Here is a 133,033-nt window from a genome sequence, read left to right on the forward strand (position 1 = left end):
AATTACTGTTCCATTTGGTTTTACTGAGTCAAACTTTCTTCCTTCATAAATCACTGAAAAAAATATATGTTTTTTAAAAGGGGTTTTGTCTGTGAAGTGACCATGTTATAATGTGCGTATGTCCGTTGTGTTAGATTCGCAACTCTGCTGTCACTTTTTATTATGCTGGGTTTTGTAGTGTCATATTTGTGCAAGTCATTCAGTATTTTCATCTGTTCTTGTGACTGTGACCTTTCCGGGGCTTGCTAAGAGTTCTTCAGTTGCTACTCTCTTTACTCTTTTTTTTACCTCAGATAAGGAAAGCTTTTTGAGGTTTTGGGGAAAAGAGTTATTGAGCTGTGACGTAAACTTGTTTAGTGATGAATCTTTATATCATGTTGATTGTATAGCTTCTTAATTTCCCTGTTATTTCTCAAAATTAAGTAAAAAAAAAAAAAAAAAAAGGGAGATGCTTGACAATTGTCTGTCTTCTCATTTATGCAAGTTTTAGATCTTCTTGTTGGGAACACTATTATTGTTGTAATCTATGATAACATCACGCAGATTAGACAACCCCAATGGTGAAGCAGAAATACAAATGTCAACATTTTAAAAGACTGAGTCCTTATGAGATACATAGGTTTATATTTTGTGGTGCTAAAATGTTCAGACTGGTCAGGTAGTTTTATAACTTGCTCCTTGGGGACAAATAAATCAATAAGAGAGCACTTATAAAAGCACTTCAAAGTAGGTAAGACCATAAAAAGGTGGATAGCTAGTTTTAGCATTTTATTTATTTTACAATAAACTTTTAACGTTTTCTGTTCGTTTAAGTTATTTTGAAAAATATCCATTTCACTCATTTCGCTGTTGCTTATTTTAGTTTAGTGACCTGATCATATGAAAAATGGAAATAAAAACTACCGATTTAACAATTTTTAAGAAGAAATATTACTCAAAAAACTAAGCATGAAGCATTTGCATGTGCACTCAAACAAAAAGAAATAGAAGAAGATAACCTTGTGAGGAAGAGAGTGCTCTATTTTTTTAGTAATAAATTGTATCTTTCCCGAAAAACTTTGCAATCTGCAGCAATTAGATGGTTTAATCACTTCTGATCTAGGGACATCTTCTGACATGATTAATTTGACTGTGTGTTAGCAATGCTAGACAATGCACCATGAATACAGTATATACATTTTGAGTGGTGTTGACTTAGGCTGTTTCCCATTTTAAACCATTAGTAGCTGGCTTTCCTAATTGTCTTGCGCATACTCTAATTACTTGCTGAAATAGCTGAACTTCATAAAATTTAACATATGCAGCATCTAGTGTGCGTAATATCTTGAAGACTAAATTGTATGCATCCAGAGAAGTGGATATTGTATTTAAATATGGAGAGGGTAATAGTAAACCTGTGTGCATTCCAAACAGATATTCTTGCTTATGAGAATGTAGGACAGTTGTGGTGTGAGGAGCCACAATTTGATGAGTTGCAATCCTGCTTCTTCTAGGTAGGCTCCTCAAATCTACCCATGCCGTAAGAGGTTTGAAAAGATTTTCTGTGCCATGTCTTATCTTTCTAACTGTTTCATACTGGACTACAGAAGACAAATCTGATGTTTCAATTGAAGTCTTCATGGCGAGGCAAATTAAAAAAGATAGCTTTCACCAGAGATTCTTGTAGAGATCCAAGGTCCTCATCAGTTTACAAGTTTTGAAAGCTTTGTTTAAGTAGTGGCTCACCTGAATCCTTTTCTATGTTAAGAAAAATCTGATACCGTTGAAGAAACAAAATTTAATAGCTAAATTATCAAGACATAGGGCAGTATACTGTAAGTCAGATTTCTTGCACATTATTCATAGAATCATAGAATAGTTAGGGTTGGAAAGGACCTTAAGATCATTTAGTTCCAATCCCCCTGCCATGGGCAGGGACACCTCACACTAAACCATGTCACCCAAGGCTCTGTCCAACTTGGCCTTGAAACCACCAGGGATGGAGCATTCACAACTTCCTTGGGCAACCCATTCCAGTGCCTCATCACCCTCTCAGTAAAGAATTTCTTCCTTATATCCAATCTAAACTTCCCCTGTTTAAGTTTGAACCCCTTACCCCTTGTCCTGTTCACTAGAGTCCCTGATGAAGAACTTCGCAATTTATACGCTAAGATTACATCAGCCTCTCTGCGCTTGCACAGCCCCCTCTGGTGGTCGTCTGGTGGTCGTCCTGATGAAGTAAGGAGTCTTCCTCACTCTCTCCTTTTCACCTTTCTGTTCTTTGGACAAATCCCAACCATTATGTGGACACAGCATTCTCTCATCTTCACTTAGTTGCCCCTGGTATGTGGTTCTGCCTTACTTAATCTTTGGTCCTGCTAAGTTGGGAGTTTCACAGTACATTCTTTTCTACACTCCTTTCACTATACAAGGTTATATTTGTTTCTATTCCTAAAGTCACCATTGTAGTGTTTAGTTATAAAGTAGCTAAGATACAAACCAACACAATTGCAGCATTCATTCAGTGTATGAAGCTTCTCTATTGATTTATGATTTCTAAACACAATCACCTACTGGAACAATATCTAAAATACAGAACAGCAAAGTTACAAAATTTTAATATATGCACAAAGGCTTTCTATTGATTTACAAACTTTTCAAATATAATCACTGCTAGAATGGTTACAGAAAATTTCACCCTCCTCTAACACTTGTGGCAATGCCAATGGGGTCTCAGCATCATTCCCTTCAGTTCATCCCATCCCGCTCCAGCCTGGGCCCAGCACCCAGCAGCAGAGAACCCGAGTCCTGTTGCTGCTGGAGCCGGTGTTATCCCGGTTGCTGGCACCGGCTTTCCCTCCGGCAAATCCTTCCTAAGGGTTTTAAAGGCGCTCATTCCGGTTACAAAGCCACCCACAGCCCACAGGGCTGGATTTCAGCTGCCTCTCAGGCTCAGGGCCCTGCTTTGTGGCGCTGGTTTGAGCCAATCCCCTTTCCTCATGGATGCAGCTCCGTGCTGGGGCTCTGCCCTCATGGCCCTGATGGGCACCCGGAGCAGAAGCAGCTCCGGTGCCCTTTGCCCAGGGGATCCCAGCGTTTGCTTTGCCACCGGCCTCTCCCAGGGGAGCTCATCCCAAGAGGAGCCGCCTGGGTCAGGCATCCCCATCCCTATCCCTGCCCATGCACACCCCAGGTGAGGAGTTCCCAGAGCCATGAGCTCAGGGAGGTTTCACCCCTCTGAGCATCAGCGTTACTGGAGCAGCTCTGCTCTGGAGCCAGGCTGAGAGAGCTGGGCTGGGTCAGCCTGGACAAGAGAAGAATGGGCACAAGGGGAGATTGGGATGGGATCTTGGGCAGTTCTTCCCTTGGCATTGGTGGGACACTGGAACAGGTTGAATGGAGAAGCTGTGGCTGCCCCATCCCTGGCATTGCTCAAGGCCAGGCTGGAGCAAGCTGCTCCAGTGGAAGGTGTCCCTGCCCATGGCAGCGGTTGGAGCTGGATGTGCCTTAAGGTCCTTTCCAACCCAAACCATTCCATTGTTCTATGATGAGGATGGGAACAAGGGGGTGACGATGTGGCGGGTATCTGGGAACCGGCACAAGCTGAGGGTTGACTCCACATTGTCCCATTGTTCCCACAGTGCCGGCCCTGGCTGCTGGAGGGACCAGCTCCCCCCCAGCCAGACACTGGAGCACTTCGCCCGCACCCAGGGGATGCCGGCACCCGAGTTCAACGCCGAGGGCACCGCGGTCACCTTTGGGGACCACAGCTTCCTCCTCAGCCACTTCGGTGGGTGCTGGGGCCGGGGGGGGGTGTTTGGGGCTGGACCCTGCCCTTGGTGATGGCTCAGCCCTGCAGAGAGCGGCCCCCCCAGCACCAGCACCCCGGGGTGCCCCGCGAGCGCCTGGCCCTGCACGTGCTCCGCTCCTGCCACTTCGTCCCCGAGCACCTCGAGGCACGCACCCTGTACAGCAGCACCCAGCCCGGGCTGGAGCAGGTGGGGAGAGGGTGATGGAGACCCTTGGGGTGACAGGGAGGGACACCAGGGTGATGGGATGTTGGGGTGTAAGCGGGTGACAGGGGGATGATGGGGACCTCATGGTGATGGGACCTTGGGTATAAGAGGATGCCATGAGATCAACATGGTTCTTGGGGTGACTGGGGCCTTGAATATAAGGGATGCCAGGGGGACAATGGAGACCTTGGGGTGATGGGACCTTGGGTATAAGGGGATGCTAGGGGTATGTCGTGGTTTAAGCCCAGGCCGTAAATTAGAACCACGCAGTCTACTTCCCCCCCCACCTTTCTTCCGTCCGCTCCTGGAGGGACGGGGAGGAGAATCGAAAGAATGCAACTCCCATGGGTTGAGATAAGAACAGTTTAATAACTAAGGTATAACACAAATCACTACTGCTACCACCAATAATAATAATGATAAAGCAAATAACAAGGAAAAGAATACAACCGCTCACCGACCGGTACCTCACCCCCACCCTGCAGTGATCCAGCCCTTCCGGGCCCTCTCAATTCTACATCCTGGGCATGACGTGCTGTGGTATGGAATACCTCTTTGGCTAGTTTGGGTCAGGTGTCCTGTCTCTGCTTCCTCCCGGCTTCTCCTCCTCCCTGGCAGAGCATGAGACTCACAAAGTCCTTGGTCAGTCTAAACATCGATGTTATCAGCACTGTTCCCAGGCCGAAAGTCAAAAACACAGTGCTGCAACAGCTACTAAGAAGAAATAAAAATGACTGCTGCTGCTGAACCCAGGACAGGGTACAATAGGGAACTTTAGAGTGATGGGGACCCCAGGGCAGGGAGGGATGCTGGGAGAGGTTAATGGAGACATGACAGGGACCCTGGGGTGATGGGGACAGTGGGATGAGGAGGACATGGCCAGGGTGGGACCATGGGGTATGAAAGGATGCTAGGGCTTGGAGACATTGGGGTGACAGGGAGCCCAGTGCAGGGGGGGTGCCAACGGGATGATGCCGGGGGGTGACAGAGACCCCAAGGCACCCAGGGGTGCTGTGTGTGGGTGCTGGGGACACCCTGGGGTGCCACTCCCAGCCTCCCCACTGTGCAGGGCAAGGTGCAGATGTGGGTCAATGTGTTCCCCATCAACCTCGGTCCCCCGGGACCCCCCGGTCGACATCACCCTACTGCTCACACTATCCCACAGTGTCACACACTGTCACAGTGTCACACTGTGCCACCCGCTGTCACACACACACCAATGTTTATTCTGAGACACCAGAACAGCTCCAGGGGGAGGCACTCCCGTTTCACTCGTGGTTGTGAGGCAAAAAGAGAACAAACCCCAGGAAAACTCCTTTTACACCACAACCAGTGCTGAGCACTTGGAAAAAGGCTCCCCCCCACAGCCACGTGTGTGCCCCCCGTACCCTGGGACCCCCACAGGGATCCATCCTGGCTGTGAGGGTCCCGCAAGGCTGCAGGGCATGGACACAGCTCCCCAGAATGCCATTGAGGAGGGTGCTGCCAAGGATGGGGCTGTGGATTTGCCATCCTGATGGCCCCAGAGCCGTTAAAGACTCCCCTGGGACAAACTGACCCAATGTCTCCTGGGTCCCTCTGGGGACCATCGTCTTGTGCTGGGGTCCCCAGGGGCGAGAGTGGATGCGACAACCAGCAAGAGAACACCAAGAAATCATTGACCAAAGCAGTCCCTGAGGTAGCATTAAACCACAACTCCCTGAAAGGCAGCAAAAGCTCCCGCTCCAAGGCAGGGAAATCCTTGGAGGAGCCCTGGGATGCAGCGAGCATCAAGGGGAAAGCTGTCAGAAGCCATGACACGACATGCAAACAGCACCGGCGCAGGGATCCACGTACAAAGAGAAGCTGTCTGGGCTCCACCACCAGCCTAAGGCAGGAGACAGAGCAGCCAGAGCGGGGTGAACAGCTTGGAAAATCCCTCCTGGAAGTGGAATCGCTTGGAGACAAGAGGCTGGGAAGGAACGAGGGATCTGGTGTGGAAACAGGCGCTCGGCCGGGCCCCGCCTGCTGGCATCCCTCACAGCCGAGGTGCTGACTCCTGCCCACGTCCCGACATCCTCCTGAACAACAGCCAAAGCAGAGCTCCTTCAGGAGGTGGCAGCTCCATCCCTGCAGCCATCACAGGATATGCTGGGGATCCCGGCTCCCACCAGGAGCAGCACTGGAGTTCTGGAGCCCAACATGAAACAGCAGCCGTCCCCAGTGGGATTCTGGGGGGACACAAAAGTCCCTGCCATGGGGGTCGGTCCATCATGCTCTGGCCAGTCTGGGAACGGTGGGAGGCAGGAGGTGGCTAGCAAGGACTAGCCATGGGCTATCCCTGCGTATTCCCAAGTCAATAGAAGTGTTTCCGGCTCTGCTCCTGCCACTTGTAGATGATGACTCCCATGACAATGGCAAAAACAATGGCAACGAGGGAGAAGAAGACGATCAAGAAGAGAGCCAGGCCACTCATGGGCTCCAGCGGTGCCTCCACTGGGACAGAGAGGAGGGAAACCAGTCCGTGAGCACCCCAAGAACCCAGCACTCCAGAACCCACGCTCCAGGAAACCCCTCCTGAGCTGCCATCCCTGGCAGTGTTCAAGGCCAGGTTGGACACAGGTGCTTGGAGCAAGCTCTCTAGTGGAAGGTGTCCCTGCCCGTGGCAGGGGTTGGAGCTGGAGGAGCTTTAAGCTCCCTTCCAACAAAAACCATTCCATGATTCTAGGTGGAGCTCAGCTTCTTTGCTCTCAAAATGATGTGGCTTCTCCTCCACAACCTTTTGAGTCCCTACGGCTCCCACCTTCCCCTCTGTGGGACCAGCAGCTCCTACTCACTTCCTGGCAGCTTCAGGTTGTCCACGACGGGCAGATAGACCTCCCTGTCCCGCTTCTCCTCCTCCGGGGTTCTCTCCACTGTCAGCTGGTAGAGCTTCAGGGAGATGATGTCGTGGTTGTCTGCAAGCAGAGCAGAACCACCATGTCCTGAGGCACCACGCACAGACACAGCTCTGGCCAGGGACCGAGTGCCTCAGGCAGCACCATGGGATGTTAGCACTTGGGGCAAAGGTGCTGCTCTGCCTTCCCAAGGTGGGAAAACTCACCTTCAGAGGGCAGGATCTATGCTGGGCTGAGCTGGGCCCTCAGCCAACGGGAACCTTTAAGCTAAACTGAAACCCACCAGCCCAAACTGGGATTAGCCCGTCAGCCACCCGAAGGGAAGGTGTTAGCATCGGCCTCACAGGGCCCTTTGCTTGTGCTGCTGGGGTTGTTAGTGGGACAAGGTGAGTGCTCCACACCAGCTCCCCGGGCACCAGGCAGGGATCTGGGAGAGAAAAGGAACTGCTGTTGGAGCCAACAACAGGCTCAGACACCCATCAATGCACTTCTGCAGAGGCAGAGCTCAAATCAGGCTGAAAACCTGCCCAAAGAGGCTCAGCGGTGTAACAGCAGAGCTCACAGCACCTCAACCAGCACCACGAGAGAAGTATTATGCAGAGGAGGGTGAAGGGCTGCAGCTTTAGGTCCCTCCCTCAATAAGGAGCAGCTCAGAGCTCTGAGGATGTGAAATCCAAAGCAAGATACCCCCAGAGCAGAGGCAGGGGGCAGGAGGGAGCTGTGGCTGCAGTGAAGGCCACTCCTCCCAGTGCTGCCCTTGGGGTTAACCCAGGCACCACGGGCTGTGGCAGGAGAGTGGAGGAGATTCTTTTCCAGTGCTTATCCTGCTTTCACTCCTTCCCAGAGGCTTGTTTTGGAGCAGCTCTGGCTGAGCTGCTACAGCCGCTTGGCTGCACTCTCTAAAGCAGGGAGGGGTTTAGGTGTTAGGTGCTGAATCCTGAGCCACACGGAGAGGGAACAGTGCTGGGGGGTGAAAGCCACATCAAGCGTTGCCTTGTTCCTCCTCCTCACCACGCCGCAGCTCACTCATACAACAGAGCCCCAACAGCAAGAGCAGCTCCAGAGCCTAAAGGGCCTGCAGGAAACCTGGAGAGGGGCTTGGGACAAGGGCAGTGGCTTTAACCTGCCAGAGGGGAGACTGAGAGGAGCTCTTAGGCAGAAGCTCTTCCCTGTGAGGGTGCTGAGGCGCTGGCACAGGGTGCCCAGAGAAGCTGTGGCTGCCCCATCCCTGGCAGTGTTCAAGGCCAGGTTGGACACAGGGGCTTGGAGCAAGCTGCTCCAGTGGAAGGTGTCCCTGCCCGTGGCGGGGGTTGGAGCTGGAGGAGCTTTAAGGTCCCTTTCAACCCAAACCATTCCAGGATTCTATGATTCCATAGGATATGTGAATATGTGAAGAGTGCTCTGTGCCTGGCCAGAGGAGGGCAGCCCCCTCCAGGTGCCAGGAAGCCAGACACCCACATTCCACTGATGACTTCCTTTAAGGAAGACCCATTTACCCCACAAAAGCAGCTCTGCCACTGCAAGTCACCAGGATCCACCCAGCACTAACCCCATTAACAAGGCACCAAATGGCTCAGAAAGGCTTTAATAAGCACAAAGTACACCCCTGCACCAGAGCTGCTGCTTCAGGTGCCTCAACAAAAGCTGGTTGTTCCTCAGCATCTCCAAGGTCAGGGCACATCCCAACTGCACCTTTTGTCCTTCTCTCCAGGGTGAGCCATGTTAATCCCATTTTGGGATCAGCAACAAGCTCTTGGGGTACAACAGTGCCTATGTTTTAGGGAAAACCGGCATTAAGATCAAGTCCAGCTTTGGTTTTGGAGTGATGAAAGAGATTCCAGGGCAGGGCTTGGTTTTAACTACCTGTGCACTCCCTTCTCCATAGGAACAAACACCAATAAACCTCCAAACAAACAACAGACACACCAGGAACACAAAGACCTTCAGAAGGGCGTCTTCCAAAGGGACAGAGCACGGTCACACTGCACCCGAGAGCAGGGAAAGCCTCCTCTGAGCAGCTGCAATGAAACAGCCCAGTCACGCAGGCAGGGCTGGGCTGGCAGCTCAGAACTGCTCTACTCAAGGTCTACAATGCTCTTGGTACGGCTTCACCTCAGCTACCACTTGTGGCAGGAGCCCAGGAGCTCACAACACAGAGGTGGGATCATCAGACACTTGTAGTAGGTGCTCTCTGACTTTAGAGCTCAGGAAAGGTCACATCATGCCAGTGAAGAGCCATGACCTCAGCTCTGCCCGTGCAGGCAGCTGGCGGGCACCATGGGCCTGTTGTCTCCTAACTGACCTCATGCTGCTTCTCCTCATTTGGGTAGGTGTCCACAAACACTCCCAGGCCCAGGAAGTTATCCTTGCTCCCAAAGACAGGTCCTAGGAGGAAGGAGAGGCTTTGATTAAGGATGGCAATGCCAGGCAGGTGTTGCAAAGCGGTTGTTACTCATTAAGTCAGGTAAGGAGGAAGCCTTGAGCAATGACTGAAGCACACAAAGCAGGCAGAGGAAGTCAGAGGGGCAGATGAAATCCCTTTCTCTTTGCTGCTCAAGGACTGAGTTTTCTCCATAGTCCAGATTTTAAGGAGCTGACTCCCAGTGCAAGAAGGACCACACTTCCCATTACACTGACCCCAAAACCAGGGCACAACAACCCCAAAGCCCTGACCCCCAATCTGATTCCAGCCTCCCAGTGCCTCTGCATGAGCAGCAGCTCAGGGAGGGGATCCTGCCCCTCTGCTGTGCTCTGGGGAGACCTCTCTGGAGACTTGATCCAGCTCTGGGGCAACAGCACAAGAGGGACCTGGAGCTGCTGGAGTGAGGCCAGAGGAAGCCACGGAGATGCTGCTGCGAGGGCTGGAGCAGCTCTGCTCTGGAGCCAGGCTGAAAGAGCTGGGCTGGGTCAGCCTGGACAAGAGAAGGCTCCTGAAGGGGAGACCTTACAGCAGCTCCAGTGCCTAAAGGGGCTGCAGGAAACCTGGAGAGGGACTTGGGACAAGGGCCTGTAGGGACAGGCCAAGGGCAATGGCTTTAACCTGCCAGAGGGGAGACTGAGATGAGCTCTTAGGCAGAAGCTCTTCCCTGTGAGGGTGCTGAGGCGCTGGCACAGGGTGCCCAGAGAAGCTGTGGCTGCCCAGAGAAGCTGTGGCTGCCCCATCCCTGGCAGTGTTCAAGGCCAGGTTGGACACCGGGGCTTGGAGCAAGCTGCTCTACTGGAAGGTGTCCCTGCTCCTGGCAGGGCTTGGAGCTGGAGGAGCTTTAAGGTCCTTTCCAATATGAACCATTCTATGAGAAGGTGGCACATTCCCGATACCAGTGACAGCAGCTACAGCCACGCTCACCTGCCTGCATGCGATCCTTGGTGTACCAGATGGCAAATCCATCCCCGTTCAGGTTCTTCTTGCCTTGCCCGTGGATTTTGAAGTGCTCCTGCATCTCCCCGTCACGCAGGTAACACGGCTGCAAGCAAAGGAGCAGGGATGGGACACGAGGCTGCCCCAGTGCCAGCACCCACTGCTGCTGTGCCCACGAGGGTTAGGGGACAGGCACCTCCAAGTCTGCACCATCCTCTGCCTGTCACAACAGCTCCGTGTGCCACTGCTCCATGTTCCCCTTGCCAACAGACCTTGCTATCCCATAGTTTGGTTGTGAGCAATAATTAATCCCAAGGGACATCATTAAGCCAAGGGAACAGGTTGTTACCCAAGGCTAGAGAAAGCCAAGGAACCGCTTTTCATCTCGCACTACTCTGAGATCAGGAATTCACACACAGGAAAAGGAGAGTGGAATAATGGAGGAGCAGCTCCTGCTTCCTGATGGGCCAGTTGTTTCCTGAGCTCCCAACAAATTCCCTGTGCTAAGGGGCAGATTTGCTCATGGGATGTTGGGAAGGCGGCTGGTGGGAAGCTCATGGGATGTTGGGGGGCTTCGCTTGGAAGCCACTTTTCCTGAGAGCCAACTCAAGGAACAGGAAAGGAAGCCCAAAGGAAAAGCAATCTCCCTCGATATATCACTAAACCAGAACACAATGGATCACTCTGATCTCATGGGGTGTTTTCCAAACCCCTGTGGAGCGGGGCTGGATCCTGGGGCACAACATCCCCATTGATTTCAGCCCACATTGAAATTCAATGGGAATTATGAAGGAATTCAAGGCAGCTCTGCTGTGTGCCAGGTGACACACTGTACCCATAACCACATCACGCTGCTGCTTTACCAGCCCCACAGATCTGGACATGGCAAAGGGAGCAGCAGCTCCAGCCACAGTGCACGCATGTGGAGATGATACAGCCATGGGAGACCCCACGCACGCCCAATGCCCATGGGGTGGCTCAGCCCTTGCAGGAGCCACCACACCAAAAGCTGGCGGCTGCAGGGATTCCAGCCCTAACCCCCACAGCTCTCCCTGCCCTGCTCTACAACCCCAGACAGCTTCCCCAATACCCCTTCAATCGCCCCATCAAACCCCCTCACACCCGCTGGCCTGGAGCCCCCCGCTCCCCATTTTACCCATTTCTCTCCTGATACCCCCCCAACACCCTCCATTTACCTCAAACCCCTTCACCACCACCCTCATTCCTGCCCATACGCTGCATCCCTTACTAAGGACCACCCCCCAAGTCCCCCGGTTCAGCCTCCAGCCCCCCTAAACCCCCTGCCCAAGGCCCCACTTCCCCTTTGATCACCCCAAACCCTCCCCCAACCTGTCCTTAACCCCTCCTCGAGTCCCCTCACCCCAAACGGAGACCCCACGGTCCCAACCCTCACCCCTGTTATAATAATTCAATCTTAGCCACGACTGATTTCCAAATATTTTATTTACACCCCCAGCCCCCCGTGGTGCCCCCCCCCGTGCTCACCACTCGGGTCCAGACCGCTCCCTGCTTGCTCTGCACATCGGGGGTGAGGCGGATGAACTGGGTCATGACCATGGCGTTACCCTGCAGGTCCCACAGCCCCGAGCTGGCCGAGCCCACACCTGAGGCCCACAACGCGCTGTCGGTACTGGACACCGGGCACCTGCCCCCAGCGCCCTGCCCCGCCCCACTCACCCTGGTAGGGTTTGGAGAGCGAGTGCTCCCCTTGAGGTGCTCCTCCGTCTGCTCGGCCCGCGGCCCGCTCAGCGCCAGCGCCAGCAGCACCAGCACAGACCCATACCCCCCCGACGCCGCCATCTTGCCCCCACCGCCCGCGCTCCGCCCCGCCCGCCCATTGGCCAGCTCGCCGCCCCGAGCTCGCCCATTGGTTGCCTTGCGCAGGCCCGCGGTGAGCGGGTTGGAGGAGAGGACTGTCAATGGAGAGGAGAGGGCTGCGCGCAAGGGCTGATGGGTAACTTCTTTCTGGCTACCTTAAAGGATCCGCGCCGGCTCCTGACGGGCAATGGATTGAGGTGCCCGCCCCCAGGTCCTAGTGCCCCTCCTCGATTCTAGTGCCCCTCCCGCCAACCACAGATCCTAGTGCCCCCCTCCCCAGTCCTATTGCTCCCTCCCCCAGATCCTAATGCCCCCCTCCAGGTCTTAGTGCCCCCTTCCCGGTCCTAGTGACCCCCTCCAGGTCTTAGTGCCCCCCAAGATCCTAATTCCCACCTCCCCAGGTCCCAGCGCTCCCCCGCAAGCTCCTGCTCACCTTACTTCCCCCTGCACCTCACACACCCACCTTCCCCAGGGGGGCTCAACTCCCACCTAATGGATACCCCTACCTCTTTCCCACTCCTTTGCATTCCGCTGCGCTTCCACACCCATCCCCTTGATTCATCCACCACTGCGAACCCCACCAGCCCAGTTCTGCCATCGCCCCTTTAAGGCCGTGCGTCGGATGGCTGGCGGTAGGGTGTGACGCAGACCTACGCGGGGCTGGAAGGGGGCGCGGCATGAGGAGGTTGCGAGACGCCAACATGGCGGCGGGGGGCGAGAGCGGGGTGCCATCGGTGCTGCTGCTGCTGCCGCCGCCGCCGCCGCCGCCGCCGCTGCTGCTGCTGCTGCTGCTGGCGGCGCTGCCCGGCGCTGCGGCCGCCGTTGCCGTGTCCCGCCCGGGGCCGCCGGACGGGGACAACGTGGTGCTGGGGATGCGGCTGGAAGAGAGCACGAAGCCGGCGCCGGCGGCTCCGTCCCGCGGGCCCATCCGTGTGACGGAGGGCAGCGAGCTGCTGCTGCGCTTTTACGGGCAGGGGCTGGGCCCTAGCACCGGGGAACGGGTGGCGTTCGCCGAGCTGCGCCCGGCCGAGAACGGTTCTGCCCCGAACGGCTCCTGCTCCTATCGCACCCAGGACGTGGTGGTGCAGCCGGGCCCCACGGAGCTCTTTGACACCTCGGCCCTGCTGCGGGTCCGGGTCCGCGCCCTGCGCAAGGGCGAGAAGGTAAAAACCTACGTGTTGTGCACGCAGCGCCGGGCTGGCCAGGCCTGGCTGCCCCATCCCGACTCCGACGGCTGGCTCATGGTGTTGGAGGAGAAGAAGTCGCTGTTGCCACTGTGGCTGCAGGTGATCCTGATCGTGGGGCTGCTGGTGCTGTCGGGCATCTTCAGCGGGCTCAACCTGGGCCTCATGGCGCTGGACCCCATGGAGCTGCGCATCGTGCAGAACTGCGGCACCGACACCGAGAAGCGCTACGCCCGCCGGATCGAGCCCATCCGCCGCAAAGGGAACTACCTGCTGTGCTCCCTGCTGCTGGGCAACGTGCTGGTGAACACCACCCTCACCATCTTCCTCGATGACCTCATCGGTTCTGGCATCGGCGCCGTCGTCGCTTCCACCATCGGCATCGTCATCTTCGGGGAGATCGTGCCCCAAGCGCTCTGCTCCCGCCACGGCTTGGCCGTGGGCGCCAACACCATCGTGGTGACCAAGTTCTTCATGCTGGTGACGTTCCCCCTCTCTTACCCCATCAGCAAGCTCCTCGACTGCATCCTGGGCCAGGAGATCGGCACCGTCTACAACCGGGAGAAGCTGGTGGAGATGCTGAAGGTGACGGAGCCCTACAACGACCTGGTGAGGGAAGAGCTCAACATGATCCAGGGAGCCCTGGAGCTCCGCACCAAGACAGTGGAGGACGTGATGACTCCACTGCAGAACTGCTTCATGATCAACAGCGACGCCATCCTGGACTTCAACACCATGTCGGAGATCATGGAGAGCGGCTACACCCGCATCCCTGTCTACGAGGAGGAGCGCTCCAACATCATGGACATTCTCTACGTCAAGGACTTGGCTTTCGTTGACCCTGATGACTGCACCCCCCTCAAGACCATCACCAAGTTCTACAACCACCCCGTCCACGTCGTCTTCCACGACACCAAGCTGGATGCCATGTTGGAGGAGTTCAAAAAGGGTAAGGGGGTGCCGCTGCTTCCGTGGGGTGCATGCAGGGCACAGGACACCAGGGACACGGTGCTGGGCACAGGCGGCTGAACCAGGAGCCTCCCGTTCTCTGCCCATGGCCAGCGCCAGCCTCAGGAGCCACTTTGGGAGCGTTCACTTGGGTTTCATCACCAGCCCTGGAGACCCTTGGATAGAAAATGAGAGCTGGGAGGTTGCTGGGCTCCCAGGTCTGGGCTTGGCTCCCTCCTCCCAGCCCTGTTTCCACTCCGCTGCCTGCTCATGGGGCTGGGAGCAGGAGCAGGGTGCTGCAGGCTGAGCCCTCCCGCATGTGCTTTCAGGCTGGGAACCCCCCTGCCCTTCCCAGCTTCCAGTGTGGGAGCGGGATGAAGATCCCGGCTGGGGTGGGGGATGCCGGGCTCAGCCTCGCTCCTGCAGCCACATCCCTGTGTCCTGTCGTGCTCAGGGGGTGTCGTGATGGGATTTAAGGGGTCAGGTAATTGCACCCGCAGCAAAAGCTTGGCTGGAGCTTGGGAGAGGGTTTGGGAGCCACTAGATCCAAGCTTGCCTCGTGTGTAAGGGTAGGGAGGAGGCAGCAGCTCCAAAAGCATGGGCACGGGAGCTTGGGACGGCTCCTTGTGGCAATGCCAATGGCATCTCAGCATCATTCCCTTCAGTTCGTCCCATCCCACTCCAGCCCAGCCCCAGCACCCAGCAGCAGAGAACTCGAGTTCTCTTGGTGCCGGAGCCGGTGTTATCCCGGTTGCTGGCACCGGCTTTCCCTCCGGCAAATCCTTCCTAAGGGTTTTAAAGGCGCTCATTCCGGTTACAAAGCCACCCACGGCCCACAGGGCTGGATTTCAGCCGCCTCTCAGGCTCAGGGCCCTGCTTTGTGGTGCTGGTTTGAGCCGAGCCCCTTTCCTCATGGATGCAGCTCCGTGCTGGGGCTCTGCCCTCATGGCCCTGATGGGCACCCGGAGCAGAAGCAGCTCCGGTGCCCTTTGCCCAGGGGATCCCAGCGTTTGCTTTGCCACCGGCCTCTCCCGGGGGAGCTCATCCCAAGAGGAGCCGCCTGGGTCAGGCATCCCCATCCCCATCCCTGCCTGTGCACACCCCAGGTGAGGGGTTCCCAGAGCCATGAGCTCAGGGAGGTTTCACCCCTCTGAGCATCAGCGTTACTGGAGCAGCTCTGCTCTGGAGCCAGGCTGAGAGAGCTGGGCTGGGTCAGCCTGGAGAAGAGAAGGCTCCTTAAGGGGAGACCTTAGAGCAGCTCCAGTGCCTAAAGGGGCTGCAGGAAACCTGGAGAGGGGCTTGGGACAAGGGCCTGTAGGGACAGGCCAAGCGGAATGGCTTTAACCTGCCAGAGGGGAGACTGAGATGAGCTCTTAGGCAGAAGCTCTTCCCTGGGAGGGTGCTGAGGCGCTGGCACAGGGTGCCCAGAGAAGCTGTGGCTGCCCCATCCCTGGCAGCGTTCAAGGCCAGGTTGGACACAGGGGCTTGGAGCAAGCTGCTCTAGTGGAAGGTGTCCCTGCCCGTGGCAGGGGTTGGAACTGGATGAGCTTTAGGGTCCCTTCCAACCCAAACCAGGCTGGGGTTCTATGAGCACAGGAAGCTCTGTGGTCCCTTCCCCATCAGCTTTCCCCTGTGCCTGCAGCCAGCAGCTGTATAACCAAACAGCTCGTGTCAGGGCAGGCACATTGGTGCTGAGCAGAGCAGGATGACACCTTGCTGCTGGCCTCGGGGTGAGTGTAGAGCTTCAAGAGGCCCAAGTGATTCTCTGTGGGGCTGTGCTGTGGTTGGGGAGGGAGCGTCATCACCTTCCTCCCTGCCTCAGTTTCCCCAGGCTAAGGAGTCCATGCTGTGGGTGCAGTGACCTGGCCTGGGCGCGCTCTGGTGTTCCACACACTGCTCCTTTCCCTGGAGCAGAGCTGGGTGTTCCTTGTCCAAGGAGCTTTTCCCAATGGATGTATGTAATTTGGGGATGGTGCAGGAGAAACGTACCCAGGGGCAGGGCCAGCCCGGATTCCAGCTTTGGATTTAGCTGGAATAAGGCAAACTGCATCCTGCCTACACAGGGTTTGTGACAGGGAATGGGCTCCCGGGGGCACATTCCATCTCCTGGGAGCCTCATTGCCAAGCCCTCCCCTCACCCTGGTGCCTGGCCTCGATCACTGCCATGGCGCTGGGGGTTGGTGCCCAGCCCAGGGCCATGTCTGCCTCTGAGCTGGTTCATTGTTTGCTAGGCAGGCGGGTGGTGGGATGGGAAGCAGTGGTCCCAGTGACCCCCCCGGGAATTGGGGGATTCCCCTTCCAACATCCCATGTGCCGATCCATAGGGAAGTCCCACCTGGCCATCGTGCAGAAGGTGAACAACGAGGGCGAAGGGGACCCCTTCTACGAGGTGCTGGGGCTGGTGACGCTGGAGGATGTCATCGAGGAGATCATCAAGTCGGAGATCTTGGACGAGTCGGACACGTACAGTAGGTGTTGGGCTCGGTCCTTGCCCCCTCCTCATCCCTTGTCCCACTGTATCCTGCTGACATCCTGCTCCCCACAGCCGACAACCGCAGCAGGAAGCTCGTGAACAACCACAAGGGCAAACGGGACTTCTCGGCCTTCAAGGACCCCGTTGGGGAGCAGAAGGTGAAGGTCTCCCCACAGCTGCTCTTGGCTGCCCACCGCTTCCTCTCCACAGGTAAAGGGAAGGGTGTTTCATGGTGGGGGGAGCCCCCTGAAGGTCAGGGCACCCCTTGGCTTGGTCCAATGGCTCCAGCAGCTCCCCAGCACTGACCCGGTGGGCTCCGTGTGCTGCCGTGTCCCTGGGCTCCATTCCTGTCCCCCCACAAAGGAAGAGTCGCTCCAACCATGTAGTTCAGGAGTTATGGGGTGCTGGTGTCTCATCCCGCTCCCCTCCCCTCTGTCCCAACCCCAGAATGGGAATGGATGGGGCTCAAGGGTGCCTGTGATGCTCAGAAGGTCCCTGTCCCTCCAGCGTGGTCCCGTTCCCTGTGTCCCTAAGGCTGGGGGCGGCCTTGCTGGGGACCCAGAGCTTATGTTGGGTGCGCTTCTGCCCCAGGGAGGTGTCAATGAGGATGTCAGGAGGGGAGGCACCTTCCTGTGGAGGGACAAGGACCGTGACTCTGAGCCTTTTTCTCCCCCTTTGGCTCTCAGAGGTGACGCTCTTCACCCCCACCTACATCTCGGAGAAGATCCTCCTGCGGCTCCTCAAGTACTCCCACGTCATCCAGGAGCTGAAATTCAATGAGGGCAACAAGAAGGCCCCACACCACTTCCTCTACTGCAAGAACAAAGCAGCCGACTACTTCACCCTCATCCTGCAGGTACCCGGGTGCCACCACGCACGTGGGGTCCCCTGCGTGAGCCGTCACCCCCGGCCACGCAGTGACGGGGTTTGGGGTCTCTCATCCAGCCCAGTGCTGCGGGATGGGGCTTAAGGAACCCAACCCCTTCTCTCCCTCGCAGGGTAAGGTGGAGGTGGAGACGGGCAAGGAGTGCATGAAGTTTGAAGCTGGAGCTTTCTCCTACTACGGGGTGATGGCCATCAGCCCCTCTCCTACTGGTAAGCACCGCCACATCGCTTGGGTGCCAGCATGGGGAGAGCCTCCCACCCTGCATTAGAGCTGCTGGTGGGAATAGGAGATGCTGGAGCCCCCACTGGTGCCCCTTGAGCTGCCCTTGGGGGGCTGTGACACTGACCCTCATGGTGCTCAGTGTCAGCAGCACCCATCCATGGGCGCTGTGAGGAGCAGAGGGACCTCCAGCCACCCTCCCCTTCACACAGAGGCTTCTCTTGACCTTGTCCTCTGTGTTATCTGGTCCATCTCTGTACCCTGTGTCCAAGCACATCACCTTGTCCCCAGAACCCCAACTTGTCCCTAACGCGTGTGCGGTGACTGAGCCACCGGTTTGGAGTCAGTGTCCTTGGTCCTGGTCCCTGTCCCTGTCCCCTGGTGCAAGGGGGAGCGGAGGGTTGGGTGGGTCAGATCCGGTGCTATAGGGCTGCACTGGGGTGGGCACACATCCCATCGCTCCCTGTCACCACTGGGATCTGTGTCCCTGGAGCCTGCAGGATGGGGATCTCCCTGCACGGAGCCAGGGCAGCATCACCAGGGGCTCAGCACCCTGTTACGGGCAGGCACAGGACCCGGGGGGGTGGTGCAGGGCATGGCTGATCCCATCCCTCCCATCCCGCAGAGATGCGCTCCCCATCCCATGTCAGCAGCCTCAACCACTCGGCATCCCTCAACTACCACGAGCGCTCCGACTCCATCTCCTCTCCCATCAGCGGCAGCACCAACCAGCTCAACACCAGCACCAGCACCCAGTACGTGCCCGACTTCAGCGTCCGTGCCCTCAGCGACCTCCAGTTCGTCAAGGTGAGGGTTGTGGGGCACGAATGTGGTGGGGAGCGGCTGAGGGACCTGGAGGGGTTTAACCTGGAGAAGAGAAGGCTCAGGGGGGACCTCAGAGCAGCTCCCAGGGCCTAAAGGAGCTGCAGGGATGCTGGAGAGGGACTCTTCATCAGGGACTGTAGCGATAGGACAAGGGGTGATGGGTTCAAACTGAAACAGGAGGGATTTAGGTTGGATCTTAGGCAGAAGCTCTTCCCTGTGAGGGTGCTGAGGCGCTGGCACAGGGTGCCCAGAGAAGCTGTGGCTGCCCCATCCCTGGCAGTGTTCAAGGCCAGGTTGGACACAGGGGCTTGGAGCAAGCTGCTCCAGTGGAAGGGGTCCCTGCCCGTGGCAGGGGCTGGAGCTGGATGAGCTTTAAGCTCCCTGTGACCCAACCCATTCTGTGATTCATTCTATGACAAGAAGAAACAGCCTCAAGCTGCACCAGGGCAGGTTTAGATGGAGCTGAGGAACAATTCCTTGTCCAGAGGGTGCTCAGGCATTGGAACAGGCTGCCCAGGGCAGGGCTGCAGTCACCGTCCCTGCAAGTGTTCACACACCCTCAGTGCCATGGGTTATTGATGGCCTTGGCAGTGCTGGGAATGGTTGGACTTGATCCTAAAGCGCTTTCCCATCCTCATTGATTCCATAGCTCTAAGGTGGGCTGGATGCCCATAGGGATGCTCTTGTGGGTCCAGCCCCACTCCTCACTCCTTCCCTTCTCCCTTTGCCCCTACAGATCATGCGCCACGAGTACCACAACGCCCTGACAGCCTCTCGCATGGACAGTTGTCCCCAGTCCCCCGACAGCAACTGTCCCAGTGCAGACACGGATGCACCGGAGAAACCGGAACCTTCCAGCACTGCCGACGAGACCACGAGCCTCCTGAACAAGAGGAACTGCCTGAGCCGGCGGAGCAACCACAGCCTCTTGGAAAACTCCATCTGACCCCGGCCCCGCCGGCACGGGCTCGGTTTAGGGGACCCTTTTCTTCCTAAGTAGGTGACACCGTGCCGGGGTGCCCGGAGAAGGCTGGTTGATCCCTTGGTGGCAACGTGGTGGTAAACGGAGCTGGGATCTGCTGCTGCATTTCCACGCTGGTTTCTTTGTGATCCATCTCCAGGGTGGCACAAACCCTCGTTCAGCTCAGGGAGATTCAGGTCTCGGAGTTGGGAGGGCTCTGCCGTGGCCATCCCAGCCCCTCTCCCGTGGTTTTTATATGGGGGGGCACCGGGGATGTGACACGATGGTGGCGTCTCATCCTTCTCCGTGCCTGTCGTTCCCCTTTCCTGCTGGCCCGGGAGACCGCGAGGACATGGCAATGGAGAGAGGTTGGCATCAGGCCTGAGGCCACAGGGATGGTCCCTGGTGCAAAGCCACCACCACCGGAGCTCAGACTTGACCCCCTCTGCCCCTCACCGGTGTCACGAGCGCGCTGAGGACGGCAGAGCCGGGTCCTTTTTGTCATTTTGTGTGTGTCCCCCCCAAGGGGGTGGTTTTGGTGCCTTCCCCCCCTCCCAGCTCCATGGGGGGTCTCGGGGTAGGACATGGGGCCGGGGGCACAAAGCTAGTGACCAAAGTTGTACAAGCAGGATGGGGCCAGCACCGGGGGGGACCCCCAGAGCCATGGGTGGCCTCAGGGCAGGTCCTGGGGACCTGGTGCCCCATAGAGGGGGGTGAAGGAGACGTGTGTCCCCCCCAAAAGCACAAGTTCCCTGGGTATCCTCTGTAAGTTATTAGGAGAAGGTGAATCATTGTCGTTAATTCCATCTTGATGCTCAGATCCGGGGGCCTGCGGGGGGCGATGATCAAAATAATAATTATGAATAATAATTAATAATAATAATAATCAAGAAAAAAAAAATACCCTTTTTTATGAAATCTTCCTCTATGCAAACCCCACCCCCCGGGAATTCCTATTTATTTTCCATATTAGCTTTCATTTGTATATTTGGGGTGTCCCGTTCCCCCCCTCCCCCTTCTCCCAGTTGTGATACCAACTGTGGAATTCAATCTCATGGGTGTGCTTTCAGGCTGGGAACCCCCCTGCCCTTCCCAGCTTCCAGTGTGGGAGCGGGATGAAGATCCCGGCTGGGGTGGGGGATGCCAGGGTCAGCCCCGCTCCTGCAGCCACATCCCTGTGCCCCGTCGTGCTCAGGGGGTGTCGTGATGGGATTTAAGGGGTCAGGTAATTGCACCCGCAGCAAAAGCTTGGCTGGAGCTTGGGAGAGGGTTTGGGAGCCACTAGATCCAAGCTTGCCTCGTGTGTAAGGGTAGGGAGGAGGCAGCAGCTCCAAAAGCATGGGCACGGGAGCTTGGGACGGCTCCTTGTGGCAATGCCAATGGCATCTCAGCATCATTCCCTTCAGTTCATCCCATCCCACTCCAGCCCAGCCCCAGCACCCAGCAGCAGAGAACTCGAGTTCTCTTGGTGCCGGAGCCGGTGTTATCCCGGTTGCTGGCACCGGCTTTCCCTCCGGCAAATCCTTCCTAAGGGTTTTAAAGGCGCTCATTCCGGTTACAAAGCCACCCACGGCCCACAGGGCTGGATTTCAGCCGCCTCTCAGGCTCAGGGCCCTGCTTTGTGGTGCTGGTTTGAGCCGAGCCCCTTTCCTCATGGATGCAGCTCCGTGCTGGGGCTCTGCCCTCATGGCCCTGATGGGCACCCGGAGCAGAAGCAGCTCCGGTGCCCTTTGCCCAGGGGATCCCAGCGTTTGCTTTGCCACCGGCCTCTCCCGGGGGAGCTCATCCCAAGAGGAGCCGCCTGGGTCAGGCATCCCCATCCCCATCCCTGCCTGTGCACACCCCAGGTGAGGGGTTCCCAGAGCCATGAGCTCAGGGAGGTTTCACCCCTCTGAGCATCAGCGTTACTGGAGCAGCTCTGCTCTGGAGCCAGGCTGAGAGAGCTGGGCTGGGTCAGCCTGGACAAGAGAAGAATGGGCACAAGGGGAGATTGGGATGGGATCTTGGGCAGTTCTTCCCTTGGCATTGGTGGGACACTGGAACAGGTTGAATGGAGAAGCTGTGGCTGCCCCATCCCTGGCATTGCTCAAGGCCAGGCTGGAGCAAGCTGCTCCAGTGGAAGGTGTCCCTGCCCATGGCAGCAGTTGGAGCTGGATGTGCCTTAAGGTCCTTTCCAACCCAAACCATTCCATTGTTCTATGATGAGGATGGGAACAACGGGGTGACGATGTGGCGGGTATCTGGGAACCAGCACAAGCTGAGGGTTGACTCCACATTGTCCCATTGTCCCCACAGTGCCGGCCCTGGCTGCTGGAGGGACCGGCTCCCCCCCAGCCAGACACTGGAGCACTTCGCCCGCACCCAGGGGCTGCCGGCACCCGAGTTCAACGCCGAGGGCACCGCGGTCACCTTTGGGGACCACAGCTTCCTCCTCAGCCACTTCGGTGGGTGCTGGGGCCGGGGGGGGGTGTTTGGGGCTGGACCCTGCCCATGGTGATGGCTCAGCCCTGCAGAGAGCGGCCCCCCCCAGCACTGGCACCCCGGGGTGCCCCGCGAGCGCCTGGCCCTGCACGTGCTCCGCTCCTGCCACCTCGTCCCCGAGCACCTCGAGGCACGCACCCTGTACAGCAGCACCCAGCCCGGGCTGGAGCAGTTGGGGAGAGGGTGATGGAGACCCTTGGGGTGACAGGGAGGGACACCAGGGTGATGGGATGTTGGGGTGTAAGCGGGTGACAGGGGGATGATGGGGACCTCATGGTGATGGGACCTTGGGTATAAGAGGATGCCATGAGATCAACATGGTTCTTGGGGTGACTGGGGCCTTGAATATAAGGGATGCCAGGGGGACAATGGAGACCTTGGGGTGATGGGACCTTGGGTATAAGGGGATGCTAGGAGTACAATAGGGAACTTTAGAGTGATAGGGAGCCCAGTGCAGGGGGGATGCCAAGGGGTGATGGGGACCCCAGGGCAGGGAGGGATGCTGGGAGGGGTTAATGGAGACACGACAGGGACCCTGGGGTGATGGGGACAGTGGGATGAGGAGGACATGGCCAGGGTGGGACCATGGGGTATGAAAGGATGCTAGGGCTTGGAGACATTGGGGTGACAGGGAGCCCAGTGCAGGGGGGGTGCCAACGGGATGATGCCGGGGGGTGACAGAGACCCCAAGGCACCCAGGGGTGCTGTGTGTGGGTGCTGGGGACACCCTGGAGTGCCACTCCCAGCCTCCCCACTGTGCAGGGCAAGGTGCAGATGTGGGTCGATGTGTTCCCCATCAACCTCGGTCCCCCGGGACCCCCGGTCGACATCACCCCCCGCAAGCCGCAGAGGTGAGAGACACCCACACCCCCCCTCCCATGCCCCATGGACGGGATGGGGCCACGCCGGGGGGTGAAGGGGACGCCTCCTTGTCCCTGTCCCCCAGGTACGAGCTGCGCTGCGTGGTCTGGAACACGCGGGACGTGGACCCGGGGGACACGAACCTCCTGGGGCAGCAGATGAGCGATATCTACATCGCGGGGTGAGCCGAGGGCACGGCGGGGACGGGGCGAGGGTCTGGGAGCGGGTGACCCAAGCGCCCTCTGCCCGCAGGTGGCTGGACGGGCTGGAGGAGCAGAGGCAGAGGACGGACGTGCATTACCGCTCTCTGGACGGGGCCGGCGCCTTCAACTGGCGCTTCGTGTTCCCCTTCGAGTACCTGGCGGCCGAGCAGCTCTGCGTGCTGCCCGCCAAGGTGAGGAGCGCCCCGGGCGGCGGGGGGACAACCGGGGGACGCGTGTGACCCCCCCTGTGCACCACCGCCACGACAGAAGCATCTCTGGAGCCTGGACGAGACGGTGCTGAAGGTGCCCCTGAAGTTCATCCTGCAGGTGTGGGACAACGACAAGTTTTCGGCTGATGATTTTCTAGGTGAGAGCCGGTTCCTGCCCCGTGTTTCCTGGGGACACTCACGGGTGATGGGGAGCACCTACCAGTGGTGGGGAGCATCCACAACTGATGGGGAGCATCCACAAGGTGACATAGAGCAGCCACAAGTGATAAAAAGCACCCACGAAGTGACGGGCAGCACCCATGTGATGGGGAGCACTCACTAGTGATGGGGAGCACCTGTGAGGTGAGAGGGAGCACCCACAAGTGATATTGGGGAGCACCCATGAGTGATGGGAAGCACTCAAAAGTAATAGAGAGTGCTCACAAGGTGATGGGTAGCACCCATGGGTGACGGGAGCACACACACTGAGCTCATCCAACTCCAACCCCTGCCACGGGCAGGGACCCCTTCCACTAGAGCAGCTTGCTCCAAGCCCCTGTGTCCAACCTGGCCTTGAACACTGCCAGGGATGGGGCAGCCACAGCTTCTCTGGGCACCCTGTGCCAGCGCCTCAGCACCCTCCCAGGGAAGAGCTTCTGCCTAAGAGCTCATCTCAGTCTCCCCTCTGGCAGGTTCAAGCCATTCCCCTTGGCCTGTCCCTACAGGCCCTTGTCCCAAGCCCCTCTCCAGGTTTCCTGTAGCCCCTTTAGGCACTGGAGCTGCTCTCAGGTCTCCCCTTCAGGAGCCTTCTCTTCTCCAGGCTGACCCAGCCCAGCTCTCTCAGCCTGGCTCCAGAGCAGAGCTGCTCCAGCCCTCGCAGCAGCTCCGTGGCCTCCTCTGGACTCGCTCCAACAGCTCCATGACCCTCTTGTGCTGCTGCCCCAGAGCTGGATCAGGGCTGCAGGGGGGTCTCCCCAGAGCACAGCAGAGGGGCAGGATCCCCTCCCTGAGCTGCTGCTCACACTATCCCACAGTGTCACACACTGTCACAGTGTCACACCGTGTCACCCACTGTCACACACACACCAATGTTTATTCTGAGACACCAGAACAGCTCCAGGGGGAGGCACTCCCGTTTCACTCGTGGTTGTGAGGCAAAAAGAGAACAAACCCCAGGAAAACTCCTTTTACACCACAACCAGTGCTGAGCACTTGGAAAAAGGCTCCCCCCCACAGCCACGTGTGTGCCCCCCGTACCCTGGGACCCCCACAGGGATCCATCCTGGCTGTGAGGGTCCCGCAAGGCTGCAGGGCATGGACACAGCTCCCCAGAATGCCATTGAGGAGGGTGCTGCCAAGGATGGGGCTGTGGATTTGCCATCCTGATGGCCCCAGAGCCGTTAAAGACTCCCCTGGGACAAACTGACCCAATGTCTCCTGGGTCCCTCTGGGGACCATCGTCTTGTGCTGGGGTCCCCAGGGGCGAGAGTGGATGCGACAACCAGCAAGAGAACACCAAGAAATCATTGACCAAAGCAGTCCCTGAGGTAGCATTAAACCACAACTCCCTGAAAGGCAGCAAAAGCTCCCGCTCCAAGGCAGGGAAATCCTTGGAGGAGCCCTGGGATGCAGCGAGCATCAAGGGGAAAGCTGTCAGAAGCCATGACACGACATGCAAACAGCACCGGCGCAGGGATCCACGTACAAAGAGAAGCTGTCTGGGCTCCACCACCAGCCTAAGGCAGGAGACAGAGCAGCCAGAGCGGGGTGAACAGCTTGGAAAATCCCTCCTGGAAGTGGAATCGCTTGGAGACAAGAGGCTGGGAAGGAACGAGGGATCTGGTGTGGAAACAGGCGCTCGGCCGGGCCCTGCTCCCTGGCATCCCTCACAGCCGAGGTGCTGACTCCTGCCCACGTCCCGACATCCTCCTGAACAACAGCCAAAGCAGAGCTCCTTCAGGAGGTGGCAGCTCCATCCCTGCAGCCATCACAGGATATGCTGGGGATCCCAGCTCCCACCAGGAGCAGCACTGGAGTTCTGGAGCCCAACATGAAACAGCAGCCGTCCCCAGTGGGATTCTGGGGGGACACAAAAGTCCCTGCCATGGGGGTCGGTCCATCACGCTCTGGCCAGTCTGGGAACGGTGGGAGGCAGGAGGTGGCTAGCAAGGACTAGCCATGGGCTATCCCCGCGTATTCCCAAGTCAATAGAAGTGTTTCCGGCTCTGCTCCTGCCACTTGTTGTAGATGATGACTCCGATGACGATGGCAAAAACGATGGCAACGAGGGAGAAGAAGACGATCAAGAAGAGAGCCAGGCCACTCATGGGCTCCAGCGGTGCCTCCACTGGGACAGAGAGGAGGGAAACCAGTCTGTGAGCACCCCAAGAACCCAGCACTCCAGAACCCACGCTCCAGGAAACCCCTCCTGAGCTGCCATCCCTGGCAGTGTTCAAGGCCAGGTTGGACACAGGGACTTGGAGCAAGCTGCTCTACTGGAAGGTGTCCCTGCCTGTGGCAGGGGTTGGAGCTGGAGGAGCTTTAAGCTCCCTTCCAACAAAAACCATTCCATGATTCTAGGTGGAGCTCAGCTTCTTTGCTCTCAAAATGATGTGGCTTCTCCTCCACAACCTTTTGAGTCCCTACGGCTCCCACCTTCCCCTCTGTGGGACCAGCAGCTCCTACTCACTTCCTGGCAGCTTCAGGTTGTCCACGACGGGCAGATAGACCTCCCTGTCCCGCTTCTCCTCCTCCGGGGTCCTCTCCACTGTCAGCTGGTAGAGCTTCAGGGAGATGATGTCGTGGTTGTCTGCAAGCAGAGCAGAACCACCATGTCCTGAGGCACCACGCACAGACACAGCTCTGGCCAGGAACTGAGTGCCTCAGGCAGCACCATGGGATGTTATCACTTGGGGCAAAGGTGCTGCTCTGCCTTCCCAAGGTGGGAAAACTCACCTTCAGAGGGCAGGATCTATGCTGGGCTGAGCTGGGCCCTCAGCCAACGGGAACCTTTAAGCTAAACTGAAACCCACCAGCCCAAACTGGGATTAGCCCGTCAGCCACCCGAAGGGAAGGTGTTAGCATCGGCCTCACAGGGCCCTTTGCTTGTGCTGCTGGGGTTGTTAGTGGGACAAGGTGAGTGCTCCACACCAGCTCCCCGGGCACCAGGCAGGGATCTGGGAGAGAAAAGGAACTGCTGTTGGAGCCAACAACAGGCTCAGACACCCATCAATGCACTTCTGCAGAGGCAGAGCTCAAATCAGGCTGAAAACCTGCCCAAAGAGGCTCAGCGGTGTAACAGCAGAGCTCACAGCACCTCAACCAGCACCACGAGAGAAGTATTATGCAGAGGAGGGTGAAGGGCTGCAGCTTTAGGTCCCTCCCTCAATAAGGAGCAGCTCAGAGCTCTGAGGATGTGAAATCCAAAGCAAGATACCCCCAGAGCAGAGGCAGGGGGCAGGAGGGAGCTGTGGCTGCAGTGAAGGCCACTCCTCCCAGTGCTGCCCTTGGGGTTAACCCAGGCACCACGGGCTGTGGCAGGAGAGTGGAGGAGATTCTTTTCCAGTGCTTATCCTGTTTTCACTCCTTCCCAGGGGCTTGTTTTGGAGCAGCTCTGGCTGAGCCGCTACAGCCGCTTGGCTGCACTTTTGTTGGCTGAGACTGGGCCATGCAGGGAGCTCAAGGAAAGTGAGAAGCGCTGCCTAAAGCAAGCACTCGGGGAGCAACACACCCAGAGTAGGCTTTGGGTTCCTCAGGGGCTGCTGCAAGCTAAAACCAAAGCTTAAAGGTGTTTAAAGCATGGAAAGATCCTCATTTGCTTCCATAAGCTCCAGCAGGTACCCAGCTGCACCTCCAAAGCTGCACAGGAGCTGCTTGGGAAGCAAGGTTTGGGACCCCGGGGCAGTACCTGAGAGGTCTCCAGTGACAGAAGACGTCCCAAAGTAGTAGCCGCGGGGCAGGTGCACGCCTGGCACATCGATGCAGTCCCTCCACTCGTGCTTCCCATCGATATCAATCAGAACCTGAGGCAGAAACAGGTCCCTGAGCCCTTGCCGTGGCTCTGCTGCCCCATGGGCCTGGGCTGGCAGCACTCACCGTCAGCCTCCTCTTCACGTAGCGGATGACCAGGAAGGTGTCGTGGTTGAGGTTCCTCACCATGGCCGTGCAGCCGCCCAGCTCCGTCGGGCGCCCGTCCCGGTCGTGGTCATAGGTGAGGGAACCGTTATTCACCATGGCCGAGATGTAGGGGAACACACGCTGCCGGGAGCAAGGCTGGGGCTGAGCTCTTGGTTCTACCATGAGCCAACAGCCCTACGGAGCCCAAACTCCTTCATCCCACCAAGAATCTGCCTCAACACGACAACAGCACGATCCCGTTCCATCCCTTGGGCTCCTGGACATTCAGGATGGAGGACAGGCGGTTTCATGCAGCCTCTCCCAGCTGACAAAGGCATTTCTGGAGCTCAGAGGAGGGAATTCCTCAACTGTGAGCCAAGGTGAGACCGGACAGCTTGGGAATGGGAAGGTCACCAAGAGGAAGTACCTGATTTCCCGGGCTGTACCTCCTCTTCTGAGCCTGCCAGTCCAGAGTTATCGTAAAGCAAGAAAGAGCACAGAAGCAAGATGGTCACAGACCAGAGTTTAATGTTAACCTGCAGCCTGGACACTTCCTCCCTGGAGAGCTCAGCTTAGCAGAGACTAAAGCAGAGAGGGGTTTAGGTGTTAGGTGCTGAATCCTGAGCCACACGGAGAGGGAACGGTGCTGGGGGGTGAAAGTCACATCAAGCGTTGCCTTGTTTCTCCTCCTCACCACGCCGCAGCTCACTCATACAACAGAGCCCCAACAGCAAGAGCAGCTCCAGAGCCTAAAGGGCCTGCAGGAAACCTGGAGAGGGGCTTGGAACAAGGGCCTGTAGGGACAGGCCAAGGGGAATGGCTTTAACCTGCCAGAGGGGAGACTGAGAGGAGCTCTTAGGCAGAAGCTCTTCCCTGTGAGGGTGCTGAGGCGCTGGCACAGGGTGCCCAGAGAAGCTGTGGCTGCCCCATCCCTGGCAGTGTTCAAGGCCAGGTTGGACACAGGGGCTTGGAGCAAGCTGCTCCAGTGGAAGGTGTCCCTGCCCGTGGCAGGGGTTGGAGCTGGAGGAGCTTTAAGGTCCCTTTCAACCCAAACCATTCCAGGATTCTATGATTCCATAGGATATGTGAATATGTGAAGAGTGCTCTGTGCCTGGCCAGAGGAGGGCAGCCCCCTCCAGGTGCCAGGAAGCCAGACACCCACATTCCACTGATGACTTCCTTTAAGGAAGACCCATTTACCCCACAAAAGCAGCTCTGCCACTGCAAGTCACCAGGATCCACCCAGCACTAACCCCATTAACAAGGCACCAAATGGCTCAGAAAGGCTTTAATAAGCACAAAGTACACCCCTGCACCAGAGCTGCTGCTTCAGGTGCCTCAACAAAAGCTGGTTGTTCCTCAGCATCTCCAAGGTCAGGGCACATCCCAACTGCACCTTTTGTCCTTCTCTCCAGGGTGAGCCGTGTTAATCCCATTTTGGGATCAGCAACAAGCTCTTGGGGTACAACAGTGCCTATGTTTTAGGGAAAACCGGCATTAAGATCAAGTCCAGCTTTGGTTTTGGAGTGATGAAAGAGATTCCAGGGCAGGGCTTGGTTTTAACTACCTGTGCACTCCCTTCTCCATAGGAACAAACACCAATAAACCTCCAAACAAACAACAGACACACCAGGAACACAAAGACCTTCAGAAGGGCGTCTTCCAAAGGGACAGAGCACGGTCACACTGCACCCGAGAGCAGGGAAAGCCTCCTCTGAGCAGCTGCAATGAAACAGCCCAGTCACGCAGGCAGGGCTGGGCTGGCAGCTCAGAACTGCTCTACTCAAGGTCTACAATGCTCTTGGTACGGCTTCACCTCAGCTACCACTTGTGGCAGGAGCCCAGGAGCTCACAACACAGAGGTGGGATCATCAGACACTTGTAGTAGGTGCTCTCTGACTTTAGAGCTCAGGAAAGGTCACATCATGCCAGTGAAGAGCCATGACCTCAGCTCTGCCCGTGCAGGCAGCTGGTGGGCACCATGGGCCTGCTGTCTCCTAACTGACCTCATGCTGCTTCTCCTCATTTGGGTAGGTGTCCACAAACACTCCCAGGCCCAGGAAGTTATCCTTGCTCCCAAAGACAGGTCCTAGGAGGAAGGAGAGGCTTTGATTAAGGATGGCAATGCCAGGCAGGTGTTGCAAAGCGGTTGTTACTCATTAAGTCAGGTAAGGAGGAAGCCTTGAGCAATGACTGAAGCACACAAAGCAGGCAGAGGAAGTCAGAGGGGCAGATGAAATCCCTTTCTCTTTGCTGCTCAAGGACTGAGTTTTCTCCATAGTCCAGATTTTAAGGAGCTGACTCCCAGTGCAGGAAGGACCATGCTTCCCATTACACTGACCCCAAAACCAGGGCACAACAACCCCAAAGCCCTGACCCCCAATCTGATTCCAGCCTCCCAGTGCCCCTGCATGAGCAGCAGCTCAGGGAGGGGATCCTGCCCCTCTGCTGTGCTCTGGGGAGACCTCTCCTGCAGCCCTCATCCAGCTCTGGGGCAACAGCACAAGAGGGACCTGGAGCTGCTGGAGTGAGGCCAGAGGAGGCCACGGAGATGCTGCTGCGAGGGCTGGAGCAGAAGGTGAAGGTCTCCCCGCAGCTGCACTTGGCTGCCCACCGCTTCCTCTCCACAGGTAAAGGGGGGGGGGTGTTTCATGGTGGGGGGAGCCCCCTGAAGGTCAGGGCACCCCTTGGCTCAGTCCAATGGCTCCAGCAGCTCCCCAGCGCTGACCCGGTGGGCTCCGTGTGCTGCTGTGTCCCTGGGCTCCATTCCTGTCCCCCCACAAAGGAAGAGTCGCTCCAACCATGTAGTTCAGGAGTTATGGGGTGCTGGTGTCTCATCCCGCTCCCCTCCCCTCTGTCCCAACCCCAGAATGGGAATGGATGGGGCTCAAGGGTGCCTGTGATGCTCAGAAGGTCCCTGTCCCTCCAGCGTGGTCCCATTCCCCGTGTCCCCAAGGCTGGGGGCGGCCTTGCTGGGGACCCAGAGCTTATGTTGGGTGCGCTTCTGCCCCAGGGAGGTGTCAATGAGGATGTCAGGAGGGGAGGCACCTTCCTGTGGAGGGACAAGGACCGTGACTCTGAGCCTTTTTCTCCCCCTTTGGCTCTCAGAGGTGACGCTCTTCACCCCCACCTACATCTCGGAGAAGATCCTCCTGCGGCTCCTCAAGTACTCCCACGTCATCCAGGAGCTGAAGTTTGATGATGGCAACAAGAAGGCCCCACACCACTTCCTCTACTGCAAGAACAAAGCAGCCGACTACTTCACCCTCATCCTGCAGGTACCCGGGTGCCACCACGCACGTGGGGTCCCCTGCGTGAGCCGTCACCCCCGGCCACGCAGTGACGGGGTTTGGGGTCTCTCATCCAGCCCAGTGCTGCGGGATGGGGCTTAAGGAACCCAACCCCTTCTCTCCCTCGCAGGGTAAGGTGGAGGTGGAGACGGGCAAGGAGTGCATGAAGTTTGAAGCTGGAGCTTTCTCCTACTACGGGGTGATGGCCATCAGCCCCTCTCCTACTGGTAAGCACCGCCACATCGCTTGGGTGCCAGCATGGGGAGAGCCTCCCACCCTGCATTAGAGCTGCTGGTGGGAATAGGAGATGCTGGAGCCCCCACTGGTGCCCCCTGAGCTGCCCTTGGGGGGCTGTGACACTGACCCTCATGGTGCTCAGTGTCAGCAGCACCCATCCATGGGCACTGTGAGGAGCAGAGGGACCTCCAGCTACCCTCCCCTTCACACAGAGGCTTCTCTTGACCTTGTCCTCTGTGTTATCTGGTCCATCTCTGTACCCTGTGTCCAAGCACATCACCTTGTCCCCAGAACCCCAACTTGTCCCTAACGCGTGTGCGGTGACTGAGCCACCGGTTTGGAGTCAGTGTCCTTGGTCCTGGTCCCTGTCCCCTGGTGCAAGGGGGAGCGGAGGGTTGGGTGGGTCAAATCCGGTGCTACAGGGCTGCACTGGGGTGGGCACACATCCCATCGCTCCCTGTCACCACTGGGATCTGTGTCCCTGGAGCCTGCAGGATGGGGATCTCCCTGCACGGAGCCAGGGCAGCATCACCAGGGGCTCAGCACCCTGTTATGGGCAGGCACAGGACCCGGGGGGGTGGTGCAGGGCATGGCTGATCCCATCCCTCCCATCCCGCAGAGATGCGCTCCCCATCCCATGTCAGCAGCCTCAACCACTCGGCATCCCTCAACTACCACGAGCGCTCCGACTCCATCTCCTCTCCCATCAGCGGCAGCACCAACCAGCTCAACACCAGCACCAGCACCCAGTACATGCCCGACTTCAGCGTCCGTGCCCTCAGCGACCTCCAGTTCGTCAAGGTGAGGGTTGTGGGGCACGAATGTGGTGGGGAGCGGCTGAGGGACCTGGAGGGGTTTAACCTGGAGAAGAGAAGGCTCAGGGGGGACCTCAGAGCAGCTCCCAGGGCCTAAAGGAGCTGCAGGGATGCTGGAGAGGGACTCTTCATCAGGGACTGTAGCGATAGGACAAGGGGTGATGGGTTCAAACTGAAACAGGAGGGATTTAGGTTGGATCTTAGGCAGAAGCTCTTCCCTGTGAGGGTGCTGAGGCGCTGGCCCAGGGTGCCCAGAGAAGCTGTGGCTGCCCCATCCCTGGCAGTGTTCAAGGCCAGGTTGGACACAGGGGCTTGGAGCAAGCTGCTCCAGTGGAAGGGGTCCCTGCCCGTGGCAGGGGCTGGAGCTGGTGGAGCTTTAAGCTCCCTGTGACCCAACCCATTCTGTGATTCATTCTATGACAAGAAGAAACGGCCTCAAGCTGCACCAGGGCAGGTTTAGATGGAGCTGAGAAACAATTCCTTGCCCAAAGGGTGCTCAGGCATTGGAACAGGCTGCCCAGGGCAGGGCTGCAGTCACCGTCCCTGCAAGTGTTCACACACCCTCAGTTCCATGGGTTAGTGGTGGCCTTGGCAGTGCTGGTGTAATAAACTTAGATGTTTAATTTGCTGATCAAGTAAAGTTTGTGTATTATATGGCTATAGGTTTTGTAGTATTGATATTGAGTGAATGAATTTAAGTTTTGTGTAAGTGTCAAACTGATAAAGAGGGCTTGATATAAGAAACGCTAGTGCCTGGGAAAAATAGAGTTAAAGTACTTTAAGTCTGTGAAATTTAGGGGCCCCCACTAAACATGAGTTAATTGTTTTTCTAAAGTATGGCATTTCACACCATCCTTTCTACTTATCAGACAGAGCCTTCCAAACATTTGCTAGCTTGAGATACTCCTTGCCTGCCCTTTCCTGCAATAAATTTTGCAGGAAGGTCAGTCTGTCCTAAATCTTTGTTAGTTAACAGAAGAATTATAGATATGGTTCGTTTCAGCTAATTGTGTAACCACAGGGGCATCCAACTGTGCCAAAGATGAAAAGTTTAAGAAGAGGAAACCTCGTTTACTTCATCTTGAAGACCCCTACTCACAAGAGGAAGACTCATTAGTTCATCCTGAGACCCTTGCCCATGACCACGGGGAGGCACTGCGCATGTGCAAAGGGCCTTTTCGCTCATTATAATACGAAGCGGGGATAGATCATGAATATGTATAGGCGTGTAACTTTAGAAGATAAATGTAGCGGGAAACGACACTGAGGTGTGCGTCTTTGGTGGAGCGGAGACTCCCCTGCGCACCCAGCCTGCTTGCTTATTGCCTCTTACCCGTAAGCAATCTAAATAAAATATTTGGAAATAAGTCGTGGCTAAGACTGAATTATTATAACACTGGCAATGGTTGGACTTGATCCTAAAGCTCTTTTCCATCCTCATTGATTCCATAGCTCTAAGGTGGGCTGGATGCCCATAGGGATGCTCTTGTGGGTCCAGCCCCACTCCTCACTCCTTCCCTTCTCCCTTTGCCCCTACAGATCATGCGCCACGAGTACCACAACGCCCTGACAGCCTCCCACATGGGCAGTTGTCCGTAGTCCCCCGACATGGAGAGAGGTTGGCATCAGGCCTGAGGCCACGGGGATTGTCCCTGGTGCAAAGCCACCACCACCGGAGCTCAGGCTTAACCCCCTCTGCCACTCACCGGTGTCACGAGCGCGCTGAGGACGGAAGAGCCGGGTCCTTTTTGTCATTTTGTGTGTGTCCCCCCCAAGGGGGTGGTTTTGGTGCCTTCCCCCCCGCCCCCCCAGCTCCATGGGGGGTCTCGGGGTGGGACGTGGGGCCGGGGGCACAAAACCAGTGACTGAAGTTGTACAAGCAGGAGGGGGCCAGCACCGTGTGTGCCCCACCACGACCACTGGAGGGGGACCCCCAGAGCCATGAGTGCCCTCAGGGCAGGGCCTGGGGACCTGGTGCCCCATAGAGGGGGGTGAAGGAGACGTGTGTCCCCCCCAAAAGCCCGTTCCCCCCCTCCCCCTTCTCCCGGTTGTGATACCGACTGTGGAATTCTATCTGATGGGGTTTTGGGGGTGATTTTTTTGCCGCTTGGGTAGTAAAAGCCTGTCTCTGTACGTCGGTCTCCTCCGTGCTTCGCGGTGGCGCGGGGGGGGCTACGGGAGGTCCCGGTTACCGGGAGGGAGCTATCGCGCTTTAGAGGACGCGGCCCCTTTAAATCTTTCCCCGGTGTTGCTTCCAGCGCCGGGCTAAGGCACCGCCCCCCCGGGCGGCGATTGGCTGCACTGCTTGAGGTGAGGCGAAAGGCGGTTGGCCGTCAGGTGGAACGGCGGGAGGGCGGGATGCGCTGTGGGCGGTGATTGGCTGCGGGGCGGGGAGGTCGGGAGAGATGTGCGGTGAGTCGGCCACTGATTGGCTGTCCGGAGAGGGGTGGGCGGGGCGCTGAGCTGGGAAAGGCTCAACCGGAGACTTGGGTGCTGCAGTCACCAGATAGAAGAGAACGATGGCAGCAGGGCGCTGCAGTCATTGCCCCCTCGCCCGCAGGTACGGCCCCACCGAGTCGCGTCACGGCACCGAGCTGGTTGTGGCCGCCTTCCCCCCGTGTGGGGCTGCGGAGGGGCGGGGGGGAACAGCTGAAAGTGGCGCCGGACACCCCCGAGGGGTGAGCCCGGCGCAGGGACAGAGACACGGACGGAGCGTTGGGTGCCGCAAGCGCTGTTTATCCATGGAGAGGAGTCCCGCGGCGGCTCCCGTGTCCCCGCTCAGGTATCCAGCAGGTCCCGCACCGCCGGGTGGGCCACGTCCCGCGGCAGCCATCCTTTGACATCTGCGATGCCGGCCAGCTTCGGGCTGTGCTGCAGGAGCAGCGCACACAGCTCCCGGTGGCCTTGCTCGGCCGCCTGCGGGTGACACGGTGTGGGTGACACCACAGGGGACACCGCCCCCCGCCCCGGCCCCATCGCCCCACCTTGTGCAGGCTGGTGCGGCCGTCCCCATCGGCAGCAGCGGGGTCAGCGCCGTGGGCCAGCAGGAGCCGGGCGATAGCGAGGTGTCCGCAGAAGCTGGCGCGGTGCAGCGGGGTGGCCCCGCCGGGCGTGCGGGCGTCGCAGCAGGCTCCGCGCTGCAGCAGCAGCCGGCACACCCCCAGGTGCCCGTTGCGGCTGGCGTAGTGCTGCGGGCAGCGCGGCGGTGGGCACGGCGGTCGGGATGCTCGTACCGCCGGGCCCCCCTCCCGTGTTCCCCGCCCCTTACCAGCGCTGTGTACCCCGCCAGGTCGGTCTGGCCGGGTTCCCCGCGCCTATCCAGCAGTTGCCGCACTCGGGGCTCGTCCCCGTCCCGCGCCGCGGCCCAGATCCCTGCAGGCAGCGGGCACCGGGTCAGGCGGGGCTCGGAGCATGCCCCTGCCCGCAGCCCCCCGTCCCGCGCCACACCCGACCCCGCTCGAAGTCCATCTCGGGCAAGCTCTGGTGTGCGCTGGGCACCGCCACCCGCGACGGGCAGCAGGAACCGAGCGGCGAGCGGCGGCCAGCAGCCATTGTCCGGGCCGGGGGAGGCCGAAAAGGAGCCGGGGGAAGGCGGGAACAACCGGAAAGATTCGAGGGACAAGCCGAAAGGAGCCGAGGGGAGGCAGGAATAGGCGAAGGGGTCTGAGGGGAGCCGGGAAAGGCCGAAGGGAGCCGAGGGGAGGCGGGAACAGCCGGAGCCGAGGAAAGAGCTGAAGGGAATTGAGGGAAGCCGGAAAGAGCCGAAGGGAGCTGAGGGAAGGACTGAAGGGGGTCGAGGGAAGCCGGAAAGAGCCGAAGGGAGTCAGGGGTAGCCGGAAAGAGCCGAAGGGAGTCGGGGGAAGCCGAACGTAGCCACGCCCCGGGCTCTTGGGCGCCAGCTCGGCCCCGCAGCCGCCGCTAGGGGGCGCGCCAGCGCTGGGCTATGTTCCCTCCTCCGCTCCCATGGCGGTTGTGGCCCATCCCCGCCCCCCCGGGTTCCCACGGCCCGGGCAGCCGCTGGCCCCGCTCCCGGAGCCCCCCCCAGGACCCCGGGTGCCGCTTCCGCCCCGCTTCCCGGCAAGGCCTCCCTGGGGACCCTGCACTGACCCCCGGCATCCGGGGAGGGGGGACACGGAGACGGGACACACGGGCGTGGGGCCAAGCCTCAGCTCTATCCCCCCCCCCGCGCCCTGGGAACGGCACTGCGATGCCCTTTTATAGCCCCGAGCGCGGCCTTTTTCCATGAGCTCAGTGGCTGGGGGGGGCGGCCCAGCGCCCTCCCTTCCCCCCCCCCTTTCAAGATGTGCTGATGGGATTTTTTTTACTCCTTTTTATTATTAATATAAAAATACGTATTTACAGCAAATAAATATATTTTGGTAACAAATAAATTACACTGGGGGTGGGGGGGGTTATACAAAAGGGACCCAAGTGGGCAGCGTGCAGGGGGGTGGCAGGCAGGGAGGGTATTTACAACCAGGGCCAAAGGGGTACAAAGCCCGGGGGGGGGCAGAGGTGTGAGGGGGAGGCATTAGAAAAGTTCTCAGGAAGAAAAACCCGATCGGTTCTTAACTCATCCCAAAAAATCATCCCATGGCCACTGCCCAGGGTGGGACACAGCCCCCGGGGGGGCGGCGGTGCCCAAGGCTGGTGGCAGTCCCCAAAGGTCAGTCCCTTGCTTGGGACATGGTACCGAAGGTGGACACGGTGACCAAGAGCAGCTCCGGTGGCCCAAGACGGGTGTCATGGTGCCAGTGCCACAGCCCTAAGGCGGCTGCCGGGGTGGCAGTGCCCCAGACAGGTACCAGCACTGCAGTGACAGGCCCATCCCCATGGTGAGTGCCAACGTGGCAGTCCCCAAGTCAAGTACCAGCATCGGCATCCCTACACTGGGCACCAGCGCCCACACTACAGCCCCAAGGCGGGTGCTGGTGCCCAGGCACCGGTCCCTGTGGTGGGTGCCGGCGCCGGGGTCCCCGCAGTGGATGCCCCTGAGGTAGGTACGGCTGCTCGGCGGCCACCAGCTGCTCAGACCGATGACTCCTCAGGGTTGGAGTCAGGCAGGGGCTGGCGCTGCTGCAGTTTGCGCCGCAGCTCCTCGGCCAGGTCAGCGCAGGGCGGCCGCTCCTCGGCACCCAGCGCCAGGCGGATGTAGCCATTGGAAGAGGAACCACGCAGGGGACCGAGGTGGATGCGGGTGGGTGAGTGAAGGGGCTGCCCAGGGATGGCGCTTGGTGGCGAGGTGGCACCGGGGGGGCCGCCATTGCGGCATGTGGCGTGACCCGGCACAATTTTGAGCGAGCCGTCCGAGTAGTAGTAACTGGCTGGGTCCCAGAGCTTCTCATCCGAGTCAGATGCGGCGCTGGGCACGAAGCGGGGACTGGGAGGCTCCTTGGGCAGCTCGATGGGGTACACCAAGGTGCTCTCAATGGCTTTGGTGCCTTTCCCCAGCTCCTCCCGCAACCGCCGCCACAGCGAGAACACCACGAGCACCAGCACCAGGCACAGCGCGCCCAGGCACACGGCCACCACCCACACCAGCCCCAGGCTCTCCAGCGGCGCCCGCGTCTCCAGCGGCACCCCGGCCCCGGCCAGCACCACCACCCGGTACACCTCCCTTCCCAGGCGGGCGCCCTGCTCCTCCGAGAAGCACCGGTACGTGCCGCTGTGCTGCGCCCCGGCCCCTGGCACCACCAGCGCCCGCAGGCGAGTGTTGTGCAGCACCAGCGCCTGCTCAGCAGCCAGTGCCCGGCCCTCGAAGGTCCACAGTGCCTGCGCCAGGTTGGAGCCCAGGCGGCATGTGAGCACCAGGTCGGTGCCCGCCACCACCGTCACGTTTTTGGGGGTGATAGACCCTGCGGGAGAGCAGCACAGGGTCAGGAAGGGAGGCACAAAGCCAGGGAGGATCCCAGCCCTGCGCGGCATTGACGCGGTCTCACCTTGCTTGGCCACCTGAGTCAGGGTGCAGGCGTGGGTGTCAGAGCTCAGCATGTCCTGGACCAGCTGGGACCTGCAGGAGGAGGTGATGGAGGTGAAGGGGGACCCTGTGGCACAGCGGGGGTCCCATCCCCACAGGGACCCCCCGTACCCGTTGAGGCCATCAGTGCGCACGCAGAGGCTGGTGTTGCGGCTCCAGGCGCAGTAGGGATCCCGGGCGAGGACGCAGTCAGTGCACGACTGGTACCGGCTGCAATCGGCCAGTGGCAACTGGGCTAACTGGAACCGGGAGCCAGCGAAGAGCAGCTTCTGCAAGGGCAGGAGAAGGAGTGAGGTGACACCCAAGGTGACATCCGGACACCATCCCCTGCCCCGGGACACCTCTCACCTTCCGTCCGGCCAGCACCAGGCTCTCCACGGGCTGCGCCGGCTCGAAAACCTGCAGCTCCTCAACCAGATGGATGCGAGTGCCCAGGTTCAGTGCCTTGTGCACCCAGCCATCACCTGCAGGTCCCAGTGGGCTGTGAGGGCCATTCCCACACTAGGAACCTTCCCATGGTGGCTTCCCCTCAGCCCAGCACGTACCTGTGCCGATGAAGAGCACCTCGTAGATGGCACCGTCCAGCCCAGCCACTCGGTCCACCACGAGCTGGGTGAAGTTGGAGTCCTTCTTGAGCAGCAGCGGGCGGCCGCGGTGTGGCAGGATGGGCTCATCCATCAGCGGGTGTTTCTTGGCAAAGTTGAGGGTGTTGTCGGGCAGCTCGAGGGAGCTGGCGAAGCCATTCTGGCGGTGCCAGTCCGTGATGCACTGTGGGACCGAGGCCACCGTCACTGAGGGACTGTATCCGTACCCCATCTCCCTCCCCACCGCCACTACCGGCACTCACCGCGCCAGGACGGGGACTCGGCACCTCATCCAAGTACCTGCCCCACTTCTGCGCCTGCTCCCGGTATTCCTTGTAGGGGCCCTCGAATGCCTTCTTCACCTCCAGGATATGGTACTGGCAAATGGCGGAGACATCCACATCCCCCCTGCAAGCAATAGGGCAGGATGTAGGGGAGCCACCAGTTATGGGGCAGATGCCACCTCCCCATGGACCCACCACCAGTTCTGGGGCTCCCCATGGACTCACCAGCGGGCCTGGAAGACCCCAAAAAAGGTGGTGTCCTGCCACTCGTCCCCGGGCAGGGTGAACACAGCCTGGAGGCGGTTGAAGTGGAGCTGCTGCTCGGGGGCTGAACACACCAAACGGGCCTTCAGGAATGTTGTCCACTTCTTCTGCAGCGTGCGGGCCCCGCCGACGTCCCCCTGTGCACCCAACCGGTGTCACCACAGGGTGAAGCCCCACCAGGATGCTGTCTCTTTTCCCGGTGTCCCCTCCCTGTACCTTGCAGACCCGGGCCACGCGGGCCACCACTTGCTCGGCATAGCAGTCATACTCCACCGCGCGCTCACTGAAGAAGAAGTAAACTTTGTCATCGTCGCCGGTGGCGCTGGCCGAGCTCTCCTGCACGTACGCTGAGGCCACAAAGTGGGGCTCTGTGGTGGAAAAGGGACATCAACACCATGCCATGGGTTGGGGGTGTCCACGCAGTCCTCCCCACCATGTTCCCCCCGGCCCTACCGTTCAACCAGGAGGTGAGATACTCGGTCTTCATGGAGTAGTGGGGGCCCAGGTTACGGAGGATGACGGGCTCCGTACCCAGGAAGTTGTTGAAGGTGGCAGAGTAGAGCTCCCCATCTGTAAGGAACCGGGTTAGGAAGTGGACAGGGGCTGTGGTGGGACCCCCACTGGCCCCACCAGTTTCACCTACCCACGATGAGGCCGGTGTGTCCCTTGGTGGGGTCATAGGGACACTTCCCCTTGCCGTCCTCAAAAGCCACTTGGTCCAGGGTGAAGCCAGAGAGTTCCTGTGGGGCACAGGAGCGGGTAGGGGGTTCAACACCCGCCCTGGTTCATGTCACCGTGAGGTGATCTGACTACCCCTGAGCAGCCCTGGTCCCCCAGATGAGCCTCTGGGAAACAGGGACACCACTGGATGATGCTTCTGGGCACAGGGACACCCCTGGGTGATGCTCCTGGAACAGGGACACTCCCAAGATAACCCTTCTGGGACAAAGCCCTGGATAACATATTACAGAGACAGGGACACCCCTAACAATGCTTCAGGGTGACAGGAGACACCCCTGGAGCACCCTTTTGGGGACAGGGACACCCTTGGATGATGCTCCTGGGAACAGGGACATCCATGGAGCACCTTCCTCAGGACAGGGGCACCCCTGGGAGATGCTTCTGGGGCAGGGATACTCCCCAGATAGCCCTTCTGGGATGAGCATAGACCCATTACGGGGAGAAGAACACCCTAACAAAGCTCCAGGGGGTCAAGGGACACCCCCAGACCACCCTCACAGGAAACGAGGCAACCCCTTAATGGCACCCCTGGGGACAGGGACACCCCTGGAGCACCCTTTTGGGGATAGGGACACCCCCTGGTGATGCTCCCAAGGCCGGGTGGGGGTGTTCAGGGGGGAAGCAGGGGGGTGACAGATTCTGGGGTCCCCCCATGGCCTCACTCACGATGTAGGTGCACTTGGGCTGGAAGGCATAGGTGCCACAGGCATAGAGATGGGAACTGTTGTAGCTCTGCAGGAACCGCACATAGTTGAAACAGTCGGTCTAGGGGGGACAAGAGGCGGTTAAGGGGGGACACAACAGGACACAGCAGGGTGCCCTGTCACCTTTTCACCCCCCCGCTGCAGCCCCAGCACCCGCTTCCCCTACCTGGTTGTTCTTGCCCTTCTGGATGCACTCGGCTTTCTTATCCACGGGGGCTTCCCAGGAGATCTGGGGATGGAGACAAGGGGTCAGGGGGCTCCAAACACCCCCCCCAAACCCTCCAGAAACACCCCCTGGGGGGGGGTCCCCGGGGCCTCACCGCTGCCTTGAGCTCCACGGTGCCAGTGTCCACAGCGAAAACGGCCTCCCGGGCCCCCACGTAGAGCAGCGCCTCAGCCGCGTCCAGCGTCAGCGTCAGGTAGTGCGAGACCCCCCCCTGCGAGAAGCGCTTGGCCACGTCCTGCAGCTCTGTTGGGAGCAGGGGCACAAAGGGGGGGACATGGGGGTGAGCCCCAGCCCCGCCGGGCACCCACAGCCCCCTCTGACCCCCTCCTGCAGAGCACAAAGGGCTCTTTGTCACCGGGGCGGGCGCTGGCGGTGCCGCACGAACACTGTGGCCTTTGGAGGGACCCCGCGGACCCCCCCGGCACCGGCACTGCAGAAAGGGACCATTGAGAGGGGGGCACTGGGGCCCCTGGGCAGGGACGGGGATGCAGGGATGGCACGGCATGGGGACAGCATGGGGATGGCACAGGGATGGTACTGCATGGACATGGGATAGGGATGGCATTGGGGATGGCACGGAGGCACAAGGCACTGGTACAGCATGGGGATGGCACAGGGACATGGGGTGCTGGCACAGCATAGGGGCACCACAGGGACAGCATGGGGATGGCACATGGATGGCACAGGGATGCTGGGCACTGGCACAGCGTGGAAAAGCACGGGGATGGCACAAGAAAGGACAGGAGTCAAGTGCGGTGTTGGCACAGGGATGTGGGTCATAGGCATGGGGACAACACAGGGACAGGGGACATGGCACAGGGACACTGGCGCCATGCAGGGATAGAGGACACGGGGCACTACCACCGTGTAGAGCATGGGGACACAGGGCATGGCACAGCGACACGGCACATGGCAGATAGGAACACACAGTGCTGGCACAGGACGGGGACAGGGGGACACAGGGTTTTGGCACAGCTAAAGGATGGCACCTCGGGGTGCTGGCATGGCAGCGGGACACAGCACAGGGATGGGGACCCCCGGCACTGGCACGGCACAGGGGCACCGCACCATGTCCCCAGGCATCCCCCTCTGCTCTCACAGACCGCCAGGTTTAGAGCCACCAACACAGGGGGGTCCCCACAGCACTGCCAAGCTGGGAGGGGACAGAACATGCCCAAGGTGGGGACAACACAGCCCTGGGGGGCCACCGAGATGATGGGAGCAGCACCCCCACCCTCTCTGCTCCCCTCTCCCTGGGCACACTCAGTTACTCACCCGCGTACGGGACGGTCTTGCGGGGCACGGCGCTCCACGAGGACCCTGGCGCCGTGGCAGTGGTGGCGAGGGCCAGCAGCGACGTGAGGGCCAGAAGCCAGCGGGGGGCCATTGCAGGAGGGAACAGGACAAGGAGACAGAGCCTGGGGGGGGACATGGACACGGCCAGGCCCCGTTAGGGTAACGGGGCATCACGCGGGAAGCGCAGGGACAAGGCGGCCATTGAGGAACGCATCACGAGGCCGGGGGCGCCTCACACACACGCGGGTCCCCAGTCGCTGCCCCCCCCAATCACGGTCCCTCCTCCGGTGGTGACGAGCAACGGGGCGGAGGGGGGTCCACAGAGAAGGAAACAGGCCCTTCCGCTTCCCCCCCACGTCACCCCCGGCCCTGCCCCGGTGTGTCCGGGGGTGCCCCCACCTTGCCCCACCCCCGCTCTTCGCCAGGCTGGGCAGGATGCGGCCGGGAATTGTTCTGCCCTGCCCGGCGGGAAGCAGGAAGCGGGGGGGTTCTGGGGGGCCTGCATCAGCTCGGGAAGGATTTCCGGGAGGGCGGGGGGCCGGGAATGGGACCCCATGGGCGTGGGAATGGGGGACGCCCCAGCGCGGGGAAGGGGTGCAGGCAGCGGGCTGCCGGTGCAATGGGCATGGTCAGGGTGCCATGGGTACAGTTGGGGTGTCATGGTCAAAGCTGAGGTGCGATGGACACAGCCAGAGTGCCACAGACACAGTGAGGGTGCCATGGGCATGGTCAGGGTGCCATGGACATGGCTGGGGTGCTACAGACATGGCTCTGGGGATGCTAGGGTGTCACTGGCACAGCCACAGTGCCATGGGCACGGCCAAGTTGTGATGGGCATTGTTGGGGTGCCACAGACATGGTCCAGGTACCATCGGCACAGCCAGGGTGCAACAGGCATGGTTCTGGGGACAAAGGCACAGACAGGGTACTGTGGGCATGCCACAGACATGGCCAGGGTGCCATGGGCGTAACTGGGGTGCCATGGACACAGTCAGGGTGCCATAGGCACAGCTGCGGTGCCGTAGCCAAAGCTGGGGTGCTACAGGCGTAGTCACGGTGTAACGGTCACAGGCAGAGTGCCACGGGATCAGGGTGTAACGGTCACAGCCGGGGCGCTATAGGCACAGCCGCGGGCACAGTCGCGGTGCCAAGCGCAGGGAACTGCACTCCGAGGGTCCGAGGGCACGGCCAGGCTGCCACGGGCAGGACGAGTCTCCGGGGTCCCCAGTTCCGGTGCTGGCCGCCCGGGGGTCCCACGGGGGAACCGGGGCACCACGGTCCCACGGCAGCGCCTTCCCAGGGGGGAGCCTACGTGGGGGGGGCGGCCGGCACCAACGGGGAGAAGCGGGGGTGAACCAACGGATGGCGGCGATGGATCCCCGTTACCGGAGGGGGTGCCCGGCCCCCACAACAGCGAGGGGGTGCGGGGGAGGCAATGCCATGGCCGGTACCGGTGGGAACAAAGCGCCTCCCCCGCGGCTCCGCCACAACAATACCGGGGCGGGGATGGGCGGGGCGGGGGGGGCCGGGCGCGGCGGGGGGGGGGGCCGCGGCCGGGGCGGACGGGGGGGTGGAGGGGGGGAGGACCGGGCGCATTCACTCACCTCGGGGCGGGGGGGGCCGGGCCGGGGCGACGGGAGGCGGCGGCGGCGGAGGGTGCTGGCGGCGGAGGGAGCGCGCCGCGCGGCCCCGTGCGGCCCCGCCCCGAACTGACGTCACGGGTCGGACCGAATCGGCTCGGCTTGGCGGGGTCGGGTCACATCGGGTCGGCTCGGGTCAGATCGGCTCAACCCGGGCCCTGTTGTCCCAAATGTGATCCCTTCAGAGCGCAATAAACACCGGGATCGATCCGTGTGTGTCATGGAGCAGACGTGGTGCGGGTGGGAATTGCGCCACAGCAACGCGGCACCAGTAACAACCGCTCATACCCAGCATGGATCCATGGAATGGGTTGGGTTGGAGGGACCTGAAAGCTCCGGATCCGGTTGCCAACAGCCTGGGTTCACCGGTCTGGAACAGCCCCGATGCCACCAGCTCGGTGACATGTGCCAAGCGGGAGACGTTCCCGTGCCAGGGACACTGCTCCTTCGTTATCTCTACCCTGCCAATTGCAGGTGCCGGTGCCAAGCGCTGGAGGTCTGCCCAGGGAGGCTGCTGCCAGCCTGGCCCTGCCCCAGCGAGGATACAGCCATGGTGGGGCCTGGAGGCGCCTTGAGGACTCGCTGCCCTCTGCCTGTGCCTGCCCCAGCTTCCCTATCATCACCACAACCTGGCTGCTGTCCTATGGCTGCTGCCATGCACCCCCCTGAGGGGCAGGGAAGCCGCGGTCACCCCCTTAATCCACCCGTGTGTGTTTCAGCAGCCAAAAACTCTCTACCCTGTGCTCCCCCCATTGCGTTCTGCTCAAGGGAGAGCTTGGAGGCTCCTGGGGAGCAGCAGGGTGATGGTGTGGCTGGATCCCAGCCTGGTTTGGGTTGGGAGCTCGAAGCTCATCCAGTTCCAACCCCTGCCACGGGAAGGGACACCTTCCACTACAGCAGCTTGCTCCAAGCCCCTGTGTCCAACCTGGCCTTGAACACTGCCAGGGATGGGGCAGCCACAGCTTCTCTGGGCACCCTGGGCCAGTGCCTCAGCACCCTCACAGGGAAGAGCTTCTGCCTAAGAGCTCATCTTAGTCTCCCCTCTGGCAGTTGACGCCATTCAACCCTCCCCGCTCCCCTCAGCGCAGACCCCCAAAATGGCGCCCGCTCCTCACCACTGCCACGGGGGCGGGGCCGTGAGGAAAGGGCGGGGCATAGCCCCGCGGACAGCCAATAGGAGGCGGGCGCGCCGTGCACGACCGCCGCCTACCCACAGCACCCCTACAGTTCGCAAGCCTCAACCGTCAACTACTCAAATACCCACCACAACCAATCAGCGCGGTGGCGGGGGGGCACCGCCAGCCAATCAGAACGAACGCCTCCCGGGTCCTCCCCGCCTCTCCCGGTGCATGCTGGGAGCTGTAGTTCCCTTCGTTCCGGAGATACCTCCTTCAGGTCCCATTTCCGCCTAAGCCGGAAGTTCCGGTGAGCGGCGGCGCGGCCTGCTCCCGGTGCAGCCATGGCGGACGTCACGGCCCGCAGCCTGCAGTACGAGTACAAGGCGGTGAGTGCGGGGCCGGTGCGGGGGCCTTGTCCCTTCCCCTTAATTAAAGCACAAATGGGTTTGAGGGGCGGGAACCGGCTCCGTGTGCGTCCCCCCACCTCCGGTCTCTGTCATCGCCTTCCCTCTCCCCTCGCAGAATTCCAACCTCGTGCTCCAAGCCGACCGCTCGCTGATCGACCGGACGCGGCGGGATGAGCCCACGGGGGAGGTGCTGTCCCTGGTGGGCAAACTGGAGGGGACCCGCATGGGGGACAAGGCGCAGAGGACCAAGCCCCAAATGCAGGAGGAGCGGAGGGCAAAGTGAGTGTGAGCGCAAGGGCGGGTGGTGTGCGATGGATGTGGCGTTGCAAGGGATGTGGCATGGCAATGGATGTGGCATGGCAATGGATGTGGTATGGCAATGGATGTGGTATGGCAATGGATGTGGTATGGCAATGGATGTGGCATTGCAAGGGATGGGGCATGGCAATGGATGTGGTATGGCAATGGACGTGGTATGGCAGTGGACGTGGTATGGCAGTGGACGTGGCATGGCAGTGGACGTGGCATGGCAGTGGACGTGGCATGGCAGTGGACGTGGCATGGCAGTGGATGTGGCGTTGCAATGGATGTGGCGTTGCAATGGATGTGGCGTTGCAATGGATGTGGCGTTGCAAGGGATGTGGCATGGCAATGGATGTGGCGTTGCAATGGATGTGGCGTTGCAAGGGATGTGGCGTTGCAAGGGATGTGGCATGGCAATGGATGTGGCATGGCAGTGGACGTGCTATTACAATGGATGTGCTATTCCTAACACAGCTTTGATTGGGTACTAAACCCAACCTCAAATTGTAGGGGTTTGGGGGGTTTTGTAGTGGGAATGATGTGGTGGTGGGAGCACAGAACCCACCCAGCTGGAAGCTGCTGTCTTCATTTGGTGTCCATGTTGGGAAGCTAAAATGGAAGTGAACGTTCAAAGAGCTGGATTTTTCCTTTATTAATCAACTGAAAGAGCCTGGATGTGCTTGGGGTGACCATTCCCCTCCCTGCCTCTGTTTCAGGCGAAGGAAGCGTGATGAGGACAGGCACGACATCAACAAGATGAAGGGTTACACGCTGCTGTCTGAAGGCATTGATGAGATGGTGGGAATCATCTACAAACCCAAAACCAAGGAGACCCGGGAGACCTATGAGGTGCTGCTGAGCTTCATTCAGGCAGCTCTTGGTGACCAGGTGAGGATGGGAATGGATTCAGACAGAAATCAAACCCTTGGGAGCTGTGACTCTTTCTCTGTTATCCCATGGGGTGGCTTTGCTGCACCAGTGCTGGTTTTTGGGCTTGGACGCGTTGTGACAGTGGTTTTGGGGGTGACCATAAGAGCTTAGAAATAAGAGGGACTAACAGGATTCTCTGTTTCACTGAATCAAAGAATAGTCTGGGTTGGAAAGGACCTTAAAGCTCACCCAACTCTAACCCTTGCCAAAGGCAGAGACACCTTCCACTAGAGCAGCTTGCTCCAAGCCCCTGGGTCCAACCTGGCCTTGAACACTGCCAGGGATGAGGCAGCTACAGCTTCTCTGGGCACCCTGTGCCAGCGCCTCAGCACCCTCACAGGGAAGAGCTTCTGCCTTAGATCTAACCTGAACTCCCCCTGTTTCAGTCTGAACCCATCACCCCTTGTCCTATCACTACAGTCCCTGATGAAGAGTCCCTCTGCAGCATTCTTCAGGCACTGGAAGCTGCTCTGAGGTCTCCACACAGCTTCTCTTCTCCAGGCTGAACAGCCCCAATGTTCTCAGCCTGGCTCCAAACGGGAGCTGCTCCAGCCCCTGAGCATCCTCATGGCCTCCTCTGGATTCCAACAGCTCCATGTCCTCATGCTGGGACCCTAGCACTGCACACAGGGCTGCAGGGGGGGGTGTCTCACAAGCACACAGGGGCAGGATCCCCTCCCTGAGCTGCTGCTCACAGTCTGGGGGTGCAGCCCAGCACAGGGGGGTTCTGGTCTCAAGCGCACACTGAAGCCGGGTCAACCAACAGCCGCAAGTCCTTCTCCTCAGGCTGCTCTCAATCACTTCTCCACCCAGCCTGTGTCTGTGCCTGGGATTGCCCCGACCCAGGGACAGGACCTTTCCTTGGCCTTGTTGAGCTCCATGGGGCTGGCACTGGGCACCTCTCAGGTGTTGTATCCATGTGGTTCCTTCCCAGCCGCGGGACATCCTGTGTGGAGCTGCTGACGAGGTGCTGGCGGTGCTGAAGAACGAGAAGCTGCGAGACAAGGAGAGGAGGAAGGAGGTGGATCTGCTGCTGGGCCAGACCGATGATACCCGCTACCATGTCCTGGTGAACCTGGGCAAGAAGATCACAGACTACGGCGGAGACAAGGAAATCCAGAACATGGGTATGGGATGGCTTCGGGAATGGAGCAGGAAGCGGGGTTACTGCTGCTCTGGGGTCATGTTTGCACTCAGAGAGACCAGAACTGGGGCAGTTTTCAAGCCACATAACCAGGTTCTGTTCCTCTTTCCAATGCACTGAGGGATGGATGGGCACATGCATCCATCACCCATGCCCATAATTCCCAGATTCCCTGGTGAACGAACTCCCCTCTCCTTGCAGATGACAATATCGATGAGACCTATGGAGTGAATGTGCAGTTTGAGTCCGATGAGGAGGTAGGAGATGAGGGGCTGTGGCTGGCAATGGGGTCTCTGCCTTGTCCCTTTGATCTGAGCTGCTCCACAGGGACTGCAGAACCTCAGTCCCGCTGAGAAGTGGGCATTGGCTCACACTGGGTTATTTTAGCTTCCTCGGGGAGGGTCTGTTGGTGATCCTGCTAATCCCAGGCTTATCGTGAGGCAGGATGGTGGGAACCAGATGGTGATCTTTAGATATGTGGGGAAACGTGACAGCTGGGGGGGAAGGAGGAGCAGGCAGCGTTTCCTAGGAATGCTCCTGGGATTGTTTCTTGGAAGAGGCTGAGAGAATGATGAGAGACAAATGGGAGGTGGTTGGAGGAGCTGCTGGCAAAGCTCTCTGGAGAGGAGAACTCATCTCCCATGGTCCTTACCTTTGTTCCTGGGGAAAGCAGGAGGCAGCTTCCCCTTGGGAATTAGTTGCCAAATCATTCATCTTCAGCAAGGAAAAGCTTCTCTGAGGTTTGTAAAAGTCATTCCTGGAATTCTGTTTCTAACAGGAAGGTGATGAGGACATTTATGGTGAAGTGCGGGACGAGGCGTCCGACGATGACATGGAGGGAGACGAGGCCGTTGTGCGCTGCACCCTCTCGGCCAATGTGAGTCCTGGAGGAACTTGGGAAACATGGTTTGGGGCTGTCCAGAGCAGGGGCAGGAATGCAATTGGGAGCCTTGAAGCTGAGCTCTGATGCAGCCCTGATCCAGCTCTGGGCAGCAACACCAGAGGGACATGGAGCTGCTGGAGCGAGTCCAGAGGAGGCCATGGAGATGCTGCGAGGGCTGGAGCAGCTCTGCTCTGGAGCCAGGCTGAGAGAGCTGGGCTGGGTCAGCCTGGACAAGAGAAGGCTCCTGAAGGGGAGACCTTAGAGCAGCTCCAGTGCCTAAAGGAGCTGCAGGAAACCTGGAGAGGGGCTTGGGACAAGGGCCTGTAAGGACAGGCCAAGGGGAATGGCTTTAACCTGCCAGAGGGGAGACTGAGATGAGCTCTTAGGCAGAAGCTCTTCCCTGTGAGGGTGCTGAGGCGCTGGCACAGGGTGCCCAGAGAAGCTGTGGCTGCCCCATCCCTGGCAGTGTTCAAGGCCAGGTTGGACATGGGCTTGGAGCAAGCTGCTGTAGTGGAAGGTGTCCCTGCCCGTGGCAGGGGTTGGAGCTGGATGAGCTTTAGGGTCAGTTCAACCCAAACCATCCCAAGATTCATGGCTCTGGCAGCTGCACAGTTGCATCTACCGGTTCTCTGCTCCTCACCCCGGTCAGGGAGCAACCCCACACACTCCCCCAGAGCACAGGGTCCATGCTTCTGCTTCCCTCTCACTGGAAAATAACGTTTTTGTGGGATTTCCTTAAGCTGGTGGCATCGGGGGAGCTGATGAGCTCCAAGAAGAAGGATCTGCACCCGCGAGACATCGACGCCTTTTGGCTCCAGCGGCAGCTGAGCCGCTTCTATGATGATGCCATTGTTTCCCAGAAGAAGGCAGATGAAGTCCTAGAGATCCTGAAGGTCAGCGGCTCCCTGATCCACATGGCTGTGGTGGTCTTGGAATACTCTCTGCCTGGAAGCAGGAATTGGCCCCCACAACTCGTTACCTGTGTTCTTTCAAAGGAAATGCAGTTGTGGATGTGCTGTGTTTGCACAGAGATAGATGGGTGCTGGGCTGGGTGGCACCAGCCTTCATTCCCAGAAATCTCCTTCCAAGGGGAAGGGGTTGGGGTTTTGTCACTGTTTGCTGGGAGATCATCATAGCTTGGATGCATTTCCCTGCTGATTGTGGTGCTGATGCTCATGAGAGCTGGGATAAAGGAGAGGTGGAGAGGATGGGGATGTCACCTGCAGCTGGATTGGGTACCTTGTGGGGCGTAGCTGCTGTTGAGCTTCTCTAGTCCAGTTCCTTGGGAAGCAGGGTTCTGGCTGTGTGTGGGGCACAGAGCTCATGGTTCCTGCTTTCTGCTCCTCCCAGACTGCGAGTGATGACCGGGAATGTGAGAACCAGCTTGTGCTGCTCCTGGGCTTCAACACCTTTGACTTCATCAAGGTCCTGCGGCAGCACCGGATGATGAGTAAGTGGCTTTAACCTTGTTGCTCTCCTCCTGTTCTGAGGTGATTCCAGCACAACCTGAGGCTTTTCAACTGCCCTCGGTGCTGCTTTGTGAAGCTTGAGCCTTGTTCTTTGCTCTGTCCTTCTGGTTCAACCATTAACCCACCCCACCAACCTTTTCCATCCCTTTATTTCCCTGCTTCAGTCCTCTACTGCACTTTGCTGGCCAGTGCCCAAAGCGAAGCAGAGAAAGAAAGGATAATGGGGAAGATGGAAGCAGATCCTGAGCTGTCCAAGTTCTTGTATCAACTGCACGAAACAGAGAAAGAGGATCTCATCCGGGTAAGGATGCCAGAGCCTCAGGAAGGGCGAGAGGAGGGATTGTGGAGTCTTGATGCCATTGCTGGGGTGGGGTTTGCTCTGTGTGATTGAGGAGCCCCTGACTGAGCTGGAACCTCAGCTCCGTAGGAAACGTTGCTTGGGTGATGCTGAGGCTCAGCTGAGGGGGAGATGTGTGGGGCTTGAGTCACTCAGATGGCTGCTTTCCCAAAAATGCCCATAGCTGCAGGTTTCAGGTGTTCCTGCTGGTGGTGGCTGGGTTGTACCTGCACTGCCTCACCCTGGGCCTCTTCGAGGTGAGGCTCAACATGACAGAAGTGCAAGGCCCTGCCCCAGCACAAGCACATGCAGGGGAAGGCTGAATGGAGCCACCTGAGAAGAAGGACTTTGGGGTGCTGGGTTAAGAGAAGCTCAACATGACCCAGGGCATCCAGCTCTGAGGTAACAACACAAGAGGGACCTGGAGCTGTTGGAGCGAGGGCAGAGGAGGCCATGGAGATGCTGCGAGGGCTGGAGCAGCTCTGCTCTGGAGCCAGGCTGAGAGAGCTGGGCTGGGGCAGCCTGGACAAGAGAAGGCTCCTGAAGGGGAGACCTTAGAGCAGCTCCAGTGCCTAAAGGGGCTGCAGGAAACCTGGAGAGGGGCTTGGGACAAGGGCCTGTAAGGACAGGCCAAGGGGAATGGCTTTAACCTGCCAGAGGGGAGACTGAGATGAGCTCTTAGGCAGAAGCTCTTCCCTGTGAGGGTGCTGAGGCGCTGGCACAGGGTGCCCAGAGGAGCAACCTCATCTGCTCATGTTCCGTTCGTCAGCTCGCCTGGAAGGACAAGTTTATGGCCTGGCCTTGGGGACACTGGTTTCTAGTGCCAAAACTGATCAGTTTTGGTCAGGGAAACACCCATACAGTAATGCTGTGGTTGTGTGAGGCCATGGGGGTCTCCATGGAGGGAGCTCAGCTGCTCCTCCCCAGGGCTGACTTCTGCTCTGCTCACGCAGGAGGAACGCTCTCGGCGGGAGCGTGTCCGTCAGTCCCGGATGGACACTGACCTGGAGACCATGGATCTGGACCAAGGAGGAGAGGTAAAACCCTTGGAAATCCCCAAGAATCATCCTCAGGATGTGTCAGAAGAGCATTTGAAGGGATGTGGGCAGGGAGGGACCAAGAACGAGCCCCTGATGTGCTCAAGAGGCACCTGCCCATTGGGTGCAGTTGCTTTTCCCTTGGTCCCGGGGTGAAGATGCCAGGATGCGCTCTTTGATCCTTGTCTCTTTCCAGGCGCTGGCTCCCCGGCAGGTGCTGGACTTGGAGGATCTGGTGTTTGCCCAGGGGAGTCACTTCATGGCCAACAAGAGATGCCAGCTCCCCGACGGCTCCTTCCGCCGGCAGCGCAAGGGCTACGAGGAGGTGCACGTTCCTGCTCTGAAGCCAAAGCCCTTCGGCTCTGAAGAGGTGGGTGCCCTGCTTGTTTCCCTGTGTTAGCACGAGGGGTGCTGAGTGATGAGGGGACTGATGTTGAGGCAGTTCAACAGGCAAAGGGCCAGGTTTCGCACTTGGGCCACAACAACTCGCTGCAACGCTCCAGGCTTGGGGAAGAGAGGCTGGAAACTGCTCATGGGAAAGGAGCTGGGGATGCTGATTGATGGAGCTGAGCATGAGCAGCTTGCGCGCAGGCAGCCAGGAAGCCCCCAGCATCCTGGCCTGGATCAGCACCAGTGCAGCAGCAGGGTCAGGGAAGTGATTGTGCCCCTGCACTGGGCACTGGTGAGGCTGCACCTCAAATCCTGTGCTCAGCTCTGGGCCCCTCCCTACAGGAGAGACATTGAGGGGCTGGAGCGGGGCCAGAGAAGGGCAGCGGAGCTGGTGCAGGGCCTGGAGCACAGTGTGATGGGGAAGGGCTGAGGGACCTGGGGGGTTCAGATGGAGAAGGGAAGGCTCCTTAAGGAGAAGACCTTAGAGCAGCTCCAGTGCCTACAGGGGCTGCAGGAAACCTGGAGAGGGGCTTGGGACAAGGGCCTGTAGGGACAGGCCAAGGGCAATGGCTTTAACCTGCCAGAGGGGAGACTGAGAGGACCTCTTAGGCAGAAGCTCTTCCCTGTGAGGGTGCTGAGGTGCTGGCACAGGGTGCCCAGAGAAGCTGTGGCTGCCCCATCCCTGGCAGTGTTCAAGGCCAGGTTGGACACAGGGGCTTGGAGCAAGCGGCTGTAGTGGAAGGTGTCCCTGCCCGTGGCAGGAGCTGGAGCTGGATGAGCTTTAAACTCCCTTAATACCAAACTGGGCTGGGATCCAGAGACAATGTGACCCTGCTGCTCTCCAGGTGTCTCCAGGCTCTCCCCTGTTCCCTACCGCCTGTGAAGTGCTGGAACAAAGGTGTTGAGCTCCTTGTTTTCCCTTCCCAGCAATTGGTGTCTGTGGAGAAGCTGCCCAAGTACGCCCAGGCTGGCTTCGAGGGCTTCAAAACCCTCAACCGAATTCAGAGCAAACTCTACCGTGCTGCACTGGAGTCTGATGAGAACCTCCTGCTGTGTGCACCCACGGTATGGATCGGCATGATGGGATCCCAAAGGATGAGCCACGCTGGTGGCAAATGCCTGCTGTGGCTCATTCTTCCCTGGGAACAAGGAGGGTTTGATGGCTCTGGCTCTGGTTGTGTTCCAAGGGGGCTGGAAAGACAAACGTGGCGCTGATGTGCATGCTGCGGGAGATTGGGAAGCACATCAACATGGACGGGACCATCAACGTGGATGACTTCAAGATCATCTACATCGCACCTATGAGGTCCTTGGTGCAGGAGATGGTGGGCAGCTTTGGGAAGGTAAGGAGAGGGTTGGTCCTGCCCTGCCTGAGCTGGAGGTTGGGGAGGATGAGCTTGATTCTGGTGGCTTCTCACCTTGTGCTTCCAGAAGGAGCTAAGCTCAGGCAGGAGCTTGTTCGGAGAGGATGAGTTTGGGCTGTCTTTAGTTACGGTGCAGCCTGTGCTCCCCAGGCTCTGTGTGCTTGTCCATATGGGCTCTGGATGTCAGCGTGGGCTGTGAAACCCATGGGGCTCTTCCAGTGCTTCACTGGGATGAGGCTGAAGCTGTCTGGGAGCATCCCTGGGCTCCACTGCCCCAGGGAACACACTGATCCAACGTAACAGCCTCTGGGCTTCCTCTTAGCGCCTGGCCACCTACGGCATCAACGTGGCGGAGCTGACGGGGGACCACCAGCTCTGCAAGGAGGAAATCAGTGCCACACAGATCATCGTCTGCACCCCGGAGAAGTGGGACATCATCACCCGCAAGGGAGGCGAGCGCACCTACACCCAGCTCGTGCGGCTGGTCATCCTGGTGAGCACAGAGAGGGAGTGAGGATGGGCACTGTGGGGGGTGTTACAGTTCCCAACTGTGCATTAGAGGTTAAAGATGTCCCTGGTGCTTGGTTGTGAAGAGACTTGGGGTTTGAATCATAGAATCATGGAATCAACCAGGTTAGAAAAGGCCCAACCTTCACCCCAGGACTTCCAAGGCCACCACTAAACCTTATCGCTCTCTACAGCTACGTGAAAGGAGGTTGTAATGAGGTGGGGTTGGTCTCTTCTTCCAAGGAACAAGGGATGGGACAAGAGGAAACGGCCTCAAGCTGCACCAGGGCAGGTTTAGATGGAGCTGAGGAACAATTCCTTGCCCAAAGGGTGCTCAGGCATTGGAACAGGCTGCCCAGGGCAGGGCTGCAGGCACCGTCCCTGCAAGTATTCACACCCCCTCAGTGCCATGAGTTAGTGGTGGCCTTGGCAGTGCTGGGGTAAGGGTTGGACTGGATGAGCTGGTTGATTCCGTGACTAACCCATGAGCTGTGGGATGAGCCTCCACACAAGCAGGTCCACTAAGAACCTAACCTGCAAATGTGTTAAATGGCACTGGTTGGAGGGGGATAACGCTGCTCCTCATCTTCAGGATGAGATTCATCTCCTGCACGATGACCGAGGACCCGTCCTGGAGTCGCTGGTGGCCAGAGCCATTCGCAACATCGAGATGACCCAGGAGGATGTGAGGCTGGTGGGGTTGAGTGCCACCCTGCCCAACTACGAGGACGTGGCAACCTTCCTGCGCGTGGACCCGGCCAAAGGCTTGTTCTATTTTGATAACAGGTACAGTGCCAATCTAGGAGAGAGCTTCCTGCAGAGCCAGGGAAGTTCTGCCTCCTGTGGCAGGCAGCTGTGAGATGGCTCCAGGGTCTCATCAGACCTTCGGCCTTCTCTCAACATGCATTTGGCTCTTGCATGTGCTGCTAAATGCGTGTTTAGGACTGGAGCAGTTAAATCCAGCCTCAAAGTGCGTGCCAGGGTTCCTGCGTTGTACTTGCACAGACACTTTGGAGGAGGCAGATCATAGAATCATGGAATGGTCTGGGTTGGAAGGGACCTTAAATCTAATCCACTTCCAACCCCTGCCACGGGCAGGGACACCTTCCACTAGAGCAGCTTGCTCCAAGCCCCTGTGTCCAACCTGGCCTTGAACACTGCCAGGGATGGGGCAGCCACAGCTTCTCTGGGCACCCTGGGCCAGCGCCTCAGCACCCTCACAGGGAAGAGCTTCTGCCTTATCTCCAACCTGAACTTCCCCTGTTTCAGTTTGAACCCATCACCCCTTGTCCTGTCACTACAGTCCCTGATGAAGAGTCCCTCTGCAGCATCCTTGTAGCCCCCTTCAGACATTGGAAGCTGCTCTGAGGTCTCCACACAGCTTCTCTTCTCCAGCCTGAACAGCCCCAATGTTCTCAGCCTGGCTCCATACGGGAGCTGCTCCAGCCCCTGAGCATCCTCGTGGCCTACTCTGGACTTGCTCCAGCAGCTCCATGTCCTTATGTGGGGACCCCAGCACTGCACACAGGGCTGCAGGGGGGGTCTCGCCAGGGTGCAGCAGAGGGGCAGGATCCCCTCCCTGAGGTGCTGCTCATGCTCTGGGGGTGCAGCCCAGCACAGGGGGTGCTCTGGGCTCATGCACACACTGAAGCCGGCTCCTGTTCCCTTCTTGGCAGAGATGAGCTCTGCTGTACCTCTGTGCTGCAGGAGCTGGTCGAAGGAAGCACAAAATAGGATTATGGCCATTCCCAAAACTCCATTTTTGCTTCCTGAGTGTGTGCAAAGCCAATGGATTCCAGGAAATGGGGGCACATGTTACTGTTCCCTCCTGTTTGACTGGGCAGAACTGGAACCATCGTCTCTCCAAGTAAATCAAGGTCCAGAGGAAGCAAATAGAACTTGGGAGCACAAAATACAGGGTGCCTTTTGGCAGAACTTTTGTGTCATGATTCCTCCATCGTTCTGCTCTTATATGGACTTCTTGTTTCTTCTGTCCAGCTTCCGACCGGTGCCCCTGGAGCAGACCTACGTGGGCATCACAGAGAAGAAAGCGATCAAACGCTTCCAGATCATGAATGAGATTGTCTATGAGAAGATCATGGAGCACGCAGGGAAGAACCAGGTCTGACACTTCTTTTGTTTAATGGGAACATCAGGGAGCTCCACAAGGCCAAGGGCAAGGTCCTGCCCCTGGGTCAGAGCAATTCCAAGCACAAACACAGCCTTTGGTGATTGATGGAGCAGCCTGGAGTAGAGAAGGCTCCTGAAGGGGAGGCCTTAGAGCAGCTCCAGTGCCTAAAAGGGGCTCCAGGAAACCTGGAGGGGGGCTTTGGACAAGGGCCTGTAGGGACAGGCCAAGGGCAATGGCTTTAACCTGCCAGAGGGGAGACTGAGATGAGCTCTTAGGCAGAAGCTCTTCCCTGTGAGGGTGCTGAGGCGCTGGCCCAGGGTGCCCAGAGAAGCTGTGGCTGCCCCATCCCTGGCAGTGTTCAAGGCCAGGTTGGACACAGGGGTTTGGAGCAAGCTGCTGTAGTGGTAGGTGTCCCTGCCCGTGGCAGGGGTTGGAGCTGGATGAGCTTTAAGGTCCCTTCCAACCAAAACCAGGCTGGGATTGTTCCTGACAGTCCTGGCTCCTGGCTGTTGCTGTGAGACTCTTCCAAGCTGCTGTCACTGCAGAAATGCTGTAGTGGAGAAGAAGTTGGGTTCGGGTGATTGATGGTCGCCTTGAGAGGAAGGAACAGGGCTTTTTTCCCTGTGCCTGGTGTCTCATCAAGGAATGACCTCTCCTTTTTAGGATGAGGGAGCTTTTGTGGTGATACCCCATAACACCAGGCGCTCTGTGCATGGTGCATAGGGCATCCTCAGTGGTTCTAGATCTCTTCCCACCCTGAACCCCAGGAGCAGGTTGGCTCAAGCATCTTTGCCAGCTGCAGCTCTGGTGATTCCCACCTCAGCAATGGAACCCTCTGCTTGTTTAACAGGTCCTGGTGTTCGTTCACTCCAGGAAGGAGACCGGGAAGACAGCCCGGGCCATCAGGGACATGTGTCTGGAGAAAGATACCCTGGGCCTCTTCTTGAGGGAGGGGTCAGCCTCCACCGAGGTGCTGAGGACCGAAGCTGAGCAGTGCAAGGTAACCAGAGCTCTTCACACACAAAGATGTTGCCACTTTGGTGCAGTTTCACAGCTTTTCCTGTAGGATCTGCACTTCCTCCTGTTGCTTCTCCAGCCTGGAGCTAGTTGTGTTTGTGCTGCAGAACCTGGAGCTGAAGGATCTCCTTCCTTACGGCTTTGCCATTCACCACGCGGGGATGACGAGGGTGGACCGGACACTGGTAGAGGATCTCTTTGCTGACAAGCACATCCAGGTGAGCAGGAGTTGCTCCTTTGGTTGGCACTTCCCAAGGGAAACACTTGAGCCATGTTTCCCCATAGTCCTTTGAGCAAAATCAGGAGGACCCAGCCCCCATCCCACTCCTGTGGAGCCGGAGCCTGATGGAAGCAGGCTTGCTTGCACATAAAGCATAGGAGCTACCAGCACTTGGCCAGGAGCAGAGAGGGCAAGAACATCTCCCCTGGCCCTTGCTGGCTGTTTAAAGGCAGAGGCCTGTCCCAGAGCAGGCTGCCTCTGCAGCTGGGAAAACAAGTGCTTTGGGAAGCAGTGTCCTGGCTGCCTTACCAGTGGATGGCAAAGGATTTTCTGAGGGTCATGCAGGGAGTTGGGCAAAGCTCTTGCTGCTTTACCTGACCTTCCTCTGCTGAGCTGCTGGGACAGTCACAGCCTTGGTCCCTTTTGTACGTGTCTCTAATGTCAGGCCCAGCATTTTAGATCCCTTTTTTCCGTAGGGATTGGTTTCTTCCTGGCTCTGACGGGTGTTTTGCTCCTGCAGGTGCTGGTCTCCACAGCCACGCTGGCCTGGGGGGTGAACCTCCCTGCTCACACTGTCATCATCAAGGGGACACAGGTCTACAGCCCTGAGAAGGGGCGCTGGACCGAGCTGGGGGCTCTGGACATCCTGCAGGTGAGGTCCTGGTCACAGAGGGGCTGCCAGGACCCAGGGCAGGGATTTGCTTTTCCCACTGAGGCACAGCCAAGCTTTGCTTTTGTGTTTTCTCAGCATAGCTACTGCCTGCTCCTTATTGCCAGTCTGAATCTGCTGCTCTGGGCTCAGCCCTGTGAGGGCAGAGGAGAAGCAGATCACTAGAAGAGGGCAATGATTCCTCTCCCAGTATCTTGCCCAGACACATCTGGGATAATTCTGTATCCCTAAGAAAATTGGGGTGTAGAGAAGAGAAGCTGCGTGGAGACCTCAGAGCAGCTTCCAGTGTCTGAAGGGGGCTACAAGGATGCTGCAGAGGGACTCTTCATCAGGGAGTGTAGCAATAGGACAAGGGGTGATGGGTTCAAACTGAAACAGGAGGGATTTAGGTTGGATCTTAGGCAGAAGCTCTTCCCTGTGAGGGTGCTGAGGCGCTGGCCCAGGGTACCCAGAGAAGCTGTGGCTGCCCCATCCCTGGCAGTGTTCAAGGCCAGGTTGGACAAAGGGGCTTGGAGCAAGCTGCTCCAGTGGAAGGGGTCCCTGTCTGTGGCAGGGGCTGGAGCTGGATGAGCTTTAGGGTCCCTTCCAGCCCAAACCAGGCTGGGATTCTATGTGTATTCCAGCAGGAATTAGCAGCAAACTGAGCAGTGAAGCCCCAGGACACAGCAGTGAGGAGAAATCTGAAGGTAAAAGCTTTGCTGTTTTGCTGACTTCCCCTTCTCATTTCAGATGCTGGGCCGTGCTGGGAGGCCTCAGTACGACACCAAAGGAGAGGGGATCCTCATCACATCCCATGGTGAGCTGCAGTATTACCTGTCCCTGCTCAACCAGCAGCTCCCCATTGAGAGCCAGATGGTGTCTAAGCTCCCAGACATGCTGAATGCAGAGACTGTGCTTGGCAACGTCCAGAACGCGAAGGTGAGTGGGAATGTTTGCTTTTCCCATGGATGTGTGCTCCTTGTGCACATGGGAATTGCAGGGGTGAGAGGATGAGCAGTGTTAGGGAGAGGAGCTGTCATTATATGGCAGGAAAGAAACCTGCAGCCTTTGGTGCCTGGGGAACAAAGCTTGAAGAGATCTGAAAGGACAACAAGAATTGCCAGCCTGGGAGGAGTAGATCCTTCTGTAACTCAAAGCAGGTGGAGTTCTCCACATGGAGGACACTGGGGAAAAGTCTGCATGAGGGACGTGAGCTGTTGGAGCGAGGCCAGAGGAGGCCATGGAGATGTTGTGAGGGCTGGAGCAGCTCTGCTCTGGAGTCAGGCTGAAAGAGCTGGGCTGGGTCAGCCTGGACAAGAGAAGGCTCCTTAAGGGGAGGCCTTAGAGCAGCTCCAGTGCCTAAAGGGGCTGCAGGGAACCTGGAGAGGGGCTTGGGACAAGGGCCTGTAGGGACAGGCCAAGGGCAATGGCTTTAACCTGCCAGAGGGGAGACTGAGATGAGCTCTTAGGCAGAAGCTCTTCCCTGGGAGGGTGCTGAGGCGCTGGCACAGGGTGCCCAGAGAAGCTGTGGCTGCCCCATCCCTGGCAGTGTTCAAGGCCAGGTTGGACACAGGGGCTTGGAGCAAGCTGCTGTAGTGGAAGGTGTCCCTGCCTGTGGCAGGGGTTGGAGCTGGATGAGCTTTAAGGTCCCTTCCAACCCAAATCAGGCTGAGATTCTATGATTTTTTAATTCCTTAATCTTTCCCTGGTGCTGGACTCAAGGTGTCAATGGCACTGCTGGGCTTCCAAGCTCTGGTTTTATGTTGACCATTTTGGTTGGGCTTAGCCCTCTGTGTCCTACACTGGTGCTTGGAGCACTGGGATCCAACCAGAGCGTTGTCTCTGCATGCTGAGGTTTATCAGCTCTTAGGGCACGTTGTTGTTCCCTCAGGATGCAGTGAATTGGCTGGGATACACCTATCTGTACATCCGGATGCTGCGCTCCCCCACTCTCTATGGCATCTCCCACGATGACCTGAAGGGGGATCCGCTGCTGGACCAGCGCCGCCTGGACCTGGTGCACACGGCAGCCCTCATGCTGGACAAGAACAACCTGGTCAAGTACGACAAGAAGACGGGGAACTTCCAGGTGAGAGAGGACCTGGGAGAGGGGCTATGATGGAAGCAGCCCCTGGGTGAGATGAAGGGAGCAAGAGGCGTCCCACTGGTTAAACATGGATCCCAGGGATCGCTGCATCACTTGGACCTGGGCACGGCTGTGGCTCCTGGGAGCTGTTTGTCTGCATAGAGAGGAGCTGGTGTAAATCCTGAGCCTCAGCATCACTGCTGTTTGCTGCTGTATCTTAAGCATAAACTCCATGGTGTGGGCTGCACCCCCTGAGTGTGAGCAGCAGCTCAGGGAGGGGATCCAGCCCCTCTGCTGTGCTCTGGAAAGACCTCTCTGGAGACCTGATCCAGCTCTGGGGCAACAGCACAAGAGGGACCTGGAGCTGTTGGAGCGAGGGCAGAGGAGGCCATGGAGATGCTGCGAGGGCTGGAGCAGCTCTGCTCTGGAGCCAGGCTGAGAGAGCTGGGCTGGGTCAGCCTGGACAAGAGAAGGCTCCTGAAGGGGAGACCTTAGAGCAGCTCCAGTGCCTAAAGGGGCTGCAGGAAACCTGGAGAGGGGCTTGGGACAAGGGCCTGTAGGGACAGGCCAAGGGGAATGGCTTTAACCTGCCAGAGGGGAGACTGAAATAGGATCTTCGGAAGATCTTACCCCAGTTCCTCTTCACCTCCTCTCTGTGCCATCAGTCGGTGCCTTTCTGCTGCTTCACTGTGGCTTTTGTCCTTTGGCAGGTGACAGAGCTCGGCCGCATCGCCAGCCACTACTACATCACCAACGAGACCATGCAAACCTACAACCAGCTCCTGAAACCCACCCTCAGTGAAATCGAGCTCTTTCGGGTGTTCTCCCTGTCCTCCGAGTTCAGGAACATCACTGTGAGGGAGGTACGGAGCCTGGCAGCCCTGGTGCTGCAGGGGAAGGTGCAGAGCGTGCCCTGTGAGGACCATTCTCACCTCTCTCACCTTGGTTTCCTGCAGGAGGAGAAGCTGGAGCTTCAGAAGCTGCTGGAACGAGTTCCCATCCCTGTGAAGGAGAGCATAGAGGAGCCCAGTGCCAAGGTGAGCCCTGCCTCCACCTCAAGGGGACTTCTTAAGAGATGCTGCACATGCTTCTTGTCTCTGGTTGAGCGCGTTGTCCTGCAGTGTGGGACCGTGATCCCTGCTGATTGCTTCTGTCCCACCATGCGTCACAGTCCCCTGGGATCAGGCACTGGTGCAACGGGCACTGAGAATCTCTCATCTCCTTCCCTAGATCAACGTGCTCCTCCAGGCCTTCATCTCCCAGCTGAAGCTGGAAGGATTTGCTCTCATGGCGGACATGGTGTATGTAACCCAGGTAAGGGAGGAAACCTGCTGGGGCCTCTTTCCATTTAGGTGTGTGCAGCCCAGCCCTGCCTCAGACAACCGGTTACACCTCACAGGTGCAGTCTGGGCTCAGAGATGGCTTTGGAAGTAACTAGAACTGTGGGTGGTGAGGTCTCCCCCCTGCCAGGGTGGAAATTGGATCTTCACTGGGGCCTCCAGTTTGTCATCAGAATAATCCAGCTCTGGAGGACTGCAGTGTAGCCTTAGGAATCTCCCACAAGGCCACGTTCCCCAGGCTGGGAATCATGTAATTGCTCCTCCTGTGGGAGTTTGGGATGAAGGACCTTCAATTCAGTTCATAAAGGGGACTTAGAAGAAAGATGGGGAAAGACTTTGGCCAGGGGCCTGTAGGGACAGGCCAAGGGGAATGGCTTTAACCTGCCAGAGGGGAGACTTAGGCAGAAGCTCTTCCCTGTGAGGGTGCTGAGGCGCTGGCACAGGGTGCCCAGAGAAGCTGTGGCTGCCTCATCCCTGGCAGTGTTCAAGGCCAGGTTGGACACAGGGGCTTGGAGCAAGCTGCTCTAGTGGAAGGGGTCCCTGCTTATGGCAGGAGTTGGAGCTGGTTCCTTCCATCCCACACTTCTATTATGACATGGAGCTGGGGGGCAAATGGGCAGAGAGTGGGGAGCTGCTCAGGGATGGGCACAGCTCTGAGTGCTGCTCTGTCCCCAGTCTGCCGGCCGGCTCATGAGGGCCATCTTTGAGATCGTCCTGAACCGGGGCTGGGCCCAGCTCACCGACAAGACCCTCAACCTCTGCAAGATGATCGACAAGCGCATGTGAGTGACACCTCGGGGCTGGGAGCTGCAGGAGCTTCCTTGCCGGGGCCTGCCTTGGGAAGGAGGGGGCTTATCCCTGGTGGGATGCGCAGGAGCTGCTGGGTTTGGCAGCGTGGGGAGCCTGCTCTGAAGGCTTTAGCTCTGACTGTGTGCCTGTATGGCCGCGGTGCAGGTGGCAGTCCATGTGTCCTCTGCGCCAGTTCAAGAAGCTCCCTGATGAAGTGGTGAAGAAAATCGAGAAGAAAACGTTCCCCTTCGAGCGGCTCTATGACCTGAACCATAATGAAATAGGTACAGAGACACAGCTGGGCACAGCAGGGAGAAGTGTCCCCTGCCTCTGGCCTCCTCTGCTGTGTTTAGACTCCACCACTGGAGGCCTTGTTCCTGGGGAGGGTCTTGGTGCAGCCTGAGGAGGGCAGAAGCTTTGCCCTGGTTCCCTCCTGCTTCTTGGATTGCCAGTTTGGGATGGTGGCCATCCCGTTGTCTGTCTGTCCTGATGGCAGCGCCTTCTTCTTCACAGGAGAGCTGATCCGAATGCCCAAGATGGGCAAAACCATCCACAAATACGTTCACCTGTTCCCAAAGCTGGAGCTCTCGGTCCACTTGCAGCCCATTACCCGCTCCACACTCAAAGTGGAGCTCACCATAACTCCCGACTTCCAGTGGGATGAAAAGGTGAGCTCAGAAAATACCATGCTGGGAAAGAGGGCACTTGTGGGGCCACCCTGGCCCTCTCAGTGCCTTGGTCTTGTGGAGTTTCTTCACTTCATGGTGTAGCAAACGGTGTACCCCCTGTACCAACCTTCTCCCTCTGTGAAGGGGTTGGATGTAGGGATGGGGCCAACTGAAGCTGCCCTCTCCATGTTTCTCTGCCTGGCCTTAGCCAGGGTGGAGAATTCACTGATGTCCAGCGCCTGGAGGTGTGGAAGGGGGGAAACAAGACTGCTGTGAAGGTAATGGCTGCCCTTGCTCAGGTGCATGGCTCATCCGAGGCTTTCTGGATCCTGGTGGAGGACGTGGACAGTGAAGTGATCCTGCACCACGAGTACTTCCTGCTGAAGGCCAAGTATGCGCAGGACGAGCATCTCGTCACCTTCTTCGTGCCCGTGTTCGAGCCGCTGCCCCCTCAGTACTTCATCCGCGTGGTGTCCGACCGCTGGCTCTGTGAGTTCCTGCTGCAACAGGGTGCAACTGGGGCCTGGGGGGTGGTGCAGGACCCTGCTGGTGGGGTAAAGATTGCTGAGAACCAAGTGAGAGCAGGGCTGGGGATCCTGCCCCTCTGCTGTGCCCTGGGGAGACCCCCCCTGCAGCCCTGATCCAGCTCTGGGGCAACAGCACAAGAGGGACCTGGAGCTGTTGGAGCGAGTCCAGAGGAGGCCACGGAGATGCTGCAAGGGCTGGAGCAGCTCTGCTCTGGAGCCAGGCTGAGAGAGCTGGGCTGGGTCAGCCGGGAGAAGAGAAGGCTCCTGAAGGGGAGACCTTAGAGCAGCTCCAGTGCCTAAAGGGGCTGCAGGAAACCTGGAGAGGGGCTTGGGACAAGGGCCTGTAGGGACAGGCCAAGGGCAATGGCTTTAACCTGCCAGAGGGGAGACTGAGAGGAGCTCTTAGGCAGAAGCTCTTCCCTGGGAGGGTGCTGAGGCGCTGGCACAGGGTGCCCAGAGAAGCTGTGGCTGCCCCATCCCTGGCAGTGTTCAAGGCCAGGTTGGACACAGGGGCTTGGAGCAAGCTGCTCCAGTGGAAGGTGTCCCTGCCTGTGGCAGGGGTTGGAGCTGAATGAGCTTTAAGGTTCCTTCCAGCACAAACCAGGCTGGGATTCTCTGCTGACTCTATGATGAAAGCCCTGCGCTGCTCTCAGAGCTGACAGATCTTGTCCATGTCCAACAGCCTGTGAGACCCAGCTTCCTGTTTCCTTCCGGCACCTGATCCTCCCTGAGAAGTATCCTCCTCCCACTGAGCTGCTGGACCTGCAGCCCCTGCCTGTGTCAGCTCTGCGGAACAGCGCCTTCGAGAGCCTCTACCAGGACAAGTTCCCTTTCTTCAACCCCATCCAGACCCAGGGTGGGTTTTGCCTCTGCTCCTCTCCTCCGGGCTGAATCTCAGCCACCCCTGGCCCTCTCAGCGCCTTGGTCTCCATTTGTGAAGGGGTTGGATGCAGGGATGGAGCCAGCTGAAGCTGCCCTCTCCATGTTTCTCTGCCTGGGCTTAGCCAGGATGGGGAGTTCATGCTTAGGAACTGCTCTGACAGCCTCGAGCCTGTTTAGCTCTATGGATCCTGGCCTACACTCTTACCCAGCCCTTCCTGTAGCTCCTCCTTGTGCAGGCTGGGTCCAGGCTGCGTTTTCCCTGCCTGTTTCCTGAGCTTTGATAGGAATCCATGGAGATTGTGCTCACTTGCTCCTGTTGGTTGTCTGCCTGTCCCCAGTGTTCAACACGGTCTATAACAGCGACGACAACGTCTTTGTGGGGGCTCCCACCGGCAGTGGGAAAACCATTTGTGCTGAGTTTGCCATCCTGAGGATGCTGCTCCAGAACTCAGAGGGACGCTGCGTGTACATCACCCCTATGGAGGCTCTGGCAGAGCAGGTGAGTCTAGTGGCCCAGATCCCCTTCCTCATCCCCTCTTTTCCCTTTCCTCATCCCTTCTTTGCTGTCATATCCCTTGGGATGACTCCAGACTTCTCTTTAGTGGTGGCCTCTCTGAAGGAGCAGAGACACCATCCAGCTGCCAGCGTGGTGCTGCTGGCATGTCCTGTGTGTGTCTGCAGCGATGTGGTAGGGATCTGGTAGGATTTGTTCTGTCACCAACCCCCCTCACTCTTGGCAGGTCTTCTTGGACTGGTACGAGAAGTTCCAGGAGCGCCTCAATAAGAAGGTGGTTTTGCTGACGGGGGAGACCAGCACCGACCTGAAGCTGCTGGGCAAAGGGAACATCATCATCAGCACCCCTGAGAAGTGGGACATCCTCTCCCGACGCTGGAAGCAGCGCAAGAACGTCCAGAACGTCAACCTCTTCATCGTGGATGAAGTGCACCTCATCGGGGGCGAAAACGGGGTGAGCCTGCGAGGGGAGGGGGCCACCGCTCATGGCAGTGATGCTCCTCACGGTGTGGGGCTGGGCAGCAGGGCTGTGGGGTGGGTGGTTGCTCACTCCTGTTACCTGGTGCGAGGTCGGCTTTTCCAGCCGGGTTTCCCCAAGGGAAGAAAAGGAGGGCTGGATCCTTTGGGAAGCTCAGCTCTGGGCTAGCCATGGGTGAGGAGTGTCCAGAGCTCATCCACAGGGTGAGCACGCTGCAGAGAGCTCAGTGTTCCCCTCCTGCCCCCCCTGCAGCCGGTGCTGGAGGTCATCTGCTCCCGCATGCGCTACATCTCGTCCCAAATCGAGCGGCCCATCCGCATCGTGGCCCTCAGCTCCTCCCTCTCCAACGCCAAGGACGTGGCCCACTGGCTGGGCTGCAGTGCCACCTCCACCTTCAACTTCCACCCCAACGTGCGCCCCGTGCCCCTCGAGCTGCACATTCAGGTAGGCTTTGGGCACCGTCCTCTCCTTCCCCTGCTGCTGGCTGAGCACAGGGCATCACTGCCTGCTCCTCTCCCACAGGGCTTCAACATCAGCCACACGCAGACGCGCCTGCTCTCCATGGCCAAGCCTGTCTACCACGCCATCATGAAGCACTCGCCCAAGAAGCCCGTCATCGTCTTCGTCCCATCGCGCAAGCAGACGCGGCTCACGGCCATCAACATCCTCACCACCTGTGCATCAGACGTCCAGAGGCAAAGGTACCGGTGCTGGGGCCTCCCTGCCTCCTCTGAGGAGGAGCTCTGGGGCTGTTTGCTGGGCTAAGGGACAACTGGTGATGGGAAATGGTCTCATGGGTGTCCCTGAGGTATCTGCTGGGACAAGGGGCTTGCAGGGCCTGGCAAGGGTGTCTCTGCTCCCCATCTTGGGCAGGTTCCTGCACTGTGCAGAGAAGGATCTGGTGTCGTACCTGGACAAGCTGAATGACAACACCCTGAAGGAGACGCTTGTGAACGGGGTGGGCTACCTGCACGAGGGGCTGACAGCCGTGGAGCGGCGCGTGGTGGAGCAGCTCTTCAGCTCTGGTGAGTGGGGTGGGATGGGGACACAGCACATCCAACAGCATAAGCCCACAGTGTGCACTGGAGCCCAGGGCCCCCCCATGTGCTGGGCTGCACCCCCTGGGCAGGAGCAGCAGCTGAGGGGGGAGATCCTTCCTGGGTCCTTCCTAGACCTCCCTGTGTGCTGGGACCCATCTGCTCGAGCACAGAACCCCCAGATCTGCCTCCCCCTGGTTCCTGTGCCCCACAGCATTGCTCTGACCGTTCTGCCCATGCTCTTCAGGTGCAGTGCAGGTTATGGTGGCCTCCCGCAGCCTCTGCTGGGGCATGAACATCGCTGCTCACCTGGTCATCATCATGGACACGCAGTACTACAATGGCAAGATCCATGCGTGAGTGCTCATGAGGTTCCCTCTGTGTCCACCCTGCTGAGCACGAGCTCCTCATCCCAAAGGGCTCCATCCTCATCCAGGCAGAGGCTGGAAATTGCTGTGGTGGTGGCAGCTTTCCATGGAGCTGCATTAACTCTCCCTATGTCCCAGGTACGTGGATTACCCCATCTATGACGTACTGCAGATGGTGGGACACGCGAACCGCCCACTGCAGGACGACGAGGGCCGTTGTGTCATCATGTGCCAGGGCTCCAAGAAGGTGGGTGAGGAGCAGGGCAGCGTTCCTGGCCTATGGGCATCCATCTCCTGCTTGGGGCAGGGATTGCTCCTCCCAGGCTGATGGATAACTCCGGAGCTTTGCTGCCTGGGGGTTATTCACCAATTCCCTCTGCTCCTGCCCCAATGCAGGATTTCTTCAAGAAGTTCCTCTATGAGCCCCTGCCCGTGGAGTCCCACTTGGACCACTGCATGCACGACCACTTCAACGCCGAGATTGTCACCAAGACCATTGAAAACAAGCAGGATGCAGTGGATTATCTCACCTGGACCTTCCTGTATCGCAGGATGACGCAGAACCCAAACTACTACAACCTGCAGGGTGAGCAGAGGGCTCTGCACCGGGGTTCGTGTTCCACCAGAGCCACCAAAACCAGGCCAAGGGCAGGATCCTGCCCCTGGGTTGGGGACGTCCCAGACGCAAACACAGGCTTAGATTCCCCCCATGTGTGCATCTGGGGCAACAGCACAAGAGGGACGTGGAGCTGATGTTCAAGGCCAGGTTGGACACAGGGGCTTGGAGCAAGCTGCTCCAGTGGAAGGTGTCCCTGCCGTGGCAGGGGTTGAAGCTGGGTGAGCTTTAAGGTCCCTTCCAGCACAAACCACTCTGTGATTCCATGACAAGGAGTTGGAGGATCCTGGCCTCTGGGCTCTGCTTTCCCACGAGCAGTTTCTCTCCATCCTGGGCTGTTTCTGATCCCCATCCCAACACTGCTGCCCCCACAGGTGTGTCCCACAGGCACCTCTCAGATCACCTCTCGGAGCTGGTGGAACAGACCCTCAGTGACCTGGAGCAGTCAAAATGCATTAGCATCGAGGACGAGATGGACGTGGCTCCTCTGAACCTGGGGATGATCGCTGCCTACTACTACATCAACTACACCACCATCGGTGAGGGCTCATGAGGGGCAGGTACCACCCAGCAGCCCCTTCTGCATTGCTCCCTGTGCCATGGGTGATGGGGAGAAGGTGCTTTGTGTGCAGTTGGGTGCATAAAATCCTGTCCTTCAGCATGAAGCTTGCCTTGAAGGCACCTCTTACACCACGGGGTTTGATGCTTTCTGCTTTCCCCTCACCCCTCTCCCTCCCTGGCTTCCCCAGAGCTCTTCAGCATGTCCCTCAACGCCAAGACCAAGGTGCGAGGGCTCATTGAGATCATCTCCAGTGCTGCCGAGTATGAGAACATCCCCATCCGGCACCATGAGGACAACTTGCTGCGGCAGGTCAGTGCCGGCACCTGGGCCCTGGGCCTGTGGGAGGGAGCCTGCCCCCAGGTCCCCACTGACGGCTTTCTCGTTTCTCCCTGTAGCTGGCCCAAAAGGTTCCCCACAAACTGCCCAACCCCAAGTTCAACGATCCCCACATCAAGACCAACCTGCTGCTGCAGGCTCACTTGTCGCGCATGCAGCTGAGCGCCGAGCTGCAGTCGGACACCGAGGAGATCCTCAGCAAGGTACAGCGGGGATCCCACCTCACCCACGTCGCCCATTGCGGCGTCACCACCTTCTGACCCGTCCCCATTCCTCATTTCCAGGCCATCCGGCTGATCCAGGCCTGCGTGGACGTGCTGTCCAGCAATGGGTGGCTCAGCCCTGCGCTGGCCGCCATGGAGCTGGCACAGATGGTGACCCAGGCCATGTGGTCCAAGGATTCCTACCTCAAGCAGCTGCCTCACTTCACCTCCGAGCACATCAAGCGCTGCACAGACAAGGTAAAGCTGGAGGGGAGTCACGGGGTACTCCCTTTGCTCCGGGGGGCGGAGCTCAGGGCTGAAACCCTGGTCCTTGCAGGGTGTGGAGAGCGTGTTTGACATCATGGAGATGGAGGACGAGGACCGCAACGCGCTGCTGCAGCTCTCGGACGTGCAGATTGCCGACGTTGCCCGCTTCTGCAACCGCTACCCCAACATCGAGCTCTCCTACGAGGTAGTGGAGAAGGAGAGCATCCGGAGGTGAGGCTGGGCCGCGGGGAGGCCCCCTCGGTGCTGGTGCTGGGGGATGCCCTGACCGTGGCTCTTGGGTCTGTCCATGCAGTGGGGGGCCTGTGGTGGTGCTGGTGCAGCTGGAGCGTGAGGAGGAGGTCACCGGGCCCGTCATCGCTCCCCTCTTCCCCCAGGTATGTGCTGACCCCCAACCCTGGTGACTTGGGGGGGCAGAAGCCATGGGGGTTTTCCCTTGCTGTCCCCATGCTGTTAACTCTGTGCCTCCTGCAGAAACGCGAGGAGGGCTGGTGGGTGGTGATTGGCGACTCCAAATCCAACAGCCTCATCTCCATCAAGCGCTTGACGCTGCAGCAGAAAGCCAAGGTGAGGGGGATAGGGCTGGGGGCAGCCGGCACCCACAGCCCCACGCTTTATGGGTGCGGGGTCTCCCCATCGCCACCCCAACACTGCCTCTCTTCCCTCTGCAGGTGAAGTTGGATTTCGTGGCTCCAGCCACAGGGACCCACAACTACACCTTGTATTTCATGAGTGATGCCTACATGGGCTGTGACCAGGAGTACAAGTTCAGTGTGGACGTGAAGGAGGCTGAGAGCGAGAGCGACTCTGACTGATGTGGGGCGAGGAGCCCCCCAAGTTGTGCCCCCCAACCCCTAGCAGCACATTCGTCATCCCCCCGTGTGTCTTCCTGTGTCTTCCTTGGATTTGTTTCATTTTCTATGGAGTTGATGCTTTGTACAGTGGGGTTTTAGCTGGGAATAAACCTTGAGCCCCACCTTGCCCTTTGTGCTGGGTCTGGGGTGGGAAAAGGGGAAGAGGGAACAGGCACGGCCCCGAGGCTGCCCCCAACTCTGAGCCTTCGGTGTTAGGCTCAAACAAGATCATTCAGGACTGATTTTAAGGCAGAGCTTGGATGGGAGCTGTGCTTCAGCGGTGGTGCCACCACATCTGCCCTGTGCCACTCACCCAGGGGGTGCTGGCATGGAAAGGAGATGGAAGCTTTGGCCAGGAGAACATGGAGTGGACACACTGAGAGGTGCCCAGTGCCAGCGTCAAGGACTTGGGGGTGTTGGGCGAGGAGAAGCTCCCCATGACCTGTCTTCAGTGAGCGCTTGAGCCCAGAACCCCCCCATGTGCTGGGCTGCACCCCCACAGCATGAGCAGCACCTCAGGGAGGGGATCCTGCCCCTGTGCGCTTGTGAGACCCCCCCTGCAGCCCTGTGTGCAGTGCTGGGGTCCCCACATAAGGACACGGAGCTGATGGAGCAAGTCCAGAGGAGGCCACAAGGATGCTCAGGGGCTGGAGCAGCTCCCATATGGAGCCAGGCTGAGAACATTGGGGCTGTTCAGGCTGGAGAAGAGAAGCTGCGTGGAGACCTCAGAGCAGCTTCCAATATCTGAAGGGGGCTACAAGGATGCTGCAGAGGGACTCTACATCAGGGGCTGTAGTGATAGGACAAGGGGTGATGGGTTCAGGTTGGAGATAAGGAAGAAGTTCTTCCCTGTGAGGGTGCTGAGGTGCTGGCACAGGGTGCCCAGAGAAGCTGTGGCTGCCCCATCCCTGGCAGTGTTCAAGGCCAGGTTGGACACAGGGGCTTGGAGCAAGCTGCTCTAGTGGAAGGGGTCCCTGCCCATGGCAGGGGTTGGAGCTGGAGGAGCTTTAAGCTCCCTCCACCACAAACCATTCCGGGATCCTTGATTTATTGAGCATGGAGCAGACCCAGATCCCATCCCCAGCACAGCCCAAGCAGGGGCTGTGGCGCGGGGCTGTGCTCAGCAGCCCTCGGGGCGCTGGTACCTCCAGAAGGCGATGTCGCCGTCGTCACCGCAGGACGCCAGCAGCCCGGGCTCCACGGGGCTCCAGGCCACGCAGTTCACGTCCTGCGCGTGGGCCCGCGGCACGTGCGCAGCCAGGCTGAAGCTGGGCTCCTGCCCCGTGCCCTCCTCGAACACGCGGATGGCGTCATCGCCGCAGGCTGTGGCCAGCGCCCCGGTGAGGTGGCACCTGCGGGGCAGGGTTGGCGTCACCGTGGCGCAGGGGCAGGGATGCAGCCGCGGGGATGCGGCAGCAGTGGCAGCGCTCACCAGGCCACGTCGTAGATGGTCCTCGTGTGGTACCCGGAGAGGTTGCAGACACATTTCCACGTGGGCTCCGTGCTGCTGCAGGCCACCCCTGGGAGGTGGGAGCAGAGCCTCAGCTCCCTTCCTGCTCTTTCCCCTCCCTGCCCACTCTATAGCCCTTTCTTCCCGCTCCTTCTCTTCCCTGCCTGCTCTATTCCCTCCCTGCCTGCTTTATATCCTTCCCTTCCTTTCACTGCCCACTCTTTATCTCTCCCTGCCAGCTTTTTCCTTTCCTGCTTGCTCTTTTCCCTTCTCTTCCCATCCCTCCCCACTCTTCCCATCCCTCCCCACTCTTCCCCTCCCTGCCTGCTCTTTATCCTTCCTTGCCCACTCTTTATCCCTTCCCTGCTCTTCCCTTTCTTGCTTGCTCTTTTCCTTCCTCTTCCCTGCCCATTCCTTCCCTTCCCACTCTTTTCCCCTCCCTACCTTCTCTTTTCCATCCCTGCCTGCTCTTCATCCCTCCCTTACCACTCTTTTCCCTGTTCTTTTCTGTTCCCTGCCTGCTCTTTCCTTCTCTGCTTGCTCTTGCCCTTCTCTTCGTTTTTCCTCCCCCTTCCTTCCTCTTCCTCTTCCCCCTTATCTTTTCCCTTCCCTTCCCGCTCCTCCTTCCCCATCCCTGCCCTTTCCTTTCTCTTTGCTCCTCCCCGCTCTGTTCCCAGCAGGTCCCCAGCCCCTTGGTGCCCGGTGCTCACCATGCTGGTTGCCAGGCCGGAACTGCTGCCACACGCGCACGGTGCAGTCATCACTGCAGGACGCCAGGCGCTCGCCGCTGCGGTCGAAGGCCACGCTCCACACAGTGGATTGGTGCCCCTCCAGCGTAGCGCAGCACACCCAGTCATCCTCCTCCTCCCGGTACAGCTTCACCGTGTCGTCATAGCTGGCTGAGGCCAGGAGCTGAGCCAGGGAACAGAACCATGGAAAAGAGCTTCAGTATCATCCGGTCCAACCCTTACCCCAGCCCTGCCAAGGCCACCACTAACCCATGGCACTGAGGGGGTGTGAACACTTGCAGGGACGGTGCCTGCAGCCCTGCCCTGGGCAGCCTGTTCCAATGCCTGAGCACCCTCTGGGGCAGGAATTGTTCCTCAGCTCCATCTAAACCTGCCCTGGTGCAGCTTGAGGCCGGTTCCTCTTGTCCCATCCCTTGTTCCTTGGGAGCAGAGCCCAGCCCCTCCTGGCTCCATCCTCCTCTCAGGCAGTTGTAGGGAGCGATCAGGTCCTCCCTGAGCCTTCTCTTCTCCAGACTGAACCCCCCAGGTCCCTCAGCCCTTCCCCATCACACTGTGCTCCAGGCCCTGCACCAGCTCCGCTGCCCTTCTCTGGCCCCACTCCAGCACCTCAATGTCTCTCCTGTAGGGAGGGGCCCAGAGCTGAGCACAGGATTCGAGGTGCAGCCTCACCAGTGACCAGTGCAGGGGCACAATCCCTGCCCTGGCCCTGCTGCCACACTGGTGCTGATCCAGGCCAGGATGCTGGGGGCTGCCTGGGCACAAGCTGCTCATGATCAGCTCCATCAACCAGTAGCCCCAGCTCCTTTCCCATGAGCAGTTTCCAGCCACAATTCCCCAAGCCTGGAGCATTGCAGGGGTTGTTGTGGCCCAAGTGAAGGCCCCAGCCCTTTGCCTCATTGAACCTCGTGACTCTTTGGGCTCTGCTGTCCAGCCGGATTCCATCTCAGTTTTCTTCCCCTCCATTCCTGCTCTTTCCATTTGCTGGAGCCAAGGGCAGGTGGTGGAGCCGAACAGGGCCATTCCCAGCACAGGGATAGGGTCTGTGTTGGGAACGGGGCTTGTACCTCCTGGTTTGGGTGCCACACCACGTGCTTGACGTCCTGCGTGTGCGAGTTGAGGACACTGACGCACTCGTACTCCTCCTCCTCATCCACTGCAGAGAGGAGGCTGAGGCAGTGACACAAACCGGGACTGGGGGGCCTCCCTTGTGCCCCCCAACCCCCAGCTCTCCCCTCACCTTCCCAGACCCAGACGCTTTTGTCACGGCTGCAGGTGGCCAGGAGGGTGCCTGAGGGAGCCCAGGCCACCGACTTCACCTCGTTCTCGTGCCCCTCCAGCGTCGTGATGCACTGCAGGGCACAGGACAGCGGAGAGGAGGGGCATTGGGGGATGTGGGGTGGGACTGGGGGGCTTGGGGAGCATGGAGGATGTTGGGGTGCTCGGGGGGGGCTGGAGGACACGAAAGGATGCTGGGGTCACAGGGCATGGGTGGGGGCACAGGGAGGGTGTTGGGGTGACCCAGGGCAGGGTTGGGAAGCGCAGGTGGAGGGGTGCTGTTGGGCATGGGAGGGTGTCGGGGTGCTGTTGTGGGGCACGGGGTGGAGATTGGGGACCTCAAGGGGGAAGATGGGGTCTATGGGAAGGTTTGGGGAGCTCAGGGGGATGCTGGGGGGCCCCGGGCATGGTTGGGGGCCTCCAGGGGTTGCCCCACCTCGAAGCCATCCTCTTGCTTCTTCCAGATGCAGGTGGTGGCGTCGAAGCTGGCGGAGGCCAGGTAATTGCCGCAGGGGGACCAGGCCACCCTGCGCACCGTGCGCTGGTGCCCCTCGCCCAGCACCGCGCGGCACGACCACAGCGGCCCTGCGGGCACAGAGCGCCTGACGTCACGGCCACGCCCCCTTCCCCATAACCGCGCCCTCATCGCTCCGCCTGGCCACGCCCCCAATTAAAGCGTCTCCCACGTTCCCCTCTGGCCCCGCCCCTCATTGCCTCTGACTCCGCCCCCTGTCCTGTCTGGGCCCGCCTCCTCCTCAGCCCCGCCCACTGCGCTCGTCCACCAATCATAGCCCCGCCCTCTTTCTACCAGCCCCGCCCCCTGGCCGAAGACCCGCCCTCATCGTGTATCGGCCCCGTCCCTCCCTGCTTCTGGACACGCCCCTATGCTAAGCCCCGCCCTTGTCGTCAGTTGGCCACGCCCTCTCCGCAAGCCCCGCCCCTCTCCGCGCCGCTCCCGCTCGCACCTTCCCTGCCCCAGATGCGGATGAGCCGGTCCCCGCCGCAGGACGCCAGGAGGCCCCCGCCGGGGCTCCAGGCCAGGAACCAGCACCGGGACTCGGGGTGCGCGGGCACCCGGCACAGCAGCTCCAGCGCCTCCTTCATCGCCGCGCTCCGGATGTGGCGTCAGCGCGCCGGATCCGGAACTGCCGCGGAGGCGGAAGCGGCTCTGAGGCGTAGTCGCGGCCGGGAGAGCCGGGTTCGGGCCCCATGTACACCCCGGGTGGGCCGGGGTTGCCCGGCGGGCGGCGGCGCCGAGGGGCGGCGGGCGGGGGACTGCCGAAGCAGCAGGAGCGCAGCCTGGCCTCGGCGCTGCCCGGTGCGCTCTCCATCACCGCGCTCTGCACCGCGCTGGCCGAGCCCGCCTGGCTCCGCATCCACGGCGGAACCTGCGCCCGGCAGGAGCTCGGCGTCGCCGATGTCCTGGGTTACGTTGACCCCGAGTTGCTCCGAGGTGAGGCCGGGCCGGGAGCGCGTCCCCTCCGCGGTACCCGAGCGCTGTGCGGGACCCCCGGCACCAACTTGAGGCTTCAGCCCCTGCCCGAGCCGCTCCGGTGCTGGCTGAGCCCGGAGAGAAGGGAAGAAGCACAAATGCATTGATCCCAATGCAAGCTGTTGGGTGACTGAGGCACGGAGCCGTGGGATGGTTTGGGATGGAGGAAACCTTAAAGCTCCTCCAGCTCCAACCCCTGCCACAGGCAGGGACCCCTTCCACTGGAGCAGCTTGCTCCAAGCCCCTGTGTCCAACCTGGCCTTGAACACTGCCAGGGATGGGGCAGCCACAGCTTCTCTGGGCACCCTGGGCCAGCGCCTCAGCACCCTCCCAGGGAAGAGCTTCTGCCTAAGAGCTCATCTCAGTCTCCCCTCTGGCAGGTTAAAGCCATTGCCCTTGGCCTGTCCCTACAGACCCTTGTCCCAAGCCCCTCTCCAGGTTTCCTGCAGCCCCTTTAGGCACTGGAGCTGCTCTAAGGTCTCCCTTTCACGCAGCAGAGGGGCAGGATCCCCTCCCTGAGCTGCTGCTCAGGTGTGCAGCTCAGCACACGAGGGGGTTCTGGGCTCAAGCGCACACTGAAGCCAGGTCATGGGGAGCTTCTCCTCACCCAACAGCCCCAAGTCCTTCTCCTCAGGCTGCTCCATCCAGGCTCTCCCAGCCTATGTCTGTGCTGGGGATTACCCTCACCCAGGAGCATGATCCCTCCTCTCCAGCCTGTCCAGATCTCTTTGGATCCTGTCCTTTCCCTCCCGCCTGTCTCTGCACCATGCAGTGCTCTGTCCATTGCAGGATTTGGGTGGAAAAGCAGGGTTCTGTGGTGCTCAGCACCTGCCTCTCTCCCCCCCTCGTAGATTACTGCATGAACCCGCAGACCGTGCTGCTGCTCCGGGTCATCGCCGCCTTCTGCTTCCTGGGAATCATGTGCAGCCTCTCCGCTTTCCTCCTGGATGTCTTCGGACCCAAGCACCCAGCGCTGAAGATCACCCGGCGCTACGCTTTCGCTCACATCCTCACAGGTAAATCCCTGCTGGAATACCCTCTGTTGGGGTGGGTTTCCATCCCAGACCTGCAAAGAATGGAAAAAAGCCCCCAGAGGTTGTTTTCCGTGCCTTGGATCCTTGCTGTGGTTCCCATCCTACAGGGCTGCCCCTGCGCTGGGTTTCACCTTCCATGGTGATAATGGAGTTAAATCTTGGTGGGGATGGTTAGAGATGAACATGAAGTGTCTCCTGATGGGTCTTGTTCCTTAAAGAGATGTCCTAGAACCTCTCTGGGGAGAAAGGCCATATGTTTCTGACTCCTGAGGTCAAAGGAGCTTTAATATCCCTTATCACTGCTGGAATTCCCAGCTGAGCCCTGAGCAGCTCATGGAAAGGCCGAGCATCGCCCTACCCTCCCCATGGAGCAGTGATTCATCCCTGCTCTTCCTATTAGCTCCCAAAAGCCCCCTTTCCAAACATCTCAGCTCAATGGGTTCCACCTCCCCTGTGCTCCTCCTGCAATTCCCCCCTTTCCCAATGGATTTGGAGCATCCCCTGCCCCGCTTCGTCCCCAGCTCTGCCCCCGTCGCTGTGAGCCCGGGGCTCGCTCGGGGTCTCTGCTCTCCCCCCCCAGTCCTGCAGTGCGCCACCGTCATCGGCTTCTGCTACTGGGCTTCGGAGCTGATCCTGGCACAGCAGCAGCAGCACAAGAAGTACCATGGCTCCCAGGTCTACGTCACCTTCGCTGTCAGCTTCTACCTGGTGGCAGGCGCTGGCGGCGCCTCCATCCTCGCCACGGCCGCCAACCTCCTGCGCCATTACCCCACCGAGGAGGAGGAGCAGGCCCTGGAGCTGCTCTCCGAGATGGAGGAGAACGAACCCTACCCAGCCGAGTACGAGGTGATCAACCAGTTCCAGCCACCACCAGCCTACACCCCCTGATCCCGACGCTGCTTCCTCTCACCCCCATCTTCACCCCACCTCCGTCGCTCTTCCCACCTGGAGGAAGGACCTCGTCGGCTCAGCCCATCCGTGTTCTCCTCCCATCTCTTCCATGACCTCCAAGAGGTGATTTGTAACCCTCTTGGCAGAAGGAACGTCGGGGTCATCCCCGGCGCAGCTGCTTCCCGGGGTTTTATCCCGTTGGAGCTCTCCCGCAGAGGGAAGGAGGGAATCCTGCACCCTGCTGAGCTCCATCCTGCCTCCACCGTGCCATCCCATCACCGGTGTCTCTATTTACAGCGGTTCATAGGGATTTCTACCCCGGCACAGCGGGATGGAACCCGACCCGCTCCCCCCTGCCACAGCCGCTCCCTGGTTTGCACTTTAGTTCAGGCTCCGGGTGGGATGGGGACGGATTCGGGACTGACGCATGGGGCCTGTCACCCCCAGAAGCTCTTTGCCCCCAGCAGCAGGTCTGGGGGCAGCTTTTGTCCCCCCATTGAGCCGATCTGGAGGGGTTTAACCCAGGTTTGGGCACAGCGGCAGCTCCCGGCTGGAAAAGCGGCCTCTGCCTGTGGTTTTATGCAAGATCCCTACCTCCACGCCAGCCAAACTCCTGCTTTTTGCCCCCACTTCCATTGCTCTCGGTGTTTCCGTGTCCTGCTCTTCGCTGATGATCCCGATTCCCACCACGGACACTGAGAGACGCCGGACCTGGAGCCAACGCCTCTCTGGAAGCACCAGAGAGCCGAGGGAAAAACCGAGCCGGCAGCACCAGGCCTGGAGGAGGTCGCTGCAGGGGTGGAGCAGGATTTGGGGTCTGTGTAAAGCAATTCAGACAGCAAAAGACCCCCCAGGGACACATCAAGCCAAGCACCACAGCGCTGCCATCCTCGAGCCTGGATCCATGGAGGGCTTAGGGAAGGAGGTTTAGGACTGGAATGTCGCTCAGTGTAGGTTCCCATCCATCCCTCTCATGCTTTTATTCCCTATTTTATTGCTGTTCTGCCCAGCTCGTCCCTTTCCCCCCCCGGCCCTGCACCTGCAGCAGCTATGCAAGAGCTTCGGCCGTGCTCCGGGGCTCCGGCTGTGGCATGAAACCGGAAAACTCGGCTCTCGGAAGCACTGCCCACACCTGGAGAGGCTCCGAGGAGGGAAATCGGCCCCTGCAGACCCTCAATGGGAGGTTCCCGGCCTCTGCCTGGAAAAGTTTGGGATTCCCAGCGGGGACTGAGCTGCAGGAGGGGCCTTGAGCATCCCCATCTGGGCACAGGCACTCGGGGTTCCTGCACAAACCACCCCTGCATGGGGCTGGGGCATCACTTCCTACCGGGAGCGAGGTGGGAACCGGGGATGGGCTCCCCCAGCCCCGCTTGGGGGAATAAAGGGGGTGCAAGAGCTGTGTGGAGCCTGGCTTTGTGCTGGGGAAAGGGGGGGGGATGTTATTGTGTAATCACCTATTGCCCCGTGTAAGCCCCTGCCCATACACACTGCCTTCCAGAACCCCCATTCACAGAACCCCAGCCTGGTTTGAGTTGGAAGAGACCTTAAAGCTCCTCTAACTCCAACCCCTGCCACAGGCAGGGACGCCTTCCACTAGAGCAGCTTGCTCCAAGCCCCTGTGTCCAACCTGGCCTTGAACACTGCCAGGGATGGGGCAGCCACAGCTTCTCTGGGCCCCTGAGGTTTAGCATCAGAGTCTGGGCACTCGCACTTCAGGAGCTGCCTTGTGGTTCTGTCGTGGTTTAAACCCAGTCAGCCATAAATCAACCACGCAGTCTCTCTCTCACTGCCCTGCTTCTTTCCTTCCCCCCGCTCCCGGTGAGGTGAGAAGGAGAATTGAAAGGAATATAACTCTCATGGGTTGAGATAAGAACAGTTTAGTAACTAAGGTATAACACAAATCACTACTGCTACCACCAATAATAATAATGATAAAGGAAATAACAAGGGAAGAGAATACAACACCTCACGACCCGTCAACTGATACCTTGCCCCCACCCAGCCGTGAACCAGCCCTTCCGGGTAGCTCCCAGTTACATCCCCCGGCATGACGTGCTGTGGTATGGAATACCTCTTTGGCTAGTTTGGGTCAGGTGTCCTGTCCCTGCTTCTTCCCAGCTTCCCCTCCTCCCTGGCAGAGCATGAGGCTCAGAAAGTCTTTGGTCAGAGTAAACATTTGAGCAGTAACTAAACCCATCGGTGTTATCAGTGCTGTTCCCAGGCCAAAAGTCAAAAACACAGCGCTGCATCAGCTACTAAGAAGGAGAAAAAATGACTGCTGCTGCTGAACCCAGGATAGGGTCCCTGGAGAGCACTGTCCAGGGAGGCTTTGCACAGAGGGATGTGTAGCTGGGTCAGGAGGTGAGGATGTCCATGCTAGAGGCACTGCTCTGGAGGGCAGCACAGGTAGGACATGCCCAGCCCCTGGTTTCCATCCTGGCTCTTCAACTGTGGGAGCAGGGGCTGGATGTTTGCACTGTGCAGCATGTGCTCCAGTACACTCAAGGGCACCCAGCACTCGGGTACTGCACCAGTGGAGCTTTGGATGCCTGGTGGGGTCTAAGCCGTTGATGGCAGCATCCCGGAGGAGTCCAGGTGTAAGGGCTCCCCAGCAGCACTTTCTGTACTGGCACCTTGGGACTGAGAGCAGGGCTGGATGTCTGCACCCTGTGAGCTCTGCTCTGCGACACCATGGAGGAGCAGCACAGAGGTAGTTTCGGGTGGCAAAGCATGGACGCATTGCCATGGCGCTGGCACTGTTGTGGAGGGCACTGTGTGTAGGTGATGCCCAGCAGCAGCTTTCTGTCCTGGCCCTGTCCTGGCTTCTGCCTTAGATCCAACCTGAACTTCCCCTGTTTCAGTTTGAACCCATCACCCCTTGTCCTATCACTACAGTCCCTGATGAAGAGTCCCTCTCCAGCATCCTTGTAGCCCCCTTCAGGCACTGGAAGCTGCTCTGAGGTCTCCACGCAGCTTCTCTTCTCCAGCCTGAACAGCCCCAGTGTTCTCAGCCTGGCTCCATACGGGAGCTGCTCCAGCCCCTGAGCATCCTCATGGCCTCCTCTGGATTCCAACAGCTCCATGTCCTCATGCTGGGACCCTAGCACTGCACACAGGGCTGCAGGGGGGTCTCATGAGAGCAGAGGGGCAGGATCCCCTCCCTGACCTGCATCACTCCCCATAACCCCCCTGCCCACACCCAGTGGTCCCCCAGAAATCCCCATTGCCCCTCATAACCCTTCAGTGACCCCCATAATCCCCCATTGCCCACTATAACCCCCATAACTCTTGTCTATACCCATTGCTCCCCATAAGCATCCATGGGATGGGTTTTCACCGTTCTGGTGTTCCTGGAGCCGATCCCACTGGATTCTGCAGCCGTATCTCCCTCCCAGGATCCTGTTTCACTTCCCACCCTCAGGAACCCACTGGGGGTTGTCCTTGTGGCAGCATTAATGGGGTATCCCCCTCCTCCAACCCCCCCTTTTAACCCCCCTTAGGAACTGACCCCAACTATTCCATATAAATGTGAATTCCCACCTAAAGCCATTGGATCATGGGAACGGGTTGGGTGGGTTCCACCACTGGTGTTGGGGGGTGTGGGGGCTGTTTGGGGGCGTCATGGCCCTGCAATGTCCCCGTAGCCAATGCTGGGGGTGGCACTGGGAGATCCCTGCAGGCCGAGGGGGGGCAATGGCTGGTTCCCCCCGAGAGGAGCTGTCACTCTATGGGTGACACAGGCAATGCCCACGGTGTCACCCCCAGGTCCCCAACCATCCCCCCCCATGTCTGTGTGTCCCTCCCAGGTCATCTGGGGACATGGGGGAACCTCCAAGTGCTGGTAGTGCCCGAGGGCCGCTCGTACCGGTGTCCCCCGCCTCCCGTACCGGTCCCCCCGTGCCCCCCCCCGGTCAGGGCCGCTCCCGGAGCCGCTGGGGCACGAGGCTCCGCAGCGTTCTCCGCTCGGACTCGTTCCTGCGGACGCGGGCGGGGGGGGGCGCGGCGGCGCCGGGGCCCAGCGAGGGGCTGGAGCGAGCCCTGCTCAGCGCGGGGGGGTTCCGGGGGGCCGCTCCCGGTTCCGCCTCCCAGCGCGGCTCGGCCCGGCCGCCGCCGAGCCACGAGTCCAGCACCCGCACGTAGGTCTCGTAGCGCCGGCGCTGCGGGGGGGGCACCGCAACGGGGTCAGCGCGGGCACAGCAGGGTCACCATGGGGACAACGGGGTCACCATGGCCAGAACAGGAACACCATGGGGACAATGGTGCCACCATGGCCCTGTGTCACCAAGGGCAATATTGGTGTCACCACAGCCCTGTGTCACCATGGATTATAATGATGTCACCATGGCCAGAACAGGGACACCATGGGGACAATGGTGCCACCATGGCCCTGTGTCACCAAGGGCAATATTGGTGTCACCACAGCCCTGTGTCACCATGGATTATAATGATGTCACCATAGCTTCAGTGCTACCATGGCCATAACAACGTCACCATGGCCATAATGGTGTCATCATGGCCACAGTGTTACCATGGGCCATAATGATGTCCCCCATGAGCCATAATGGTGTCACCTCGGGTCTGGTGTCCCCATGGGCCCAGCATCCTCCATGCCCCATCTCTGCCATGGGCAGGACCAGGCTGGATCTGAGCCCCCCCCAGGACAATCCCCGTCCCGCCCCAGCAGCGCCGCTCCCGCGGGCCGGACCCGGCTGTCCCCGCACCTCGTGCAGCAGCAGCTCCGTGTCCCGCCGGTGCTGCCGCGGGTCAGGGCCGGGGCCGTGGCGCTGCCGCTGCCGCAGCTCCTGCTCCACCCGCTCCATCCAGGCCGCGTGGCTCCGGCGCTGCTCCTCCTGCGCCGGCACCGGGTGAGGGGGGGGCTCCCCGGGGCGGGGCCTCCTTCCCCCCCTCCCCGTTGCCGGTGCTCACCGGGGGGCTGCGGCTGAGCGCCGCGGGCAGCAGGGGCCGCGCGGGGCCGCGCTGGGACCCGACGGCGGCGGGAAACGGGGGCGCGGAGAGGAGCGCGGCTGCCAGGTTGAGCCGCGCGATCCAGGCCAGCATCTCCCGGGGCGTCCTGCGGCGGGGGGGGTCACCGGTGCCGCCCCCCCGGGACAGACCCGCACCCCCCCCATCCCCGGCGCTACTCACGGCGCTTGGAAGAGGAAGCGGCGCCCGTCGGCCGTGCGCAGGCGGAACACGTCGGGGCGCTTGGTGTAAGCGGCGGCGCGCTCGGCCAGAGCGTGGTGCACCCCCAGCGGCGCCTCGGGGGGAGCCCCCGCCTTGCGCAGGTGCAGGAGGGTCCCCTCCAGCACCGCCTCGAAGCGCTTCCAGCCGCGCCTGCCCCACGGCGCTGGGGGGCACGGAGAGGCTGGAGCCAACGATGGGAACCCCCCGGTTCGTGTCCCCCAATGGACCCCGAATGGACCCGCTCGTGTCTGTGCTGTGCTGTGAGCCCCCCGAGATGGGCACCCCCAAATCTGCCCCTGCAGACCCCAACGGAGCCCAAAATCACCCCCCTGAGTTCACCCCCAGGAGAGGCTGAGACCCCAAAGCTGCCCCCCCAATGCACCCCAAATCTGGACCTCCAAAACCCCCAAACCCCCCCCATCCCGCCCCCCCACACTCACTCTTTCTGCCGTCGGCCTCGGCCAGCACCTTCCTGGCCAAGCAGCCTCGGTGGGTGACGGCCGCGGCCCCCCCCGGCAGCTCCGGCCGGGATCCGCTGTTGCTGGGGCCGGGGGGGGCCTCCTCCTCCCCATCCTCATCATCCCTACGGGGGGGCTCAGCATCATCGGGGCCCCCCCGTGGCCCCCCCATGCTCCCCCCATAGCCCCGCACTCACACTGCCCACGGCAGCTTCTGCCTGCGGATGGAGCCGTAGAGAGCCTGGGGGGGAACGGGGGCTCAGGGGGGGCTCCGGGAGCCCAGCGGCGCCCCCGCCGTGGCCCCCCCCGCACCTTGAGCTGCTGCCGGGGGAAGTCCTGCCCGTTCATCATCCCGCGCAGGTTGGCCACGAACTGGGCGCTGCTCATGGCGCGGCCGAGGCGCTGCTCAGGGGAGCCGGGAGTGGGGGGGCTGCACCCCCGCACCCCGACACGGGGGGCGCACACGGGGGCCCCCCCCCGCTCCTCACCTGCCCGTGGAGGTCGGTGTTGAGCAGCATCAGGGCACAGGTCAGCGAGTGAACCGCGTCTTGGGGGGCAGCGTGGGGGGAAGCCCCCCGTGAGGACACCCATTGGCCCCATCAGCACCAGTGGGGGCCAATGGGTGCCCCACCGAGCGGGGAGGGGATGGGGGAACTAAAGAACGGGGAACGGGTGGGACTCTAGAGGAGTCTGTGGGGCTCAGGGGGTATCTATGGGTGTCTATGGGTGCTATGGATGCTACGAGTGCTATGGGTGTCTATGGATCCCTATGGGTCTCTATGGGTGCTATGGATTTCTATGGGTGCTATGGGTGTCTATGGGTGCTATGCATGTCTGTGAGTGTCTATGGGTGCTATGGGTGTCTCTGGGTGTCTATGGGTGTCTGTGGGTGCTATGGGTGTCTATGGGTGCCTACAAGTGTCTCTGGGTGTCTATGGGGCTACGGGTGTCTCTGGGTGTCTATGGGTGCTATGAGTGTCTCTGGGTGTCTCTGGGTGCTATGGGTGTCTCTGGGTGCTATGGGTCTCTATGGGTGCTATGGGTGTCTGTCTATGGGTCTCTATGAGTGCTACGGTTGTCTGTGGGTCTGTCTGGGTCTCTCTGGGTCTCTCTGGGTGCTCGGGGCTCACCGGGTGAGGGGAAGGCTCCGGGGTTACAGTGGTGGAAGCGCCGCGAGAAGTGCCCGAGGACGCGCTCCCGCTCCTGCGTCTCCCCCGACAGCGCCAGCGCCCGCAGGAAGCTCCTGGTGGGGGATGGCAGCGGGACCGGCACCCCCCGACACCCTCGGGACCCCAAACCTGCCCCAACTCACCCCAAACCTGCCCTAACTCACCCCAAAACTGCCCCAATTCACCCCAAACCTGCCTCAATTCAACCCAAGCCTGATCCGAATCACCCCAAACCTGTCCCCAAACCTGCCCCAATTCACCCCAAAACTGCCCCAATTCACCCCAAACCCGCCCCCAAACTACCCCAAACCTGCCCCCAAACTACCCCAAACCTGCCCCCAAACCTGTCCCCAAACCTGCCCCAATTCACCCCAAACCTGCCCCAATTCACCCCAAACCTGTCCCCAAACCTGCCCCAATTCACCCCAAACCTGCCCCCAAACCTGCCCCCCTGCATCCCCATCACCCCAACCCCCCCGTATCCCCCATATCTCTAACGCTGCCCCCCTTGCACCCCATCTCTGCCCCCTGTGCCCCCAGGGTCTCCCTCCGCTCCCCGTTCCCCCATCGCTACCTGAGCGCCTGGTCCAGCGCCTGCCCCCCGAACTGGAACCACTCCAGGTACTCCTGTGCCACCATCGCGCTGAACCCGTCCCTGGGGGGGCTGAGCTGGAGCCGGGTCCCGGCCGCGACTCCCCCACCCCCGGCCCCTCCGGCCCCCCCCGGCCCCCCTTACCCGCGGCGCAGGAACGCGGCCACCTCCGACCTGCGGACGCCGTCGAGGCGGAAGAGGCGCGAAGCCAGGAGGCGCGCGTGCGCGCGGCACCCCCACGGGGCTCCTGCAGCGGGAGCGCGCGTTGGGGGGGGCGAGTGGAGGGGGTGAAGGGGGGCGGATGGAAGGAGCGGAGCGGGGGGAGGGGTCGGGAAGGGGTGGAATGGGATGGAATTGGGGGGATCAATGGGGGGGATGGAGGGGGCGGGGGGGCAGACGCGGGTCTGGGGGCGGTTGGGGGCAGATGGAGCAGAGCGGGGTTGGGGGGGTCGGGAAGGGATGGGGGGGCTTAACTCTGCTGCACTGGGGAGGATGGGGGGAAACCGTGTTTGGGGGTGGGGGGGGTCAGGAGCAGACGGAGGGGGGGTCGGGAGGGGGTGGGAACGGGGAGGGCAGAGCTCGGGGGGGGGTTGGGGGTCCCGGCGGGCCGGGGCCTGGTCCTCACCCCTGGGCGCTGGCCGGGGGCTCCGCGCCCGTCTCGGGGGGCAGCTCCTGCGTAGGGGGGGGCGCGGGGGGGGAGCCTGGGGCAGAGCCATGGCCCGGGATGGGGGAACCCCGCGGGGGGGGGGGTGCGGGGACCCCTCTCCCAGCGGCTGCTGTGGGGCATCTGCGGGGGTGGGGGGGCGCTGGGCGGGATCTATGGGGGTTGTGGGGCAGCAGGAGCATCGAGGGGGCTCTATGGGTGTTATGGGGCTGGGGGGTTTATGGGGGGGTTCTATGGGCGTTATGGGGCTGGGGGGCCTATGAGGGGGGTCTGTGGGTGCCGGGGCCCAGGGGGGTCCCAGCCCCTCCATTGCAGCCACAGCCCAGGGGGGTGCCCAGAGCCGGGGGGCCGAGCCAGAGGAGCACCAGGCTCTGGGTCTGGGAGCCAGGGAGGGCTCTAGAACAGGGGATTGGTGTGGAAATGGGGCTCCTCATCCTCATCCTCATCCTCCTCGGAGCTGCTGTTGGCACATTCATCAGCATCATCCTCCTCGTCACTGCCATTGGGCTCCCGGTGCTGGAGCAAGGAGCTGGCACCCATGGGCATGGACATGAGGGAGATGCTCCCATCCTTGGGCACACACTCCTGTGGGATGCTCCCACCCATGGACATGTGGAAGAGGCTCTCAGATGTGAATCCACAGCCTCGGTGCTCGTGAAGGATGCTCCCATCCATGGACGTGGACCTGGGGGAGATGTTCTCCTCCATGGGCACGTGGAAGATGCTCTTGGATGTGGATCCATGGGCTTGATACTTGTGGGAGATGTTTTCATCCGTGGGCATGGACTTGGGCAAGATCTTGATGTCTGTGCTTGGGGGGGTCACCCCTTCAGCACCCACCCCTGAGAAGACGATGGCGTCCTGAGCAGCCAGGACCCCAGTGCTGGGGTTACCGGTGCTGTTGGTGCTGTTTGGTGTTGATGCTGTTGTTGGTGCTGTTGGTGGTGGTGTTGGTGCTGTTGTTGGTGCTATTGCTGTTGGTGCTGTTGTTGGTGTTGGGGGTCCCCGGCAGCCCCATGGCCGGTGCCAGCACTGTGACTCCTGGGGGAGGAGAGGGGTGAGGGGGGTCTGCGGGAGGGGGGAGGAGAAGGGAGGAAGAAGGGAGAGGGGGAGGTGGAAGGAGGAAGAGGACACGGGGGGGGGACGGAGGGACCAGAGGAGGAAAGAGGAAGAGGAAGGAGGGGGAGGAAGTGCCCGGGGCACGGGGGGGTCCGGGGTCTGGGGACACTTCCGAGGGGGGGAAACAACGGCCGGGACCCCCCCGGGGCAGGAGCCGGGCTGGGGGGCAGCGCCCCGCACCGCACCCCACACATCGCTTCCGCGTCGGGCGCAGCGCGGCGCAACCCCAGAGCAGGCACCGGAGAAGCCACCACCGGGAGAAGGGGAACGGGGCAAGGGATGGGGGGGTCCCAAAGGAGGGAGGGGGGACCCCAAAGGCTGAGAAGGGGACTCGGTGGGGGGAGGTGAATGGGGAACCCCCGCGGGGATTTGGGGGGGCTCTTGGGGGGTGACCCCGGAGGGTGCGGGGTGACCCCAGGGTCCTTGGGGCACCCAGAGGTCACGGGGGTCCCCACGGGCTCGGGGGTCTCCGGGTCTCTCCCTCTCCCGCCCCCCCCCCTTACCGGCACCGCCGGCGCGCGCGAGGGGCGTGTCTGCAGCTGGCCCCGCCCCTCTCGGCCTCTCCCCTGCGGTGGCCACGCCCCCTCTGTGCGAGCGGCCCCGGTCCCGCCCCCCCCGTGTCCCGATCCCCCCCATGCCCCCCCATGGTCTGTGCCCTGCCCCACGCACCCCCTACAAGCCGAGCCGGTTCCGTTTCTTTATTGCTCCCCGGGGGCGGTCGGCGGGGCCCCCCCCCACGGACGCCCCCATGGCCCCGCCGGGGGTCACCTGCGGTGCAGGTAGAAGCTGGTGGCGCCGTCGGGGGGAGCCAGGCCCAGCTCCTGCCCCCCCGCGGTGCTGAGGAAGGCCCCGGGGCACGCGGCAGCCTCGAAGGTGTGCGTGGAGCCCCCGAAGGTCTTGTAGAAGGTGCAGGGGGTGGCCCCCTCCCCGCGCGAGAACAGCTCCAGCAGCTCCACATCCTGCGGGGGGACAGCGCTGGGGCACGGCCGCGGCGGCACCGACCCGCGGGGACCCCCCAGGGCCCGCTCCTCGCGGGGGTGGCACCGCCTCGGGGGGCCCCACCTCGGGTTGGGCCCCAGGGGTTGAGCAGCTTTGGGTGGACTCAGCTCGGGCTGAGCCGCCCCGGGGTTCCCCGGCCTGGGCTGACCCCGTTCCAGGTCCCCCCACCCCAGGGTGCCCCCACCTTGTGCTGCCCACCTGGAGCTGACCAAGCCTGTGCTGACTCCCTATGGGTGCCTCAACCTTGGGGTGCTCCACCTATGGGTGCCATCACCTTGGGGTGCTCTACGTATGGGTGCCTCAATCTTGGGGTGCTCCACCTATGGGTGCCCTCACCTTGGGGTGCTCTACGTATGGGTGCCTCAATCTTGGGGTGCTCCACCTATGGGTGCCCTCACCTTGGGATGCTTCACCTATGGGTGCCTCAACCTTGAGGTGCTTCACCTATGGGTGCCCTCACCTTGGGGTGCTCTACGTATGGGTGCCCTCACCTCGGGATTCCTCACCTTGGGCTGACCCATAGCAAGGTCCTCCCACCCCAGAGTCCCCTCCTCGGCTGCGCCCCCCCCTCACCACGAGCTGCAGGCGGGGCTCGGGGCCGGGGCTGCAGGACAGGGCCCTGCTGCCCCCCCGGATGCCCACGATGAGGGGGCAGCGCCGGCGCTCCAGGTGCGGGTTGGGCACCACACTGATGGGCTCTGCGGGACACGGAGGGGCCGCGTGGGGCGGGGGCAGCGGGCGCGGGGCCTCCCCCGCCCCCGGCACGCACCTTCCTTGTCGGCGCTGGCTCCCTGCAGAGGGGTGGGCACCAGGCGCCCCCCGCGCAGGCAGAGCCCGCGCTGCTCCGTGTCCCGCAGCACGAAGTGGTGGGGCCGGCCCCGGGGCTGCGGCGGCGCCGCCGAGGGCACCATCAGCTCCGGCGAGAACTCTGCGGGGAGCGGGGGGAGCGGGGACACGGCGGGGGGCACATGGGGTGTCACGGGCATGGGGGTGCAGGGGACATCGCAGGGACACGGGGATGGGGGACACGGGGACTACAGATGGGATGGAGGGGACATGGACATCGTGGGTGCATGAGGGCATCACTGGAACGTGGGGACGGGGGTGTGATGGACGTGGGGACATGAGGATATCACAGGTGCACAGGCACACGGGGATGCCACAGGGATATGGGAATGTGGGGATGGGGCACGGGGCTGTCACAGGGACATGAGGATGGGGACATGGACATGGAGATGTGGGATACAGGTGTGATGGATACTTGAGGATGTGGACATGAAGACAGAGGGATGTGGGCAGGGGACACACAGCGTCTCAGGTGTGTAGGGGTACAGAGACATCACAGGGATATGGGCACGGGAACATGGGGAGGGCAGGAGGCACACACGGATAGGGGGATATCGCAAGGATATGGGCACGAGGACACGCGGACACAGGGACCCGGGGACGGGCACGGTGGGTCCATGTCCCTGTGCCCTCAGGCGTTACCTTTCCCCAGGAACTCCTCGAACAAGGCCTCCATGTCGGGGTCGGTGGCAGCCTCTGGCACGGCCCCGATGCCTGTGCCCTGCTCTGCCGAGATCCCCATCGGGTGCTGCAGGGGCCAGGGCCGCTGCTGGGGTCCCGGGGGCCCCTCGGCCCCGCTGCTGCTCACGGAGGACAGGGACAGGTTAGGGTGAGGGCGAGCGCCCACAGGTGCCACATCCTGGGGGAGGGATGGGGCCACTCCGACCCCCTCCCAGCCCCATCCCGACCCCATCCCCATCCCAACTCCATCCCATCCCGTCCCCGCTCACCGGCCGCTGCTCTCAGTCGGCTCCAGAGTGAACGCGCTGCAGCCGCTGCCAGGCAGGACCTGGCTCGTTCCCGATGGGGCGGTAACGGATGATCCCCCGCGTTCCCGAGCCCGTCCCGAGCGTGTCCCGAGATGTGGCTCCGGCTCTTATAGAGCGGGGGAGCAGAGCCCGCCCCCGGCCTTGGGCGGCACCGATTTGGGCAGGGCCGGGGCTGGTGAAACCTCAACCCGGTGTCCGTGTCCTGCCATGTCCCGGTGTCCCCTCGTGTCTCCTATGTTCCCTCCACTGCCACCGGGGCCGGGGCACCGTGTCCCCGTGGGGGCCGTCCCCATGTGCCCCATCCACAGATCCCTGTGATGCCCCCTTGCCTTTGTGTCCCCACATCCTTGTATCCCTTCATGTCCCTGTGCCCCGCATCCCTATGTCCCTGTGACGCCCGCATGTTCCTGTACCCCATGTTCCCGTACCCCATGTTCCCTTGTCCCCCTATATCCCCATGTCCCCATAAACCTGCCTCCAGACATCCCCGTGTCCCCTGTTCCCATGCCCATGTCCCCGTAATGTCCCCGTGTCTCCCCCCTTTCCCCTGTCCCCACACCCCCGTGTCCCCTGTCCCCATATTCCCACGTCCCTCCGCTGCCCCCATCCCCACCTCGTGATCCCCGTTCGCGTCTCCCGGTGCCGGTCGGGACACGCCGGGGCTGGAGCGTCTCCAGCGTCCCCCCGTTCCGGGAAGGAGCCGCCCGAGCCCGGGACGCGCCCGGTGGCGCAACCCCGGGGCCGCCGCCCGGCCCGAGCCACGGAGCCCCCGACACGGGACCGGTGCCCTCGGCAGCTTTATTGCCCCGCGGCGTCACCGGGGGTCACCGGGGGGGTGTTCCGGTCCCCAGTGGGGGGGTCCCGGTCCCCAATGGGGGGGTCCCCGTCCCCGGGGCCGGTGCCGGGCTCCGGGCACTCGGCGGCGCTGAAGTAGAAGTCGAGGCGGGTGCTGGCGTCGTGGCGCCGGGAGAGCCCCAGGGGCTGGTGGCCCCGCGCCGAGGTGCACAGGAACCAGCCGGGATTCGCGGCCGACTCGAAGCGCCACAGCCCGGCCCGGTACGAGCGGAAGAAGGTGAAGGCGGCCGAGGCCGCCCCGGCGCGGGGCAGCTCCCAGATGTCGGCGTCCTGCGGCGGCACCGGCACGGGGTGGCACCGAGACGGGACCGGGATGGGACCGGGACAGCACTGGGCAGCCGCAGGGGGAAAGGGGGACCGCGACAGCGGGGGCTGCGGTCGCCCCAGCCCCGTGGTGTCCCCTCCCCAGAGTGTCCCAACCCCTTTCATGTCCCCATTCTTTGCTGTACCCATTGATGTCCCCATCCCTACAGTCTCCCCATGGTGTCCTCATCTCTTCGGTATCCTCATCCCCATGTTGTCCCCCTCCCCATTCTGTCCTCATCCCTTTGGGGGCCCCGTGTTATCCCTTCCCCAAGGTGTCCCCATGATGTCTCCATCCCCATAGATGCCCTCATCCCATTGGTGCCCCCATTGATCTCTCTATCTCCAATGACGTCCCTGTGTTCCCGCAGTGTCCCCATGGTGTTACCATCTCTTTGTGTCCCCATTCCCATCCCCATCGGTATCCCCATCCCATTGATGTCCCCATTGATGTCCCCATTCCTGTGGTGTCCCCATGCGCACTGGTGTCCTCAGTGATATTTCCATCCCCACTGGTGTCTCCATCTCAATGGTGTCCTCATTGATGTCCCCATCCCATTGGTGTCCCCATGATGACCCCATCCCCATTGATGCCCTCATCCCCACTGGTGCCCCCATGGTGTCTCCATTGATATCCCCATCCCCAGTGATGCCCCCATTGATGTCCTCATCCACATTGGTGTCCCCATCCCCATTGATGTCCCCATCCCCGTGGTATCTCGTCCCCATCTCCATGGATGCCCCCATCCCATTGGTGCCCCCATGGTGTCCCCATCGATATCCCCATCCCCAGTGATGTCCCCATTGATGTCTCCATCCCATTGGTGTCCCCACGCTGCCCCCCCGCTGGCGGTGGCTGACCTGCAGGCTCAGGCTGGGCTGGGGCCCGGGGGCGCTGGCGAGGCACCGGGACCCGTTCTGGATGCCCATGACGAGGGGCAGCCGGGCGGGCGCGAAGGCGCGGTTGGGCACCCAAAACACCTCCTCTGGGGTCACCCCGCGTTAGGGCGCGCTCGAAGGGGGGGTCCCCATCGGTGTCACCCCCCCCGCGGGGCCCCCCCTCACCTTCCCGCGCCGCGTTGGCGCCCTGCAGGTGCCCGGCCACGAGCCGCCCGTCGCGCAGGTAAAGGCTCTTGTGGTCCACGTCGCGCATCCTGCGGGGACAGCGCGGACACCGGTGCCCCCCCGCCCCGCCCCTCGCGGGGCCGCTCCCGCAGCGCCACTCACCGGTACCGGAGCACTGCGCGCAGCGGGGCGGGCGCGGGGCCACGGGCGGCGGCTTCGGCCTCTGCGCGGAGACAGAGGAGGAGGAGGGCGAGGGGGAGCGGGGGTTTGCGCGCCATGGCCCCGCCGCCCGGCCCGCGGCCGCCTCCCGCCCCCGGGGGTCCCCGCTCACCCATGGGACGAGGAAGGAAGGAGGAGGTGGTGAAGCTGTTGCCACACCGCTGGCGGAGGGGGAAGCGCTGGTTCCGCCCCGCCGCGGGCTCGGCACAGCCCGGAGCGGGGGGAGGACGCAGCGTGTACGGGACACAGCGGGGACGGGACACACATGGGAGGATACAACCGGGGGTCCCCACGCCCGTCGGAGCTGGCGCAGATGGGGCTCGAACTCTAAACCTCTTAGCTGGAGGAGCAGCGCCCTCCGCGCTGCGCCACCGGAGCGTAGATGTGTCAATGGGGAGGGGCTGCGCATGCGCAGTGCGGGCGGCGCGGATCATGGCGGGCGGCGCGGCGATGCGAGCCGCGGTGGTCGCTCTGGTGCTGGCCTGGGGCGGGCACGGTCTCTACTTCCACATCGGCGAGACCGAGAAGCGCTGCTTTATCGAGGAGATCCCGGACGAGACCATGGTCATCGGTGCGGGCGGGGGGCACCGGCGGTGGGGGGGAGGTCCCCATCCCGGGGAGTGGCGCTGGTCCCGGTCCGATCCCCCCCCTTCTCCGCAGGGAATTACCGGACGCAGCTCTGGGACAAGCAGTCGGAGTCGTTCCTGCCGTCCACCCCGGGGCTTGGCATGCACGTGGAGGTGAAGGACCCCGACGGCAAAGTGAGTGCGGGCGGGGAGGGCCTTGGTGTGCGTGGGGCACCCATGAGCCTGAGGGGGTCCCTGTGGTGCATGGGTGCCCACTGTCCTGGGGGGGGTCCCTGGGGTGCCTTTGAGCCAGGGTAGGGGATACCTGGGGTCCATTCTAGGCTGGGGGGGGTCCCTGGGGTGCATTAAGCACTCAGTACCAGTGCTGGGGATCCCTGGGGTGCCTTTGGTCCTGCACAGGGTGTCCCTGGGGTGCTGGCAGAAGAAGGCTGATTGTGCTTGGGGTGCACGGGGCACCCACTCACCAGGGCAGGACCCCTTGAGGTGCATGGGTACCCATGGGGGGATGTCCCTGGGGTGCCTTTGAACGAGGGCAGGGGGTCCCTGGGGTGCTTGCAAAGGAAGGTGGGTGGTTGTTGAGGTGCCTGGGTGCCTGTTGAGCGGGATGCCTTTGAGCCTGAGTAGGGGGTCCCTGGAGTGCCCACTGTGCTGGCTGGGGGGTCCCTGGGATCCCTTCAAGCCAGGCCAAGGAGTCCCTGCGGGTGCCTCGGCAGCGGGTGTGGTGTCCCGGTGCAGGTGGTGCTGTCGCGGCAGTACGGCTCCGAGGGCCGCTTCACCTTCACCTCGCACACGCCGGGGGAGCACCAGATCTGCCTCCACTCCAACTCCACCCGCATGGCGCTGTTCGCCGGCGGCAAGCTCGTGAGTGGGGACCGGGGATGGGGAGACCCCGAGGCAGGGGTACCGGTGCCACTGGTGCGTGCTGACCCCCTGCGCCCCGCAGCGGGTGCACCTCGACATCCAGGTAGGGGAGCACACCAACAACTACCCCGAGATCGCCGCCAAGGACAAGCTGACGGAGCTGCAGCTCCGTGCCCGGCAGCTCCTCGACCAGGTGGAGCAGATCCAGAAGGAGCAGAACTACCAGCGGGTGAGGACCGGGGTGTGTGGGGGGGACACTCCGCTTTCCCCATCCCGTGACTCCACCCCGCGCTTTATCCACATCCCGCAGTACCGGGAGGAGCGCTTCCGCATGACGAGCGAGAGCACGAACCAGCGGGTGCTGTGGTGGTCCATCGCCCAGACCATCATCCTCATCCTCACTGGCATCTGGCAGATGAGGCATCTCAAGAGCTTCTTCGAGGCCAAGAAGCTGGTGTAGAGCCCCCCAGCACCCCCCGGGGGGGCTCCCACCGCGGTGGGGGGGGTGGGAGGGCCCGCGCTGCCGTTTTGAGTGGGAATAAAGCGGTTTTGGGGTCCATTGGTGCGGTTTTAACATGGGGGGATGCTCATTCCTCCACCGCCAGGGGGCGGCGCGGCGGCCGCGGCCGCTCTGGGCACGCGGCAGGCTGTCGGTGGTGAGCTGGAGGCCGTCATGGCGGCGGCGGAGGGGTCGGCGGCGCGGTTCGAGCACATGGGGCTGGACCCGCGGCTCCTGCGGGTGCGGAGGGGCCGGGACCGGCACCGGCGGAGGGGGGAGCCACTATGGGGAGGGGCCTCTGGGGTCCCTGGGGGTGAAGGAGGCCGTAAAGGGCCAGTACCGTGCGTTCCATTGGTCACCGAGGGTCCTGTGGGGGGGACATAAGGACACCGGGACCCGTCAGTGGGGAGGGGACGGGGCACCGGGGTCTCTCTGGGGGGGAAGGAGGGCGGTAAGAGCGTTTGAGGTGCCTGGGGGTGGGGCATGAGGCCATGAGGGGGGATATGGGGGTACAATGGGGTGTGGGGCACTGCTGGAGCTGGAGAACACGGGGGGCACAGCCAGGGCCTGGGGGGGCACTGGAGCTTAGGGGTCATTGCTGTGGCTGGGGAATAGGGGGGTACAGCGGGGTGTGGGGCACTGGGAGGATCTGAGGGGCACCATGGAGCCGGGGAGGTTCGGTACCGGCGTCCTTCAAGGGGTGAGGCCCGGGGCATTGGCACAGCGGGGTCACCCCGGGCCGGCCCCGCAGGCGGTGGCGGAGCTGGGCTGGGGCTCCCCCACGTCCATTCAGGCCGAGGCCATTCCGCTGGCGCTGGAGGGCCGGGACCTGCTGGTGCGTGCCAGGACCGGCTCCGGCAAGACGGGAGCCTACGGCCTGCCCCTGCTGCAGCACCTCCTGCGCGCCAGGGAGGTGAGCGGGGATCGGGAGGCACGGGGCTGGGCGCGGATGGGGACCGGGGACAGGGATTGGGGTGCTGGGGCTCTGTGGGGCAAGAGAGCTCCATAGGGCACAGGGGCTCTGTGGGGTACATGGGCAAGGTTGGGCTCTGTGGGGCGTGGGGATGGCAATGTGGGGCTCCATGTTCCTGTCTCACACTGTGCCTCACTGTCTCCCACTGTCTCTCCCTCTCTCTTGTCTCTGGCTGTGTCCCTGTGCGCAGGCTCCTCAGGCCCTGCCTCAGGCTGTGCGGGCACTGGTGCTGGTTCCCTCTCGGGAGCTGGCCCTGCAGGTGCTGCGCTGCCTGCGCCGCTTGGCGGCTGCCACCGACCTGCGCGTGGCTGAGCTGGGTGATGGGGACCCCGCGGCGCTGCGGTGAGTGCCCCGCTCCCCCCTTGGGGCCCAGCGTCACCCCCTGCTGGCACCGGGTCACCCCTTGGTGTCCCTATGTCATCCCCCATTGTCACTCAGGCACCCCTTGGTGTCACCCTGTCATCCCCCATCGTCACCCTGCACCCTCTGCTGGCACCGTGTCATCCCCCCAGTGTCACCATGTCACTCACTGGTGTCACTGTGTCAGCCCCAACGTCATCCTGGGGACCTCCAGTGTCCCCATGTCACCCCTTGGTGTCCCCATGTCACCCTGCAGACGTGCTTGTCCCTCCCCCAGACACCCTGTAACCCCCCCAGTGTCACCCTGTCACCCCCAGTGTCTCCCCCAGTGTCCCTCATGCCCCCAGCCCCACATCCCCATGGTGACACGCTGTTTCAGGCCCGTGGTGGCGGCACAGCCAGACGTGCTGGTGGGGACGCCAGGGCGGGTGCTGGCGCAGGTCACTGCCCGCAGCCTGGTCCTGAGGCACTCGCTGGAGCTGCTGGTGCTGGATGAGGCCGACCTGCTCCTGGGCTTCGGCTGCCTCGAGGACATCAAGGCCCTGCTCTGGTGAGGGGCTGGGAGCCATGGGGGGCACTCACAGGGCTTGGGGGGGCACTGCTGTGGCTGGGGATCAGAGAGGGTACAATGGGGTTTGGGGTACTGCTGGGGCAGGAGAACATGGGGGGTACAGTCAAGGGGTGAGGCCCAAGGTTTTGGGGGACACTGGGGGCTCGGGGGGCACAGCGGGGTTCAAGGGCTGGTGCCTGGGATTTGGGGGTCCTGTTCCTCCCATTGGGCAGGGGCTGGTGCTGACCCCCCCGTGCCCCCTCAGCCACCTCCCCAAGATCTACCAGGCGCTGCTGATGTCGGCCACGTTCAGCCCCGATGTGGAGGCGCTCAAGGAGCTGGTGCTGCACAACCCAGTGAGCGCGGGGAGGGCAAGGGGGGGGGGTTTGGGGGGTTCTTTGGGCTTCTTTTAGGGGTCTGAGAGAGGTTTGGGGGGTCCAGGGGCAGGTCTGGGGGCTCTGAGGGGAGCTTTGGGGGGATCCTGGGGGAGGATTTGGGGGGGTCCAGGGGAGGTTTTGGCTTTCTGAGAGCAGGTTTGGGGGAACAGAAGGGAGATTTGAGGTGTCTGAGGGGGGGTTGGAGGATCAGAGGTGGCCTTGGGGCATGCAGTGGGAAGTTTGAGGGGTCCAGGGAGGAGTCTGGGGGCTCTGAGGGAGATTTTGGGGAGATCCTGGGGGAGGATTTGGGGATTCGGTGAGAGAATTGAGGGGTCAAATGGGAGATTTGGGCTGCAGGAGCAGGTTTTGGGGGGGCAGGGACAGGTTTGGGGCTCCAGGAGAAGGTTTGGGGTGGGCAGTGGCAGGTTTGGGGCTCCAGAGGCAGGTTTGGGGCTGCAGGGGCAGGTTTGGGGTGTGCAGGGGCAGGTTTGGGCTCCAGGGGCAGGTTTGGGCTCCAGGGGCAGGTTTGGGGCTCCAGGGGCAGGTTTGGGGCTCTAGGGGCAGGTTTGGGGTGTGCAGGGGCAGGTTTGGGGCTGCAGGGGCAGGTTTGGGGTGTGCAGGGGCAGGTTTGGGCTGCAGGGGCAGGTTTGGGGCTCCAGGGGCAGGTTTGGGGCTCTAGGGGCAGGTTTGGGCTCCAGGGGCAGGTTTGGGGCTCCAGGGGCAGGTTTGGGGCTCTAGGGGCAGGTTTGGGGTGTGCAGGGGCAGGTTTGGGCTGCAGGGGCAGGTTTGGGGCTGCAGGGGCAGGTTTGGGGTGTGCAGGGGCAGGTTTGGGGTGTCCAGGGGCAGGTTTGGGCTCCAGGGGCAGGTTTGGGGCTCCAGGGGCAGGTTTGGGGCTCCAGGGGCAGGTTTGGGGCTCTAGGGGCAGGTTTGGGGTGTGCAGGGGCAGGTTTGGGGTGTGCAGGGGCAGGTTTGGGGCTCCAGGGGCAGGTTTGGGGCTGCAGGGGCAGGTTTGGGGTGTGCAGGGGCAGGTTTGGGGCTCCAGGGGCAGGTTTGGGGCTCCAGGGGCAGGTTTGGGGCTCTAGGGGCAGGTTTGGGCTCCAGGGGCAGGTTTGGGGCTCCAGGGGCAGGTTTGGGGCTCTAGGGGCAGGTTTGGGGTGTGCAGGGGCAGGTTTGGGGTGTGCAGGGGCAGGTTTGGGGCTGCAGGGGCAGGTTTGGGGTGTGCAGGGGCAGGTTTGGGGTGTGCAGGGGCAGGTTTGGGCTCCAGGGCAGGTTTGGGCTCCAGGGGCAGGTTTGGGGCTGCAGGGGCAGGTTTGGGGTGTGCAGGGGCAGGTTTGGGGTGTGCAGGGGCAGGTTTGGGCTGCAGGGGCAGGTTTGGGGCTGCAGGGGCAGGTTTGGGGCTGCAGGGGCAGGTTTGGGGTGTGCAGGGGCAGGTTTGGGCTCCAGGGGCAGGTTTGGGGCTGCAGGGGCAGGTTTGGGGTGTGCAGGGGCAGGTTTGGGCTGCAGGGGCAGGTTTGGGGCTGCAGGGGCAGGTTTGGGGCTGCAGGGGCAGGTTTGGGGTGTGCAGGGGCAGGTTTGGGCTCCAGGGGCAGGTCTGTGGGCACAGCAATGGTGCCCCCAGCAGACAGAGCCCACTGGGCTCACGGTGGCACCGCGGTTCCTGGTGCAGGTGCGGCTGTGCCCGGCACAGGCCCCGCTGCCGGGCCCAGCTCAGCTGCAGCAGTTGGTGCTGCGCTGCGGCACGGCCGAGGACAAGTTCCTGGTGCTGGTGGCGCTGCTGCGGCTGCGGGTGCTGCGCGGCCGGGCCCTGCTCTTCGTCTCCTCCCTGCCCCGCTGCTACCGCCTCAAGCTGCTCCTCGAGCAGTTCGGCATCGGTGCCTGTGCCCTCAACCCTGAGCTGCCCGCACGCTCCCGGTGAGCCCTGGGGCAGGGCTGGTGATGGGGGCCTGGAGCTGGGGCACTTCTGGGTGAGGGGTGGCCTTAGGGTGTTCCTTGGGGACAAGGGGTGTCCCCTGGCCATAGTGCCCCAGGGAGCAGGGTGACTGCTGGGAGGGGTGGGAGAAACAAGGGATGGCCTTGGGGTGGCGGAAGTTGGGGTGCTCTTTGGAAACAAGAGGTGCCGGAGGGTGTCCCATGGCAACTGGATGCTCTTGAGGTGCTGGGGGGAATGCCCATGGGGTGAAGGACACCCTTGGGGGGGGTTCCAGGAGAATGAAGCGGACAATGGGGTGCCCATGAAGGGTGCTGGAGTGCCCTGGGGACAAGGGGTGCTCAGGGGTGTCCCATGGCAATAGGGGGCCAATGGGGGAAGGACACCCCTTGGGACATGCCAGAAGGGTTTGGGGTGTCCATTGAGGAGATGAAGGGGAAAATGGGGTGTTCCAGGGAGCTGCGGCAGTGCTGAGGGGTGTGGGAGGTGAGGTGAGGCCTTAGGGTGCTCCTTGGGGACAAGGGGTGCTCATGGAAATGGTCCACGTCCCATGGAAATGGAGGACCCATGGGGTGAAGGACACCCTGGAGCGGGTCCCAGGGGGTTGTGGGGTGCCTGTGAGGGGGTCACCCCAAGTCGGGTGCTGAGGCCCGCCCTGTGTCGCAGGTGTCACGTCATTGCCCAGTTCAACCGCGGCATCTATGACTACATTGTGGCCATGGACGAGGAGTCGCCGGTGCCGCAGCCGGAGCCAGAGCCAGAGCAGCTGCGGCCCAGGAAGCGCCGGGGGCCGGCCCGGGGGTGAGCCCGGGGGGCGGGGACACTCTCTGTCACTGGGTTGTCCCCATGACACTGGGGGTCAATGGGGCTGTGTCCTGCTGCTGCACCCGGGGTTTGGGCCAGGGATGTCACCTGGAGCCATGGGGCTGCTGCTGCCCTGGGGGGTCCGTGTCCCCAGGGGAGGTCCCTTGGGGCACATCCCCTTCCTTGGGGGGGCTCTTTGCCCTGTCCCTGCGGCTTTGGGGTCCCCGTGCTCATGTGGATGTTTGTCCCCTGTCCCATCGTCCCTGTGCCCATGTGGGTGTCTGTGTCCCACCTGTGCCTTGCCCAGGGTGTCCCTGGGGTTGGGGGGGTTTCCAACATCTCGTGTCCTTTCCCCCCCAACCCAGGAAGGGCAAGGACCCCGAGTTCAGCGTCTCGCGTGGCATTGACTTCCAGAACGTGGCGGCTGTCATCAACTTCGATGTGCCTGACACGGTCGAGTCCTACATCCACCGCGTGGGCAGGTCTGTGGGGACACGGGGGGGGGGCACAGGGACACGAAGTGGGGGGTCCCACCACTGTGTCCACTCCATGCCGCAGGACAGCCCGGGCGGACAACCCCGGCACAGCGCTGACGCTGGCACTGCCCGAGGAGGAGGAGAGCCTGGCCCGCATCGAGGACGCGCTGACAGGAGGTGGGGGGTCCCCATTGCCCACTGGGGGGCTGAGGGGGCCACCGGGGGGGATCAGGACAAGCAGGGGGTGACCGTGTGTGTGTGTGTGCCCCCCCCAGACAATGGCGAGTCCATGCTGCAGCCCTACAAGTTCTGCATGGAGGAGATCGAGGGGCTGCGCTACCGGTGCCGGGTACGTGAGGGACCGGGGGTGTCCGGTGGCACCAGTTTAGGGGTGCCACCCCCTGACACCCCCCCGTGCCCCCCCCAGGACGCCATGCGCTCGGTCACCAAGCAGGCGGTGAAGGAAGCACGGCTGCGGGAGATCAAGGATGAGCTCCTCAACTCTGAGAAGCTCAAGGTAACAACCACCCCCCCGGGGCTGGGGGTGGCCCAGGGGTGCTGTGCACCCCCAGTTCTGTCTGTGAGTGCGTGCCCCCCCCCGCCAGGCCTATTTTGAGGACAACCCCCGGGACCTGCACGTCCTGCGCCATGACAAACCCCTGCACCCGGCCATCGTGCAGCCGCACCTCCGCAACGTGCCCGACTACCTGGGTACGGCCCCGCCGCCATGGGGGGGGGCACAGGGGGCTGCCCCCAGATACCCGCTCACTGCTGTGTCTGCCCCCAGTGCCCCCCAGCCTCCGTGGTGTCGTCAAACCCAACCTCAAGAAGCGCAAGGGGCAGCGGCCGCTCCACGCAGGAGCCTCCCGAAAGGGGGGTGCGACGGTGAGTGGGGAGCGAGCATGATGGGGACCCCCCGAATGCCCTCTCTCCTGTGCGGGGCCCTCATGGTACTTTTCTTCCCCCCCAGTCCCATGGCTCCGGGAACCCGCTGCAGAGCTTCAAGTACACACGGCGCCGGGGCAAGCGTCCCGGTGCTGTGGCACCGTCCTGAGCCCCCCCGGCACCCCCCGCCCGGGGGCTCCCCCTGTGCCCCATTGCTTGTGCCCAATAAAGGTGCCCATGGCCCGGAGACACTGCGTGGTGACAGGGACGGGTGGTGACGCAGGGGAGCTCACCGGGCAAAGGTGCCCCAACGTTATCAGCCCCCCCTTATCACAGCCATAAAGAGGGCAAGGACACGGTTGGGGTGGGGAGCCCCGAGTTTGGGGTTCGGGGTGTCCTGGTGTTGCCAAGAGCCTGGCAACCGGGTGTGTGTGGTGCTGGCACCATGGGATGGGTGCCCTGTGTTGTGTCACCCACCAAGACACCTCCTTAATGGGGTCCAGCTCCAGTCTGAGCCCGTCCTGGCACTGTGGCAGCATCAGCCCTGTGGCTGGTTTTGCCCCATCCAACATCCCTGTGCTGAGATCCCCCTCACCCCTGAGCCCCATCCCACATCCTGGTGCTGGGATCCACTGAGCCCCATGCTACATCCCTGTGCTAGGATCCCCCTCACCCGTGAGCCCCATCCTGGTGCCCAGCAGTGCTGTGGTGCCGGTGCCGTGCCAGGGGGCACCTCCCTGGCACCATTATCGATTGGGGTTAATGATCACAAAGGCTTTACTGCACTGCCGGGGCCTGATTGGCTTCGGCGCCGGTCAGGCCAGACTGCATCTCTGGCACCGGGCAACCACCCTGGGACAGAGGCTCACAGGGGCCAGGTGGCTCCAGCAGCACCTTGTGCCCACGATGCCGGGGGCCACCGCGCTGACCATCGCGGTGCTGGCGGCGCTGCTGACGCTGGTGAGTGCCTGGGACAGAATGAGTGCGGATGGAGGCCGTGAGCTCCAGTGTGGTGGGGCTGGGGGATGGACACCAGAGGGACCTGGAGCTGATGGAGCGAGGCCAGAGGAGGCCATGGAGATGCTGCGAGGGCTGGAGCAGCTCTGCTCTGGAGCCAGGCTGAGAGAGCTGGGCTGGGGCAGCCTGGAGAAGAGAAGGCTCCTGAAGGGGAGACCTTAGAGCAGCTCCAGTGCCTAAAGGGGCTGCAGGAAACCTGGAGAGGGGCTTGGGACAAGGGCCTGTAGGGACAGGCCAAGGGCAATGGCTTGAACCTGCCAGAGGGGAGACTGAGATGAGCTCTTAGGCAGAAGCTCTTCCCTGTGAGGGTGCTGAGGCGCTGGCACAGGGTGCCCAGAGAAGCTGTGGCTGCCCCATCCCTGGCAGTGTTCAAGGCCAGGTTGGACACAGGGGCTTGGAGCAAGCTGCTCTAGTGGAAGGTGTCCCTGCCCGTGGCAGGGGTTGGAGCTGGAGGAGCTTTAGGGTCCTTTCATCCCAACCCATCCCATGGCTCCAGCCCCTGCAGGTGGCCCCATCGTGGACCCCCACCCGCAGCGCCGGCGTCTGCGCCTTCTATGGCGAATGCGGCTACAACCCGGAGGTGAACACATCCCTGGTGGACTCCCAGGTGCCCTGCGTGTCCAACACCCCGGCGCGGGAGGCCACAGGCGGGCTCCTGACACTTCTGAGCTCCGTGTGCCCGGACCTGGTGCTCGGCACGGCCGAGGCGCCGCGGGTTTGCTGCAGCCTGACGCAGGTCCTGGCGCTGCAGCTCAGCATGGCGCTGTCCAGTGTGGTGCTCGCGCGATGCCCCTCCTGCGCCCGCAACTTCGCCAACATCCACTGCCATAACATCTGCAGCCCCGACCAGAGCCTCTTCATCAACGTCACGCGGGCGGTGCCGGTGCAGGGCACGGCCCAGTTCGCCGTCGTCGAGTATCAGTGCTTCTACCAGCAGGAGTTCGCCGATGCCGCCTTCGCCTCGTGCCACGGCGTCCGGCTCCCAGCCACCGGCGGCTTTGCACTGGACACCATGTGCGGGCTCTATGGTGCTCAGCTCTGCACCGTGCAGCACTGGCTCGACTTCCAAGGGGACAAGAACAACGGGCTGGCACCGCTGCAGATAGACTTCCACCTTGTGCCCAATGGCACAAGCCCCGGCGAGGCCCTGGAGCCGCTGCGGGCGCAGGCCTGGAGCTGCAGCGAGGCCCCCAGTGAGGAGGAGCAGGCATGCTCCTGCCAGGACTGCGCTGAGTCCTGCCCCACCATCATCCCCCCGGCCGGCCCCGCTCCCCCCTTCCGCATCGGCGCCGCCGACGGGGCCCTGGTGCTATGCATGCTGCTCTTTGCCTTCCTTGCCCTTCTCTTCCTCCTCACCCTGTGGTGCCAGCACTGCGGCTCCAAGCAGGGGATCACACTGCATCCGGCCCCAGCAAGCACCCCTGGCTGCTCGGCACGATGGGGCGATGCTGGGCACCGGGCACTGGTGCGGGTGTTCCGGTGGTGGGGGGTGCTGGTGGCCTCACACCCGCTGCCGGTGCTGGTGGTGGCCGTGGCTCTGGTGGCGGGGCTGTCCTCTGGGTTCCGCACCCTGCACCTCACCACCGACCCCGTGGAGCTGTGGTCGGCGCCGGGCAGCCAAGCACGGCAGGAAAAGGCCTTTTATGACCAACACTTCGGGCCCTTCCTCCGCACCAACCAGGTGATCGTGACGGCGCCGTGGCGCAACGGCTCCCGCTACGACTCGGTGCTGTTCGGCACCAAGAACTTCAGTGCGGTGCTGTCCATGGAGGTGCTGCAGGCGCTGCTGGAGCTGCAGGAGCGGTTGGCGGCCACCACGGCGCAGGTGCCAGGCACGGGCAGGACGGTGAGGCTGCAGGATGTGTGCTACGCGCCGCTGAGCCCTGGCAGCCCCACGCCTGCCGACTGCTGCGTCAACAGCGTCACCCAGTACTTCCAGAACAACGGCACCCACCTGGCCATGGTGGCCACACAGCCCCAAGGCAAAGACACTGGCACCGTGGACTGGCACGACCACCTCATCTACTGCATCAAGTGGGTGCTGCGGCACTGGCGGCCCGGGGATGAGTGCGAGGGAGCAGCATGGTGATGGTGCCGGTATCTGTGTCCCCCAGCTCCCCGCTGTCTTTCAAGGACATCACAGCACTGGAGCTGAGCTGCATGGCTGAGTACGGCGGCCCCGTGTTCCCCTACATCGCCTTCGGTGGCTACAGCGGTAAGCAGGATGGGGCCCGCGGTGGGGTGGTCACAGCACCCTGTGGGGTTGGTGTCGTGTTGTTCAATGGTGCAATGTCACCCAGTGAGATGCACCCCATGGGTTGTGTGTCACAGCGCTCAAGGGAATGGCACCTGCTAGGATGGGTGTCACCATCCGGTGTCGTGTCCCCCCGTGGGATGTCACCCACCTGGGATGGATGGCACATCACCCAGTGGGAAGCCACCCTGTTGGGTGTCACCTGCTGGGATGGGTGTTGTACCACCCTCTGCGATGTCACCCAGTGGGATGGGTATCACATCACCCAGTGTCACATCACCTGGTGGTGGGATGAGTGTCACATCGCCCATTGCTGGGATGTCACCCACTGGTAGGACAGGTATCACGTCACCCATTGGTGGGATGTCACTCATTGGTGGGACAGGTGTAACGTCACCCATTGGTGGGATGTCACCCATTGGTGGGATGTCACCCACTGGTGGGCCGGGTGTCCTGTCACCCTATGGGCTGTCACCCACGGTGCGGGTGTCCCCAGACTCAGAGTACACGGAGGCCGAGGCGCTGATCATCACTTACTCACTCAACAACTTCCCACGTGAGGACCCGCGGTACGAGTGGGTGCTGAGCTGGGAGAGCCGCTTCCTTGAGGTGGTTGGGGACTTCCAGCGCACCCACGGCCACAACCTCTCCGTTGCCTTCATGGCCGAGGTGAGGCACCACTGGGGGCCCCGGCAGCACCCATGGGTGCCCAGCCCGCCCTCACCCACCTCCCGCCCCTCAGCGCTCGCTGGAGGATGAGATCAACCGCACCACGGCCGAGGACATCCATATCTTCTCCACCAGCTACGCCGTGGTGTTCCTCTACATCGCGCTGGCGCTGGGCGAGTACACAGCTTGGCGCCGCGTCCTGGTGGGTGCCGGGGTAGCCTTGGGGTGGTGGCAGCACCTTTGGGTGCCCCGTTAGGTGCTTAGCGTCCCCCATCACAGGTGGAGTCAAAGGTGATGCTGGCACTGGGCGGCATCGCTGTGGTCATCGGTGCCGTGGTCTCTGCCATGGGGCTGCTGGCGCTGCTGGGGCTGCCCTCATCTCTCATCATCCTCGAGGTCGTGCCCTTCCTCGTCCTCGCCGTGGGCGCCGACAACATCTTTATCTTCGTGCAGGAGTACCAGGTTGTGGGGCACAGGGGTTGCCATGGGGCAGGGTCACCGGGACCCCTTGGGGACAGGGTCCCCATGGAGCATGGGGGTACCAGTGGGTACGGAGGTCCTGTGGGCATCTCTGTGGTCCTGGTGTGTGTTGGGGTCCCCACGGTCCCTGGTGTGGGTTGGGGTCCCCATGGTCCCTGGTGTGGGTCGGGGTCCCCATGTCCCTGGTGTGGATCGGGGTCACCATGTCCTTGCTGTGGTTCAGGGTCCCCATGTCCCTGGTGAGGGTTGGGGTCCCCATGTCCCTGGTGTGGGTCTGGGTCCCCATGGTCGCTGGTGCTGGTCGGGGTCCCCATGTCCTTGCTGTGGGTCAGGGTCCCCATGGTCCCTGGTGTGGGTCGGGGTCCCCATGTCCCTGGTGCGGGCCGGGGTCACCATGTCCTTGCTGTGGGTCTGGGTCCCCATGTCCCTGGTGTGGGTCGGGGTCCCCATGTCCCTGGTGCGGGCCGGGGTCACCATGTCCTTGCTGTGGCAGCAGCAGTCACTGCGGGAGCCGGGCGAGCAGCGGGAGCACCACATTGGGCGGGTGCTGGCGCAGGTGGCCCCCAGCATGGTGCTGTGCAGCATCTCTGAGGTCATCTGCTTCCTGCTGGGTGAGCGGCAATGGGGGCATGGGGGGGGACAGGGATACAGGGGGGCATGGGGACGAGGCAGGGTACAGGGACATGGGGGGCACATGGGGGCCCCCATCAGGCAGGTGCACCTATGGGTGCTGAGGGCGCTGGGGCACCAGGGTACTGGTGCTGGTGTCACTGGTGCCAGTGTCACTGGGTCCTGGTGTTACTGGGTCCTGGTGTCACTGGTCCTGGTGTCACTGGTGCCAGTGTCTCTGGTGCCGGTGCCTCTGGTGTCGGTGTCACTGGTGCCGGTGTCACTGGTCCTGGTGTCACTGGTGCCGGTGTCTCTGGTGTCTGTGTCACTGATGCTGGTGTCACTGGTGCCGGTGTCTCTGGTGCTGGTGTCACTAGTGCTGGTGTCACTGGTGCTGATGTCTCTGGTGCTGGTGTCACTGGTGCTGGTGTCACCGGTGAGCGCTGTGCCCGCCCAGGCGCGCTCTCCTCCATGCCTGCTGTTCGCACCTTCGCCCTCACGGCCGCTGTCGCCATTGCCTTTGACTTCCTCCTCCAGATCTCAGCCTTCGTGGCGTTGCTGACGCTCGACACCCGGCGCGAGGAGGTGGGGACGAGGGGGGCCGGGGGGGGAGATGTCCCCCTGAGGGGGGGGTCTCAGGGGGTGACCTCGTGTCCCTGCCGTGCCCGCAGGCCTCGCGCCTGGAGCTCTGCTGCTGCTGCCAACTGGACAAGGGCACCGCAGGGCAGAGGCTGCGGCTGCTGCGGCCGCTGCTGCAGCGCCTGGTGCCGGGGCTGCTGCACCGCTGCGTGCGGCCCGTGGTGGTGAGAGGGGGCCTGGGGTCCGGAGGGGGGAGGCCTGGGGGGGGTCTCTTGAAGTGAGGGGGAGCAATGGGGGTTTGGGTGTTATGGGGGGGAGGGTCCTGGGAAGTTCCTTGGGCATCTGGGGGGGACACAGGGGTGCTGGGAGGGCACTGGGAGGGCTCCACGGTGCGGTGGGGTCCCCTGATGGGTGCTGCTGCTGCAGGTGCTGCTCTTCCTCCTGCTCGCCTGCGGCGGGCTCTACCTGATGCTGCAGGTGCCCGTGGGGCTGGACCAGGAGCTCGCCATGCCCAAGGTGGGGACCCCAGCCCGTGTGGACAGGGGGGCTTGTGTGGGGCTGCTGGGAGGGGGGATGTGGTTCCTGTAAGTGAGAGTCCAGCCCTCCAGGGGATGCCACTGTAGGGGGATGGCTCCTACAGGGCAAATAGGGGCCAGTGTGAGGCTGGAGTGGCCACTTATGGGCACAGCCTGGCCCTAGATGAGTCTGCCTGGGGGGGGATGGCCCCAGCCAGGGTGCCATGGGGACACCACACCCCCACATAAGGTCACCATGGGGATGGGGTGGCCTCTATGGGGCTGCATAGAGCCAGCACAGGGGTGTTGAGGGCACAGCATGGTCCCCATGGGGCTGGGGACAGACAGGGATGGTGAAACCCCACTGAGACCTGCCAGAGCCACTGGGTGTCACAGTGGATGCTGGCACAATGGGTGCTGTGGCAGGTGTCACAGTGGGTGCTGTCACAATGGTGCTGTTGTTGGTGTCACAGTGGGTGCCGGCACAGGGTGCTGTGGTGGGTGTCACAGTGGGTGCCGGCACAGGGTGCTGTGGTGGGTGTCACAGTGGGTGCCGGCACAGGGTGCTGTGGTGGGTGTCACAGTGGGTGCCGGCACAGGGTGCTGTGGTGGGTGTCACAGTGGGTGCCGGCACAGGGTGCTGTGGTGGGTGTCACAGTGGGTGCCGGCACCCATCTGACACTCAGTGGGTGCTCCAGGACTCCTACATGCTCCAGTACTTCAGTGCCCTCAACCAGTACCTGGCCGTGGGGGTCCCCACGTTCTTCGTCACCACCGAGGGCTACAACTTCTCATCCCCCGAGGGCACCAACGGGATCTGCTCCAGCTCCGGCTGCGCCAGCGACTCCCTGAGCCACACGGTGGAGATGGCCACGCGCTTCCCCAACGTGTGAGTGCGCGGCAGGCGCGGGTGGTGGTGTGAGGCCCCCCCGCGGCTTCTGAGCACGGCCCCTGCCCAGGTCCTTCCTGGCCATCCCGGCCACCTCCTGGCTCGACGACTTCCTCGACTGGCTCAACCCCACCGGCCGCTGCTGCCGCATCCACCGGTTCGGCAATGCCACCGGCCAGTTCTGCCCCGCCACCAGCGGTGAGGGGAACCAGGGGCACTGTGGTAGCTGTTGGGTGGGGGCTATGGTGGGCATTGGGTGTGGATTGGGTGCCCACCATGGTGGTCTTTGGGTGTACGTTGAGTGTTCACCTTGGTGGCTGGTGGGTCTACATTAGGTGCTCAACATGGTGGCCATTTGGTCTACATTGGGTGCCTACTATGGTGGCCATTGGATCTACAATGGGTGCCCACCATGGTGGCCATTGTGTGTATGTTGCGTGCTCAACACAGTGGCTGTTGGGTGCACACAAAGTCCATGCCATGGTGGCCATTGGGCACACGTTGTGTTCCCACCATAGTGGCTGTTGTGTGCACATATGGTCCACACCATGGTGCCCAGTGGGTGTACGTTGGGTGTCCACCATGGTACCCATTAGGTATATGTTGGGTGCCCACAGTGGTGGCTGTTGAGTGTACATATGGGCCACACCATGGTGGCCATAGGATGTATGTTGAATGCCCACCATGGTGCCCATTGGGTGTATGTTGGCTGCTTATCGTGGTGGCCATAGGCTCTGTCTTGGGTGTACAACATGGTGGCTGCTGATTGTACATTGGGTGGCTGTTGGGTGTATGTCATGGTGGCCTTTGGTTATGCCTTGGGTGGCCACAATGGTGTCCATTGGGTGCATGGTCCAAACCGTGGTGGCCATTGGGTGTATGTTGGGTGTTCACTGTGACGCCTGTTGGGTAGAGGTTGGGTGCCCACCATGATGCCCATTGGGTCTATATTGGCTACTCATCATAGCGGCCACCAGGTGTATGTTGAGATCCCACCATGGTGCCCATTGGATGTATTTTGGCTGCCCATCATGGTGGCCATAAGGACCATCTTGGGTGTCCACCATGGTGACCACTGAGTGTACGTTGAGATCCCACCATGGTGACCACTGGGTGAACATTGAGATCCCACCATGGTGACCATTGGGTGTGTGTTGGGTGCTCACCATGGTGGCCACTGGGTGCACATTGGGGGTGTGTTGGCTGTATGTCGTCACGGCCATTGTTTGTGCATTGGGTGCTCACTGCTGTGGCCGTTGGGTTTCTGTTGGGTGCACAGTGGTGCCCATTGTTCACCCACTGGTGTCTCCTTGGGTGACCCCCTGGGTCCCCCACAGTACCCATTGTGTCCCCCGGTCCCACAGATGACCTGAGCTGTGTCGGTGGCCAGTGCCTCAACACCACCCGGCGCCCGACCCCGGAGGAGTTCCAGCGCTTCCTGCCCTGGTTCCTGCAGGACCGCCCCACGCTGCAATGTGCCAAGGGGTAGGGACACGGGAGGTGGGGGCCCTATGGAGGCACCCACCCACGCAGGGTGCCCCGAGCACTGCTCACCCCATATCCCCTCCGGCAGTGGCCTGGGCGCCTACGACACCGCGGTGAGCATGGACACCAACGGCACCATCCTGGGTGAGCGCAGGGCGTGGGGGGCACGGGGGCGGCCGTGGATGCTGGGCTGACCCCCCCCCCGTCCCGCAGCCACGCGGTTCATGGCCTACCAGCGCCCGCTGCGCACGTCACAGGAGTACACGGCAGCGCTGCGGGCGGCGCGCGCCCTGGCCGAGGAGCTCACCCGCACCCTGCGGCGCGTGCCCGGCACCCAGCCCGGCTTCCGTGTCTTCCCCTACGCGTGAGCACCAGCGCTGGGGGAGCGGGCCTGGGCAGGGACTGGGTTGGTGGCATGGACAGTGCGGTTGGTGAAGCCTCAGCATCAAGGGGACAGGGATGTGGGGCCTGGGGTATGGGGACATGGGGATATGGATATGGGGACATGGGATACAGGCATATGGGACATGGGGATATGAGATACAGCATACGGGAATATGGGGATATGGGACATTGGGATATGGCAATATGGGATATGTAGATATGGGGATATGGCAATATGAGATATGTAGATATGGGGACATGGGGATATAGGATATGGGGATGTGGGAATATGGGGATGTGGGGACATGGGGATATGGGGACATGGGTACATGGGGATATGGGACATGTAGGTTTGGGAATATAGGGACATGGGATATGGTAATATGGGGATATGGGACATGGGGACACAGACATGAGGACATGGGGCACACACTGCACTGGGACCCGATGCTGACACTGGTGACAACCGAGCTGTGGGTGCAGCAACGCGTGGCAGGGGGTGGATGTTCCTTCCACTGTCTACAAGGATGCTGGACAGGGACCTTCAGCAGGGCCTGCAGGGACAGGCCAAGGGCAATGGCTTGAACCTGCCAGAGGAAAGACTGAGATGAGCTCTTAGGCAGAAGCTCTTCCCTGGGAGGGTGCTGAGGCGCTGGCACAGGGTGCCCAGAGAAGCTGTGGCTGCCCCATCCCTGGCAGTGTTCAAGGCCAGGTTGGACACAGGGGCTTGGAGCAAGCTGCTGTAGTGGAAGGGGTCCCTGCCTGGGGCAGGGGTTGGGGCTGGATCCTTCACCCCGATCCGTGCTGTGCCTCCCACCAGGGTGACCTATGTGTACTATGAGCAGTACCTGACGGTGGTGGCTGAGGGCCTGGTGACGCTGGGACTGTGCCTGGTGCCCACCTTCATGGTGTCCTTCCTGCTGCTGGGCATGGACCTGCGCTCCAGCACCGCCACGCTCCTCACCATCACCATGATCCTGGTGGACACCGTGGGCGCCATGGCCCTGTGGGACATCCCCTACAACGCCGTGGCCCTCATCAACCTGGTGGCGGTGCGGGGATGGGACATGGCGGTGTCTGGGGGTGCAATGGGAGACACTGGGGTGTCACAGTGGGTGCAACTGGGTGTCTGTGGGTGCAACGGGTGTCTCTGGGGTGTCACAGTGGGTGCCATTGGGTGTCTGTGGGTGCAACGGGTGTCTCTGGGGTGTCACAGTGGGTGCCATTGGGTGTCTGTGGGTGCAACGGGTGTCTCTGGGGTGTCACAGTGGGTGCCATTGGGTGTCTGTGGGTGCAACGGGTGTCTCTGGGGTGTCACAGTGGGTGCCATTGGGTGTCTGTGGGTGCAATGGGTGTCTCTGGGGTGTCACAGTGGGTGCAATGGGTGTCTCTAGGGTGTCACAATGGGTGCCATTGGGTGTCTGTGTGTGCAATGGGTGTCTCTGGGGTGTCACAGTGGGTGTCATTGGGTGTCTGTGGGTGCAACGGGTGTCTCTGGGGTGTCACAGTGGGTGTCATTGGGTGTCTGTGGGTGCAACGGGTGTCTCTGGGGTGTCACAGTGGGTGCTATTGGGTGTCTGTGGGTGCAATGGGTGTCTCTGGGGTGTCACAATGGGTGCCATTGGGTGTCTGTGGGGTGTCACAGTGGGTGCCATTGGGTGTCTGTGGGTGCAATGGCTGTCTCTAGGGTGTCACAATGGGTGCCATTGGGTGTCTCTGGTGTCCCCACAGGCCGTGGGTATCTCAGTGGAGTTCGTGTCCCACCTCACGTACGCCTTCGCCCACAGCCCCCAGCGCGGGCGCGTGGCTCGTGCCACCGATGCCACCATCACCATGGGCAGCAAGGTGGGACCGGGCTGCACGGGGACAATGGGGACCCCAACGGGACCCCAAAGGGCCCTGGTGACCCCGCTGTCCCCCGCAGGTGGTGGCTGGGGTGGCCATGACTAACCTGCCCAGCATCGTGGTGCTGGCCTTCGCCAAGGCCCAGCTCATCCAGGTCTTCTTCTTCCGCCTCAACCTCATCATCACGCTGCTGGGGCTGGCACATGGGCTGCTCTTCCTGCCCGTGCTGCTCAGCTACATGGGTACGATGACACCCACCGACACCCATTGCCCCCCACTGCCCTCCCATCGCCCCCTCATTGTGCCCCCCTTGTCCCCACAGGACCCAGCCCAAGGGGGACCCCATCAGGGGTCACAACAGAGGACGTGGTGGTGCCGGCTGCAGGGCTGACACTCACCAACCCCGGCTTTGGGGAAAAGAACAAGGCCAAGGACCAGGAGCAGGACAAGGGGAAGGTCCCTGTCCCCAGGCAGGGCTGAGCCCTCGCCGCCCCTCCCCAGGCTTTATTTAAACTGGTTTCTGAGCCTCAGGACTGGGTGTCACTGGGACGGGCTCTGAAGCATCACCAGGGGATGTGGGGATGGGACATGTGGGGCACATGGACATTGCAGGGACAGGGCTGTGGGGCACCATGGGGCTGGGGCACAAGGGCACCAAGAGGCTAATGTGGGGTAGATCGGCACTGGGGGGACAGGGCCACTGAGGCCCTTGGGTGCTGTGGGGACAGGGATGTGTGGGGCATATTATGATGCTCATGGGGATGGTGCCATGTGGGGCACACAGACATTGGGGTTACAGGGCCCATGGACACTTGTGAGACACAAAGACACTGAGGGGGGGACAGGGCCATGTGAGGCATGCGAACACCAGAGAACAGGGCCATGTGGGGGCCATGGGCTTTTAGAGCATGGGGGGCACAGAGACACTGGGGTGACAGAGCCATGTGGGCTTCATGGGCTTTGTGCACTAAAGGCCATGTGGGGCACAGGGACATTGGGGTGCCAGGGGCACACGGGGCCCGCAGGCACTTGCAGGGACAAGGATGTGCAGGGCAATGAGGGGACAGGGCCATTGAAGCCCATGGGCGCTGTGAGGCCAGGGCTGTGCGGGGCACAGGGGCTCTGCAGGGTGAAGGGAAAGGCGCCACACGGGGCCCGCAGGCACTTGCGGGGCCCACGGACACGGCGCAACGGGGCCGATGTCTCCGCTGCCGGCGCCGCGGCGCGCTCAGAGGTGTTTGTAGACGGGCGGCGCGGGCAGCGTGAGCAGCTCCAGGCGCACGGGGCTGCGGTAGAACGCGCTCAGCAGCGCCTCGGAGTAGCCCTGCAGGAACAGGAGCTGCGCCGGCGGCAGCGCCCGCGCCACCAGCGCGCTCACGAGCAGCGCGCGCCCGCGGCGCCGCAGCACGAGCGGGGCCAGCAGCGCCCCCGGGAACGTCCCGCGCAGGAAGCGCCGCACGAACGCGTCCTCCAGAGCGCGCTGCGCAGCGCCCGGCTCCGCGCACAGGTTCCCTGCGGCGCCGCGCAGTGAGCGGGGACCGGCACCGGCACCATCCCCACCGCGCCCATTGCCCCGCACATCCCCATGGTTCCCCGTAACCCATCTCCACAGCACCCTCGTGCCCCACACATCCCATTCCCCACCGTTCCCATGCACCCCGCACATCCCCATGGTGCCTCATAGCCCATCTCCACAGCACCCTCATGCCCCACACATTCTCCATCCCCACCATGCCTGAGTATCATTCCCCTGTGCCCCACACGACCCCACAGCACCCCATGGCCTGTGACCCCCTGCACCCACACGTTGCAATGTGGGACCCACCGGTGTGCAGTGAGAGCCATCCCTTGCGGTGGCCGATGTAGTGGGGCCCATGGGCCTGCTCGTATGTCACTGGCTTGTCCCCCTTCCCCACGCGCACCCGCGCAGCACGAGCCTGGGGGGCAGCGCTATGGGGTGACCCACACAGAGCTGGGGGGCCCCACATTGAGCTGTGGGGCAGGGGGGACCCGCTTTACCTTGAAGCAGGGGGGGGTGCTGTGCAGGTGCCGGGTGCCATTGGGGACAGGGCGGATGTGGGGCAGTGCCTGTGGGGTGACAATGGGTGAGAGGTCCCCTCCGCCAGCCACCCAACAGAGACCCCCGGGTCCTCCCCATCCCTGGTGCCCCCCATGCCCAGTGCCCCCTGTGCTCCATGTCCCACTGTCCCTGTCCCCTAAACCCAACATCCCCAGTGCCCCCCATCCCTGCTGTCCCCTACATCTGTGTCCCTGGTGCCCCCCATCCCCAGTGTCCCCCACAGCTCCCATGCCCACACTCCACTGCCCACAACGCCCCCCACATCCCATGGCCCCTATACCCATTGTCCCCAGCTCCTCCCCTACCTGGTGCCCCACATATCCCGTGTCCCCCGTAGCGGGTGCCCCACATCCCCACTGCCCCCCCATGTCCCCCGTAGCCCATGTCTCTGGTGCCCCCACACTCGGTGCCCCCTAGGACCAGTGTACCCGGAGCCCCCCCGGCCTGGAGCCCCCCCGCTCCCCCACACCCGGAGCTCCCCTCCCGCTGGTCCCGTCCCGTCCCGTCCCGTCCCTACCCGCAGGGCCCGGACAACCGCGGGCGCCGCCATCTTGACCCGGGGTTGTGGTGGCAGCGGCGGCGTCAGCGCCCCCTGGCGGCTGGAGGCCGCGGGGGAGGACTCCGGTACTGGGAGGGGTTAACGGGGGATAAGGGGGCACGCGGGGATAACGGGGGCTATTGGGAGTACTGGGAACACGGGGGATACTGGGAGGGTAATGGGGGTACTGGGAGATACTGTGGAAACTGGGGTGCGGGTCGGCCGTGTCCCCAATGTCCCCTTGGTCCCCGCTAAGCCCCCCCCGTGTCCCCCATTCACTGTGGGGGGACCCCGCACCCCCTGTCTGGGTGCGGTGGGGTTGGGGGGGGCCTTCCCGCTGTCACCTGGTGCCACCCCCGTGGGGACATGAAGGGGGACACAGGGGTGTGGGGAAATAGGGGAACATGGGGATAGGGGACATGGGGTATGGGGGATACAGGCATATGGGATATGGGGTATGGGGTATGCGGGCGACTGGTGGGACCATGTCCCTGCTATGTTCCAGCGCTGCTGCTCATGGGCCCTGGGGGTGCCCCACAGACACCCAGCGGCACCCACTGTGACACCCACCACAGTATCACCCTGAAGAAGTCCTTGACAATGTATAATAGCAACTTGTGCAGGTAATTGTACAGCCTTTAATAAATGGAGGATCTCCTGTGCATATTTAAGTTGTTTTCCTTGTGACGTTAACAAGCCTCATTCTTTCCAAATTGTCCCAGGGCAGGAACAACTCCAAAAGCATCCTTAGAATCATAGAATCGAAGAATCACAGAATAGTTAGGGTTGGAAAGCACCTTAAGATCATCCAGTTCCAACCCCCCTGCCATGGGCAGGGACACCCCACACTAAACCATGGCACCCAAGGCCTCATCCAACCTGGCCTTGAACACCACCAGGGATGGAGCATTCACAACTTCCCTGGGCAACCCATTCCAGTGCCTCACCACCCTTACAGTAAAGAATTTCTTCCTTAGATCCAATCTAAACTTCCCCTGTTTCAGTTTGAACCCGTTACCCCTTGTCCTGTCACTACAGTCCCTGATGAACAGAATCTGTCCATATGTTAATTTTCTTCCCTTTTGCCAGTTCCGGTGTCCTTATTGAGGCAATGAGTTCTGCATTTTGAGCAGATGTTCCTACAGGTAGAGGATTTGATTCAATTACCTCTGTAGTGGTGGTAATTGCCTATCCTGGCTTACAAATTCCTTAGAGGACAAAACTGCTTCCATCAGTATACCAGCAATCTTGTGCTTCTTCCAGAGTCTCTTCTTTTAAGTCAGGTCTGCTTAAGTAATTAGCTTCTATAGTCTCCATACAGTCATGTTCCAGTGGTTCCATAGCTTTTCCTTCAAGAAAGGAAGCTGGATTTACAACATCAGTGATCTGAATTCCCGCATCGTCTGACTCAACTAAGATTGCCTGATATTTTAGGAATCTAGGCAGGGATAGCCAATGATTGTCCTTCTGCTCCAGCACCGCTGACACAGCATGTGATACCAGCACTGTTATCTCCTGACCCAGAGTAAACTTACAGGCTTCTTCTGTATTCAACATCACAGCAGCCACTGCTCGTGGGCATCCTGGGAAACCTTTACTGACCTCATCCGGTTGGTTAGAGAAAAAGGCCCCAGCTCTGTTACAGGGCCCCAGTCGTTGCGCTAGGACTCCAGGAGCTATTCCCTGTTTCTCATGTGAAAAGAGCCAAAATGGTTTTGTCACATCGGGCAACCCCAGGGCAGGAGCTGTCATGAGCTCTTTCTTGAGGGTTTCAAAAGCGGTTTTTGCTTCACCTCTCCATATCGTCTGCATGTTGTTGGTTTTAAAAGTTCATACAGTGGTTTAACTATGATGCCATAATTGTAAATCCATAATCTGCACCAACCTGTCATTCCAAGGAAAGTTCTGACTTCTTTCACCATTTGAGGAAGAGGGCTTTGGCAGATGGCTTCCTTGCACTCAGTCCCCAATGCTCATTGTCCTCCAGAGGCTTCACATCCCAGGTAGATGACCTGCTTCTGTACTAGTTGTGCTTTCTGTTGAGAGACCGCTATCCATGTAGTCCAAGAAAATTCAGTAAACTTATTGTCCATTGAATACACTCAGTCACAGTTTCAGTTGCAATTAACAAGTCATCCACATACTGCGATAGATCTGTTTCCTTCAGGAGGTTTCCACATTTCCAGTTCTTGAGCTGGTTGATTTCCGATTATTGTTGGGCTGTTTTCAAACCCTTGAGGCAACACTGTCCACATCAATTGAGTTTTTCTCCCAGTTGTGGCATTTTCCCATTCAAAAGCCAATAGTTTCTGACTGACTAGAGCCAGGGGGAGGCAGAAGAACTCATCTTTTAGATCCAGTACCATTAACCAGATCTGGTCATCTCTAAGTTTTGTGAGCAGTGTACAAGGATTAGCTGCCATTGGATGTAAGTCTTTAGCTATTTTATTAACTGCCCTCAAATCCTGTACTAGATGGTAAGTACCATCCAGCTTTTTCACTGGTAATATAGGGGTATTATAATCAGATTTGCATTCAACTAATAACCCATTTTTTACGAATTTACTGATCAAATCCTCTATTCCTTTTTGATCTTCTAGTTTTAAGGGGTATTGTCTTTTATTTACTAGACTCACTCCCTCTTTAAGCTCAATTATTATTGGAATTGCATTTTTTGACTTTCCCGGACCTTCTGAAGCCCATACCCCTGGATGTACCTGATTAAAAATCTCTTCCACATCTATCTCAGATTTCCAGAATATTTCCGAGTCTATCATAGCTACACTTAAGATTTCAGTTAACTGTTCTTCTCTTACTTTTAATTCTATATTTGCTTGGTTAAATTCAGTGGTTGTCTCCAATTGTTCCAATAAATCTCGTCTCAACAGGGATTTGGGAGAATTTGGCAGGTATAAAAACCTGTGTATTCCAATTCGATTTTCCAATTTATATTCAAGGGGTTTAGAGAAAAATGCCTTTTTCTGCTGGCCAGTAGCTCCTATTATATTTACAAAGCCATTACTTATGGGCACCAACTTTTGATTTAGAACAGAGAAGTAGGCTCCTGTATTGATTAAAAAATCAACTTCCTTCTCATGTTCCCCTAGCTTTATGTTAACCAGTGGATCTGCTAGGGTAGACACACCAGGTCCTCATCAATCTGTAGCTGCTATTATGGACGAGGAGTTTTTCTGTAATTCCGGGCATTCACGATTCCATTGTCCATCCTTCTTACAATAAGCACACTGACTGATCCTCAGTTCATTCCATATCCCCCCCCTTCCTCTCATAGGTCTACCTCTGCCACGTCCTGGTAATGGTGTCCGGTTTCTGCTTTGCTCTAAAGCAGCCACCACTGCAGTCGCTACAATTCTATAGTCAACCTTCCCTTCTCTTCTCTCCTCTATCTCCATTCCTGTACACTCTCCAAGGCTCTTCTAACAACTTTGACAAGTCCCTTATTTCCGGCTCTTTCAACTTCTGCAGTTTCTTTCTGATATCTGGGGCTGATTGCCCTGGAAATAATGAAACCAACTGTTGTGTTCCGTATCTGAGGATGGGTCCAAAGTTGTTTCTTTCCTCATTGCACTTTGAAGATTGTCTCAAAAATCAGTCAGGGTTTCACTTTGCCCTTGTTTTTCTGCATAAAGTGCTTACCAATTTACTGCTTTGGGGATAGCATTTTCTAATCCTAACTTAATCCAATCCCAATAACAACTCGACATCTGATAATCCTGCAGTATTAGGGTCCCAGTTAGTCAATGGTACTTGCTGATCCACATTTCCCTCTGGTAATCTGAGCTTGGAGATGAGTTCTAGCAGTTTTCAATATCAACTGTTTTTCAGTTTGTCCTGGGTTCAGCAGCAGCAGTTGTTAGAGGAGGGTGAAATTTTCTGGAACCATTCTAGCAGTGATTATATTTGAAAAGTTTGCAGTTTGCAAAGAAAGCCTTTGTACATATGTTAAAATTTTGTAACTTTGCTGTTCTGTATTTTAGACACTATTCCAGTAGGTGATTGTGTTTAGAAATCATAAATCAATAGAGAAGCTTCATACACTGAATGCTGCAATTGTGCTGGTTTGTATCCTAGCTACTTTATAACTAAATGCTACAATGGTGACTTTAGGAATAGAAACAAATATAACCTTGTAAAGTAAAGGGAATGTAGAAAAGAATGTACTGAGAAACTCTGACTTAGCAGAACCAAAGATTAAGCCTGAACCACATACCAAGGGAAGATAAAAGAATGCTGTATCCACATAATGGTTGGGATTTGTCCAAAGAACAGAAAGGTAAAAAGAGGACAGAGTGAGGAAGACTCCTTACTTCATCAGGACGACCACCAGAGGGGGCCGCGCAAGCGCAGAAGAGGCTGATGTCGTAAAGGACTGATGAAGCAATCCCTGATACCTATTGTGAAACTTCTAATGTATAAATTGCGAACGCGATGTGATGGGGTTAGAACCAGATTTGGGTGCGTACCCCTGGTTCTCGCCACCTTAATAAAGCACCTCATATAACCATTCCGATGGGTATGTGTTTGTCCTGACGCTAACACAGTCACTTTTTCTCCTTCTTAGTAGCTGGTGCAGCGCTGTGTTTTTGACTTTTGGCCTGGGAACAGCACTGATAACACCGATGGGTTTAGTTACTGCTCAAATGTTCAGTTTGACCCATGACTTTCTGAGCCTCATGCTCTGCCAGGGAGGGGGGGAAGCCGGGAGGAAGCAGGGACCTGACACCTGACCCAAACTAGCCAAAGAGGTATTCCATACCACAGCACGTCATGCCCAGGATGTAACTGGGAGTTACCCGGAAGGGCTGGTTCACGGCTGGGTGGGGGCGAGGTATCAGTCGGCGGGTGGTGAGCGGTTGCATTCACTTCCCTTGTTATTTCCCTTATCATTATTATTATTGGTGGTAGCAGTAGTGATTTGTGTTATACCTTAGTTACTAAACTGTTTTTATCTCAACCCATGGCAGTTACATTCTTTTCGATTCCCCTCCCAATCTCTCTGGGAGCAGGGGGAAGAAAGCGTGGGGGGGAAGTAGACTGCATGGTTCTAATTTACGGCCTGGGCTTAAACCACAACACAGTTTCAGTCATTTCTCCGAGCATTAAATCAACATCAGATCAGTCAGGATCCTGATTTCCAACAATTAATTCAAACCTCTCAGCCACTTTATCAAGATCTTCCCGATACCCTTTAGCCACTTCTTTCCAGTTATCCAAATCTCCAGTACTGAAAGGAACTGTAACTGGATCCCCTTCAGGTCCCATAACTTGCCTAAGAGGTGCTACAATTTGAAGTCCTTTGAGAGTTTTACTCCTACTTCATGCCGTTATAGGAGTATCACACCCAGAGGCTCCTACTTCCCCTTCACTTTCACCGCTTCTTCACTTTCGCTGCTTCTATCTGAATGAGAGTTTCCTGCTTCTGCCTGTGGATTTTTCAAAACAGGGGCCCTTAACTCCTCTGGTTCTGGCATAGGATCCTGTTTGTTGGTTTTGGTCTTTGTAGCTTTAAGACAGCGCTGTCCAATACCACAGGCATTGCTTTAATTTCCCTTCTACTTTCTTTTGATCTTTTTCCAGTGATAATACCAGAGGATCCTGCGGGGCAACATTAATTCCACATTCTTTTTGCCACTCAGGATGGTTCCATACAGTGAAAAACATATCTGCATACATAATTTCGTCCCGTTTTCTTTCTCGTCCCAAGAATGACATTAATTGTAGCAAAGTATTGTAATTTAAAGTTCCCTTAACCGACAACTTCTCTTCGTCCTCTAATTTATAGAAGGGCCACCACTGGTTACCATATTTAATCAAGGTCTTTTTGTTCACCGTCCCACCGGGAGGTCCCTCTATCTTTTTCCAGTGAGCTAGAATATAACTGTCTCGGGGTCAGCAGGAGCAGTCTGAAGAAGAGGACTTTTCTTCAAACCTTCACTACTCTGATCCTCCCATCTTACATTTTCACCCTTTTATCTTTGAAGAATTCTTTTCCCTGCCTTCGAGAAAGTCTACCCTACCTCAAGGCACAATATAGGTGGGGGTTAACCACACCTAACATGCTGGAAGGTGCCACATACCTTTCACAAATCAGTTTGGTATAAGGATAATGGCTCTGATGACAAATATATCCCACAATTATTACAAATAGCCACTAAACGTAAAAAACCAATGCCTACATTTAGAACAAGGATAATCATTCACAACCACTGGACAGCCCTGTGCTTTTTCAAAGGCTTTTTTCGAGGCTCCTTATCATCCACAACTTCTCCTCCCATGTAAAATCAGTAATTCAATACTTTCCTAACCAAGTCCCTTGTGAGACGATAGAGATTTCACACTGGTTTACACCAGACAAGGCGGACAACACATAAACCTCCTAGTTATACAAACCACAATAATTATTAAAATCACAATGCCCACAATCACCATTCCATAAACCTCGGATTCAATGGCAAACCTTATCCAAGTATCAATGTCAGGAATTTCACCTGTGATACAGTGCCCTGTGTGGGACGTCTCCCACGTCTCCTTTACCAAGACCACTCAACCAAGCCAAAGTGTTTAACAAATACCTCAAAGCCAGTGAGGTGATGGTCCTTGTCTGCTCCCGCAGTGAGCCAAAGGAAGCAAGGAATCCCTCCCAGGGGCCCCCAAGGGAGTCCCTGCGTTCAGCGGATCCTGCAGACCTGGGTTGATAGATCTGATGCCAAGAAAAGCATCCTAAAGAAACTCAATAGTCAATGGAACAGTTAAGTAGGTATTCGTTTGTTCAGGCTGGGCGTGTGGGGGATTGCTGCTTCTGACACGCACACTCACTGCCCAGCTTGTCACAGATTCATGTTAGTAGATAGACGTGTTCATGAGATTCCTGAGAAGAGGAGGGGTCCTTCTTGGAGTTCTGCCTCTCCTCCTTGAGCACGCGCACTGTCCCCTGCTGGTGGTCAGTGGTGGTCATGAGGATGAAGGCTCAAAGTCTTCCTCTAGGTTGAACGTTTTTACCCTTTCTCTTGGAGTATGAGCAGTACTTCCATGGCAGTCTTTATCTTTAGCGCACAGTCAGTCCCTATGGGCTTTGGCCTAAACAAGCAGTAACAAGTTGCTTAATTGACTAACTGACCTTACAGTTTTTATGTGAACTTTTTCTTTTTCTTCATGTTTTTTTGTCTTAGTATAGAGCTTCTTTGTGCTAGTGAATTTCTATTATCAGTTTCAACAGTATTAGAAAACCTGGGTCCATCTTCTGCATTCAAAAGTCAGAGAATATGAACAATGATATTTTCACCCCCAAAACATGTATTTAATGTATATGACTCCATGTGTGTACATACACATATATACACACACAAACTTTGTGGCTAACACCGTTCCGATAAACACAGTGCATCTTGTTTTATTTCATGTGAGGAATCGCTTCAGCAGGGCAGCAGGGAACATTTTGTCGCTATCTACTGTTGTCTTCCAAAAGATCAAGTATCAGACATTGCTGTTTGTGCACATCAGCAGCATCTGTCATGGCAGAGATGAGACGTGCCTGCATGGCAGTGTACAAACATCTTTTATCATCTGTCCACTGGACATCAGTAAGACCCTTCCGGATCATTAGGTCCTAAGGCAACTGGACTTCAGCTGTTAAACAGGGCTACTGGATACATGTACCTTTATTTTCAGGTTAAGAAAGCAAAATATCTAAGGACTAGACCCTGCAATCTCACTGCAGCCTACCAATTTACAGCACACTGCTGCTTTACAGGACTACACTGTTAGATCAATGGTTGAGTATTCTTTCCCATACTTCTACTTTTGAAGGCCTGAGGAGCTCCCTAAGGAAAAGTTCGCTGTATCATCTCCAAGTCTAGGCTGGATTGTTCAAAATGAGTGCCTGAGAGGCAGCCTGGGGGACTGCCACCCTCCGCTTACTGCAAACACCGTCAAATCCCCCATTTAGCAGTAATGATGTATTGTGTTATAAATGCTTTCAGCACAGAGTGAAATGGCATGGTAAATGACATTTATTACAATCAGTATATTTTCAAAATAAAGCCCCTTGAATTTTAAACCCAAGCACTTATTACTGTTCGACGGATAATTCCATCCACCCAATAGGTTCTCTGATTCACTCCACGTTATCCATGTGCAAGCCACATGCCAAGGTTTTAAGGGTTACTGTTTAATTCTATTAAGAAAACATGGGATTTTTTTTTAGCGTCCAAAGAACTTAAATTCTGTAGCTAATAATCAAAGTGTACCAGTGTTTGACAGGGACATTATCCCATTAAAGCAGGAAAGCAAATTCCCTTGTGTATCTTGGTGATCTTAAGCCTTTAAAGGTATTTTTAATCCGTGTCATTTGACCATGGCATGTCAGCTATTGGGTCATTTAAAAACACTGTTCCAGTATCTGCTGTGAGACTGGAGAGAAATTCCTTCTTTTTTCTTTTTTTCTTATTCGCTCTCTTCCAGATAAAGGTGGGCTTTTTGCCCATGGCAAGAGTGCTTTTCAGCAGTTTATGTGGGTCCTTCACAGGTCTCCCCTGAAACTTAGGGAAAATTACTTCTTCTTCATAATAGAAAAATGGTAAAATACAAGGAGGGTTTGAATTGGCATTTAAAAGGAAAAATAAATTCAGGCAGAAAAAAACCCAACAAACTCCAACATAAGCCTGCAACAGACAAAGTCCTCTGCAAATTCAAGGACAGAACCATGTAGTTAAACCCACTGAAGAAGTAGGTTCAATGTAACTGTAGAGTTAAACTGAAGATTAAAAGGCAGAGCTGGAAGTTAAATGCAAGCACTGGTAGGAACAAAGTACTGACCATTCTCCTCCTCTTCCCATAACAGAATTGCAGTTTCCAGCACAGAACAAGTAAGTTGGGGTCTGTAACACCTTATGCTTAGCACTGCAATGAAGTCAAAGTCAGACTACTTTTGTACCTTGTCTTCGGTGTCTTCACTCAGTATAGAAGTGCCCAACTCTTCAACAGAATCTTTGTGAAAGAAAATCACCACCACCAGCCCTATTTTAGAAGTGGAGACCATGAAGGCTTTTGGGAAGTAGTTTCCATGCACCACTGAGCCCCAGCAGTTTTACATGGCCAGAATTACCGAGCATAACGTGTGCAGAAAAGACATCTTCATGATCAGAAGCTGACATGTATACATAGATAAGAACGGATCATAAAATGCAAAGGTCCACAGGCAGAGCAGATAAGGTCAAGAGTCTCAACCTTAATTCACAGGTTGGAGAAATATGGGAGAAATATATGGCCAAGGGATATTACACTGCTCTCCTAGCGTAATTGTGATCCACAGTTACACATCCTTCATCTACACAAAAATAAATGTCTAGTCTTCATGCAACTGATGTTCATTTCATCAAGATGCTAAGTTAGTACTATAGCCATCACTACAAACTTCACAGGATATACCATGCATCCTGGCACATCCCAGCTCAGTACTGCTCCAAGAGGGGCAGGAGGAAGAGCCAGGCAGTTTGCAGATGCTTTCATCCAGAAAGGCAGTACAAGCTGATACTTTTCTATGGTTTGCTTTGGACATTGGAGTGTTGTCAAACACAAAGCAAATTAGTGATCTATTCAAAATGTCTCCATTGGATGCCATTATGATTTTTGTCCAGTCTGAAATGACCATGACACTGGTAGTGGAAAACTACCACTGGTAGTTTGGAAAACTTTTACCAAAGGTGCTCTGTTAGCTTTATTCTTAGGCACGAAATCAATGCATTAAATTCACACTGAAGTGTCTACTCTAGAACTAGCATTACGAATCCCGCTGTCTAATTCACTTAGCAACACAAGCAATTTCATCTATACCTGTGTATTAAGCCACTGTGCTTACCTACTTGCTGTCATTTGATTGCCTGGTTTTAACTAACGCACAGTACAGAACCTCTGCCTTAACTGTGCTAAAAGCTACAATTCAGCAGCAGTGCAAGTCAGATATGTTTTGCTATGAAGCGCCCCAGAACACTCCCAAAGATGTCTTTGATTCTTCACTCTTCCAGCCCCCTTCTCTCCCTTTATGCTTCAGAGCCCAAGCCAAGCACTGGGGAATCTGTGAGATCCACAGTGTATTTGAAGGGGAAGTCCACTTCACACCTATAAACTACTGTTTCCACAACTCTTGGGGAGCTTTCTTCTAACATCTTCCTCATAGTCCTTCTACCCTTGATTTTCCTGTCATGGGCTCCTTTCTTGCACTACAGCCCCACTGTCTGAATGGGAGATGATCTTAACAGATGATGATGAGCTAGACTTGATTAAGATTCAACTCATAATCTTACTGCAGAATGTGATTCACTCACATTCAGTTCTCAAAATGCAAGGTTACAACACCAAAAGTCAAACTGGGAGTAGAGAATAGAGCATGCAAAAGCAGTATTCGTGGCTGCCAGAAAAAATGGTATTTGCATAACCAGCCATTGGGAAAGCATTTGTCGAAAAGAGAGATCCTTTTCCAGCTACCAATCTGAAAATGCTAATTATAATCTGCTAAGCGGTGTCAACAGCAGTGACTTGGATGAACATATTGGAAAGGATAAAGAAATGTGAATCATTTGCTAAGCAGGTATCCAACATTGGAAGAAAAGACTTCTACACCACAAGTTTCTTGCTGAGGGCCTCCTCATTATTTTCAAGACAGAAGCTGCCTGATGATCATGTGGAGAAAGCAAAGAACTTCTCTGGGTTTATGACACACATTCAAAGCAAACTTGAAGCAAGCAGTTTAAACACCACAGATGAAGTTCCCCTGTGATTCATTACTTCCCTGACATGAATAGTTGATGGAACAGTTATAAAAGGCATTACAGCTTTTAGTATGGGATTGGAGAACACATATGGTTACATTCTGTTACTCCCTTCAAAGGAGGAGTCAAACACAGACCTATTTGCACTTAGGAAGTGATGCCCTAAGAAACTGGCAAACTTGCTCATATATCAATTAATAAAAAAGAACATCTGGCTTTTCCAGTGCCCTGCCTGTTTACACAGAGCACACTGATTAGGCCCTACCCTGTTATTAGGGGCCCTCATTCTACGACCCCAAAACCAATCTTCCCATATGCCTTGAGTTTTTCCATTTCTCTGATAGTTTGTTTTCCTTAAGGCTGCAGTGGTTGCATGAGTAATTGTTTGACGTAGCTTTTTCCTTTCATTACTGTCTCGGTTGCGGTACACCCTCCATGCTTCCTCAGTAGGCTTTTCAAAGTCTCTCTGGTCCTCTGCTCTAAGGTTTTGCAGTTTCTTTCTAATATCATCTCAGGATTGTCCTAGAAAGACAGGTGTCAGCTGCTGCCTTCCCTGGTCTCCAGAGGGGTCCATGGTAGTTCATTGTTGCATTGCCTCCCATAATCTATCCAAAAATTCCGTAGGAGTTTCACCTGTGTTTTGTGTGACAGCATAGAAAGCTCCTCAATTCACGGACTTAGGAATTGCTTGCTCCAATCTAAATGCAATCTGTGTTTGATATCTTTTGATAAATTGATAATGGTTGGGGTTATTCTAATCCCATTGTGGTTTAGCTGTAGGGACATAATCGTCTGCCTTTCCCTGCAATGTTTGTGCAGCGATTAATGCCTGAACATGGGTTCTGGCGGCTTTAAGTACTAGTTCCTTTTCAGTGTCTGTGAGTGCACTCATGTCATAGATGTTGGGGATGGTGTCCTCACTGTCTGCCAGGCCTGTCACTGCTGCTGTCTGCTTGGGGGCAGCCACCCTCCACGATGTTCTCAGACAAGTCAGGAAGCGCATTGAGTAAAGCACTCATATCATAGATGTTGGGGACAGCGTCCTCATTGCTCTGCAATACCGCTGCTGGCTGCCTGGGGCAGCCACCCTCCACCACAGACTTGGACAGGTCAGGGAGAGAACAGAGCAAGGCAGACAAATCATAGACACCAGGGATGGTGTCCCCATTGTCTGCAAGCCCTGACACCGCTGCTGGCTTCTTGCGGCAGCTGCCTTCCACCACGTTCTTAGGCACGTCAGGGAGAGCACTGAGCAAGGCACTCATACCATGGGTGTTGGGGATGCTGTTCTGACTGTTCCCCAGCCCTGCCACGGCTGCTGGCTCCTTGCGGCAGCTGCCCTCCAGTTTGTTCTGTCAGGTCAGGGAGTGCATTGAGTAAGTCAGTCAAATCATAGACATCAGGGACATTGTCCTTGCTGTTCTCCAGTGCCGCTGCTGCTGCTGGCTCCTTGGGGAGCTGCTGAACTTGGGCAGGCTCAGCAGAGACCGGCATCCCCGGGACAGAGGGCAGCACACAGGCACGCACGGGAGGCGGCATGGCCGGAGCGGTGAAGCTCACGCCGGGTACCTTCGATGCCATGGGCAGCTGGAGAGGGAGCCTCTCTGTTGGGAGAAGCAGAGAGGTGCTGGGTTGAGAGTTCGGCCGGCAGAGCCGGCTGGGCTTTACTCGGAGGGCAGGAGCAGCAGGAGGAGCGGGAGCTGCGGCTGTACCTGCCACTGCAGTTGGTCAGGGTCGGTTGGGCGGGGGCCAACTGTCCCCTCCCTCGGGTCCCACCCCAGTTCCACCGGTCCTGGCTGCTTCAGCAGCGTCGCGGGGCTTTGCTTTGTCAGACACAGCAGCTGCCCCTTGCAATGCTTTCCTGCCCTGCTGCTGATCTCCTGTCCTAAACGAGGGTTTCCCATGCCCACGAGGATTTCCCATCCCAGCTGTGGGTTTTCGGGAGGTGAATTTCATGTCCAAGGGGAAGGGATGGGGCCGGCACCGCGGGACCTGGGATGCTGATATGCGTGTTTCCCAGTCTTCCCCAGTGGTGGAAGCAGGAAGGGGGCTTGTGGCACTTTTGGGTTGGTTTTCCTACCCCCTCTCAGGAGACCAATCCCCCTGGGATGGCATCTTTGCTGCCTCTCGTCACCCTGTCCCTGGCATTTGGGACCCTGGTTGGTGGGACCCACAAGGCATGTTATGAAAATTCTCTTCCCCCTACCTCCTAGATCTTTAACCAGTCTTTAAAGTATTAATAAATAGGTCTTTTATTTATATAGGTGTCTATATATTTATATGTGCACTGTAATGTGATGAGGTAGTGGATTTTTCCTGGAAGCTTCAGCCCAGCCCTGGAACTAGGACTTTTTTTTAGGGTAACTCAGAGCTGTCTTTGAAGGAGAAGGGGTATTGCAGCACAGCAGAAATAATGGCAGAATCCCAGTCCCTCCAGCATGTCTTTGAAAGCCTCTCACTGTCCTGCACACCACGAATCAGTGTCTCTTGCAGGACTGGTCCAGGGGCATCTGCATCAACAGACAAGAGCAGGACTGCAGCAGAAGTAGCATGAGTGCTTGGCAGAGTTGGACTAGGACTAGTAATTGGTAGGGAGGGTGCCAGTGCTCGGTCCAAGTGTGTGGTACGTGACCGTTTGCAGGGTGTGAGAACCCTGTGTAAAACCACATTTGGGGTTCCCCAGTGTGACTGGGACACCCTTGTAATTCTCGGCTTTGCATCCCAGCCTCTGGGCGCAGCGGGCACGGGCCACCTGCTGGTTGTGGTGGCAGTTTGTGAAGGCAGATGGGACACAGCCGACTGCCTGAGCCAGCGTCTCCTCAGACCCTGGGCCCCCATGATCCGCGCTGCAGGCTGGGGGTGAGTTCACCTCCGGATACTGCGCTGTCAGGGCAGCGGGATCTCCATGAAGGTTTCACACAACCCTGAGATAAAACTGCACAAGAATTGGGAAAAAACAAACAAAACAAAACAAAGCAACCCAAACCAACAAACCCCAGACACCAAAATGTGAGACAATGAAGAAATAAACAAAGCTTTTGTGCATCCTTTATAAAAAAATCTGAACTCATTTTAAGTTGGTGGCTAAGAAGGAGAAAAAGAACTGTTAGAGCTGAACCCAGGACAACCGTGCAGCAATAATTGCAAACTTTCCAGGGATTTACTCCCAGCACACTCAGATCCAGGTTCTGCTCTGAAACCCATCCAGAAATAAGTGTATTAGAAAAACCCCACAAAGCAAACCCCCCACCTCAGGCCAGATGGGAGCTGGCTTTAAGAATCGTGCTAAGTGTGGCTCCACCTCCTCGGAAAGAAGCCCCAGGCCTGAGGCTCTGCAGTCTCTCCTTTCCCCTGCACCACCCCTGGCTTTCAGCCCCACAGCAGAGCCCTTCTGCAGCCGCTCCTCAGCTCCTGTTGTTCGCCGGCAGCTTCCCAAGGCAGCTGTGCCTCTGCCGGAGCCAGAGCAATGGCCCAGCCCGTGCTGCGCTGTGTGGAGCGCTCCGATGGCCCCATCGAGTGCCTGCAGGGCTCGGCAGCGCTGACAGGAGCAGAGCTGTGGGGCCCGACCCTGCTCCCGGGGCAGACGCGGGTGAATTCCAGCACTTGGTGTTTCTCGGCAGGAACCTTCGGCTCCGACCTCTCCTCCGCGTGCAGGCCCCCATGAGAGCGGGCGGCGCGGGGGGATGACGTCAGAGCCGGCGCCACGGAGGGCAGGGCGGGAAGGGGCCGGGCGCGCGGCGTGTGAGGAACGGGAGAGCGGGGCGGGTGCGGAGGGGAGAGGCCGGGCTGGAAGCGGGCAGGAGCGGGGCGAGCGGGGCTGTGGCAGGGCTTGAGTGGGAAAGGTTGGGATGGAGGCGGGGGGCAGGGGATTGGCAGGAGGGATGCGGGGTGGGGGGGATGAGGGCTGTGGGATGGGATGGAGCGGGGTGGGCAGGGGGCACAGCGGGGATGCAGTGGGATGAGGTGGGCCTGGCTGTGCCGGGAGGAGACGGGAAGCGGGATGTGAGCCAGCAGGGGAAGTGCAGGCGGGGATGGAGCCCACGCTGGGGCAGGGGCTGGGCACGGCGGCAGGACCATTGTGTCCCACCAGGGCTGGGCTCTGCGGAGCCTGAACCGAGGTCCTGTGCTTTTGGTGCAGGGGTGCCAAGAGCAGGCGGCTCCTTGAGGAAAGCTGCTCGCTGCCCCTTGGCATCAGGTCAAGATCTGAGCCACCCAGCTTGTGTGTCCCGTGCACACCGTGTGTGTGTGCAGCCCAAGAGAGCTTGGCTGGGAACTGCCCCAGTCCTGAACCACTGTTCTGGGGCAACCCAGCCAAGGAGATGGGCACCTGCAGACACTGCTGTGGCTTATCTCAGCATCGCCCCAGCCAGAGCACGGACTAAGGAGCCCCTCCCGTGCTGAATCAGTGCTGTCTGCATTGCTGACCAGTGTAAGAGATGTGTCTGGAGCTTTCAAGGGTTGATTAGAGAAGGGAACACTTGCAGTGCAGGCATGTTTCCTGGCCTTAAGGATCAGTTCCCAAGATCTGGAGTACATCGTTTTGTATTTCAAAATGTTATTGTATGCAAATGCAGTTTGTCAGTCTTGAATTGTGTGAGATGATAATGACTATGTAAATTATGATAAATCATGCCTGGCACCTGTTTATAGGTATATTTATAATGCGTACAGAAGCTGAGATAAGCTTAAGCAACGGCTGTCTTGCTTTAGCCCTTTGCAGGACATCTTGTATCTATTCAGGTGGCTGCAATGAAACAAGAGGCTGGCTCCAATGTGCCATTAGGGTGGAGAGACTTCCCTGTTATTCACTCCTATCATGTATCATTGATGTATGATGCTAAAACTGTTTCCCTGGAACACATGGGAACCAGACTTGAGCAAGGAAGCTCCAAGTGAAATGAAAGCAAGAGTGCTCATCTCAAGCTTTGTTCACAGTTCTGCAAGAGGGCATCCTGTCCTCAACATGCTATTGATTCATGCATCCTGGAATCCCAGACTTGGGCTGGAAGGGACCTTAAAGCTCATCCAGCTCCAACCCCTGCCACCGGCAGGGACACCTTCCACTGCAGCAGCTTGCTCCAAGCCCCTGTGTCCAGCCTGGCCTTGAACACTGCCAGGGATGGGGCAGCCACAGCTTCTCTGGGCACCCTGTGCCAGCGCCTCAGCACCCTCACAGGGAAGAGCTTCCTCCTGAGATCTCATCTCAGTCTCCCCTCTGTCAGGTTAAAGCCATTCCCCCTTGTCCTGTCCCTACAGGCCCTTGTAAAAAGCCCCTCTCCAGATTTCTTGTAGGTCCTGTTTAGGTATGGGCTTAGTAAGGTCTCCCTGGAGCCTTCTCTTTTCCAGGCTGGACACCCCCACTTCTCTCAGCTGTCATCATCGGAGATGTGCTCCAGCCCTTAGAGCATCTTTGTGACCATTCATAAGCCCATCATTGTAGGATCATAAGAGAACAGAGGTTAGAAGGGACCCCAGGAGGTCTCAAGTTGAACCCATCAGGATCAGAGCAAGTGGTTCAAGGCTTGATTCAGTCTGGGGCCTGTTCAAACAAGGAAAGGACAGGGAAATATGACAGGCTCCTCTGAGCAAATCAACTGCATTTCTCATAGAAATCCCCCCACCTGAAATAAATTTCCTTTCTCTGGTTTGTGCTGGCTGAGTGTGCTGTGAGGAGCAGGACCTCTGCCCATGTGCTTGCCATGGATTCAGCTTTGCTCTGAAGCAGTGCTTTATCCAGCTCTGATGTTCACAAGGGACTTGAGTGTAAAGTTCAGTACTAGCACTCATGACTCGGATGAGTCTGGGCTGCAGAAGAGAGGCTCAGCATGGCCTCAGAATAATTTTGACCGTGTTCTTTATTTACTGGCATAACACTGCTGAGGGTTCTTATTTGGGGAATAAAACATGCTTTGTATGACTGAAAACCTGAAGAGTATTGACGCAGGGAGAAGTTCTCAGCTCTTTGTAGCCCAGCGCAGAGCCAGCAGAGCTGCGGTGTCCGTCAGCCCTTTCCCATGTGCCCTGTGCTTACGATTGCACTGCCCGTAAGCTGCTTTCACGCACAAATTAAGCTTAAACCCCCCCGGCAACATTAGCTCCGTGCCGCCCGCCCGCCCGTGGCGATACCGCAGCGCTGCCGCCGCCTCGCTGGGCTCACGGGACCCGGCCGCCCGCCTCCCTGTGGCGCCGCTCCTGCTCGGGACCGGGGGGGCGGGCGGATGCGGCGCCGCCTCTCCCCTGCCGCGCACCGCACGATCGTGGTGCGCCGGGCGCTGAATCGTTCGTAGGCGCCGTGCCGCTGGGTCAGGGTTTCGCACGCAGCGGAGCAGCTCCCTCGCTGCGTGCTGTTGAGAACCAGCCCTCGGCACAAGCTGTTGTCGCGCTGCCGCGGGCAGAAGCGCTCCGGGGCGCCTGGCCGGGCTCCGCTCCTTCGCTCGGCGAGAGGGCCGCGCTGACGCTCTCCTGCTCCCTCCCTCCCTCCTTACCGCTCGGCGCGGCGCGGCGACTGCGGAGTCCGTCTGATTTCCAGGTACCTGCGGGGCCTCTCGGCTGTTGCAGCAGTTACGCAGGGGTTTGGATTCGTGCTCCTTCCTGAAAGTCCCCGCTGGCGCATCCAGGAAGGCCGGGCTCAGAGAGCACGGAGAATTCTGTCTCAGATGCGTGGCGACCAGGCAATGATGAGGAATATGGCAGTATCAAAAACAGCACTGAAGAAGAAGAACAAGAAGTTGGAGCAGGTTCGTTGAATGCTGAATGCTTGTTGAACTCTCCGCCTATCAATGATGAGATAAAACTTAGAAGGAATGTTGAAGGTGGAGCCTGTAGGAACTTGACGTTTTGCTTTTACATGTCTGGTTTGCTATTGTTTGAAATGTTTCATATCCTGGTAGCTTCAAAAATGAACAGATGTTTCTGTGATCCTACAGTTTTAAATGAGGTTCTGATTTCTGAGTGAGGAAAAAGTAAAGTTGCGTAAGATTCTAAATTTATACCACCTATGATTACGTGAGAACTGCTCTCAAAAAATACTCGATGCATACCTTGAAGAGTGGAAATAATTGAAATAAAGTTTGGTTTCTTTTATCGGTGGAAAAGGCCAAACAGACACTGGGGAGGCCCGAAAGCGTTTTACATGCCTGAAATATCCAGAGGCCGTATCCTGGCCGACTGGGTTCTAGACAAGCAGCCTTTGGAAAGATTCACAAAACTAGACATGCAATATAGAAATTCTTTTTCAGTAAAGGCAGCTTCTGAAAGCCCTTTTGGACTTCCCCATGAAAATACGGCATCGAAATCAAACCTGGGGTTTACTTTTTTTTTTTTTTTTTATCCTTATGCCGTAATTGCTGAAAACTTTATGGCTGTACCGGTGCGGGCACTTCTAAAGCAAGATTACCACTTTCTGTCCTCTACGTATTTTTTCCTTTGCTTTGTCCTCAGAGTGTTATAGTGGGAATCTTCAGTAAGACTCGTCGTAATTCTTACTTCCTTAAATATTGATAGGAAAATACTGTAACTTCTCAGCACTGGTGGAAAGATAAATGCAAGTTATCTTACATCTGTGTAAATTGAGATTGAACATTTTACAGCACCTAATCTCGTTGCCTCATTGAGTTTGGCTTTGAGAGTTCCAATAAATAATTCAGTATCCAGAAAAAGTTACTTGACACGTGCTAGTGAAGGGATTTTCAAAATATTCACTGCTGTGAAGCAGGATTTTTTTTTTCTCCCAATACGTTTTTGAGTCTCTGGATACTTTTTCCCAGTTGTTGGGACGTGGGGGGCACGGGAAATGAAGTTCATTGAAGCTGATTCAATCAAAAGCTGAAGCGGATATTCACTTAGGCGAGGCCGCAGGGAAGGGGCTCAAGTGAGGAACAGGCTCCCCGCGGATGGCTCGAACGGAGCTGCCGCGGTCTCAGCGCCGCGGTTCGGCCGCGGGGATGCTGCGGCCGGCGGGGCAGCGCACGAGCTCGCTCGCGGGGCTGGGCAGGGCCCGCTCCGCCGTTACACGGGCTCCCGCGGCCGCGAGCCCCCCCCCCGGAGGCCGCTCCGTCCGGTGGCAGCGGACGCTCGGGCTCAGGGGGGCACAGGCGGTGGGAGCGGGGCCACAGCCGGCGGCGGCAGCAGCACCAGGGGCGGCGGCGGCGGCAGTTCTGGGCGGTTCGGAGCCCTCCCTCCGCCGCTCCCCGCGATGCTGCCCCCGCTCCCGAAGCCCTCGGGGCCTCCTCCCGGCCGCCCCGCCGGGGCTCGCGGTGCCTCTCGGCTCTCCCGCTCCCGGCTGTGGCGGCGCCGGGCGAGCCCCGCCGCTGGGTCTGACGAGGCAGCACCGCCCCCTGGCGCTCCCCGGCCCGCCCGGGGTTGGCTGCGGCGTTCGCCACAGACGGGGACCCGGCGCTGCGCGGAGCCGCGGGTTCGCGGCTGCCCCCTGCCCGCCCCGTAGCCGAGATCCGGGTGCGGGCACCGGGAGCGGGAGCGCGGTCGGGCAGGGTGCCCGTGGTGCTGCTGACGCGCATTGACCCGTCGGCCTGTCTGCGCTTCGGAACCGGCGGGGAGCGGCACGCCGCGGAGCCTCGGCCGGGAAAGGACGGGAATGACCCGGCTCCGCTCAGCCCGAAGTGGACCGTGGGGGCCGGCGAGGGCTCCGCCCGCAGCGGTAGCGGCTGCGTCTGGCGTGGGGGGAAGGAGAAGGAGCCGCTGGAGCTGCTTTACCGAATGGGACCGGTGCTGGGGAGCGGCGGCTTCGGGTCCGTGTACTCGGGGGTCCACCTGTCTGACAGCACTCCGGTAAGTGGCGGAGCCAGCGGCGGGGCGGGGAGGCGACGGGGCAGGGGCCAGCTCAGGCCAGCGCTGCCCTTGGCTTGCAGGTGGCGATCAAACGAGTGGCTCGGGAGAGCATCTCCTCGTGGGGCGAGCGGGTGAGTGCGGGACCACCGGGACAGCTCGGGACAGGGCGGGCGGGAGTGAGCTGATGGGGCCGGGAGTGGGCAAACTGGGACAGTGCGAGGGGAGTGGGTGTGGAGCCACCGGGGGATGTGGAGCATCGCAGGCAGGGAGGCAGCCGGTACTGGTGGGGCCGGGCAGAGGAGCACCACAGCATCTCCGGGGTAAGGGGGTCACCTGGTCCTATGGGACCGGGCAAGGGGGGGCACCATGCTGCTCTCCTCCGAACGGACCATGGAGCAGGAGGTTTGGGTGCGGCTCTGAGCACAGCCAGGACTGGGCGCTGCGGCCGGTGGCACAAGGTGGGTAGGAGCCTCCTGCGGCTGAGCGGCGGTTCCCAGGTTCTCCCCAGAATGCCAGCATCTCCTCAGGTGGTGCTTGTCCATGCGCGCTTGTGACAGAGCATCCCTGGAGGATGTGTTCAACCACCCTTGGCTGCAAACATCCCCTGCCCCACGAGACAGCCGCCCTCTACCTGCACAGCCTGAGCCAGCAGCCGGGCAAGGAAGCGGGGGGTGCTTTTGGGGTGTGTGTGGTGTTTGGGGGGTTTGGAAGGTTAGGTATTTTGGGGGGGATTTGGGCTTTTGGGAGGTCAGGATGGAATTTGTGGGAGGTTGGGATTTTTTTGGAGACTTTGAGGCTTTGGGGGTTGGGGGGTTTTGGGGACTGCAGTTTTTTTGCGGAGAGTTGGTTTTGGGTGTTTTGGGGTTTTTGGAGTTTTGTGAGGTTGGGTGTTTATTGAGGGATTGGGTGTTTTGGGGGGACTTTTGGGGTTTTGAGGGAGCCACGGGGGTTGGTTTCTGGAGTCTTTGGAAGGCAATAGGTGTCAGAGGGACACCTCACGAGAGTTCATTCTGCTCCCTGTAGCTGGGGCACTGCTGATGCTTGGCTTTAGCCTAACACTGGTAACACACCGATGTTTTCAGTTGTTGCTCAGTAGCACTTACCTGAGCAAGGCTCAAATCAGTCTCTTGTGCTCTGCAGTGAGGAGGGGCACAGGAAGCCGGAGGAGCAGAGACAGGATCTGATGGCAAAGCAACACACAATGCAGCTACTCCAACGCCAGCCACAAACACTGTGGCTACTCCAGCCATGGCAACAGGCACTGTGGCTACTCTAACGCCAGGGACTGTCACTGCAGCTCCTAAAACTCCGGTGACATGCACTGCTGATATTCCAACCACGGCAGAAAGAACTGCACCTACTATAGCCCCAGCAACAGGCACTGCGCGTACTCCAAATACAGCAACAAGCACTGCAGCTACTCCAAACACAGCAACAAGCACTGCAGCTACTCCACCACCAGTTTTCAGCTCTGCAGTTACTCCAGCTCTGGCAAGGAGCACTGCCGCTACTCCAAGGCC

General features: G+C 59.5%; 15 protein-coding genes across 19 annotated transcripts; 6 read left to right on the plus strand and 9 right to left on the minus strand.

The window, feature by feature from the left end:
- Window positions 1-6,330: 6,330 nt before the first annotated feature.
- LOC308230024 (VIP36-like protein) lies at window positions 6,331-12,118 on the minus strand (the record flags this gene model as incomplete). Its single annotated transcript, XM_080634475.1, is given in 10 exon segments — window positions 6,331-6,470; window positions 6,812-6,931; window positions 7,155-7,298; window positions 7,883-7,937; window positions 9,174-9,256; window positions 10,218-10,335; window positions 11,736-11,854; window positions 11,928-11,957; window positions 11,960-12,020; window positions 12,023-12,118. Coding segments are annotated over 10 exon segments (966 nt in total).
- A 715-nt stretch (window positions 12,119-12,833) lies between these two features.
- CNNM4 (cyclin and CBS domain divalent metal cation transport mediator 4) lies at window positions 12,834-20,284 on the plus strand. The gene is made up of 7 exons (XM_080634717.1): window positions 12,834-14,201; window positions 16,525-16,668; window positions 16,746-16,883; window positions 17,360-17,529; window positions 17,672-17,768; window positions 18,404-18,585; window positions 19,340-20,284. The coding sequence occupies exons 1-7, from the start codon at window positions 12,941-12,943 to the stop codon at window positions 19,547-19,549; spliced, it is 2,202 nt and encodes a 733-aa protein (XP_080490843.1). The 5' UTR covers window positions 12,834-12,940; the 3' UTR covers window positions 19,550-20,284.
- Window positions 20,285-25,422: 5,138 nt separating this feature from the next.
- LOC308230025 (VIP36-like protein) lies at window positions 25,423-29,594 on the minus strand (the record flags this gene model as incomplete). Its single annotated transcript, XM_080634476.1, has 7 exons — window positions 25,423-25,665; window positions 26,008-26,127; window positions 27,226-27,340; window positions 27,414-27,575; window positions 27,862-27,894; window positions 29,441-29,523; window positions 29,591-29,594. 7 exons carry the CDS (start codon window positions 29,592-29,594, stop codon window positions 25,523-25,525), a joined length of 660 nt encoding a protein of 219 aa, XP_080490602.1. The 3' UTR covers window positions 25,423-25,522.
- Window positions 29,595-34,554: 4,960 nt separating this feature from the next.
- Window positions 34,555-35,353, minus strand: ANKRD39 (ankyrin repeat domain 39; the record flags this gene model as incomplete). Its single annotated transcript, XM_080634414.1, has 4 exons — window positions 35,229-35,353; window positions 35,045-35,148; window positions 34,761-34,964; window positions 34,555-34,692 (listed from the first exon to the last, which is right to left on the minus strand). Exons 1-4 carry the CDS (start codon window positions 35,326-35,328, stop codon window positions 34,555-34,557), a joined length of 546 nt encoding a protein of 181 aa, XP_080490540.1. The 5' UTR covers window positions 35,329-35,353.
- Window positions 35,354-36,140: 787 nt separating this feature from the next.
- On the minus strand, window positions 36,141-44,552 carry SEMA4C (semaphorin 4C). 4 transcript variants are annotated; one of them, XM_080634540.1, is made up of 14 exons: window positions 43,457-44,552; window positions 41,832-41,974; window positions 40,651-40,799; window positions 40,497-40,559; window positions 40,293-40,391; window positions 39,529-39,625; window positions 39,339-39,455; window positions 39,102-39,253; window positions 38,847-39,022; window positions 38,601-38,745; window positions 38,299-38,521; window positions 38,102-38,217; window positions 37,716-38,022; window positions 36,141-37,631 (listed from the first exon to the last, which is right to left on the minus strand). In XM_080634540.1, exons 2-14 carry the CDS (start codon window positions 41,941-41,943, stop codon window positions 36,805-36,807), a joined length of 2,583 nt encoding a protein of 860 aa, XP_080490666.1. In that variant the 5' UTR covers window positions 41,944-41,974; window positions 43,457-44,552; the 3' UTR covers window positions 36,141-36,804. The 4 variants fall into 4 exon arrangements, with proteins under 4 accessions (XP_080490666.1, XP_080490667.1, XP_080490665.1 ...); XM_080634541.1 differs by lacking the exon at window positions 43,457-44,552 and having other exon boundaries at window positions 37,716-37,786; window positions 37,865-38,022; window positions 41,832-42,042; XM_080634539.1 differs by lacking the exon at window positions 43,457-44,552 and having other exon boundaries at window positions 38,847-38,992; window positions 41,832-42,042.
- A 359-nt stretch (window positions 44,553-44,911) lies between these two features.
- Window positions 44,912-69,065, plus strand: SNRNP200 (small nuclear ribonucleoprotein U5 subunit 200). The gene is made up of 45 exons (XM_080634621.1): window positions 44,912-44,996; window positions 45,133-45,296; window positions 46,037-46,208; window positions 47,185-47,377; window positions 47,596-47,651; window positions 48,173-48,271; window positions 49,018-49,170; window positions 49,628-49,727; window positions 49,911-50,047; window positions 51,037-51,120; window positions 51,317-51,490; window positions 52,438-52,575; window positions 52,698-52,853; window positions 53,197-53,367; window positions 53,974-54,167; window positions 55,380-55,503; window positions 56,363-56,512; window positions 56,637-56,747; window positions 57,270-57,401; window positions 58,149-58,337; window positions 59,290-59,487; window positions 60,195-60,347; window positions 60,441-60,521; window positions 60,715-60,798; window positions 61,500-61,606; window positions 61,779-61,897; window positions 62,127-62,281; window positions 62,581-62,770; window positions 63,491-63,664; window positions 64,029-64,189; window positions 64,431-64,658; window positions 64,935-65,126; window positions 65,205-65,383; window positions 65,556-65,707; window positions 65,967-66,075; window positions 66,226-66,334; window positions 66,484-66,673; window positions 67,078-67,242; window positions 67,453-67,574; window positions 67,661-67,804; window positions 67,886-68,062; window positions 68,142-68,302; window positions 68,385-68,466; window positions 68,564-68,656; window positions 68,761-69,065. The coding sequence occupies exons 1-45, from the start codon at window positions 44,952-44,954 to the stop codon at window positions 68,902-68,904; spliced, it is 6,411 nt and encodes a 2,136-aa protein (XP_080490747.1). The 5' UTR covers window positions 44,912-44,951; the 3' UTR covers window positions 68,905-69,065.
- A 919-nt stretch (window positions 69,066-69,984) lies between these two features.
- CIAO1 (cytosolic iron-sulfur assembly component 1) lies at window positions 69,985-73,596 on the minus strand. Its single transcript, XM_080634650.1, has 7 exons — window positions 73,383-73,596; window positions 72,854-73,002; window positions 72,380-72,491; window positions 72,207-72,295; window positions 71,104-71,305; window positions 70,376-70,463; window positions 69,985-70,295 (listed from the first exon to the last, which is right to left on the minus strand). The coding sequence occupies exons 1-7, from the start codon at window positions 73,519-73,521 to the stop codon at window positions 70,064-70,066; spliced, it is 1,011 nt and encodes a 336-aa protein (XP_080490776.1). The 5' UTR covers window positions 73,522-73,596; the 3' UTR covers window positions 69,985-70,063.
- Window positions 73,580-77,185, plus strand: TMEM127 (transmembrane protein 127). Its single transcript, XM_080634651.1, has 3 exons — window positions 73,580-73,870; window positions 74,761-74,925; window positions 75,524-77,185. The coding sequence occupies exons 1-3, from the start codon at window positions 73,627-73,629 to the stop codon at window positions 75,829-75,831; spliced, it is 717 nt and encodes a 238-aa protein (XP_080490777.1). The 5' UTR covers window positions 73,580-73,626; the 3' UTR covers window positions 75,832-77,185.
- A 2,560-nt stretch (window positions 77,186-79,745) lies between these two features.
- LOC308230026 (PH and SEC7 domain-containing protein 4-like) lies at window positions 79,746-83,284 on the minus strand (the record flags this gene model as incomplete). The annotated part of the gene is made up of 10 exons (XM_080634477.1): window positions 79,746-79,991; window positions 80,556-80,684; window positions 80,761-80,905; window positions 80,980-81,181; window positions 81,459-81,601; window positions 81,674-81,717; window positions 81,789-81,878; window positions 81,965-82,023; window positions 82,607-82,719; window positions 83,220-83,284. 10 exons carry the CDS (start codon window positions 83,282-83,284, stop codon window positions 79,746-79,748), a joined length of 1,236 nt encoding a protein of 411 aa, XP_080490603.1.
- Window positions 83,285-85,784: 2,500 nt separating this feature from the next.
- On the minus strand, window positions 85,785-88,258 carry LOC308230027 (interleukin-36 receptor antagonist protein-like; the record flags this gene model as incomplete). The annotated part of the gene is made up of 5 exons (XM_080634478.1): window positions 87,816-88,258; window positions 87,508-87,665; window positions 86,789-86,947; window positions 86,593-86,717; window positions 85,785-85,979 (listed from the first exon to the last, which is right to left on the minus strand). The coding sequence occupies exons 2-5, from the start codon at window positions 87,605-87,607 to the stop codon at window positions 85,785-85,787; spliced, it is 579 nt and encodes a 192-aa protein (XP_080490604.1). The 5' UTR covers window positions 87,608-87,665; window positions 87,816-88,258.
- A 236-nt stretch (window positions 88,259-88,494) lies between these two features.
- LOC308229985 (interleukin-1 family member 10-like) lies at window positions 88,495-90,372 on the minus strand. 2 transcript variants are annotated; one of them, XM_080634416.1, is made up of 4 exons: window positions 90,240-90,372; window positions 90,078-90,166; window positions 89,874-89,998; window positions 88,495-88,979 (listed from the first exon to the last, which is right to left on the minus strand). In XM_080634416.1, the coding sequence occupies exons 1-4, from the start codon at window positions 90,353-90,355 to the stop codon at window positions 88,653-88,655; spliced, it is 657 nt and encodes a 218-aa protein (XP_080490542.1). In that variant the 5' UTR covers window positions 90,356-90,372; the 3' UTR covers window positions 88,495-88,652. The 2 variants fall into 2 exon arrangements, with proteins under 2 accessions (XP_080490542.1, XP_080490541.1); XM_080634415.1 differs by having other exon boundaries at window positions 89,874-90,166.
- Window positions 90,373-90,719: 347 nt separating this feature from the next.
- Window positions 90,720-92,261, plus strand: TMED4 (transmembrane p24 trafficking protein 4). Its single transcript, XM_080634426.1, has 5 exons — window positions 90,720-90,867; window positions 90,957-91,057; window positions 91,619-91,744; window positions 91,827-91,973; window positions 92,055-92,261. The coding sequence occupies exons 1-5, from the start codon at window positions 90,729-90,731 to the stop codon at window positions 92,202-92,204; spliced, it is 663 nt and encodes a 220-aa protein (XP_080490552.1). The 5' UTR covers window positions 90,720-90,728; the 3' UTR covers window positions 92,205-92,261.
- Window positions 92,262-92,417: 156 nt separating this feature from the next.
- On the plus strand, window positions 92,418-98,804 carry DDX56 (DEAD-box helicase 56; the record flags this gene model as incomplete). The annotated part of the gene is made up of 14 exons (XM_080634446.1): window positions 92,418-92,483; window positions 92,995-93,156; window positions 93,407-93,558; window positions 93,956-94,126; window positions 94,392-94,482; window positions 96,170-96,414; window positions 97,097-97,231; window positions 97,600-97,716; window positions 97,793-97,887; window positions 97,986-98,059; window positions 98,138-98,227; window positions 98,316-98,421; window positions 98,498-98,595; window positions 98,681-98,804. The coding sequence occupies 14 exons, from the start codon at window positions 92,418-92,420 to the stop codon at window positions 98,762-98,764; spliced, it is 1,686 nt and encodes a 561-aa protein (XP_080490572.1). The 3' UTR covers window positions 98,765-98,804.
- Window positions 98,805-99,501: 697 nt separating this feature from the next.
- On the plus strand, window positions 99,502-109,801 carry NPC1L1 (NPC1 like intracellular cholesterol transporter 1; the record flags this gene model as incomplete). The annotated part of the gene is made up of 19 exons (XM_080634479.1): window positions 99,502-99,555; window positions 100,109-101,646; window positions 101,727-101,827; window positions 102,363-102,535; window positions 102,609-102,737; window positions 102,815-103,000; window positions 103,515-103,626; window positions 104,082-104,209; window positions 104,296-104,427; window positions 104,630-104,719; window positions 105,417-105,607; window positions 105,678-105,805; window positions 106,972-107,092; window positions 107,181-107,236; window positions 107,306-107,456; window positions 108,297-108,528; window positions 109,208-109,321; window positions 109,401-109,563; window positions 109,644-109,801. 19 exons carry the CDS (start codon window positions 99,502-99,504, stop codon window positions 109,799-109,801), a joined length of 3,957 nt encoding a protein of 1,318 aa, XP_080490605.1.
- A 150-nt stretch (window positions 109,802-109,951) lies between these two features.
- LOC308230061 (small ribosomal subunit protein uS3m-like) lies at window positions 109,952-111,963 on the minus strand. The gene is made up of 4 exons (XM_080634513.1): window positions 111,919-111,963; window positions 111,341-111,409; window positions 111,147-111,258; window positions 109,952-110,833 (listed from the first exon to the last, which is right to left on the minus strand). Exons 1-4 carry the CDS (start codon window positions 111,949-111,951, stop codon window positions 110,550-110,552), a joined length of 498 nt encoding a protein of 165 aa, XP_080490639.1. The 5' UTR covers window positions 111,952-111,963; the 3' UTR covers window positions 109,952-110,549.
- Window positions 111,964-133,033: the final 21,070 nt, after the last annotated feature.

This window comes from Psittacula echo (assembly GCF_963264785.1).
Source record: "Psittacula echo genome assembly, chromosome: 25".
In the NCBI taxonomy this organism is placed as follows: domain Eukaryota; kingdom Metazoa; phylum Chordata; class Aves; order Psittaciformes; family Psittacidae; genus Psittacula; species Psittacula echo.

Excerpts from the sequence above, each read along its gene's own strand:
- CNNM4 (XM_080634717.1), top strand. The coding sequence starts at position 12,941 with ATGCGGCTGGAAGAGAGCACGAAGCCGGCGCCGGCGGCTCCGTCCCGC. Across the intron at positions 16,884-17,359 it reads CCACCGCTTCCTCTCCACAG|AGGTGACGCTCTTCACCCCC; the intron begins GTAAAGGGAAGG and ends TTTGGCTCTCAG. Across the intron at positions 18,586-19,339 it reads GCGACCTCCAGTTCGTCAAG|ATCATGCGCCACGAGTACCA; the intron begins GTGAGGGTTGTG and ends TTGCCCCTACAG.
- SEMA4C (XM_080634538.1), bottom strand. The coding sequence starts at position 41,988 with ATGTCCCCCCCCAGGCTCTGTCTCCTTGTCCTGTTCCCTCCTGCAATG. Across the intron at positions 40,800-41,831 it reads CAAGACCGTCCCGTACGCGG|AGCTGCAGGACGTGGCCAAG; the intron begins GTGAGTAACTGA and ends TGCTCCCAACAG. Across the intron at positions 38,023-38,101 it reads TGGTGCTGGCCGGACGGAAG|AAGCTGCTCTTCGCTGGCTC; the intron begins GTGAGAGGTGTC and ends CTGCCCTTGCAG.
- SNRNP200 (XM_080634621.1), top strand. The coding sequence starts at position 44,952 with ATGGCGGACGTCACGGCCCGCAGCCTGCAGTACGAGTACAAGGCG. Across the intron at positions 46,209-47,184 it reads AGGCAGCTCTTGGTGACCAG|CCGCGGGACATCCTGTGTGG; the intron begins GTGAGGATGGGA and ends GTTCCTTCCCAG. Across the intron at positions 56,748-57,269 it reads TTGCTGACAAGCACATCCAG|GTGCTGGTCTCCACAGCCAC; the intron begins GTGAGCAGGAGT and ends TTGCTCCTGCAG.
- CIAO1 (XM_080634650.1), bottom strand. The coding sequence starts at position 73,521 with ATGAAGGAGGCGCTGGAGCTGCTGTGCCGGGTGCCCGCGCACCCCGAG. Across the intron at positions 72,492-72,853 it reads AGCAAGAGGATGGCTTCGAG|TGCATCACGACGCTGGAGGG; the intron begins GTGGGGCAACCC and ends TGTGCCCTGCAG. Across the intron at positions 70,296-70,375 it reads ACCATCTACGACGTGGCCTG|GTGCCACCTCACCGGGGCGC; the intron begins GTGAGCGCTGCC and ends CCTGCCCCGCAG.
- TMEM127 (XM_080634651.1), top strand. The coding sequence starts at position 73,627 with ATGTACACCCCGGGTGGGCCGGGGTTGCCCGGCGGGCGGCGGCGCCGA. Across the intron at positions 73,871-74,760 it reads TGACCCCGAGTTGCTCCGAG|ATTACTGCATGAACCCGCAG; the intron begins GTGAGGCCGGGC and ends CCCCCCTCGTAG. Across the intron at positions 74,926-75,523 it reads TTTCGCTCACATCCTCACAG|TCCTGCAGTGCGCCACCGTC; the intron begins GTAAATCCCTGC and ends CTCCCCCCCCAG.
- LOC308229985 (XM_080634415.1), bottom strand. The coding sequence starts at position 90,355 with ATGGCGCGCAAACCCCCGCTCCCCCTCGCCCTCCTCCTCCTCTGTCTC. Across the intron at positions 90,167-90,239 it reads CGCGCAGTGCTCCGGTACCG|GATGCGCGACGTGGACCACA; the intron begins GTGAGTGGCGCT and ends CTGTCCCCGCAG. Across the intron at positions 88,980-89,873 it reads AGCCCAGCCTGAGCCTGCAG|GACGCCGACATCTGGGAGCT; the intron begins GTCAGCCACCGC and ends GTGCCGCCGCAG.
- TMED4 (XM_080634426.1), top strand. The coding sequence starts at position 90,729 with ATGGCGGGCGGCGCGGCGATGCGAGCCGCGGTGGTCGCTCTGGTGCTG. Across the intron at positions 91,058-91,618 it reads TGAAGGACCCCGACGGCAAA|GTGGTGCTGTCGCGGCAGTA; the intron begins GTGAGTGCGGGC and ends GTCCCGGTGCAG. Across the intron at positions 91,745-91,826 it reads TGTTCGCCGGCGGCAAGCTC|CGGGTGCACCTCGACATCCA; the intron begins GTGAGTGGGGAC and ends TGCGCCCCGCAG.
- LOC308230061 (XM_080634513.1), bottom strand. The coding sequence starts at position 111,951 with ATGGCGGCGCCCGCGGTTGTCCGGGCCCTGCGG. Across the intron at positions 111,259-111,340 it reads GCACCCCCCCCTGCTTCAAG|GCTCGTGCTGCGCGGGTGCG; the intron begins GTAAAGCGGGTC and ends GCTGCCCCCCAG. Across the intron at positions 110,834-111,146 it reads ATGGCTCTCACTGCACACCG|GGAACCTGTGCGCGGAGCCG; the intron begins GTGGGTCCCACA and ends GCGGCGCCGCAG.